At 37.7% G+C, this 144179-nt stretch overlaps 1 pseudogene; it reads left to right on the top strand.

Annotated features, from left to right (window-relative positions):
* Nucleotides 1-48392: 48392 nt before the first annotated feature.
* Nucleotides 48393-49088, top strand: LOC111167545 (ATP synthase F(0) complex subunit g, mitochondrial pseudogene; annotated as a pseudogene).
* The last annotated feature ends 95091 nt before the right edge of the window (nucleotides 49089-144179 follow it).

Here is a 144179-nt window from a genome sequence, read left to right on the forward strand (position 1 = left end):
GTCAACAATATAAACCAAGAGAAAATAGGAAGAGGGATTTAATACAGAAGAAGATAAAAATTAACAAAAAATAATGGGAAGGATAATAAGTTTTCTTTAAAAAATCAAAAAAGCCAACATCTGGCAAGTCCAATTCAGAAAAGAGAAAACAAAAGTGCTGTTATTGGGAATGGAATAGATATTATAACCACAAAAATGGATAAGATTGAAAAAAATTAGAGGTGATATGCAAGTTCATGGCATCAAAATTGAAAATCTGAAGGAAATGAATGACTTCCCAGTAAATTCTGGACTTCCACCAAACCCTGTCATAAGTCATAAATAGGGTCCAAACGGTTCAATCCCATAAAGTGCAAGGTTGCATTACTGCAAAATTAATGAAAACCAGTTTTTTTTTTTGTAACATCTTTATTGGGGTATAATTGCTTTACAATGGTGTGTTAGTTTCTGCTTTATAACAAAGTGAATCAGTTATACATATACATATGTTCCCATATCTCTTCCCTCTTGCGTCTCCCTCCCTCCTACCCTCCCTATGCCACCCCTCCAGGCAGTCACAAAGCACCGAGCTGATCTCCCTGTGCTATGCGGCTGCTTCCCACTAGCTATCTACCTTACGTTTGGTAGTGTATATATGTCCATGCCACTCTCTCGCTTTGTCACAGCTCACCCTTCCCCCTCCCCATATCCTCAAGTCCGTTCTCTAGTAGGTCTGTGTCTTTATTCCTGTCTTACCCCTAGGTTCTTCATGACATTTTTTTCCTTAAATTCCATATATATGTGTTAGCATACGGTATTTGTCTTTCTCTTTCTGACTTACTTCACTCTGTATGACAGACTCTAGGTCTATCCACCTCATTACAAATAGCTCAATTTCGTTTCTTTTTATGGCTGAGTAATATTCCATTGTATATATGTGCCACATCTTCTTTATCCATTCATCCAATGATGGGCACCTAGGTTGTTTCCATCTCCGGGCTATTGTAAATAGAGCTGCAATGAACATTTTGGTACATGACTCTTTTTGAATTATGGTTTTCTCAGGGTATATGCCCAGTAGTGGGGTTGTCTTCCAAGGACTCGGATCAAACCCGTGCATCCAGGACCCAAAGGCAGCACTGCCCCAACAGGGTTTGTAGGCAGGAAGCTGTTCAGCTTTCTTGGCCGAGTCTAGGAGGGAGGAAGAGAAACTTGTGCAGCAAGATGCTCAGGACCAACTGCAAGACAGGAGTGGGCATAGAGCTAGGTAGCCATGGGAGGAAAGGGAGATGAGCCAGGTTCTGTATAGGGGATGGACCCAGGACAGACTGATGCTGACATGATGGCTCTTCCCTTCCACTGGAAAGCTTCACACTGCTCCTTTTTTTTCAGTCCTTGAAAAATAAAAAATGCTGTCATTAAACGGAGCAAGTCCCAACTAGGTGGTCACTTCCAAATCCCCTTCCGCTCCCATACCCCACATTTGATAATAGGGACTAGGCAGGGAACTGGCGTCGAGCAACAACTGGATTACATCCAATGGCAGGCACCTCAAAAAAAAAAAAAAACCACTAGACTATAAATAGTGGTTATCTTTGGGTGGGAGGATGTACAGAAGCTTTCAAATACTGTGTAAAATCTGATTTTTACATTGTTTCACTATTGTAATTAGGAAAAACAATCCAGCTGTGATGTTGCCCTTCTAGGCAGACATCTGTAAACCATACCCCCTCTCCAAATTAAAACAAAAATTTAGTGGTTAGATTTTAAACATAGTGCAGGAATGATAATGTGCTAAGTACTGGTTTGTTGCCATGATACTAAATAGTCTGTCACTTTCAAATGAAGTGGTAGAGGAACAAGACCATATTTGGCTAGCTTTGCCAATGTAAGATACTTATGGTGACGTTGCCACCAAATTATTATGCTCTATTCCTTTAATAGTAAATGGCTACAGTAAAGACTTATCTTCTTTTTAACTCCTAGTAATGATGATTGGCTGATGGTGATGGTGCTAATGCATTAAAGCAATCCCACAAATGGAAATGTTGTACACTACTCAAAGAAGCTTTCTAAATACTTTCAGAAGCAAAAATATAATTGAAGTCCCCGTTATATTCTTTATTTCTAATATTTTTCATACATTTGCTAGTTGAAACAATAACTTGAAGAAAAAATTTCTAAACCTTAAATCTGGAATGGGGCAAAATAATTGACTTTGGAGCTATGTAACGTTCAAGATAGAATCTTCCCTGAATTTTCATGTGCTTTTCAGCTTTCATTGCCTGGATACCACTCCCAGGATCTTGACTAGAGAGGAATGATAGAAGTGTCTTTTCATCAGCTGTCGTATAAGAGACACTTTCATCCTCAAAGGCACAGTGTTGTTTCTTCAACAGGTTTCAGTAGCAATGACTCTGCCCACAGGCAGCCATCAGTTGTCAAGTATTGCTCTATTATTATTATTTAAAAGTAAGGTATTAAGGCTTTCTTATATTCTAGCTGCCTTTTTAGACATGTAATAGTGGTCCTTCCATCATGTTTGGACATCTTGTAAAACATGTGACACGGCAAATCCAAAATGGATTGCGTCTCTATATAACATACCATCCCAAAATCTTATGACTAGAAATCTTTCCCTTGCTTAAGAATGATGAAAATGTTTCACTATTTTTCTGATGTCCCATAATTCCTTTTTGAACACACAACTAAACCAAGTGAACAAAGCATTGTATGATTGTGGATCCTAAATTATGTATAACTCTCTTTATACTTGTTGAATTCCCAAAGACAATTACATGATCATTCCATTCACCGATTTTCTATCCTATAAATAGTTTTTAAATCAAATGGGCTATGCTTGTGGTGTAAAACCTAGAAATCCCTTGGAAAGCAATAAAGCAGAATACCGTATGCTAACACATATATATGGAATCTAAGGAAAAAAAAAAGGTCATGAAGAACCTAGGGGTAAGATGGGAATAAAGACACAGACCTACTAGAGAATGGACTTGAGGATATGGGGAGGGGGAAGGGTAAGCTGGGACAAAGTGAGAGAGTGGCATGGACATATATACACTACCAAACGTATAATAGATAGCTAGTGGGAAGCAGCCGCATAGCACAGGGAGATCAGCTCCTTGCTTTGTGACCACCTAGAGGGGTGGGATAGGGAGGGTGGGAGGGAGGGAGACGCAAGAGGGAAGAGATATGGGAACATATGTATATGTATAACTGATTCACTTTGTTATAAAGCAGAAACTAACACACCATTGTAAAGCAATTATACTCCAATAAAGTTGTTAAAAAAAACGATATGGGATTGTCTTCTTAAGCATATTCTTTTAAAGTCTGTTATTTTAAAGTTTGATGGTGAGGACAAAATAGGTTTGGGCTACCTCATTTTTCTCTAACATTTTCTTTTTCTGTATTCTTTATATTCTTTATTTTATCAGAATCAAAAGTTATTTATTAAGTTGACTTTTAGTTTATTTTTTAGTTTTTTCCGCTTGTGATAATTTGGGGTGGCAAATTGACATTCAGTTATTAAATCGTCCTCGTAAGGTGTGATGAATTCTCAATAGGACTTTTTTTTTCTTGAAATACTCTACTTAAATGAAATACTCTACTTAATACTCTACTTAAATAACTACATTTCAAATAAAGTTCTTAAAAGGTTATTATATTTGATGTTATAATTGTTCATACATGAAACAATTCTACAGAAATTAGAATTAATATGTAACCTAATCACTATTATCCAGTCATTTATTACTATTCAAATTGTATAAATAATTATTGGAAAAAATTGTTCTTCCTAAAGTTATTTTCCTCATGCACTTTCATAATATTTACAATAACTGTCAGTCTTTTCTGTTATTAACTCTTTGAAAGTTTTTAATAACTGTTTTGTACATAAAAATTAATGGCTTACACAATCATCATTAATTATTACATCATTTTACTTCTGCAATAATAAATACACATTAATACTACAATTGACTGTTAGAATTTCAACAAATAAAACACTCAAGGAAATTTTAACTCTATGTTACACCTAGAATGCGTATCTATATTTGAAAGTGAATATCAAGAAGTTAACAATAAATTCTGAGGATCTAGCTTACTGTCATGACACTTATTATTTATATGACTGCTATTATTACACTAAGTATGTATAATGGCAACCAATAGTCTTTCAAATAATGTTAAAGTAGGCAAGAGGCTATTTAGCTTCCCAAAGGCCACAGCCAAAAGCCAAGTTGCAAACAAGACATTGGCTGAATTCCAAGGTCAAAGTCAAACTTTCATGCCTCCCTACTTTGTGTATTTAAAACCTCCATCTCAAAGAATAATTTCAGACATATTATAAGATTTCCATAAAGGCATTTATGTACATGTAATGAATCCCTTTCTATCTGGAAGCAATATGTTGGTTTTGGAAGGTTGAACTTGAAAGCTGAAAATCCCACGTTCTTCCTTGTTGGTTACATGCTAAGGAATGTGTTTAGATAGCCTCCAAATATGGTTGTCAGCAAGGTCTCCCCAACTTATACAAACATGCTGCCCCCATTCCTCCCATGAAGAGGTAGAGTCTATTTTCCCTTCCCTTGAATGTAGGCTGACTGCTGACTTTGCCACTTCCAGGCCTAGCCCTTCAGAGGTTTGCTTTCTTGGAACCTAGCTGTTGTGTTATAAGGAAGTCTGGGCTATTCTGCTGGAGAGAGAGGACATGTAGAGAGGCTCCAGAGGATGAGGAGGATGGGCTTCCATACAGAAAGAGGTCCCATTGGGCAGACCAGAATTGCTATGGGCCAGTGACTGTATTATACCTTTCATCCCCTCTTTTAGGATGGAGGAGTCAATCGTGATTTTCTTACTCTTGTCTCACTTTTGTATGATGAGTGTATGGGGGACAGATAACTTGTATTTTTAATTCACAGTTTTCTTGTTTGAGGGGAAATAATACTTAAGCAGCCTCACCAAAAAAACAAAAACAAAAACAAAGAACCCACAAACAAACAAACCAAAAAAACTCAAAACAAACTCCAAAGTTGCACCTGAGGATCCACATCTGAACTTGTTTAAGATGACAAGATCCTGGACTTTGCGCTAATGCTACAGTGGTATGACATTGTTGAGGATGATGTTGAGTATATTTTGCATATATAAGGGATATGAATTGTTGTGGTTGAAGAGTGAATTATGGTAGATGGTCTCTAAAGATGTCCATGAAAATATATGCTCTCCCTGTGCTTGCATGCTATTTGTCTCATAAAGAGGAAGGGTCTAGCTTCCCTTCTCTTGAATATGGGCTGATCTGTGACTTTCTTTAACCAATAGAATATAGCAGAAGTGCCATTGTGTCAGGGGGCAGCTTGTACTTTTGTTTCATTGGAACCCGTTTGCCATGGTGGAGACAGAAGACATGTGACAAGGTCCTAGAAGATGAGTTGCCATGTGGAGAGAGAGTCCACATGGAGTAAAACTGAAGTACCCCAGGTGACAATAAGCATCAAGGCCCAGATATGAGAGAGAAGCCTTCATGGGCCTTGTAGGTCAAACAGGCACCAGCTGAATGCAGTCAGATGGTTGAGCCCAACTAACACTGCATAGAGCAAAATACTGCCCAATCAACACAGAGTCATCATAAATAATAGACTGTTGTTGTTTTATGCCACTAGGTTTTGGGGCGGTTTGTTACATAGCCAAAGATAAGTGAGGAGAATGGAAATGCAAATCTTTTTATGTGGTAGAAAAAACGTTATCTATAAAAAGAAGCATTAAAATTTCCCTGCTATTTATGGAACTAATTTGTTAAAATGCGCTCCTTTAAGAAGAGATATATATATTCCTTTTGGCGAAATGAATTTGTGCCACTTAAAAAACCTTTGGAGGATGTGAAACAATTGTTGAGAAAATCTGAGTCAAGAATGTAATGTATTCTTAATTTTTAAAAAACCTAAATTCTAGCAGAAACTCTTTGTAGTATGTAAAATATCATTGCTCATTATCTCCAGCACAATTTTAAAGATCTGTATCTATTATACTCGTTGGAGAAATAATTATCTGATATTTTATCAAAGTATCACAATGACCTAACACATCAAGAAAATCTTACTTTGCAAGGCTAACTATATTAATTGGTCAGAATGTTTAATGTACTCTTAATGTTAGTTTTGCCTGCCTATCCATAGTATATGTTCCTTAAGATCAGGGGGCTATTTATTCAGTTTATTTTCTTCTTTTCTTCTTAGTATTATTCTAGAAGCTTGGGTAATTGATAAAATTACTCATCACTCAGTAGTCACTAATTGAGAACCTATTGTGTGTCATGCAATGTGATATGCAAAGACCAGTCACAGTCTCTGCCCTCAAAGGCTTATAACTTGGGGAAAATATGAAAGCAAAAATCTGCTGCCACTGGGGTAAGGGGAGAAAACTATCTTGGGCTCAAAATCCTATAGTAATCAGAGGTTGGCTACTACTGAGGAAGGAACAGGAAACTCACATAAGATCAACCAATATCAGTAAAGAATTCCTTCAGTGGACTGGACATATTTGAGGGCAGGCTCTGTGAACTTGAAGATAGGTTAATATAAATGTCATTTACTAGGGAAGTTCATTAGAGACTCAGTACCCAGGGTTTTTATTGGAGGCTGGTCACATAGGCACCCTTTGCCTAGTGCATATTAAAATTCCAGACTCCCAGAAGGAAAGCATGTGTTCTACACAAGCCATGTGGTTTGTACAAACAGTTTAGGTGCAGTGACGCACTCTTATCAGTTAGGGTGGTAGGAACACTCCCAAAATCCAAGTTCCCTGATGCTAGCTGAGGGCCAACCTTGAGAGCAGGCCATTTAAAGTATAGCAGTCACATCCTGGAAGTTGTGCTGACATAATCTCACTGCCACCAGAAGTTTGTCAGCATTAAACCTCTCTTGTGTGGGGTGCATTCACCTTCTACAAGTATTTAATTGAGCCAAGAAGCAAACAAACCAACCAACCCAAAGAAACCTGCCTGTGATTTTATTTAAATAAATAAAATAAAATTTTATTTTATTTTAGAGCAGTCACAGGCCTGCCATGTTAACTCTTTTCTGCAAAGTAATTAACTGAAATTTAATGGCTCCAACTTCTTCAAGGTCTAGAGGAGAGGAGAAACTGTTTCCATGGGAGAAACTATTGTTTGATGCTTCTGAATAGCTTTTTCATTACAAATTACATTTGTGGTTGATATTGCAAGGGTGAATTGCAGCCACAGTGGACTGCAACATAAAGAAACAGACATGGGGACTTCCCTGGTGGTCCAATGCTTAAGACTATGCTCCCAATGCAGGGAGCGTGGGTTCAATCCCTGGTCAGGGAAATAGGATCCCACATACCGTGTGGCACAGCCAAAAAAAAAAAAAGAGAGACAGACATATGGATTATGTTGGGAGTAAGATCACTGTGAGGCATTTCTGGTAGTGTGAAATTAAACATGTTAGCAAGAAATTAAAGTTTTATTTTTGACTGTACCTTAACAGTATTTTCAGCCATAGTGTTAATAAGCATTAGATAAAAATGAGATATCAAACACCTAACAAATAAAGTGAGTGGTATTCAGAGCCTTTTAAACTGAAAAAAAAAGTAGCAAGGTAAGGTGAAATCATTGAATACAGGAGCTCCTCATGGCATGCTGCAAAATGTCAACCTGGGATCGGAATTGACCCCCTCCTTCAAACAGAGGCATTCAAACAAGGAAGTGGCTATTTTTGAATGATGAAGTTGTGGAACCCCAAAGGAGCATCATCTGCCTCTAGAGATAATCCTTGCTTAAGGGAAGGTTTGCTGTTGGAAGCACCATTATTTTCAGCATTACCTATTGATGTCATGGTACTTTCTCAATGGCTTATTTCCAAATATCCTCAAATGAAGAAGGAAGGGCCTTCCAACATTAGTGGACAACTGAAAAGTGCATAGGTCTTAGCAGTAGACCAACCTAGATTCAAATATTTATGGCACCAAATAACCACTGTGTGATTCTGGCCAACTTTCTTGATTTCTCTGAGTCTCAGTTTCCTCCTCTATAAAATGCTCTAACAACAAATTTGGAGGGTTCTTACAAAAATTACTCTAGATGTAAAGCTCCTAGTGAAGTGCATATTACAGTAGGAGTGCAATGAAAGATGGATAGCTTTACCTTTTGCAGCTTTACAGTTAAGATGTGTCATAGTTCATCATGTTAGACTCTGCCTGAGCCATTCTTTCGAGGTGAGTAAAGTAGAAAGAAGCTGCTACGATATAACTAGAAAGAAAACCTCTGCTGATTTGTTATCCTGGGCATCTGCACTTATAAAACTACTTGAGGAGTGGAAAGGGATTATCTTAAGAAAGAGACTTAGTGCAATACAAATTTTTCTTAAATATAAAATCCAGGAAACCTCAGATTCTGTTTTTTTCTTGTTTAATATGGAACTGTGAAGTAAGAGATCTTTCAAGAAAATTCTAATAAACAGGTAAAAATAGAGAACAATCCCACTGCTCATTTACATTCCCCAATTTCTGATTGAATCCCTTGCCAGGAGTCCCATAAATCTCCTGCAATGGGAGCTTCCTGTAGAGCGCACTGTATGACAAAATTAGAGGGGATGGTTGCACAGCAACATTAAAACAACATGAAGTATAGATCTTCAACTCAACCAGGAAAAGGGGATATTTGAGAAGATGATATATTTTTTTGAGGCACTGAGCCTGTTTGTGGATATTAAAATGATTTCACAGCAGCTGTTAAAAATCTAGTTCTGATTTGGTGGGATTGTGAATTACAAAATTAAAGGGATTCGAAAATGAATAAACATATTCTTTATTGCCCCCAGCCCCATCACCCAGGATGAGAAGGAGAGTAACATCATCATGTGAATCATTTCTGTACCTAATATAAATAACAATAATGAGAATGAGATGCTGTAAAAATGGAACAGAATCCATATCAAACACAGCAAAAGGACAAGTACTCACATCTCTCACTGCACATCCGTTTGATGTAGTTCTGTTTTTGCATGGTACTAAAAGACCCTCAGTGGCACAGGATGCTCCTCGGTTTTTCTGTGTGCCCTACACCTGTGAGACACAGGGAAAGAGACAAAAGGTGCAGTGAAGGCTGTTACAATTTCAGTTTACTCACCTGACAGTCATTTCACCCAGCAAGACTTAGATAAAAGAAGCCATTTTTCTTGTATGTGGAAAAGTCATAGCATAAATATGCTCTCATGCAACCATCACATAGGTAGTTTATCCAAGGGTAATGGATGGAAGTCTCACTGTTATTCTCTGGGCCAACAATAACATTCTTTCATCCCTCCAATAAGTAAGATGATAACCTTTCTATGCCCCATGAGGGGCTTCTCTAATTTTCTACTGTTGTTTTCAGAAAGAAAGTCTTTATGCCTGCTTTTTAAAAAATTTTTATTTATTTGGTTGTGCTGGGTCTTAGTTGCAGCAGGCGGACTCCTTAGTTGAGGCTCGAGGGCTCCTTAGTTGTGGCATGTGAACTCTTAGTTGCAGCATGCATGTGGGATCTAGTTCCCTGACCAGGGATCAAACCCAGGCCCCCTGCATTTGGAGCATGGAGCCTTAACCACTGCATCACCAGAGAAGTCCCCTCTTTATGCCTGCTTTTGACATTTGTATATATAAATATTCTTTTTCTGATTTAGGCCTGTAAATTGATCTTGGCTGAGTTGTAACAACAACCTTGATTAGCAGTGTGTTGTTAACATGAAGGTTAGTAAATCCCCTTAAAATGAAGAATACAATGAAATGCTCAAGGCCTATTGATTTCTGTTTGCAACATTTATAGAAATGTTCTCTGTGGTGACCAATATAGTTTAGTGTAAGAATGATGGAGGAAATTGAAAACTGTTCACCAAACCTCTTTCCTCTTCTTTGTGAGCACATAACTAGAACTAACTTTTCCCAGCCTCCCATGAGACTATGTGACTGCAATGTTTTGGAAGCTTTTTCCTTATTTATTTTGTAATTTTGGATTGTGAGTTCATCATTGTTGTCATTCTATCTGTGGTAATTCTTTTTTTTTAACATCTTTATTGGAGTATAATTGCTTTACAATGGTGTGTTAGTTTCTGCTTTATAACAAAGTGAATCAGTTATACATACACATATATCCCCATATATCTTCCCTCTTGCGTCTCCCTCCCTCCCACCCTCCCTATGCAACTGCATTTCAGTCAATGGAATGTGAGCAGAATTGATATACACAACTTTTTGCATTACCCATAAATAAAACCCAAAGTGCTATCCTTCACATTCTTTCCTCATTTGCTGGTTTGACACAAATAAACGTGGGAAACTTGGAAACCATGTAGACTGTTGGTCAGGAACTCCATACTGGACTGTTCTGCAAACAAAAAATAATTTCCATGATACTAAAGTTTGAGGGTCTGTTTCTTACAGTGGCTAGATTTATCCCAACCAATGCAGATGGTGAACACAAACCTTTATTCCTTCAGCTCTTGCCCATCATATTACTTGTTCACTCTATGTAATGGGTTCTCAGCCAGGGGCGATTTTTCCCACCAGGAACATTGGCAGTGTCTACAGGTATTTTTGGTTGTCACAACTGGGAGGTGCTACTGGCACCTAGTGAGAAGAAGCCAGGGATGTTTCTAAATATCTAATAATGCACAGGACAGAACTCTCTACCTAGTAAAGAATTTTGCAGTCTGAAATATCAATAGCCTCAGCTGAGAAACGCTGCTCGAAGATTAGATGAGGCCACAGTATCCTTCTTAGCAAGCCATCTATGGTTCAGCAAATGATTTATTCTTACTTTTTCTTCTCTAAGCCATCCCGCTTTTACAAATATTGAAGAAATTGGAGGGAGATAAAGATGGTGGAATAGAACGATGTGGAACTCACCTCCCTCCATGAACACATAAAAAATACATCTATATATAGAACAGCTCTCACTGAAAACTAACTGCAGACTGGCAAAAAGACTCCTGTACAACCAAGGCTATAAGAAAGATCCACATGGAATCTGGTAGGAAGGGAAGAGAAGAAACCAGGTCAAGACCTGTGCCCCTGGGAGGGGATTAGTAGGAAAAGGGAGATTACACTGGTGGAGACCCTTCCTGAGGAGTGAGTGATTCAAGCAACAGACTGGGTGTCCCCAGCCTTCGGGTCAGACTCAGGGAAGACGAGCCCCTCCTTGGCTGATTGGAGGGTCAGTGGGACTAACAGGAGGGCTGTGGGAAGTCTGAACTCTGCTTATGAGCAGCTCATGCATACTTGCTTGCTCCCAAAGCAGGGAGGAGAGGGTGGCTTGAAAACTGGGTGACTGGTTTCCTGTGACTGCCCTGGTGTGCCCCCAGCCTTAACTGAGTGAACGCTACAGCCCTGCTTGGGAGCTAGGCTCTGAGACACAGAGCTGGCTCAGACCTGAAGCAATGTCTGAACAGGGCAGGGGCGGCCATTACTGACACTTACACAAGCAGCACATCAGAAGCAGTCTGAATCTCTGACCCAGCTGGAGCACTAAAGCCCATGCCCCAACACGTGTTGAGTGCCCACACAGCCCCTCTTGCTCTAGCACTGCTCCCCTCAGAGGCGAGGGTACATGTGCTGGGAGGGAGAAGAGCCCACAATTAAAGCGAATAGAGCCAGCTCAGACCCAACCCTCAGGGCTTCTGCTCCAGCAGCTTGAGACTTACACCCACTCCCAATAGAGTGGTGATAGCCACTGAACAGAGGAGATGCCCCTGCTCACACTTGGCTCTAGCCCTAGACCTTTCATCTCCAGCCCCAACTCCTACCTAGGTGATAGCTGCCAGCACACCTTGTGTTCATGACAAATCCAGCTCTCCCACCAAAGCCATTGGGCACACACAGATTGCATAGGGATGCTCCCACATAAGGACACCCCTTTAAGACTGCAGTGGGTAACTGTTTCACCTAATTTCATAGAGGCAGAGAAAGTTAAGCAAAATGAGAAGACAGAGGAATTGGTCTCAATTGAAAGAGCAAGAGCAAACCTCTGGAAGAACAAAAAAAAGTTTAAAAGTTGAAAGCATTAGTAATAAGAATGCTAACTGAATTAAGGAAAAGAATAGGTGAACACAGTGAGAATTTTAACAAGGAACTACAAAATATAAAAAAAAAACAGAACTGAAGAATACAATAACTGAAAGGAAAAACACACTAGAAGGAATTAATAGCAGACTAGATGATACAGAAAAACTTCAATGATCTGGAAGCTAGAATAATGGAAATCACATAATCAGAATAGCAAAAAGAAAAACAAATTTAAAAAAATGAAAACAGTTTAAGGGATCTTTAGGATAACATCAAGTATGCCAACATTCAGATTATAGGGGTCTGAAAAAGAGAAGAGAGAGAAAAAGGGGTAAAAAATGTATTTGATAAAATGATGTCTGAAAAATTCCCAAACCTAAAGAAGGAAACAGATATCCAGGTACAGGAAGTACAGAGGGTCCAAAACAAGATGAACCCAAACAGACCACACCAAGACATATCATAATTAAAATGTCAAAAGTCAAAGAGAGAATTATAAAGGCAGCAAGAGAAAAACAAAGAGTCATATACAAGGGAACCCCCATAAGGCTCTCAGCTGATTTTTTGCAGAAACTTTGCAGGCCAGAAGGGAGTGGCATGATATATTCAAAGTGCTGAAAGGGAAAACCCCACAACCTATGATACTCTACACAGCAAAATTATCATTTAGAATTGAAGGATAGATAAAGAACTTTTCAGACAAGCAACAACTAAGAGTCCATCAATACTAAGCCTACCCTAAAAGACATGTTAAATGGTCTTTTCTTAGTGGAAAAAAAAAGGCTATAACAAAAACAATCTATAGGAAAGAAAAAATCCCACTAATAAAGGCAAATATATAGTAAAGGCTGTGGATCATTCACTTAAATAAGCTAGTACAAAGATTAAAAGACAAAAAATTATAAAATCAACTATAACTACAATCATCAGTAAAGGGATAAACATGAAGATGTGAAATATGACATAAAACCCACAAATTGTGGGGGAGGGAAGTAAAAACATGTAGATCTTTTAGAGTGTGCTTGAACTTAAAGGACTACCTGTTTAAAACATGTAGATACAGTTGTAGGGCAACATATAGGAACCCCGTGGTAACCACAAACCAAAAACCAACAATAGATACAAAAAAAAGGCAGAGAGAAAGGAACACAAATATAACACTAAAAAAAATCATCAAATAACAAGGGAAGAAACTAAAAGAAGAACAGAGAAGAGCTGCAAAAACAACCAAAAAACAAGTAATAAAATGCCTGTAAGTACATACCTATCAATCATTACTTTAAATGTCAATGGACTAAATGTTCCAATCAAAATACATAGAGTGGCTGATTGGATAAAAAGCAAAACCCATCTTTATGCTGCTTACAAGAGACTCACTTCAGAGCTAAAGACCACATAGACTGAAAGTGAGGGGATGGAAAAGGTATTTAATGCAAGTGAAAATGCTAAGAAAGCAGGCATAGCAATGCACATATCAGAAAAAATACTTTAAAACAAAGTCTATAACAAAAGACAAAGAAGGGCTTTATATAATGCATGTTAAAGGGATCAATACAAGAAGAAGCTATTACACTCTTGTTAACATGTATGCACCCAATATAGGAGCACCTAAGTATATAAAGCAAATATTAACAGACATAAAGGGAGAAATTGACAATAATACAATAGTAGCAGGGGACTTTAACATTCCACTTACATAACTGGACAGATCATCTGGACAGAAAATCAATAATGCAACAGTGGTCTTAGATGACATAATAGACCAGTTGGACTTCATCTACAGGACATCCCATCGACAAACAACAGAATACAATTTTTTCAAGTGCACAGGGAATGTTCTCCAGGATAGATCACATACTAGACCACAAAAAAAGTCTCAACAAATTTAAGAGGATATAATTATATCAAGCATTTTTTTCAATCACAACAGTATGAAACTAGACATCAGTTAGATAGAAAAAATGGGAAAAGCACAAGCACGTGGAGACTAAACAACATGCTACTGAAAATCCAATGGATCGGGGGCACCTTCAAGATGGCAGAGGAGTAAGACTTGGACATCACCTTCCTCCCCACAAATACATCACAAATACATCCACATGTGGAACAACTCCTACAGAACACCTTCCGAACACTGGCAGAAGACCTCAGACTTCTCAAAAGGCAAGAAACTCCCCACATACCTGAGTAGGGCAAAAGAAAAAAGGAAAAATAGAGATAAAAGAATAGGGACGGGACCTGCATCTCTGGGAGGGAGCTGTGAAGGAGGAAAAGCTTCCACACACTAGGAATTCCCTTCACTGGCAAAGACGGGTGTGGGCGGGTGGGGGGAAGCTTCAGAGCCACAGAGGAAAATGCAGCAACAGGGGTGCAGAGGGCAAAGCGGAGAGATTCCTGCACAGAGGATTCGTGGCGACCAGCACTCACCAGCCTGAGAGGCTTGTTTGCTCACCCTCCCGGGAGGGTGGGGCTGCAAGCTGAGGCTAGGGCATCGGAGGTAGTATCCCAGGGAGAGAGCTGGGGTTGGCTGCATGAACACAGCCTGAAGGAGACTAGTGCACCACAGCTAGCCTGGAGGGAGTCTGGGAAAAAGTCTGGAACTGCCAAGGAGGCAAGAGACCATTGTTTTGGGGTGTGTGAGGAGACGGGATTCAGAGCACCGCCTAAACGAGCTCCAGAGATGGGCGCAAGTCGTGGCTATCAGCGCGGACACAGAGATGGGCAAGAAACGCTAAGGCTGCTACTGCATCCACCAAGAAGCCTCTGTGCAAGCACAGGTCACTATCCACACCTCCCCTCCCGGGAGCCTGTGCAGCCTGCCACTGTCAGAGTCCCGTGATCCAGGGACAACTTCCCCAGGAGAACACAGGGCATGCCTCAGGTTGTTGCAATGTCACGTTGGCCTCTGCCACCACAGGCTTGCCCTGCATTCTGTACCCCTCCATCCCCCCGGGATCATGACCCCTCATACTGGTCAGAATGGCCATCATCAAAAAATCTACAAACAATAAATGCTGGAGAGGGTGTGGCGAAAAGGCAACCGTCTTGCATTGTTGGTGGGAATGTAAACTGATACAGCCACTATGGAGAACAGTATGGAGGTTCCTTAAAAAACTAAAAGTAGAGCTACCATATGACCCAGCAATCCCACTACTGGGCATATACCCTGAGAAAACCATAATTCAAAAAGAGTCATGTACTGCAATGTTTACTGCAGCACTGTTTACAATAGCCAGGACATGGAAGCAACCTAAGTGTCCATCGACAGATGAATGGATAAAGAAGATGTGGCACATATATACCATAGAATATTACTCAGCCATAAAAAGAAACAAAATTGAGTTATTTGCAGTGAGGTGGATGGACCTAGAGTCTATCATACAGAGTGAAGTAAGTCAGAAAGAGAAAAACAAATACCGTATGCTAACACATATATATGGAATCTAAAAAAAAAATGATTCTGAAGAACTTAGGGGCAGGACAGGAATAAAGATGCTGATATAGAGAATGGACTTTAAGACATGGGGAGGGGGAAGGGTAAGCTCGGACGAAGTGAGAGAGTGGCATGGACATATATACACTATGAAATGTAAAATAGATAGCTAGTGGGAAGCAGCCGCATGGCACAGGGAGATCAGCTCGGTGCTTTATGTCCACTAAGAGGGGTGGGATAGGGAGGGTGGGAGGGAGATGCAAAAGGAAGGAGAAATGGGTATGTATAGCTGATTCACTTTGTTATACATGAGAAAGTAACACACCATTGTAAAGCAGTTATACTCCAATAAAGATGTTTAAAAATAAACCCAATGGATCAATGAAGAAATCAAAGAGGTAATCAGAAAATACCTTCAGGCAAATGAAAATGGAAACACAACGTTCCAAAATCTAGGGACACAGCAAAAGCAGTTCTAAGAGGGAAGTTTCTGGCAATACAGGTCTACCTCAAGAAACAAGAGAAACCTCAAAGAAACAAACTAACCTATGATCTAAAGGAATTAGAAAAACAAGAATAAACAAAACCCAAAGTTAGCAGAAGGAAATAATAAAAATCAGAGAGGTAATAAAATAGAGATTTTTTAAAAATTGAGAAGATGAATGAAACCAAGAAATGTTTTTTGAAAAGATAATGAAAACTGATAAACCTTTAGCCAGGCCATCAAGAAGAAAACAGTGAGGACCCAAATAGACAAAACAGGATGTGAAAGAGGAGAAATAAGAGCCAATATCACAGAGATAGCAAAAAAAAAATCATAAGAGAATACTACAAACAGTTATATGTCAACAAATTGGACAACCCAGAAGTAACAGACAAATTTTTAGAAACATACAACCTTCCAAGGCTGAATCAGGAAGAAGTGAAAATCTGAAGAGAACAATCACTAGTAGTGTAATTGAATTTGTAATTTAAAAAAGCCTCCCAGCAAACAAAAGTCCAGGACTGGACAGCTTCACAGGGTAATTCTACCAATTATATAAAGAACAGATAATACATATCCTTCTCAAACTATTCCAAAAAATTAAAGAGGATGGAACACTCCCAAATTCATTCTATGAGGCCACCGTTACCCTGATACCAAAACCACACAAAGACGCTACAAAAAAAAGAAAACTATAGGCCAATATGTTTGGAAATATAGATGCAAAAATCCTCAAAAAATATTAGCAAACTGAATGAAACAACATATAAAAAAGATCATACAAGATGATCAAGTTGGATTTATTCCAGGGATGCAAGAATAGTTCAATATTTGCAAATCAATCAATATGATACACCACATTAATAAAAGGATAAAAACCAGTTGATCATCTCAATAGGGGCAGAAAAAGCATTTGACAAAATTCAACATCCATTCATGATTAAAACTCTCATCAAAGTGGGTGTAGAGGGAACACATGTCAACATGATAAAGTCCACATATGGCAAACCCACAGCAAGCATCATACTCAGTCGTGAAAAGCTGAAAGCTTTTCCTTTAAAATCAGAAACAAGGATGCTCACTCTTGCCACTCCTACTTAACATAGTATTGGAAGCCCCAGCTGCAGCAATCAGGTAAGAAAAAGAAATTAAAAGCATCCAAATTGGAAGGGAAGTGTTAAAACTGACACTATTTGCAAATGACATGACATAATATATAGAAAACCCTAATGTCTCCACCAAAAAAAATTATTAGACTATATGAATTCAGTGAATTTGAAGGATACAGGATCAATATACAGAAATTTATTGATTTTCTATACAGTAGTAATGAACTTTCAGAAAGAGAAAGCAAGAAAACAGTCCCATTTATAATTGCATCAGAGATTAAAATACCTAGGAATAAACCTATTCAAGGAGGTGAAAGACCTATACTCTGAAAACTATAAAACATTGATGAAGGAATTTGAAAATCCTACAAAGAAATGGAAAGACATCCTGTTTACTTGAATTGGAAGATTTAGTAGTGTTATAATATCAATACCACCCAAAGTAATCTACAGATTTAATGCAATCCCTATCAAAATACCCATGACATTTTTCACAGAACGAGAACAAATAATCCTAAAATTTATACAGAACCACAAAAGACCCCGAATTCCCAAAGCAATCTTGAGAGAAAAGAACAAAGATGGAGGTATCATCCTCCCTGTCTTCAGACTATACTACAAAGCAGTGTGAATCAAAACAGCATGGTACTGGCACTAAAACTGACACATAGATCAATGGAACAGAATAAAAGCCCAGAAATAAACCCACACACCTATGGTCAATTAATCTATGACAAAGGAGGCAAGAATATACAATAGAGAAAAGACATTCTCTTCAATAAATGGTGCTGAGAAAACTGGACAGCTACATGTAAAAGAATGAGATTAGAACATTTCCTCACACCATGTACAAAAATAAACTCAAAATGGATTAAAGACCTAAATGTATGACCTGAAACCTTTCAAGAAGTTCGTCTCCTAGAAGAGAACATAGGCAGAACACTCTTCGATGTAAATTGTAGCAATATTTTCTTGGATCTGTTTCCCAAGGCAAAAGAAATAAAAGCAAAAAATAAACAAATGAGACTTAATTAAACTTCAAAACTTTTGCACAGCAAAGGAAACCACTGACAAAATGAAAAGATGACCTACTGAATGGGAAAAAATATTTGTAAATGCTATGACCAGTAAAGGGTTAATATCCAAACTATATAAACAACTCGTACAACTCAATATCCAAAAAATACAAACAGCCTGATTAAAAAATGGGCAGAAGACCTGAATAGACATTTTTATAAAGAAGACATACAGATGGCCAACAGGCACATGAAAAGATGCTTAACATCACTAATCATCAGAGAAATGTAAATCAAAACCACAATGCGATATCACCTCCCACCTGTCTAAATGGCTGTCATCAAAAAGACCACAAATAACAAATGTTAGCGAGGATATGGAGAAAAGGGAACCCTAGTACACTGTTGGTGGTAATGTAAATTGATGCAGCCACTATGGAGAACAGTATGTAGGGTCCTCAGAACACTAAAACTAGAACTACTATATGATCCAGTAGTTTTACTCCTGGGCATATATCCAAAGAAAAGAAAAACACTAATTCAAAAAGACAAATGCACTCCAGTATTCCTAGCAGCATTATTTACAATAAGCAAGATACGGAAGCTATCTCAGTATACATCAACAGATGAATGGATAAAGAACATGTGAGATATATATATACACACATACACATACATACACGTACCCACACAGTGGACTGTTAGCCATAAAAATGAATGAAATTCTGTCATTTGAAACAACGTGGATGTATCTAGAGAATGTTATTCTTAGTAATATATCAGACAGAGAAAGACAAATACTCTATGTTTCCAATTATTCATGGATTCTAAAAAATAAAGCAAATGAATGTATATAACAAAACAGAGACAGACTCACAGATATAGAGAACAAACTAGTGGTTACCAGTGGGAAGAGGGAAGGGGGGGAGGGGCAAGATGGGGTATGAGGTTAGGAGATAGAAACTACTATGTATAAAATAAATAAGCAACCAGGATATATTGCACAGCAAAAAAGAGAGAGAGAGAGAGAGAGAAAGAAGGAACAAATTGATTCATTTTTGGCTTCCTACATCAAAATAAAAAATTTGTACTGAGATATTGTCTGTTCCCAGCGTCTATGCAACCCCCACTCCCCCAGCATAGTCTACAGCTGTCACACATATGTGAACTCCATGGCAAAGTAGGAGGCTTTTTTATCTTGTCTGTTACTCTATCCTCAGACCCTAGAATAATGCCTGGCCCATATTAGGAACTGAGTGAATTAATGTGCTTTAGAAAACACGGAGAGTGGTGAAAACTGGGGCATCTAGGGAGTAACTGCCCTATTTCAAGGAGCAGGAACTACTTAGATCTTGCTGTCATTGCCTAGGGAAGGAACCCTAGGTTAGCTGATTTTATGCAGTCTCCCAATTTTAAAATACTGTTATCTTAAAAACTTACAAATACTGTACAACGACCAATGTTTAGACCAGACAGTATATATGTGTGAGTCTCACTTGACTCCACGTCTCCCATCTTGCACTCAGTTAATATTATTAATAGCAGTTATCATCATTAGTCTCTTAATCTTCGCCAGGCACTGTATCAGTTAGCTTTTGCTGCTTAAAACCATCCCAATGGCTTAAAACAGCTATTTTAAATTTATCTCAAAATTTGGGTTGGCAAGAGATGCTGGGCGCAGCTGGGCATTTCTGGTCTTGGCTGGCTTCCTGACATGTCTACAGTCAACTTTCAGTTGGTTGAATCGTTACGCTCTCAGGGGTTGGCTGGCTGTCCTCTCACGTGTTCAGGGCAACTAGGCCACATGCTTGTCATCCTACAGCAGGCTAGTCCAAACTTCTTTACATGGCAGCAGCAGTGTTCCAAGAGAGAAAGAGGGCCTCTTGAGGCCTAGGTGAGGAATACTTACATTGCATTCCATTGTCCCAAAGCAAGTCACAAGACCAGCCCAGGCTCAAGGTGTGAACAGAGAGACTTCCTCACTTAATATAAGGAGGTACAAAGTCACATTTACAATGGGGTGTAGGTAGAGAGAAAGGGATAATTGAGGACATTTTTTGCATAAAATCTACCACATTTAATTGCTTTACATTGATAATATCATTTAATCTTTATCACACTCTTGAGAGGCAAGTATTTCTTTTATTTATTTATTTATTTACTTACTTATTTTTGGCTGCGTTGGGTCTTCATTGCTGCGCGTGGGCTTTCTTTAGTTACGGTGAGCGGGGGCTACTCTTTGTTGTGGTGTGTGGGCTTCTCATTGCAGTGGCTTCTCTTGTTGTGGAACACGGGCTCTAGGTGCGCGGGCTTCAGTAGTTGTGACAGGTGGGCTCAGTAGTTGTAGCATATGGGCTCTAGAGTGCAGGCTCAGTAGTTGTGGCACATGGGCTTAGTTGCTCCATGGCATGTGGGATCTTCCCGGAACAGGGCTTGAACCCGTGTCCCCTGCAATGGCAGGCGGATTCTTAACCACTGCGCCACCAGGGAAGCCTGAGAGGCAAGTATTTCTTCACCCAGTTTAAAGATGAGAAAACTGAGGCTCAAAATGTTAAGTTGCTTCTCAGGTACTCATAGCTGTGTCTTGAAATGAGATCAAGAGACATGCTAATAATGATTCTTAAAGGGTCCCTGTCCCATTCACTGGAGGCTTAGAGTACTCCACTGTACTCTTCTTCTACTCTACTGCCTTCTTTTTTTTTTTTAATATTGTTCAGCATGATATTTTAAAAATATTTATTTATTTGGCTGTGTCGGATCTTAGTTGCAGCATGCAGGATCTTTGTTGCAGCATGTGGGATCTAGTTCCCTGACCAGGGATTGAACCGGGGCCCCTTGCATTGGGAGTATGGAGTCTTAGCCACTGGGCCACCAGGGAAGTCCCTCTACTGCCTTCTTAAACCATCTCATACCCCATCCCATTCTCAAGGAGTGGAGTGAGGGTCACCAAGAGGTTGACCCAATAGTGATGGCTGGCCTGCCTGGATCTCAGAAGGTTGTTAGTGTTGGATTCCCTTTTGCTGTGCCTCAGACGTCCGTCAGCCCCTTTCCTTCCTCCACAGTTCCCATATCAGGCAGGGACTACCACCTACTGTCTCTTAGTCACCCTCCAGTTCCTGGAGTTCACATGTCAGTGTCCTTGCTTCTGGAATCCTGACCACAGTCCACTGCGCAGATCTAGCTCTAGCTTTCTGTCCCAAACCCTCACCATGCTCCTTCCCTCTGTAGTTAACCAGTAAGTATACAACTCTATCTGAAACACAGTCAAATTGAGCTCTCATGGGAGAATTTGGGGCACATGCCTAGCAAATACCTCTAAAAGGGGTCTCTTTCTGCTGCCTAGACATTTGGGAAGATATGAAAATCCTGTAAATCTTTTTGAATGAGCATTGTGAAAGCCCTATTCAATCCTCATTCAGAGGCTGGAAATTCTGACTGTTCTCAGAGGGCTACAAGTATATTTGATAGATGCCTAGGGAACTAGTTTCATGAATCCTGGATTGGTGAATGCTAGCCCTGCATATGTTGGAAAAGCATGACTGGCTTGCAAACTGTTGGGGACAAATGCCTTGCTTTTCTTCTGGCTTGGTTTTAAATAGAGAGCAGGAGGTTGGGCGGGGACCAAGGGGGAGTAGAGTGAGAACAGGCATTGTTGTGCAGGGTTTTGGATGCCCCTAAATGAAGTCTGAAACAAAACCCAGAGCCTCATTCAGCAAACAGCTTTTAGGATGAATCATGGTGAGGGAAGTGAGGCTGGGTGTCCACTCTTTGTACTGCCTGGGATCATGGCAAATATTTAAATGGTTGGGAAAGCAGTGTGAGTGGGAAACAAGATGAGGCTCAGAGAGAGAGGAGTTACACGTTTCACTAACTTTAAAGGAAGAAAAAGAAGATCTTTTTTGTTCAACATTATTCATTTTAACCAGAGAAATGGCCTTTTTAAATTTTAGAAAGCCCTTAGAGACCCAGGAGTTTGGAAGTTACAAGAAGCCTAAGTTGGACCCTCCAACTCACTGCTTCTCGGACTTTGCTATGTATTAGAATCACCTGGTAGTAAAAACCCCCCCCGTGCCCAAGTTGCTCTCTAGACCAACTACATCAGAATCTATGGTATCGGTAGGTATCAGTATGTTCTAAAGTATCCCAGGTGATTCCAATGTCCCATATAGGTTTAAGAACTACTGCTCAAAGTGAAACTCGACAAACGGTTGCTATGTGATAGGACTCATACCAGGTATAAAAAGCACAAAGGGTGACATGTAGTCAGAATCTTAATGAAAAAGAAAATAAAACCGCAAAATGCAACCTGTTCTCCTTCTGACAGTTCAATTTGATTTAATATTTTAGGCAACTTTCAAATTAAAAATGATGAGACTGTTTTGTGTTCATGTTACCCTGCGCGTGTAATGAAGTTGCAGTCACTTCCTTGTTTTGTACTCCTAGACCTAGCTTTTCAGCTTCTGTTTTCAGTATTTAATCCATTAAAACAAAAGAAAAAAAGGAAACAAAAGTTCCCAAACAGCTTCCTATCTTGCTAGTTGGTCTTATCATAAAATATCCCAGTTTTGATGGATTTTGCATTAAAAATACATGGAACATTCCATTCCAATGTTTTTCTTCACAATTCTGAAATTTTACTTAGAACTAAAATAAATGATCTGATGAGTTGTTCTGGAAATAACTCCACTATTCAATAGGATTTTGTTGTACAATAACATCTAACAACAACAAAAATCTTTGACTTCCTTCAAAAGAAGGCTGCGTGTATGGGGCGTGATTCATCTGATGTCAATTTTTTATCCAAATGTAGTCTAATCTCAGTAGGGTCTAGGTTAGGCCTGTGAAATAATTCACGGGTATTTTTACTTTTATTCATATTATACAAACTTAGCTAAAAAGTCTCATTCTTCCTTTGAAGAAAATTTAGAACAAACATCACAACTCGTTGCTATTATTATCATTATCAAAAATGATGACCCATTCAGCCTACTCTTGTCCCACCTGAAAAAGAAAATTCTAAATTAACTGGTCAATAAAAAATTGGAGTATGATTCAAATATTGGGTATTGTAGTAGAACCCCTGACTTTATGATAGCAATGCTTCTATATCTATTGTATCTATATCTATCTCATCTCCACTTATATCTTTATATATTTTTAATGTATATTATATGTGTGCATTTTATAAGTTTAACTTTTCTCCTCTACTGGCTTAGAAATTATAATTTTTCTCCATTCCTTAACATTTTAACATGCATTATTAACAAAGACTAAATTTAATTTCTCCTTCTGTAGAGTGAACATTTTAATTCCATGCAGCTCCTCTCTTCTTACATGTTATTCTCCCCAGTATTTTAGTTCTATCTTGTTTTTAATTTGCAAGTTAGACATTAATTGGTTTTGTACCATTAAATTTTAATTTGTTTCATTTCTTATCAACATTATCAATATAGATGGCTTCCAGCATCCAAGAAAGTAATAAGGGTTCTTGGGGAATATAGCTGTGCTCTACCGTATCCCTTCCCATCACTTTCTGAACCCCAAAGGGGACTACTTTCAATGCTGCTAGATCATTCTTTTAGTTTCACCTCCATATTTCTCAATAAATATTGCTAAATATCACTGCTTCTTGATTCTTTGGTTTTAGAGATTGTCTATTGTCTTTCCAGTACAAAAGACAGGATGTTACACCAATATTCAACATTTATGTTACTATGACTAAACAAACGCTAATCCATCCAAGGCCAGGTTGCATGCCATGGTCACACTTCCTTTCCTGGAAAAGGTTTTGTTTTCTCTGAAGTTAATAATTTTGTTTGTTTTGTGTTTTGTTTTGCTTAGTTTTCAACATACTTAACACAAATTCAAGCCCAAACTTTTCCCTTGTTATATAACCCTCATCTTGATATGCTTAAACTCATTCTAAGATAATCTGGCTGAGCCATTTCCTTGAAGAGTTCTATATGTCCTTATCCTTTGGACTTTTCTTTCAGGCTGGTCAGATTACCTCGAGAAGAAACTTCCAGTACCCTGACTGGAGGGTAGAAGTCTGCTTGTCAGCATTCTGGGTGCTGGGTGGGAGAAGAAAACTGAAGGTCTTAACATTTTGAATGTAAACTTAGCCTTAATACTCCTTTTTAATATAGTACCCTTGTTTTCAAGTCCAGAAACTCTCGTGCTTTACTCTCTCTAAAGTGAAAAAGACCCGCATTCAGAGAGGCAGTTGCCTGGCTGCGTAATAGGAGGGAGGAGATGTGAGAATTTGTTTTTTAAATAGACCTTCAACAGATCCTCTTATTTTGAACTCTACATGCCCCTCTGCTTCCAGAGGTAACACTCACCTCCAACTCAGGGTTCTGTGATACAATCAAATTGCTCTAGGCTTAAGATTCAGCTCTCTCAGGCCTGCTAAATTAGTTAATTTAGCTTTCCGTCTTCTGTAATTGCTATCTTTCTTCCTTGTTTGCATTGTCCTTATGCATTCATGCCTTAAAAAATTATTTTATATTTGTTTCAGTGTAGTTTCAGGAGCCTGTAGAAGTAAATGAGAGTGTTGAATTTAGGCAAGATACGATGTGTTCAAGTTAAGGTTACCGTTATTCAGTGATTTTTTTTTTTAGACCCATATGTCTACCTGTTTCTTTGCTCACCATTCTTTCTTGAATTCAATCCTTTCTTTGGGAACATTTTTCTTCTTCTTAAAGCGTGTACTTTAGAAGTTTTTTTTAATGAAGATTTGCTGGTAAACTCAGTTTTTGTCTGAAAAAAATATTTATTTCACCTTTATTCTTGAATAATAATGTGTCATATTACAGTTCTAGGTTGACAGTTATTTTCTCTCAGCATACAGAAGATATTAATCCATTGGTGTTGTTGAGAAATATGTTAGATCTTATTCTATTCTCTTTCAGCATCTGTGCTGAAATCATGATAATTTTTCATCTCTCTCTTTTCAGCTGAATCTGTTCTGTTAAACCATCTATTACTGCATTTTGTTTACTTCTGTGACTATAGTTTTTATTACTAGAAGTTCTATTTAGGTTTTTAAAAACCTGTCTGGGAATAGTTTATACTGGGTCATGTTGTTACTTCTATTTTCTTATTCTTTAATCACTTTAAGTATACTTATTTTGTGGCATATAGTCCATAATTCTATCATGTGAATTTTTTGATCATCAAATTCTGACTCTTGTTCCTGGTAGGTTTTCTCCTCCATGTGTTTTCTAACCTTGGATTATGAGCTTATATTTGATTGGTTTTTATTTAAGGGAATCCTGTGAGGAATGGAGTATGACCCTTCTGAAAACATTTGAATTCTCTTCTGCTAAGCAAACTCAGGACCACCTCATAAATTTCTTACATTGATTTGAGGCTTCCTAAAATATGTAAGCTGTGTAAATTTGAACCCCAAATCTGCAAAAAGCAAGCCTATGATCTTAAATTTTCAGGGAAGAATGTTTTAAAATTTGTTTCGTTTTTGTATCCAGAGCCCAGGTCAGTTTGTTACTGCAAACAAATTTTTTGTCATCTTCTTTTGCTAGTAGAGCCTTTTTTCTATTTCATGCTTTCTTTGACTCTGTAGCACTATAAGGAATTATTGAGGAATCAAACCCCAAATCATGCCCCTCAGATGGCCAGAGACAGTTTCCCACCCAAGTTTTCAGCTCTCATTGTATTTTTGTCCCCTGCGGCTTTCCTTACTTTCTTGTGGGCTCAACTATGAATTTAAAATAATGTTCCTCCAGCCTATCAATATGTCTTATATTGGAGGGCTTTTCTTCCCCCCAAGATAGCTGCTCTGCTGCACTGTCAGAAATAGAAGTCATGATATATCTTTAAGACAAGGGAAGATAAGAGAACTGAGGACAAAGATGGGAAGACATTGAAGTTAGGGGATTGGGTGAGATCCAGAATATAGGTTGTTTAGGAAGGAAGAAAATGATGGATGCTTAGAAAACATCAGATAAACCCAAATTGAGATACTTTCCGCAAAATAACTGGCCTATACTCTTTAAAAATATTCAGGTCAAGAAACACAAAGTAAGACTGAAGAACTACACCAGAATAAAGGAACTTAGAGACATGATGGCTAACTGGAAAGCATGACACTAGATTGGGATTCTATACTGGAAAAAATAGCTATAAAGGACACTGTTGGAACAATTGATGATATTTGGCTATGGACTGTGGATTAGATAATACTAACATATTAATATTGAATGTCTTGCTTTTGATAACTATAGTGTAGTTATGTAAGAGAAGGTACTTGTTCTTAGAAGGCACACATTGAAGTATGTAGGGGTAAAGGGGTACAATGTCTCCAACTTACTATTAAATGGTTCAGAAAATAATAATATGCACACACATAACTGTATATTTTTATATATGGAGAGAGAGAGAGAGAATTATAAAGCAAATGGAGCAAAGTATAAACAATTGCGAATCTGGACAAAGGGTATATGGAAATTCCTTGTACTACTCTTGCAACTTTTCTCTAATTTTGAAATTATATCAAAATTTTTAAATGGGGAAGTGCTGAGGAAGCAGTTTAGGGAACGCTTACTTTTAGGAGAAGAGAGAAGGAAAATAAGTGAAGGAGGGCAAAGAAGAACAAGCTACTGATGTAGGAGGATAACTAAGTAAGCATAGTTGACCAAAGTCAAGAGGATGTTTCACTTTGTTCAGGACAACGTCTACTCCCCGTGTACCCACACTTGGGTTCACAGATAAATTAGAAAATATTTCAGAACAAAGAGGTTCTTCATGTCTCTGCGAACAAATGATGCTTTCACTGTGAATTACCTAAACTAAGTGGTGTTATGATTCATTGATTCATTTGGCAAATATGACATCCTCACTTTTTAAATAACTTTTGCTTTTGCCATATTAACTTAATATCTCTGGAGTAGCTATAGCCTGAACAGCAAGATCTCACATTTCTCCTTTCGAAAGCATTGAATAGAACTATACTTTTCACCCAGAATAGTTTGTGATTATTGTGGAAATTTTAAAATTACATTCTATTAATGAGAATTATCCTTTCCCTTATAAGATTTGGGGTTTTCAAATTTAAGGCATACTTTCCATATCAAACTTTAGGTTGAGTTATGCTAAATTTGTGAAATATATAATTTAATTTGATGATATCGTGCACCAGCTATTTTATATCATGCTGTAGCTATTACTTTAGTATCCTTGTTAAAAAGGCAATGATTTTGCTGAACAATTGGGTGAGAAGTGATTGTGCTTTCTTTCTTTAGTACTATAATTAAGATGTTTAAATAACCAGTACTCCCTGCTGTTTTAGAGATGGTAGGAAACGTAGGGGGAGGGAAGACTTGATTAAATTCTGCCTTTGAAGGAAAAATGCCCACTTAGATTAAAAAAAATCCTCACAAATAACTTTATTTAAGAATTTTAAGATATAAATAACCACCATGGTTATATAAGTGCTATATGTTAATTATATATCTGTAAAATGATCCTCTATATTTAAGGTTAGTTAACTCTTTAGCTCAGGTGTTGGTAACCTTTTTGTATAGAGTCATATAGTAAATATTTTTGGCTTTGCAGGCCATGAAGTCTTAGCTGCAGCTAGTCAGTTCTGCTTTCGTAGTGTGAAAGCAGCCATAGATATTATGTAAATGAATGGGAACGGCCATATTCCAAGCAACTTTATTTACAAAAACAGGCAGTGGGCTAGATTTGTCCCTTGAGCCATAGATTGCCATTCCCTGCTTTAACTTACTTTAATTTCATGTTGGAACGTGCCAGCCTTATCTTAAGGGAAATTCAGTACATGAAAGGGAATAATTTTTCATTTTGGAGAAAATTTCACTGGTTACTTATGTTCTCCCAGTATTGTGTGTCAAGGGCAGAAATCAGGAGAACCAACTGTCAAAACTCAAGCAATAAAAACCAACCTATCTGTGATAAGAAAATCAAGACAAAATAAACTCCAAAACAAAGGAAAACCAAAAATCTAGTTTCTGTTAAAAAACAAAAGAAGATGGTCTCATTTTGCTGTATCTTCTAACTGCCCTCCAGTTTCCATACCCTTCTTTTACCTGCTATTAGGGATGAAGGGTTTAAGTAAGTCAGTCCTTGGGCTCCAAATTATCTTTGGATTGAGGAGGTTTATTATTGAATGAATGAATCATTTAATTAATTAATATCTTTTGTAGTATATCTTCCAACTTAAAAGTTCCTTTCACAAGAATTTGACATTCAGCATTATTAGCTCTCCTTGAAGAAAATGTTTCAGACAAATTATACATAAGCTTCTTCATTTGGAAAGTATCTTTAACTAGCATGACAATCGGGTCCAGTTTGTCTTGTAAAGGAGGACCACTGTGTTAACATCATTCCCCACGTTATACTCTTACTGAGTAGCAGCCTTTGATGAGTATTGGGCATATTTCAGTTATCCCAGCAATAGTTTGTAGTTCAAGTTAAAATTCTGAAATCATAAATGAGATCATAAATGCATTCTTTTAGACTTTAATCTAAAACATTCACCTGAAAGCGTGTTTTATCCGTAAGGAATTTGTTGACTTAAGACCATTTTTGAATCAAAGTAGATTTATATCCTTTTATCATTCATCAAGTACTTTTCATGTGCATTATCTCAATTGATCCCAATAACAACTTTGTTACATATGCCACCTTAAAATATTTTTATTTTTTTGAACGTGTTGGAAAAAAATACATACTTACGTTTCTATATACATCATGTTTAAGAAATTAAACTATAAGCTCTGTTTAGGTAGGGACAATGTCTTATTCACTGTTGTATCTCCAGCATATAGTACAACTACTGGCATGTAATAGGCACTCTGTAAATATGTGTTGCGTTAATAAATTAGTGGATGAGAAAGTAAGACACTTATTAAAGTTCCTACTCCAGAGATGAGAAAACAAAAATTCAGAGATGTTCAATGATATGCTTAGGGGTGAATAGCTGGTAAGTGGAAATAGAACTGGAGTACAGAAAATAAAATAATGCATTTAAATTGCTTAGTACAATGCCTAAGGCATAATAGGTGATCAATAAGTGTACCTTTCTTATAGTCTATGCATATATTAATTTACTTTAGTGTTCTTTCCACCATACTGCACCATAGTAACGGTAGATATGATAGTCAGAAAATAATTCAGTATTTCAAGTAAGTTAAGTCCTGCCTATTAAATAGCATCTACTAAAGGGTAAATATATCCTCAAAGGTTAATTTCTATTTTCTTCATTTTCACATATTATCAATGAGTTGATTTAAAACCCAAAGACAATTAAATTGAATTTTGTACAAGAGCATAAAAATCTCGCTATCATCTATCCATCATACACCAAGTTGCCTATGTCAAAGAGGAACACTTCCATTTAGCTCCCTGAAATGTATACAGGCTGTTGTTCCCTTTTGCAAATCCTGAGCCATTTACTTTGTAAATTACCATGAGCTGCAAACAAAAGCCCAGAAATAGGTCTGTGCAGATTCACACCAGTCAGGCAGCTCTGTAAATAGTCAGCTTTGCCTGAGTCCTATTTTAAATACCTTCGTTATTAACAATGTCATGTCATCTTTAGAGCTGAATATCATGCAGTGAACCCCCCCAAATATGATTTTGAACATTTCAAAACAGTCTCTACAGCCTTTACAGAAATTATTTAGCCACATAGCTGCTAAACCAAGCCTTCTATTGATACAAACACACATTTTACTTTCATATGGCTGCTTTTTGGAAGGTGTCATATTTTGGTAAGGGCAGAGAGCGGTCAGTTTTTCAAATAAGGCTCATATTTATTTTTTAAAACATAGATTGAATTTTTCTTATTTTAACTTCCTTAAAGACTTTGTAGGGAAGTCTTTAGAAGGAGTGTTTATATTTTATTACTGGATTACTGCTTTACTAAAAGGCTTTTAAAGAGTGATGTCTAGGTCCACAGAATGAGCTTTTCTGACATCCTCCTTATTCTAAAGTCTTTTCTCCAGAATTTTACTTTTGCCACAAATATCGAAGACATACTTTAAAAAGGCAACTCTAATTTGCCTGCTTTAAGCAGGAGATTGATATTTTAGAGAGTAGTTTGAGAAAGACGTTTATGATGTCAAAGGTCATTCAAGCCAAATTTGAATTCACGTTCCTCTGCCTCCAGTGCCTATGCTGTACTCACTATAGCAGGCTGGGAAAGATTAAAAATTTGCCCTTCCAAAAATCCAAGAAGAAAGATTACGAGCTAAAGATTAGCAGCCATTAAAAAAATCCCAAAATGTGTACATCTACATCCTCAAAGAATTGGCAGCTCTAAAATCCAGTAAGCCTTCTTGAATAAAGTATGTATTATCATCAACAATGTGGACAATATGTGCAACTAAAAGGTAAGGAAATATCAAAAGCTACAGAAACTTACTTTTTTCTCATCTGTTTTACAAAAAGATACACTGAGTAATTATATATCCAGATAATTAAGGATAAACTGGAGTCATTATCATTTGGAGAGAATTTTGAAAAGTAAGCTTAGTGTGCTAAGTTTTCTACCCTTCTGGAATTATCCCTTTCTTGACTATCTGAGTGAGATTTCTGCCTGGAATTTTTTCTCTTCCAGTTGGTTCTGAGGACTCCCCAAAAGACAAGAGTACTGGTTGTTGCTTGTCAGCTGTTTCTTAGGAATACAGCTGCAACTTGGTCTCCAATCATGTCTAGACATTTTGATGACATTTTTCCAGATGTTTCTGTCTTCTCTTTGCAGAGAGGGAGAGGGAGAGAGAGAGAACTTCTTAAAAGGACACTATTCTATCAGATCAGGGTCCTATCCTTATGAACTCATTTAACCTTACTTCCTTAAAGGCCCTTTCTCCAAATACAGTCACATTTGGGGTTAGGGCTTCAACATATGAATTCGGGGGAAACAGAGCATTAAATCCATAACAACATTTGACTGTGATTTTAGATGGATTCATGGATGGAGAGAGAGAGAGAGAGAGAAGTATCTAAAGCAACTTGTAAAAAAGCTATACAAAGAGATACACTAAAAACATAATAGATAGTTAGAAATGGGATTTTTAAAAATATTCAAGTAACCCACAGGAGGGCAGCAGAAAGAAAATAGAAATTTAAAACAGAACACAAACAGAAAATAAGTAAAATGGCAGACTTGGGCCCTAACATGTCAACAGTTACATTAATTGTAAGTGATCTAAATATATCAATTAATAAACAGAGATTGGCAGTGTGGCTTTAAAAAATGATCCAATAATATGCCATCTACAAGAAACTCACTTCCAATAAAATGATATAGGTAGGTTGAGAGTAAAATGATGGAAAAATATACCATGCAAACAGTAATAAAAAAAAAGGACAAATAGCTATTAATATCAGTTAAAGTAGACTTCAGAGCAAAAAAAAAAGTTACTAGGGACATAAAGGGATATTACATAATGATAATGAGTCAATCCACCAATACACAGTGATCCTAAATGTGTATGCAAATAAAAGAACATCAAAATATGTGAAGCAAAAACTTACAGAATTGAAAGGAGAAATATGCAAATTCATAATAGTAATTGGATACTTCAACACTTCTCTCTCAAAAACTGATAAAACTAGAGAGAAAAATCAAGAAGGTTCTAGAAGAGCTCAACAACACCACTGACCAATAGAATCTCATTTGCATTTATGGAACACTCCATCCAACAATAGCTGAATGCATATTCTTTTAAGGAGCCTATGGAATGTATACCAAGATATAATATATCCTGGTCTGTAAAATAAACCTCAAAACATTTAAAAGAACTTAAACCAAACAGAGTGCATCCTTTGATCACAATAGAAACAAACTATAAATCAGAAAGAACAGAAAAATCTCCAAATATTTGCAAACTAAATAGCACATTTCTAAATAATCCATGAATCAAAACAAAAAAATCTCAAGGGAAAATTTTTAAATATATTGAAGTAAGTGAAAATAAAAATACATATCAAAATTTGTGAGATACAGCTACAGTAGTATTGACAGGGAAATTTATAGTGCTAAATGTTTACATTAGAAAAGAGGAAATGTCTCAAATCAATAATCTAAGCTACCACTTCAAGAAACTAGAAAAAGCAAATAGAAGGAAATAGTTAATAAAGATAAAAGCAGAATCAATGAAATTGGAAACAAAAATAATAAAGAAAAACAATGAAACAAAATACTGGTTATTTGAAAAGATCAATAAAATTGACAAACCTCTGGAAAGGCTGATAAGAAAAGAAGATACAAATTAGTAATATCAGAGATACATTATGAAAGGGAGTATTATGAAAAACACTCTCCGTATAAATTTGACAATTTAGTTGAAATGGACCAGTTCTTTGAACAATTCAAACTATCACAATTCACCCCTTATGAAATAGATTATTTGATTAAAACTACTGAGGAAGTGGAATTCATAGTTTAAAACTCCCCAAGAAGAAATCTCCAGAGGACAATTCTGAATTCATTTTATGAATCCAGTAATAACTAAATGCCAAAATCAGAAAAAATGACAGTACCCTGCCCCCCTAAACCTACTACCAACCAATATCCCTCATGAATATAGATGCAAATATTCTTAACAAAATAGTGGAATGTAGTATTAATCAACACACAAAAAGAATTATATACCATGACCGAGAAGAGTTTGTTCCAGGGATGCAAGGCTGATTCAATAGTCAAAAATCAATCAATGGAACTCACCATACCAACGGGCTAGCGAAGAAAAAAAATCACATGATCTTATCAGCTGCAGAAAAAGCATTTGACAAAGTTCAACACCCATTTGGGATAAAACCTCTCAGGAGACTAGTTATAAAAGAGAATTTTCTCAACTTGGTAAAGAAAATCTACAACAAAATAAAAACAACTTACAGCTAACATTATACTTAATTTTGAAAGGCTGAATAATTTTGCTCTAAGATGAGGGACAAGGCAAGGATGTCTTCTCTCACCACTGCTGTTTAACATGGTACTATAAGTTCTAGCCAGAACAATAAGGCATGAAAAGGAAATAAATGTCATAAAGATCTGAAAGAAAGAAATAAAACTGTACCTATTTGTAGATGACATGATAGTCTGCATAGAAAATCCCAAGGAAACTACGAAAAACATCCTAGTCACAGGATATAAGATCAATGTATGTAGAAAGAGAAAAACAAATATCTTATATTAATGCATATATGTGGAATCTAGAAAAATGGTACAGATGAACCGGTTTGCAAGGCAGAAACAGACACACAGATGTAGAGAACAAACGTATAGACACCAAGGGGGGTACGCGAGTGGAGGGTGGTGGTGGTGGGATGAATTGGGAGATTGGGATTGACATATATACACTAATATGTATATAATAGATAACTAACAAGAACCTGCAGTATTAAAAAGATGAAATTCAAAACAAAGATCAATGTATGTTAATTGTGTTTCTATAGACTAGCAACAAACTGTGAAAACCAAAATAAAAACCACAATACTATTTATAATTTCTCTAAAGGAAGGGAAGTACGTGGGTAAAAATCTAGCAAAATGTGTACAGGAATTGTACTCTGAACTACAAAATGCTGATGAAAGAAATGAGATATTTAAATAAATGGAGAAACATACCATTTTCATGATTTGGTACACTCAGAATAGAAAGAAAAGAAAAGTCATTTCATCCCAGATTGATGTACAGGTGTATCACACTATCAAAATCTCAGCATGCATTTTTTGTAGATATAGACAAGAATACTGCAAAATTCATATGGAAAGACCAAAGGAGTAGACTAGCTATTTTTTTTTTTTGACAGAGAAGAATGAAGTGCAAGGAATCATTCTACACTATTCAAGGATTATTACCTGGTTACATTCATCAAGACTGTTGGTATTGGTGAAGGGATAGACACATTGATCAGTGAAACAGAATATTAAAACCAGAAATAGTGCCACACAACTACAGCCAATTGATTTCTTGCAAAATTGTAAAGAAATGCACTGGAGGAAGGATCGTCTTGTCAACAAAAAGTGCGGAAGTAATTGAATATTCATAGGCAAAAAAGTGAACCTCGACCTAAACCTCATACCCTATACAAAAATTAACTCAAAATGGCTCATAGATTTAAATATAAAGCCTAAAACTATAAAACTTTTAGAATGTAACATAGGAGAAAATCTTTGAGACCTGAAGTTTTGTGCAAAGTTCTCAGACATGACACCAAAAGCATAATTCATAAAAGAAAAAAAAATCAAAATTAGACTTAATAATTTAAAATTTTGTTCTGTGAAAGACCTTGTTAAGAGAGTGACAAGGGCTTCCGTGGTGGCGCAGTGGTTGAGAGTCCGCCTGCCGGTGCAGGGGACGCGGGTTCGTGCCCCGGTCCGGGAGGATCCCGCATGCCGCAGAGCGGCTGGGCCTGTGGGCCGTGACTGCTGAGCCTGCGTGCCCGGAGCCTGTGCTCCGCAGCGGGAGAGGCCACAGCGGTGAGAGGCCCGTGTACCGCAAAAAAAAAAAAAAAAAAAGTGACAAGATGAGCTACAGACTGGAAAAAAATATTTGCAAACCATATATCCTTTATCAGTAAAGGACTCATGTAAAATATATTAAGAACTCTCAACTCTCAAAACAGTAAAAATCCAGCAACCCACTTAGAAAATGGGCAAAAGACATGAAGAGATATTTCACCACAGGGGATAAAAGGATAGCAAATAAACACCTAAAAATATATTCAACATCACTAGCCATTGAGGAAATGCAAATTAAGATCATGATCAGCTATTGCTGTACACCTATAAGAATGGCAAAAATGAAAAATAGTGACACCAGTTGTTTGCAAGGATACAGAGAAACTGAATCTCTTATAGATTGCTTGTTAGAGTGTAAAATGGCTCATCAACTCTGGAAAATAGTTTTACAGTTTCTTTCAAAATCTAAATATGCACTTACCACATAACCCAGCAATTGAACTCTTGGGCATTTGTCCCAGAAAAATCAAAATTTATGTCCACTTAGCTTTATTTTCAATAGTAAAAACTGGTAACAACCAAACTGTCCCTCAATGGGTAAATGGTTAAATAAACTGTAGTACACGTATACAATGGTATATTACTCAGCAATAAAAAGGAACAAACTACTGATATACACAAGAACTTGGATGGATCTCAAGGAACTTTTCCTGAATGAAAAAAAGAAAAGCCAGTCTCAAAAGTTATACATTATATGATTCCATTTACATAACATTCTTGAGATGTCAAAACCATGGAGATAGAAAACAGATTAGTGGTCAGGAGTTGCGGGGGGGAGGTAGAGAGGTGGATGTGACTATAAAGGAATAGCATGAGAGAGATCTTTGTGGTGATGGAATAATTCTTTATATATATACATATATTTATTTATTTATTTGGTTGCACCAGGTCTTAGTTGCGGCAGGCAGGCTCCTTAGTTGTGGCATGCAAACTCTTAGTTGCGGCATGCGTGTGGGATCTACTTCCCTCACCAGGGATTGAACCCGGGCCCCCTGCATTGGGAGTGCAGAGTCTTAACCACTGCGCCACCAGGGAAGTCCCTGGAATCATTCTTTATCTTGTTTTAGGTGGTTGTTACATGAATATACATATACATTGTACCTTTAAAAAAGAAAAATAAATTTGGAGGACTTAAACTATCTTATTTGAAGACTTATTATAAAGTGACAGTAATTAAGACAGTGTGGTATTGATGTAAAAGTAGACAAATAAATTAATAAAACCACATAGGAGTTCTGAAATGAAACCATGCTTATATGGTCAATTGAGTTTCAACAAAAGTATAAAGGTAATTTGCGGGGAGAGACAGTCATTTAAATAAATGTTGCTGGTTCAGTTGGATGTCTCTATATAAAAAATGAAAATTGACCCATATCTCACACCATATACAAATGTTAACTCAAAATGGATCATAGATCTAAAACTAAAACTATAAAAGTTCTTGAAGAAAGCATAAGAGAATTTTTGTGACCTTGTTAATGATTTCTTAGAAATGATACCAAAAGCATGATCTATATAAGAAAAAAATTGATAAGTTGGACTCCATCAAAACTAAGAACTTCTGTTCTTCAAAATCCTGTTAAAGAGGTGGAAAAACAAGCAACTTACTGGAAGAAAATATTTACAATTCACCTATCTGATAAACTTGTATCCACAATGTATAAAGAGCTCTGAACACTCATTATTAATAAGAAATTATACATCCCACTAAAAAATGGGAAAAACATTTGAAGATATTCCACCAGAGAAGGTATATAAATGGCGAATAAGCACATAAAAAGATGTCCAAAATCATGATTAGAGAAATGCAAATGAAAACCACAATGAGATACCCCTACATACCTATTAGAATGGCAAAAATTAAAAGTCTAGCCATATCAAGTGTTGTCAAGGATGTGGAGCAAATAAAACTGTCATATACTGAAGGTGGGAATGTAAAATTGTACAACCACTTTGGAAAAAAGTTGGGGAGTTCCTTCAAAAGTTAAACATATGCCTACTATATTATCCAGCCATTCCATCCCTACATATTTATCCAAGAGAAATGAAAGCATATGTCCCTACAGGGACTTGTACCATACATCCATAGCAGCTTTATTTGAAATAGCCCCAAAGTGGAAGCAACTCAACCATCAACATGTGAACTGATAAACAAATGGTGGTGTATCCATACAGTGGAATACTACTCAGCAATAAAAAGGGATGTACTTGTAATATATGCAACAACATGGATGAATCTCAAAATCATTATTCTGACTGAAAGGAGCCAGACAGAAACAGATGATTCCATTCATATAAATGATTCCATTTATATAAAATTCTAGAAAATGAAAGCTAGTATATAGCAACAGAAAGCAAAAACTAATATATAATAGAGATTTGGAGAGGTGGGAAGAGTGGGACAGATGGATTACAAAGTGGTGGAGTATGAAGGAACTTTTAGGGGTTGTAGATATATATATAGATAGATAGATATAGATATATATAGATACACATATATATATTTAATTGAGGGCTTCATGGGTATATACATATGTTAAAACTGATAAAATTGTGTACTTTAAATATATGCAGTTTATTGTACATCAACCATAACTCAATAAATGTTTTTAAAAGTGAAAAAAAATAGTGATGCCTAGGTCCCACCTCCAGAGCTTCTAATTTAATTTGTCTCAGATATGCCCTGGGCATCAGGATTTTCTAAAATTTCCAGGTGATTCTAATGTGCAGCAAGGTTTGAAAATCCCTGTATTCCCATTTCCACCGCACTAATTAAAGCCCCTATCATCTTCATCTAAAATTATCCTGCTTCCTAAAGGACATCCTTCTTACAGTCTTACTTCCTTCTAAATCATTCTGAACACCATGGCTAGATAAGACTAAAACACAAATCTGATAGTGTCATCCTCTCTTAAAACCCTCTAAGACTTCCCTACTACCTTTAATATAATGTCCCAGATCTTTTATGAAGATCATCCACTACTTTATTTCTTGCCGTTTCCCTCTCACCCACTATTTTCCAGCTCTCTCGAACTTTTATCACTTCTTTGAATTTTCCAGTGCTCTCACCTCTGAGCTTCCAACATGCGGTTCCCTTGCCTGGAATACCTTTCATTTCATCTGTTCAACTCTTACTTGTTCTTCATGTCTCAACATAAATGTCAGTTTTTATGGGAAACTTCCCTGATCTCTACACTAGATCACCAGATGATAACTCAGTACCTAGGACAATGCGTCACACACTTGACAAAAAGTCATAGTATCATCTACTTCTCCTCTGGTAAAAAAAATCATCATATTATTTTGTCCTTCTTTCCTACTGGACTGTAAAATCTGTAAAAACTGAGATTGTGTAAGTATGGTCCATTCTTGTATCTCTAGTGGTACGTGGTGCATACTCATTCATTCATTCATTGAAGAGATTTTAATTGAGTGCCCACTGTGTGACAGGCACTGTTCTGGCAATGAGTATACCAGTCCAACAGGGATACTGTTCCTGTGAAGCTTATGTTCCAGAGAAGAGAGAACATGATGAAGGAAGGTAGGCAGGAAGGATATAATAAATAAATATTTGCTTAGTACTTGTAAGAAAGTAGGAAGGGAGAGGGGGAGGGGGGAGAGAGAGAGAGAAAGAGAGACACCATTAGCTTCTTACTCCATGTTAAAGTTTTCAATGCCCTTTCTTTAAGGACGTTTACTCTATCTAATACCTATTCTTCCATTTCTTAATGTCCAAATAAAGCTTTTCCAGGGTCAGCTTCACACAATAGATGACCACTTACGTAGTTTGAGTTTAGAATCCCCAGAAAACTTTTCGTAATAAAAAATTTTTAAATACTTGCCCTCTCATATGTTACTTGATACTAAAATATCTTTCAAATGTGAAAAATATCTTTCATTGCACACTTAGAAATGATGCTTCAAATATAATATTGTGGTGCCATAATTATGAATGAATAAAGAATAAATAAGAAAGCTGTTGAACCAGGTGATTCTTTTCAGGGTTGCCAACCTGTTGTATGACGGTTTAAGGACAACTTTCACAAGTCAAAAAAATATTGGGTTAAGGAGTAGGTGTCAATGAAGAAAGAGAATACTCACAAGGCTAAAGTCAGCTATCAGAGATGATCATGGTCCCCTGATCTGTCCATCATCCACTGGGGAGCATTTTCTGGACCTGGCTTGAGTTTGACTCTAATGAAGAGAACATTTTACTCTTGGGTCTCTCTTCTTATAGAGCAAGTGTGAGTTCACCATCTCACCTTGTCAGTGAGTGGAATAAACATGCTATTTATGGAGCCAGGAATCTGGATTTAGGATGCTAACTACCTCAGTACCTGGGGCCTGTGGAGCCCTTGAGATATTATAATCCTCTGTGAGAGGAGGAGGATAAGTGTGGACAGGAAGCTGTCAGTGCCATTGGAAGCTGAGCTTGAGCACTGTCCCTCATTCAGGAAAAAGATGGACTCTCCCAGATTCCAACCAGCTTATTGTCTAGGCAGCCTAGTGTAGGCATCTGTGTCATGTTTAGATGGCCTGCTTTTTGCAGTATGAATACTTTAAGTTTTTTTTTGGAGGGGGGTAGTGTGGGGATGGAAGGGCTGGAATGAGAGAAGAAATTAGGTAAGAAAGCCCAACCACATACATTCATAGGATGAAGAAAAAAACCATGAAAAAAATGAGGGTCTGGGGACACCGACTACAAATTTCATTGTTTTCCATTTTGTTTAGGAAATCCCTGCCAAATACTAATGGGGAATGGATAAATCCACGAGAGAATATATGTTGATATTATCTTCTAATTATAAAACCTGTAAAGCCTGTCACGCTGCATGCCCTCTACAAATGCTGCCTGTCCCTGCTTCTAATAGTGATCCCAAAGCACTTAGTCAATGTGTTCATCTTCTTGACACAACATTCCTTCCATTGCTTTAATCTATATAGACACATTTTTCAACCAACACATTACGTGATCATCCTTAACTTACAATTGAGAACCCCAGTGCATTGGGAACAGCTGCTTTGGAAATTTACCTTAAAGCATTTCTGTTTTAAGATCACATAGACTAACTTCCAAATCCTTTGCTGAATCTTAAATCAATATAGACATTATGCATCTATTAGTTACTAAAGAACAGCCCACATTTCTTAATTAAAACTATCAAACAAAGAAATACAAACATTAATTAACTATAAGATGCTGTAGCAAATATTTAAGTTCCAGAAACAACTTCAGAAGTTTTATGTATATATAAATACATGAAACATTATATATTTGGGGGGAAGGAAAAATGATTCTGAAGTAATTGAGTACCACTTCTGATTCCATGTGCTCAACATTCTATATTTTATCTTTTAAAGTTCTCTCATTTTACCGATAACAAAATTTTACATGAGTATGATTGTCCTGTAGATCAGCCTTGGCATTTGCATTTGATAGTAATGTTTCTTGACTTAACGAATGCTGGCTTTATTTTCAGGGCTGACTTCTTAAGCCACCTAAGGAGGTGCTTTGACTAGCATATGGTGTTTCTTGCAAGGATTTTAAACATTAATTTACAAGGTAATTGAAAAAGGTGTCTTCATAAACAACTGCTTTTAACATGAATACATGTCTGTGAGCATCTCTTTACCAGAAAGCTTGACTGTTCTTCATCCAGTGGGTGCTTGAGCTCATGTTTCCTGTTTATAGCTGTATTCACTCAAGGGAGGGCTACTGGAAATGAGACTTGGCCTATCTCTTTACTATAATATGAAAGACAGAATAATTTTCATTTTCTTTTTAATGTATATATATTATTTTTCAGATTCTTTTCCCTTATAGGTTATTACAAAATATTGAGTATAGTTCCCTGTGCTATACAGTAGGTCCTTGTTGGTTATCTATTTTATATATAGCAGTGTGTATATGTTAATCCCAATCTCCTAATTTATCCCTCCCCCCTTCCCCTTTGGTGACCATAAATTTGTTTTCTATGTCTGTGGGTCTATGTTTTGTAAATAAATTCATTTGTATCATTTTTTTCAGATTCCACATATAGGCGATATCATATGCTATTTGTCTTTCTCTGTCTGGCTTACTTCACTTGGTATGATAATCTCTAGGTCCATCCATGTGGCTGCAAATGGCATTATTTCATTCTGTTTTTTTGGCTGAGTAATATCCCATTGTATATATATATATATACACTATATCTTCTTTATCCATTCATCTGTTGATGGACATTTAGGTTGCTTCCATGTCTTGGCTGTTGTAAATAGTGCTGCAATGAACATTGGGGTGCATGTATCTTTTCGAATTAGAGTTTTCATCTTTTCTGGATATATGCCCAGGAGTGAGGTTGCAGGATCATATGGTAACTCTATTTTTAGTTTTTAAAGTAACCTCCATACTGTTCTCCATAGTGGCTGCACCAATTTACATTCCCACCAACAGTGTAGGAGTCTTCCTTTTTCTCCACACCCTCTCCAGCATTTGTTGTTTGTAGACTTTTTGATGATGGCCATTCTGACCGGAGTGAGGTGATGCCTCCTTATAGTTTTGATTTGCATTTCTCTAATAATTACCAATGACCCTATAAACTTCTGCTTGTCTGTGCTAGAAGAGAGAACACTATCTCAATTAGCTTTGCATGGTTTATTCTTGGCAGTGTTAAGGGACAACATTAATTGACTTGAAGACAAAAGGCTCATAGTTCTTCTTAATGAATATTGCCCAAATCTGGAAATACAGAGGTAACAATGCAGTTCTAAAAAGTAGCTTCTTTAGATAGAAAATAACACTTAATAATCAATATGGAACCAGGTTAAAACTCAGATCCAGTCCAAACCAAAAGCATTCACATATTAAGCCCTGAGGAGATGGATTGCAGATCTGCCTTTGAGGGTCAATCTAATACTCCTTATTTTCCCTCAAAGAAATGTAGTGAAAATGTTTTCCCTCTCCAGGTGCTGTGCCAGGCACATGCTGTGCAGGCGCTGTCAAAAGTGGATGTTACTGTAGCTAAACTCATTTCCTGCCTAAATCAGTCCCAAGTTCCCAGTACCTTTCTTCCTAATGTTTACCTTTCCTGCCAATGCCTTGTAGTAACCTCACCCTTCATCTTTCAGAGAAAAGAAAACACTCGATCCCATTTATCAATTATTAAGTAGTAACCAATACTGCTGGCCATTGTTTGCCTTCCTGTGACCGTCCATTCACTCTTCTGGTGACATAGTAATACCTCATTTGCCTCGGACCACACGTCAGGAGCCTTCAGAAGGCGATTAATCATTATTCTGAGGCCACAGACCATGTACAGCAGCCTGAGAAAGTGAAGACAGAAGGGTTCGAGATGAAGTTCAGTTTCATAAGGCCAGCTCCACATAACTAAATTGATGACTGAGCTCTCCCTCTTTCCCCTTTGTCTGCAAGTTGTCTCAGATTTTAAAATTAATGTCTATTGAGGTCTAAGTGAGTAATAGCTACTGCTGATAGCCCAGAACTTTGGGAAAAAGTGCTGATAGGAGCCCTCTGATTTAGAGAAATTAGCTGCTAAAATATGTCAAAACACACAAATACTCACAGTGGATCATCTACAGTGGAATATCAAGAATTCTTAATATCCTTGTGGAAAATATGTTGAATTTCTATAGATAATCAATTTGTATTTACTCATGGTTGTTTATGCAGTCAGTTGGCAAGGATTTATTGAGTGTCTATGTGTCCAGTATGTCAGCAGTTTCAAGGAGAGGGAAAACAAAAGGAACTCTAGTATTATAGCAAGTCAACAAGCTACATGAAAATCCAAAGTTTCTTTTGAGGGAGGTTTCAAGTAGAATTCTAAGCCAGAGAATAATTTTTTTCTTAAGTTATAATTTATATAGGTAATAATGATAATAACTAACACTATTGACAAAAATTAAAGCATTTGGAGGTTTAATAAGTTGCTCAAAGTCACAAAATGAGCATAGCAAAGAAAGAAAAAACAGTTTAGGGGTTTTAAAGGACTAGAATATTTGCTTTCTCTAGAATCTGGATAAAACGTTTCCAGGAAGTTAGGTTTCCTGCCTTGGTTTCTTCATATGTGAAACAGAAGAACTAAATGAGAAAATGTGTAAGTAGCCCGTAATAGCATAAATAGCACACAGTAAGCCTGTGTAAGTAGATGGTCTCTACTGCAGATGAACAGTTTGCTCCAGGCAGTAGAATAGTTCCTGGAGTCTTAGTAACAGAGGATGATCACACATTACAGGTTAAATTGAGCAAATCAAAGTTTCCACCTTTAAAAATATAAAAACTGAGCTGAGGAATAGCCTGATCGATATACCTAAGCCAGTGGTTCTCCGTTAGGGGCAATGTTGCCCCCCCCACCCCGACCCAGGGACATTTGGAGACATTTTTGGTTGTCACAATTTGGGGGAGATGATACTGGCATCTAACGGGTGGAGGCCTGGGAGGCTGCTGAACATTCTATAAGGTGCAGGTCAGCCCTCATAGCAAAGTATTATTTGGCTTAAAATGTATATAGCACTGAGGCTGAGAAAGCCTAGTCTAAGCTGATGGGCATAAATTAGGATATCAATTTTGCTTATGCTGTAATAGAAGCATTGAGGGTGTTACATGTAGAAGTGGATTTTCCCTAACATAGATTTGATAGAAAAAAAAAGGAGCTGGGTAACATAGCACGTTTCTATGATACAGTATCTCCTTAGAAATTTAAAGAAACATCAAAAGCTAGGAGTGATTTTAGAGCAGCATCTTAGAGGGATAAACATGGAAGGATTTTATCAAACAGAGAATGAGGACTCCATAATGTAACATTAAACGATTTTCTAAGCCTGAATGCAAGACTATGGAGTCATACTGGGATTGGCACTTATAAGAGGACTAAATTTAAAAAGTGTTTCCACAGATGTATCTCTTGGTCATTTAAAATTTAAGAGACAAGAAAAAATTGTCTTAAAACTCAATATATTTGATTAGAGTGAGATTTTAATTAAAGGACAAAAAAGACAAAAAGGCTTTAATCAGGGAATGGTGGCTCTTTTGCATTGTGAAGCTTTTACTTATTTATAGACATGCACACGTACAAAGAGACTAAATACAGAAGGAGAGACGTGTTGTGAGGCCCAAAGAGTAAATATGGCAACTTCAGTGTTTTAGTTAAAGATGGCATGTAGAGACATCCAACTGGTGGTGAAAACTAGAGTAGCTAATAGTCATGTATGAACAAACAAAGATTTTGTTAATTTTACCATTCTGAACAACAACAAAAAAAGATGAAAAATGAAAAGAGAATTGTAACATGCTTTTGCATAGTGTTTTACAATGTACTACGTGCTCTGACATTATCTCCTTTATTTATAGAGTAATGTGGGAAAAATTTATTTTTTTCATAATGACTGTTTACTCCCAGGTGTCCAAAACATTTGGCTTCTGGTAATAGAGCTTAGCTGAACTACTGAGTGAATGTGTGGATTCCAAGAGCTCAAGCGGCAGTAAATCTAAAAACATCTAACTCACTAAGGGTAGTAAGAAGTGGATGGAAGATATAACATACATCTGAAGACAGCCTATCATACCACCAACCTAATGCACTGGAAAATAAGTGGATAACTCTAGCTGCTGAAATTCACAGGGAACCATATAAACCTGATAAATCACTGACAGAGGCTGTAAACTTGCCAACAAATCAATCACAATATCTTTGCAATCCCTTTCTGTTTGTAACTAAAATAACAACACTGGGGATTTGAAAAAGAAGCCATCATTGTTTGCTTAAAATCAGTTCTTGAGGTGGTGAAAGATACCCCGGTCACCATTCATTAGCAAGGCCTTCATTATATCATTTACAGCATGCATTTGGAAAAAGGATTCTTTACATATGAATATGATAATGATAACCCATTATCAGTAGGGCATACATTTTGAGCTGTTTTTCTAGTGGTTAAGACAAGTTTGTATTAAGTAAGTTATATACTCCTGTCTAGCTTCAAGATACAACAGGACTGAGGACATTATTTATGGTACAGGTTATCTTTTCATCATACATAATTAATAAACAGGAGGATAAAACTCTGGCAAATCCCTAGATTTCCTTTTAGCAACTATGATATGCTTAGGACCAATTGGAAAGGATTCCAATTGTTAGATATGTAATACTTGTTAGGATGATAGAATCTTGGAGCTAGGCAAAACCTTAAGAATATCTAGTACCATTCTATATTTGCAAATGAGAAAGCTAAGATTCAGGAAGGTGAAGAGACTCATCTAAGTATACGTAGCTAACGTCGTGGCTTATCGGGGTCTAGAATTCAGAGTTCCAAGCTGCCAATTCAGCGATCTTTCCATCATACCATACTTTCCTAAGATCATACTTGGTTCTACCACTACCTTTGTAACACAAAAATATCTCATGCCAACCCACCAAGAGCCTTAGTACAGAGGTGCTCTGTGAACTTCCTTGAATCAGCCTGGAAGAGATAAGACTTCGAGTTCATGTCAACCACTTACACCATCTCAGAATTACCAGTTCTTTCATCACCACCCAATGAAAGAATGCATGGGGAGCCCCATCATTCAAATTTTTACATCCCCTTGAGTGTCCTGGGGTTGTTCATATTCTCAAACCTGATTCAAAGGTGTAGACTTGGGCAAAAGGCCATCTACTGATCAAATAGCACATAAAGTAATTTTTTAAATTCAGATCTAGAATATCCTTTAATAATCATTTGTCTTTAATTATATTTCCACAAGCTGCTTTCTAGTCCTAAAACAACTTTACAAGATTAAGAATATGCTTCTACTATTTTTTGGCATTTCACTATATAGGACAAAGACGTGAACACGACTGTGAGGTGAACAAACTGAATTTGAGCAGCCTAAATGCAAATTAAGAGAAAAGTTACTCAGAGAAAGTCACCTTTAATAACATCCAAAAGGCATGGCAAACTGAAGTGTGGTTTGGGCAGATACGTGGGTGTAGTTGTGCAAAAGATTCTATTAGTGACCCCAATTCTCCACTTCTACCTGTATCTATACCTTTTGTCATATAACTCTGCAGTCCTTTCCAACAGAGCTGGGACATAATTCCTTACCCCTGGATTTAGTCATGATGACATGCTTTGGCCAATGGGATTAGCAAATGTGATAGAGTCTTAAAAAGTGCTTGCTGGATTTGGCTCACTCATTCTTGTGCTTACACCTTCCCGGTGAGAAGTACATGCCTAACTTTGCTGCTGCCGGGGGGCAGGAAGAAAGACATGCGAATCAGAACTGCTGCAGCTAAGGTATTCTAGATTGTCCAGCCTAGAGCAAAGCCCATCCAACCCCAAGGATGTTTTTGTGTGACTAAATGAATGAATGAATCAGTGCAGGAAACCGAACTCTAAAGCAAGATCAGACTAATGGTTAGTCTAAACAATGAACTGGAGCTGGAAGCTGTGAAAGCCAAGATATGAGTGTGTGTGTAGCGTGGGTAGGGGGCGTGAAATTCAGGCAGCCCCTAGCAAGAGTAGGCACAAACAGGATGAAGTAGTATAACTAGGAGGGTGCAGATCTGCAAGAAAGCACTGTTGATGAGGCTTGTGTGACCGAGTGGCATGAGGGACTGTTTGAGACCTTTTCCTTCTATAGAGATTTTAGAATAAAGTAGACATTATAGCTGAAATCAAGCCTTATTTGGAACAAAGACAAAATTTCCCAGACTGGATTTAAAAAAGGCTTAGTTTTTGGCTCAAAGATTCCATGCCACCTGGCATTTTCCATAAAGAGAAAAACTAGGGATACCTGAGACGGAAGAGAGCAGTTCTCTTGGAGGTATGCCTAGGGTCCATCTGCAAATGGAAATATGATTACAAACCTTGAGCACTATTCCTGGATCAGTGTTCATGTATTCCTGTGTTCCTCCTGTATTCCTAAAGGGAGATTAACCCTTCACCTCACCTTCCTGAGAAAGAACAGGAGGGGGGTCACTCTTGGTTACTCCCTCAATATTGAGAAAACTAGTCAATATTTGGGTAGGTCTACAAGTGGGAGCTGATATCTTTATCATTGGTCATATTGCTCTGCCTCCTAAGGTACTGGGGAGAGATGGGAAGTGCAAGAGGCAGCATATCTTAAAAAATGCCTGACCATTCAAATTCCCAGTTTTCACTTTCTGAAGCTTATGGAAAGATGGGTACCTCCTGTGCCAACAGGTCCCGGAGACAGGATGCAGAATGGCTAGGATACTGCTCACTTGGAGCAGAGGTGCTCCAGAAAAGTGGTGAATGTGGATGTGGTGGGAGACGCCCAGCTGAGAGTCAGGTAGCAGCTGTGCTAAGTCCCCCAGGGGAGCTGCTTGGAGGTGATTCCTTCATCAGCAGGGCTGTTGGGATCATCACCTGGCCACACCAAGTCTTTTGACAATAGGATGAATGCTCAGTGAAAAATTACACAATGAGCTCAATCAACTTGCCACTGGTGGTCATATAAAGAAATGACTTTTCTCTTTCACTGTTCCTTGTCTCCACACTGGAGGATGTATAACCTGCTGGGAATAGGGAAGTGGGGTCAAGTAGACTATAGACCATGCCCCTCCTTCAAGCCTGCAGAGCAGTGGATCTCAACTCTATCATACTCGATGCCCTTCCACCCAGGTTTGTTTATTTGTTTGTTTGTGTGTGGTAAAATACACATAACATAAAATGTACCATCTCAACCATTTGTAAGTGCACAGTTCAGTAATGTTAAGTACATTCACATTGTTGTGAAACCAATCTCCAGGATTCTTTTCATCTGACAAAACTGAAACTCCGTACCCATTAAACAATTACTCCTCATTCCTCCTCCCCCAAGCTCCGGGCAACCATCATTCTACTTTCTGTCTCTATGAATTTGACTATTCTAGGTACCTATATAAGTGGAATCATACAGTATTTGTCTTTTTGTGACTGGCTTATTTCACTTACTTAATATCCTCAAGTTTCATCCATATTGAATCATATGTCAGAATTTCCTTCCTTTTTAGGGTTGAATAATATTTCACCATATGTGTGTGTGTGTGTGTGTGTGTGTGTGATATTATATATATCACATTTTGCTTATTCATTCATCTGTCAATGGACACTTGGGTTGCATCCACCTTTTGGCTATTGCGAGTAATGCTGCTGTGAATATAGGTATACACATATCCATTTGAGACCCTTTCGATTCTTTTGGGTACATGCCCAGATGTGGAATTGCTGGATCACACAGTAATTCATTTTTAAATATTTTGAAGAATGCTCACTCCATTTTTAAAGAGATATTTTATAATGTGATGATTTAATATATGTATACATTGTGGATGATTATCACAGTCAAGTTAATGAACACATCCATTACCTCACATAGTTACCATTTTTGGGTGTGTGTGTAGTGAGAACTCTTACGATTCATTCTCTTTGCAAATTTCAACTATACAATACAGTTTATTAACCATAATCACCATGCTGTACATCAGAGCCATCTGATGTACAGAGTACATCAGAGTACATCTGATGCTGTACATCAGAATTTATTCATCTTATAACTGAAAGTTTTTATCCTTTGACCAACGTCTCCTCATTTCTTCCACCCCAGCCTCTGTCAATCACCATTCTAATCTGGTTCTATGAGTTCAACTTTTTTAGATTCACATCACATTGTATGCCTTAAAGAAAATCATGTTGTACAACCTAAACATATATAATTTTTATTTGTCAATCATATCTCAATAAAGCTGTAAAATTTTTAAATAAGATGAAAAAATTAAGAAAAGAAGGAGATTCAGCTGGCCAGTCAGGGTGACAGGCTTTCCGTCCTAGAACCATGGCCCAGTTTGTCCATAACCTCGCGGAGAAGGTCCCGGCGCTGGTCAGCGCTGCTGTGACTCACTCGAAGCCTCGATTGGCCACGTTTTGGCACTACACCAAGGTTGAGCTGGTTCCTCCAATCTCTGCTGAGATCCCTACAGCTATTCAGAGCTTGAAAAAAATTATCAATAGTGCTCAAACTGGTAGCTTCAAACAGCTCACAGTTAAGGAAGCTCTACTGAATGGTTTGGTGGCCACTGAGGTGTGGATGTGGTTTTATGTTGGCGAGATCATAGGCAAGCGTGGCATCATTGGCTATGGTGTTTGAAGACCAATCTTTGCTTTATTATTTGGGTATTCTTGGACCATGTGTGAGCAGACTGCTATTTGAATTAAATAAGGCAATGTGTCAAAAAAAAAGAAAAGAAAAGGAGAAATATTTTATATCATCCTCTGTGCTCTACTGAGATGAAATTCAAGGGTAATATAATCCAACTTCACAGTAAGTTTTAAAAATCTCCATGATATCCTGTGATCTAAAGGAGAAATAAGAGGAAAGTAATTTATAATATAAAATATATTTCAAGTAAATGTTTCAGCACAATCACACTACAAAGAGTCAGATGTTTACTTCTACTTATAATAAATGAAATTGGATTTAAAAGAAATAAGAAATTTTAAATGCATATTACTAAGTGAAAGGAGCCTATCTGAAAAGGCTATATTCAATATGTTTTAGCATTCTAATTCCAACTATATAACGTTTTGGAAAAGGCAAAACCATGGAGACCGTAAAAAGATGAGTGATGGCCAGAGGTTAGAGGGGAGGGAGGGATGAATAGGTGGAAAGAAGGATATTTAGGGCAGTAAAACTATTCTGTACAATACTGTAATGGTGGATACATGTCCTTATACATTTGTCAAAACCCACAGAACAATGTACATCACCATGAATCCTAATATAAACTAAGGATTTAGGGACTTCCCTGGTGGTCCAGTGGTTAAGACTTCACGCTTCCACTGCAGGGGGCACAGGTTCGATCCCTGGTCAGGGAAGTTCTGCGCCACAGGGCGTGGCCAAAAATAAAAAATAAAGAAATAAAAATAAACTAAGGATATAGGGTGATAATGATGTGTCAGTGTAGGTTCACTGATTATAACAAATATACCACACTCTAATGTGGGGTGTTGATAGTGGGGGAGGCTGTGCAGGGGAGGAAGTATATGACAAATATCTGCATTTCCTGCTCAATTTTACTGTGAACCTGAAGCTGGTCTAAAAAATAACATTGATAGTAATAACAACAACAACAACAATAATAATATCCAAAAGCCCAAACCAGGTCATTTTCAATTTAAAAAAAAGCAATAGGACAATATGCAATTGAATATTGTTGAAACTTTAAAAATTTTGGACATTTTGAAATAAAGGCTATATAGTTATATTCGTGTATATTAGTGGAATCTCCATAGTGGGGACCGGTTCATAATGCAGACTGATTTAGGTGTGTTGTGTTGGCCACTCAAATATGAGTGGCATTGCCATTGATGGCATGATTTTCCAGATTGGTAAACAGTTTCTAATAGAATTTTTTAAAAAATTCACTCTTTCCTCAATGTATGTGATAGTGACATTTACATTCCTGGAAAATTCAGTGATTATTAAAACTGTGCAAAATATTTTTTAAACTAAAAAATGGAATTATGCTCTACATTTAATAATTATCAACAGGTTATTGCCATGATGAATGTCCAGTGGGACATTGAAAGTAATGCAGAAGATAATTTTTCATGGGTTAGGTTTGTCCCACACACTGTCTATCAATTCTGACCTCCTCCTACTACATGTCAATAATGTTCCCCCCAAAACAATGGGACCATACACCCACAAATTTCCTTAAGAATAGCAGTTGTCTCAAATGATGTCACTTACAAATAATCAAACTAAAAGTTATTTTAAAACATGATACTTAGATAAAACATTTCCATTTTTAATATTTCTCAGAATGGGGCACATTGAATTAAGCTAAAGGACCAAACAAAAAGTTCCCACACAACAATAGTAAAGAATATTTGTAGTATCCACTGAGTAAGTACATAAACTTGGTCTCTAAAATTGACACCAGTGAATCGTATTTCAAATCCAACAGATTTTAGGTAAATTTTGCATAACTTAAAAGAGGTAATAAGTTTTTTACAGTTCTTTGACACTGTTAAGAATTTTTTGTGTCAATGCTAATAATTTCAGTGCATACAAGATGAAAGCGAGGCAATACAAGACTTTTGAGACAACTGATGCTTAATGCCAAGTATAGAGAATATCTTTTGAAATTTTTTAAAAAACTTTTTATTTGGAAATAATTTCAACCTTACATAAGAGGTTCATAAATAGTATGGAAAATTCCCATGTGCTCTTTATCTAGATTCATTCGTTGTTAATATTCTTCCCCATTTAGTTTATCATTCTCTCTGCCTCTGGATGGATAGATAGATAGATAGATACTGATATATATTTTTCTGAATTACTTCAGAGTAAGTTGCAGAAATCATGCCCCTTTACGCCTAGATATATAAATCTATGTACCCCAAGAACAAGAATATTATCTTACATAATCATATTATCAAAATCAAGAAATTTAACATCGATACAGTACTATTATTTAATCTATAATCCACATTTCAGTTTTGCCAATTGAATAATGCCTTTTATAGCAATTCTTTTAAAGTCTAGGATCCTGTCCAAGATCTCATATTACATTTAATTGTCTTATTGCTTTAGTCGCCTTTAATCTGAAACAGTTCTGCTGCCTTTCTTTTTCTTTTTCCCAGTCCTTTGAGCTTTATTTTTTTTAATTTTTTTTTAATTTTTAATTTTATTTTATTTATTTTTTTATACAGCAGGTTCTTATTAGTCATCCATTTTATACACATCAGTGTATACATGTCAATCCCAATTGCCCAGTTCATCACACCACCAGCACCACCTGCCGTGGCTTTCCCCCCTTGGTGTCCATACGTTTGTTCTCTACATCTGTGTCTCAAACTCTGCCCTACAAACCAGTTCATCTGTACCATTTTTCTAGGTTCCACATACATGCGTTAATATACGATATTTGTTTTTCTCTTTCTGACTTACTTCACTCTGTATGACAGTCTCTGGATCCATCCACGTCTCAACAAATGACCCAATTTCGTTCCTTTTTATGGCTGAGTAATATTCCATTGTATATATGTACCACAACTTCTTTATCCATTTGTCTGTCGATGGGCATTTAGGTTGCTTCCATGACCTGGCTGTTGTAAATACTGCTGCAGTGGACATTGGGGTGCATGTGTCTTTTTGAATTATGGTTTTCTCGGTATATGCCCAGTACTGGGATTGCTGGATCATATGGTAATTCTATTTTTAGCTTTTTAAGGAACCTCCATACTGCTCTCCATAGTGGCTGTATCAATGTACATTCCCAGCAACAGCAAGAGGGTTCCCTTTTCTCCACACCCTCTCCAGCATTTGTTGTTTGTAGATTTTCTCATGATGCCCATTCTAACTGGTGTGAGGTGATACCACATTGTAGTTTTGATTTCCATTTCTCTTATAATTAGTGATGTTGAGCAGCTTTTCATGTGTTTCTTGGCCATCTGTATGTCTTCTTTGGAGAAATGTCTATTTAGGTCTTCTGCCCATTTTTGCATTGGGTTGTTTGTTTCTTTAATTTTGAGCTGCATGAACTGTTTATATATTTTGGAGATTAATCCTTTGTCCATTGATTCGTTTGCAAATATTTTCTCCCATTCTGAGGGTTGTCTTTTCGTCTTTTTTATGGTTTCCTTTGCTGTGCAAAAGCTTTTAAGTTTCATTAGGTCCCATTTGTTTATTTTTGTTTTTATTTCCATTACTCTAGGAGGTGGATCAAAAAAGATTTTGCTGTGATTTATGTCAAATGGTGTTAGGGAGTGTTCTAATTTCATTCTTTTACATGTAGCTCTCCAGTTTTCCCAGCACCACTTATTGAAGAGACTGTCTTTTTTCCATTGTATATCCTTGCCTCCTTTGTCATAGATTAGTTGACCATAGGTGCGTTGGTTTATCTCTGGGCTTTCTATCTTGTTCTATCTTGATCTGTTTTTGTGTTTTTATGCCAGTACCATATTGTCTTGATTACTGCAGCTTTGTAGTATAGTCTGAAGTCAGGGAGCCTGATTCCTCCCGCTCCATTTTTTTCCCTCAAGACTACTTTGGCTATTTGGGGTCTTTTGTGTCTCCGTACAAATTTTAAGGTTTTTTGTTCTAGTTCCATGAAAAAAGCCATTGGTAATTTGATAGGGATTTCATTGAATCTGTAGATTGCTTTGGGTAGTATAGCCATTTTCACAATATTGATTCTTCCAATCCAAGAATATGGTATATCTCTCCATCTGTTGGTATCATCTTTAATTTCCTTCATCAGTATCTTATAGTTTTCTGCATACAGGTCTTCTGTCTCCCTAGGTAGGTTTTTTCCTAGGTATTTGATTCTTTTTGTTGCAATGGTAACTGGGAGTGTTTCCTTAATTTCTCTTTCAAATTTTTCATCATTAGTGTATAGGAATGCAAAAGATTTCTGTGCATTAATTTTGTATCCTGCTACTTTACCAAATTCATTGATTAGCTCTAGTAGTTTTCTGGTAGCATTTTTAGGATTCTCTATGTATCGTATCATGTCATCTGCAAACAGTGACAGTTTTACTTCTTCTTTTCCAATTTGTATTCCTTTTATTTCTTTTTCTTCTCTGATTGCCATGGCTAGGACTTCCAAAACTATGTTGAATAATAGTGGTGAGAGTGGACATCCTTGTCTTGTTCCTGATCTTAGAGGAAATGCTTTCAGTTTTTCACCATTGAGAATGATGTTTGCTGTGGGCTTGTCATATATGGCCCTTATTATGTTGAGGTAGGTTCCCTCTATGCCCACTTCCTGGAGAGTTTTTATCATAAGATGGGTGTTGAATTTTGTCAAAAGCTTTTTCTGCATCTATTGAGACGATCATATGGTTTTTATTCTTCAACTTGTTAATATGGTGTATCACATTGATTGATTTGCATATATTGAAGAATCCTTGCATCCCTGGGATAAATCCCACTTGATCATGGTGTATGATCCTTTTAATGTGTTGTTGGATTCTGTTTGCTAGTATTTTGTTGAGGATTTTTGCATCTATATTCATCAGTGATATTGGTCTGTAATTTTCTTTTTTTGTAGTATCTTTGTCTGGTTTTGGTATCAGGGTGATGGTGGCCTCATAGAATGAGTTTGCGAGTGTTCCTTCCTCTGCAATTTTTTGGAAGAGTTGGAGAAGGATGGGTGTTAGCTCTTCTCTAAATGTTTGGTAGAACTCACCTGTGAAGCCATCTGGTCCTGGACTTTTGTTTGTTTGAAGATTCTAATCACAGTTTCAATTTCATTACTTGTGATTGGCATGTTCATATTTTCTATTTCTTCCTGGTTCAGTCTTGGAAGGTTATACCTTTGTAAGAATTTGTCCATTTCTTCCAGGTTGTCCATTTTATTGGCATAGAGTTGCTTGTAGTAGTCTCTTAGGATGCTTTGTATTTCTGCAGTGTCTGTTGTAACTTCTCCTTTTTCATTTCTAATTTTATTGATTTGAGTCCTCTCCCTCTTTTTCTTGATGAGTCTGGCTAATGGTTTATCAATTTTGTTTATCTTCTCAAAGAGCCAGCTTTTAGTTTTATTGATCTTTGCTATTGTTTTCTTTGTTTCTATTTCATTTATTTCTGCTCTGATCTTTATGATTTCTTTCCTTCTGCTAACTTTGGGCTTTGCTTTTTCTTCTTTCTCTAGTTCCTTTAGGTGTAAGTTTAGATTGTTTATCTGAGATTTTTCTTGTTTCTTGAGGTAGGCTTATATAGCTATAAACTTCCCTCTTAGAACTGCTTTTGCTGCATCCCATAGGTTTTGGGTCGTCGTGTTTTCATTGTCATTTGTCTCTAGGTATTTTTTGACTTCCTCTTTGATTTCTTCAGTGATCTCTTGGTTATTTAGTAACGTATTGTTTAGCCTCCATGTATTTGTGTTTTTTATGTTTTTTTCCCTGTAATTCATTTCTAATCTCATAGCGTTGTGGTCAGAAAAGATGCTTGATATGATTTCAGTTTTCTTAAATTTACTGAGGCTTGATTTGTGACCCAAGATGTGCTCCATCCTGGAGAATATTCCATGCGCACTTGAGAAGAAAATGTAATCTGCTGTTTTTGGATGGAATGTCCTGTAAATATCAATTAAATCTATCTGGTCTATTGTGTCATTTAAAGCTTGTGTTTCCTTATTTATTTTCATTTTGGATGATCTGTCCATTGGTGTAAGTGAGGTGTTAAAGTCCCCCACTGTTATTGTTTTACTGTCGATTTCCCCTTTTATGGCTGTTAGTATTTGCCTTATGTATTGAGGTTCTCCTGTGTTGGGTGCATAAATATTTACAATTGTTATATCTTGTTCTTGGATTGATCCCTTGATCATTATGTAGTGTCCTTCCTTGTCTCTTGTAACATTCTTTATTTTAACGTTTATTTTATCTGATATGAGTATTGCTACTCCAGCTTTCTTTTGATTTCCATTTGCATGGAATATCTTTTTCCATCCCCTCACTTTCAGTCTGTATGTGTCCCTAGGTCTGAAGTGGGTCTCTTGTAGACAGCATATATATGGGTCTTGTTTTTGTATCCATTCAGCAAGCTTGTGTCTTTTGGTTGGAGCATTTAATCCATTCATGTTTAAGGTAATTATCAGTCTGTATGTTCCTATGACCATTTTCTTAATTGTTTTGGGTTTGTTTTTGTAGGTCCTTTTCTTCTCTTGTGTTTCCCCCTTAGAGAAGTTCCTTTAGCATTTGCTGTAGAGCTGGTTTGGTGGTGCTGAATTCTCTTAACTTTTGCTTGTCTGTAAAGCTTTTGATTTCTCCATGGAATCTGAATGAGATCCGTGCTGGGTAGAGTAATCTTGGTGGTAGGTTCTTCCCTTTCCTCACTTTAAGTATATCATGCCACTCCCTTCTGGCTTGTAGAGTTTCTGCTGAGAAATCAGTTGTTAACCTTATGGGAGTTCCCTTTTATGTTATTTGTTGTTTTTCCCTATCTGCTTTCAATAATTATTCTTTGTCTTTAATTTTTGCCAATTTGATTACTGTGTGTCTCAGCATGTTTCTCCTTGGGTTTATCCTGTATGGGACTCTCTGCATTTCCTGGACCTAGGTGGCTATTTCCTTTCCCACGTTAGGGAAGTTTTCGACTGTAATCTCTTCAAATATTTTCTCTGGTCCTTTCTCTGTCTCTTCTCCTTTTGGGACCCCTATAATGCGAATGTTGTTGGTTTAATGTTGTCCCAGAGATCTCTTAGGCTGTCTTCATTTCTTTTCATTCTTTTTTCTTTATTCTGTTCTGCAGCAGTGAATTCCACCATTCTGTCTTCCAGGTCACTTATCCGTTCTTCTGCCTTAGTTATTCTGCTATTGATTGCTTCTAGTGTAGTTTTCATTTCAGTTATTGTATTGTTCATCTCTGTTTGTTTGTTCTTTAATTCTTCTAGGTCTTTGTTAAACATTTCTTGCATCTTCTCGATCTTTGCCTCCATTCTTTTTTCGAGGTCCTAGATCATCTTCACTATCATTATTCTGAATTCTTTTTCTGTAAGGTTGCCTATCTCCACTTCATTTAGTTCTTTTTCTGGGGTTTTTTCTTGTTCCTTCATCTGGTAGATAGCCCTCTGCCTTTTCATCTTGTTTATCTTTCTGTGAATGTGGTTTTTGTTCCACAGGCTTCAGGATTGTTGTTCTTCTTGCTCCTGCTGTTTGACCTCTCTGCTGCCTTTCTTTGTCTTTTATAACATTGACATTTTAAAAGAATTACTGAATGACCCTTCATTTGGATTTGTCTGATGTTTTCTAATGATTATATTCAGATTATGTGTTTTTGACAGTAATACCCAAAAGGTAATGTGTGCCCTTCTCAGTACATCTCATCCAATTTTAAAGTGATTAGAGAATATCTTCACTTGAAAAAAGATCTAGGAAAAGGAAGCTTATTTACCAATAAAATATGCTGCTCAATTTGGTGCTTTTCATACATAAGCCAAAAAAAAAATAAGTAGATTTGACCTAAATGCAGTATTTTCTTTGAAAAGCAAAAGTCTGTCCCTAATCAACATAACTTATTGAATATCACCTTTATTGACATGAGCTGAGAGTTTTGAATTCAGGTTTAAATTATGTTGACAATTAATATGCATGATGATGTGTCCTGTCAAAAGCTTAGATGGCAATTGGCTAGTGGTCAAAGGATATTGCTTTACAGTCAGTGTGCTTGGGGATTACGTGCATCAGAAGGAAGGGAGACCACCTCATGAGACTATGTATTGGGTCTTTGTGAAGGGTTAGCTGCAAAGTGCTTTCCTGCAGCTCAATGAAATGAAAAGGATGAGATTCATTTTTCTCTCATTTTGCTTCCATCTGATTCTGTTCTGCTAGCAAAGTACTTGAAGGAAATCATCTATTAATCTTGGAACAACCACTGAATTTAATTACCATGTCTAATGTTAGCTTGTACAAAGTGTTATAGGGATATGTTTTCTTCCATAATAAGTACAGTACAATATGTTCTTCTATTTCAAATCCATTTCACTTAATTCCAGTGCTCTGACAAGAAAAAGCAATACTGTTGCTGACCTTCATATTCAGGCTGCTCTGTCTCACAGAACTACACACCTGAGAAAAATCACATCCTACTTGCCTTCATCTCAACATGCTGCTATATAGAACTATTTCCGTTTGTTCTCTCCCCCTCCCAAAAAAAATCCAGAATGAGGAGAGCATGAATAATTGTTGCATTCCAAGAGACCATGATGAATTTTATTAGTGTACAAAGCATATTGCATGAATTTACCAGGGGTCTTTATTCTGAGCTCACATATGTTCTACAAAGCTGTTATTTTAAACTGCTCATAGAGTGGTGCTGAGTGGCTCATTCCACTTCCTTGTATGGCCATTTGCTTTTGTGGGTGGGGTGGTGGGTGGGTATTAAACTCCACTTGCTGTGATGGGAATCTATACAAAGTTTATACTTTTCTGCACATTTTTAGGAGAAGAAAGTAGAAATGAAAACAGAAAGTCATATTGATTCTCTCTGGGAGTTTCTTGAATTAAGAGGCTATTTAAAACTGGAAGGTTATTTGATGATGTTGGGTATTTGGGTACGGGGTCAACATGTACATGGAAAACTATTGACTATTGATGGTTGTGAAATGACAACCTTCCATCTTCCCGAGGGAGTGAAGGAAAGAAAATTAACTATAATCACAATGCTGTGCATTAGATCTCCAGAACTTATTCATCTTCTAACTGCATGTCTGTACCCTTTGACCAACATCTCTGTACCCCCTGGCCTGAGCCAGCTCCAGCTCCTGCTGGCCCACCAAAAGCACCCAGCACACACAGTCTACACAAGGGACACTCCTACACAAGGCCACACCTTCAAGATTTGGAAAGGTAGCTATTTCACCTAATTCATAAAAACAAACACAGAAAATGAAAAAATGAGACAGAGGAATATCTCCAAATGAAAGAATAAGATAAAACCACGAAAAACCCTAAATAAATTACTTACCTGATAAAATTTCAAAGTAATGGTCATAAAGATGCTTACCGAACTCAGGAGAAGAATGGAGGAACACAGAGAGAATTTCAACAAAGAGTTAGAAAATATAAGAAAGAACCCATCAGAGCTGAAGAATATAATAACTGAAACGAAAAATACACCAAAGAGAGTCAGTAGCAGGTTAGATGATACAGAAGACTAGATTAGCCATCTGGAAGACAGAATAATGGAAATCACCCAATCATAACAGCAAAAAGAGAAAAGAGTTTTTAAAAATGAGGATAGTTTAAGGGACCTCTGGGACAGTATCAAGTATACTAGCAAGTTATAACTCACGTTATAGGGGTCCCAGAAGGAGAGGAGAGAAAGGGGCAGAAAACTTATTTGAGGAATTAATGGCTGAAAGTTTTCCTAACTCAGGTAAGGAAACAGATATTCAGGTCCAGGAAGTACAGAAAGTCCCTAACAAGATGAACCCAAAGAGATGCACACCAAGACATTTTATAATGAAAATGGCAGTAATTAAAGATAAAGAGAAAATTTTGAAGGCAGCAAGGGAAAAACAACTAGTCTCATACAAGGGAAACTCCATAAGGCTATCAGCTGATTTTTCAGCAGAAAGTATTCAGGCCAGAAGGGAGTGGCATGATATATAATATTTAAATTGCTGAAAGGAACCAAGAATACCTGATTCTACCTGGCGAATATAGCATTCAGAATCGAAAGAGAGATAAAGAGATTTAAGGACAAGCAAAAACTAAAGGAGTTCATCACCCCTAAACCAGCCTTACAAAAAATGTTAAAGGGTCCTCTTTAAGCAGGAAAGAAAGGGTAATAACTAGAAATAAGAAAATATATGAAAGAAATAAATTCAGATGGTAAAGGCAAATATATAGATCAGCTGCTTAAAAAGCTAGTATGAAGGTTAAATGACAAAAGTAGTAAAATCAACTATAGCTACAAGAAATTGTTGAGATACACAGAATTAAAAGGTGTAAAATATGCTGTCAAAAACAAAACGTGGGGTTGGGGAGTAAAAATGTAGTGCTTTTAGAATGCATTCAAACATAAGCGACTATCAGCTTAAAATAAACTGCTATATATATATAGGTCGATATATGTAAACCTCATGTTAACTATAAACCAAAAACCTACAATAGCTACACAAAACATAAAGAGAAAGGAACCCAAACATAACAGTTAAAGGAAATCATCAAACCGCAAGGGAAGAGACCAAGAGAAGAAAGGAGCAAAGAAGAACTACAAAAACAACCAAAATACAATTAACAAAATAGCAATAATTACGTACCTATCAAAAATCACTTTAAATGTAAATGAACTAAATGCTCCAATCAAAGCGCATAGAGTGGCTGAATGGATAAAAAATCAAGACCCATCTATGTGCTGGCTCTAAGAGATTCACTTCAGAACTAAAGAAGCACACAGAATGAAAGTAAAGGGATGGAAAAGATATTCCATGCAAATGGAACAACAAGAAAGCTGGGGTAGCAATAGCCATATCAGACAAAATAAACTTTTAAACAAATACTGCAACAAAAGACAAAGAAGAGCATTTCATAACAATAAGGAGGTCAATCCAAGAAGAGGATATAACATTTGTAAATATTTATGCATCCAACACAGGAGCACCTAAATATATAAAGCAAATATTAACAGACATAAAGGGAGAAGTTGACAGTAATACAATAATAGTATGGGACTTTAATACCCTACTTACATCAATGGACAGATCATCGAGACAGAAAATCAATAAGGAAAAGGTGGCCCTAAACAACACATTATACCAAATGAACTTAATAGATGTATACAGAATATTCCATTCCAAAACTGCAGAATACGTTCTTTGCAAGCCCACATGGAATATTCTCCAGGACAGGTCACATGTTAGACCACAAAACAAGTCTCAATAAACTTAAGAGCATTAAACTCATATCAATCCTCTTTTTTGATCACAACGATACAAAACTAGAAATTAATTACAAGAAGGAAACTGAAAAAAACCACAAACATGTGAAGAATAAACAACGTGCTACTAAACAGCCAATGGATCAAAGAAAAGAAGAAATCAAAAAATACCATGAGACAAATGAAAATGGAAATAAAACTTTCCAAAATCTATGAGACTCAGCAAAAGTAGTTCTAAGAAGGAAGTTCATAGCAGTATAGGGCTACCTCAAGAAACAGGAAAAATCTCCAATAAACAAACTGTACACCTAAAGGAACTAGAAAAAGAAGAACTTACGAAGCCCAGAGTTAGTAGAAGGAAGGAAATAATAAAGATCAGAGCAAAAATAAATAAACTGGAAAGTAAAAAATAAATAGAAAAGATCAATGAAACTAAGAGCTGAATTTTTGAAAAGATAAACGAAATTGATAAAGCTTTAGCCAGACTCATCAAGAAAGAGAGAAGGGCCAAATAAATCAGAAATGAATGAGAAGTTACAACTGATACCACAGAAGTACAAAAACTCATAAGAGATTACTATGAACAATGATATGCAAACAAATTGGACAACCTAGAAGAAGTGGATAAATTCCTAGAAACTTACAATCTTCAAAGGTTGAATCATAAAGAAATAGAAAATCCGAATAGACAAAATACTAGTAAGGAGAATGAATCAGTAATTAAAACCCTCTCAATGAACAAAAGTCAAGGACCACATGGTTTCACAAGTGAATTCTACCAAACATTTACAGAAGAGTTAATGTCTGTCCTTCTCAAACTATTCCAAAAATTGAGAAGGATGGAATGCTGCCAAGCTCATTCTGTGAGGCCAATATTACCCTGATGCCAGAACCAGACAAAGACACTACAAAAAAAAAAAAGAAAAGAAAATTACAGGCCAATAGCCAATATCCCTAATGAACATAGATGTAAAAATCCTTAACAAAATACTAGCAGATCTAATTCAACAATACATTAAAAGGATCATACATCATGATCAAGTGGGATTTATTCCAGGGATGAAAGAATGGTTCAGTATCTGCAAATCAATCAATGTGATCCACCACATTAATGAAACAAAGGATAAAAATCATATGATCATCTCAATAGATGCAGAAAAAGCATTTGAAAAACTCAACATCCATTTATGTTAAAGACTTTCAACAAGGTAGGTATAGAGGGAACATACCTCAACATAATAAAGGTCATATATGGCAGATCCACAGTGATCATACTCAATGATGAAAAACTGAAAGCTTTTCTTTTAAGATCAAGAACAAGTCAAGGATGCCCACTCCTACAACTTTTATTCATTATAGTACTGGAAGTCCTAGCCACAGCAATCGGTCAAGAAAATGGAGTAAAGGGCATACAAATTGGGAGGAATAAGTAAAACTGTAACCATCTGCAGATGACATGATACTGTATATAGAAAACCCTACCATGTCACCAAAACCTATTAGAACTAATAAATGAATTAAGTTGCAAGACATAAAATCAATATACAGAAATCTGCTGTTTCTATACACTAATAACAAGCTAGCAGTAATAGAAATTAAGAAAACAAACCCATTTACCATTGCATCACAAAGAATAAAATACCTAGCAATAAATTTAACCTAGGAGGTGAAAGACCTGTACCCTGAAAACTATAACACATTAGTGAAAGAAATTGAGGATGACACAAATAAATGGAAAGATATACCATGCTCTTGGATTGGAAGAGTTAATATTTTTTAAATGATCATACTACTTACTCAAAATAATTGACAGATTTAATGCAATCACTATGAAAATTCCAATAGCATTTTTGAAAGAAATAGAACAAATAATCCTAAAATTTGTATGGAACCACAAAAAAACCCTGAATAGCCAAAGCAATTTTTTTTGATAAATTTTTTTATTTATTTGTTTTTATTTTTGGCTGTGTTAGGTCTTCATTGCTGTGCGCGGGCTTTCTCTAGTTGTAGTGAGTGGGGGCTACTCTTCGTTATGGTGCACGGGCTTCTCATTGCGGTGGCTTCTCTTGTTGCAGAGCACAGACTCTAGGCGTGTGGGCTTGTTGTGTCTTGTGGGCTCTAGAGTGCAGGCTCAGCAATTGTGGCGCATGGGCTTAGTTGCTCCATGGCATGGGGGATCTTCCTGGGCCAGGGCTTGAACCCATATCCCTTGCATTGGCAGGCAGATTCTTAACCACTGTTCCACCAGGGAAGCCCTAGCCAAAGCAATCTTGAGAAAGAAGGACAAAGCTGGAGGTATCACATGCCCTGATTTCAAAGTATACTACAAAGCTATGTAGTCAAAACAGTATGGAATTGGCATAAAACATACATAGTTAAATGAAACAGAATGGAGAACCCAGAAACAAACCCACGCTTATAGCAATTAATCTATAATAAGGAGGCAAGAATATATAATGGGGGAAATACAGCCTCTTCAATAGATGTTGTTGGGAAAACTGGACAGCTACATGAAAAAGGATGAAACTAGACCACTTTCTTACATCATATACAAAAATAAACTCAAAATGAATTAAAGACTTAAATGTAAGACCTGACACCATAAAACTCCTAGAAGAAAACATAGACAGTAAGGTCTTTGACCTTGGTCTTGGCAATAATTTTTTGGATCTGTCTCCCTAGGCAAGTGCAACAAAAGCCAAAATAAGCAAATAGGAATACATTAAACTAAGAAGCTTTTGCACAACAAAGGAAACCATCAACAAAATGAAAAGGCAACCTACTGAATGGGAGATGATATTTGCACATGATATGTCTGATAAAGAGTTAATATCCAAAATACATAAAGAACTCATACAACTCAATATTTAAAAGCAATCTGATTTAAAATATGCAGAGGACCTGAATATGCATTTTTCCAAGACGTACAAATGGCCAACAGGCACAATGAAAGATGCTTAACATCACTAATTATTAGGGAAACACAAATCAAAGCCACAATGAGATATCACCTCACATCTATCAGAATGGCTATTATCAAAAAGACAACAAATAACAAGTGCTGGCAAGGATGTGGAGTAAAGGAATCCCTCATGCACTATTGGTGGGAATGTAAATTGGTACAGGCACTATTGAAGACAGTATGGAGTAAATAGTAAATGTACTGTGGGCAGGCATAGTCTCTTACTCTTTTCTTTATCTCCTGACATTCAGTGCAGTGCCTTTTACTTAGTATGCACTCAGCCAGTAAGTGCATGAGTGAATGAAGAATGGATGAATGAACAAACAAAGGAATAAACAAATTAGTTGGAGAGGTTAAAGAACAGGACATCAGTGACACTTATAGTCAGCTGGGAAAGTATAACTAGGAGGAATCATGCCATTCCACTATTTTATTGTAAGAGGATTTTAATATTTGGTCAATATGACTAATATTGTTATAATTAATTAAGACCAGAGTTTTCTATGATCTAAAAATAAAAACTGATGACTTTTTTGGTGAAGTCTTTCTTTCCCTACACATATAGGGAAAGAGATTATGACTATTTAGGAAATGATAAGAAATAGAAACAATCAAAACCTCTAATACCAAGGACTTCCGAGAGCTTCTATCTGATGCCATACCTGAAATGTATAGCAGTAGAACCAAAATAAATTAGATAATTACCATTTCCCCAAATAGGGGTTGAATATGTACGTTTTCTCTTATTAGCTGCAAATGGTAGTGGGAAATGTGGAGGGAGGGAGGCACGAAGAAGATTTTCTTCCTCCCTAACAAATTTGTCTGTGTTCAAAGTCACGTTACTAGTCTTCCTACCCTTCATGGTTGCCCAGTCATTTGAAAACATGTGAGCAATCTTGCCCTACTTAGCTCTTAAAAATCATGGTCGCTGAAGATATGTATTAACTACAAAGGGAATGATGGCACCCTTATAGTGGAGAAACCCAACAGACACCACTTTAACCAAGTGATCAAGGTTAACATCACCAGTAATGGGACATACTGACATCATGAACCCTTTGATATGAAACACTGAGAAGGACACAACATCACTCGGTGGCATTCTTGCCAAAAATGCTAACCTCAATCTGATCAGGAGAAAGCACCAAACAAACACAAACTGAGGGACATTCTAGAAAATTACTGATCAATACTCTTCAAAAGTGTCAAGGTCATAAAAGAGAAGGAAAGACTGAGGACTGTCACAGATTGGAGGAGACTAAGGAGACATAACAATTTAATGATATATGGGATCCTGGATTGAATCCTAGACCATGAAAAGGACTTTAGTGGAAAAATTGGTGAAATCTGAATGAGGTCTGCAGTTTAGTTAACAGCACTGTACCAATGTTAATTTCCTGGTTTTGATAATTGTACCGTGATTAGGTAAGATGCTAACAATTAAGAAAAGCTGGGTAAGGGTTATGTGGAAACACTCTGCACTAGTTTTGCTAGTAAATCTAAAGTTAGTTTTTCTGAAAATCTAAAATTAGCTCAAAATAAGCTAAAAAAAATCAGATGCCACCTCAACATCAATGGATGTCTTTCAGAGATAAGTAAGTAGAGACACATTGTAGAGTGGCCAAAATAGGAGTAGTCAGGACAATGTGACTTAACATGGAGTCATCTGTAATTTTCCTTTATCCAGTCTTAACTAATGGTATCCATCATTAGTATTACTCCACATATCTATCCTTTCAGTCTGCTAGGTGCTGTAGTGCTCACTGTCATTATACCGTCTGATTTTAGTAACTTTAATTGGTTACATTACATGAGTTTGAAAAATGCAAAGAAAAACTCAAAAAGTTTTGAAAGCACTGCCATCTGCTCCTAAGAGTGCTATATTTCCCTTTTTTTCTGATTTTCACTGTCTACCAGACCAAGAATATGTTTGCCATCATCATGTCATTCTAACTTCAGTGGTAAGGAAGCTTACCACTTATTTTTAAAATGCTCCAATATTTTTGGTATTTTAGTGTGAGATATCAGTTGGTCTGACTCCATATACAAACAAACACAAAACACACCTCCTAACCACCCTTCCCCCGGTTTGTCTTATCTCCATTCTCTGGGAATAGAATTTTTAGAAACAATCTTCACCACAATATGGAAAATACTTCTGGTTTCCAATTGTCAGTTGCCAGAGAGTTGAGGGCTTATTCTGTAAGAACCTCCTTAGTTTTTACAAAAGCAATTAGGACTTTTCCAACTTGAGAATAACCTTCTTTGGACTGATTCAGATTCCAAAGCTGAAGGGAAATTCACACTAAGCAAGAAGTGATTTTTATCTGGACTCCTGTTAAATGGAGTTAAATAATAAAATGCATATGAAAATTCATAACTTTTAAAAACTGAAATGTAGGTTGCAGTTGTATATATATTTATATACTATATATGCAATCAACTACTGTATATATACAGCATATATACAATAGTTGGTTGCAGTTATAAGGAGCCAAACATCAATTTATCTTGCGTAATGTTAGTCTCTGTTTTTTAGTAGGGAATTATACAGCCTTAGTTATGAATCTGTTCACTTGGTTGCCTTTAGTATGTCAGAATTCCTTGAGCCATAACCTAATATATAAGAGTTGGGAAGTGAACGATAGGGTTCATAGGGTTATGAGATATGGAATAAGCATCAAGAGACTTACTTCAATAGGATGAAAGGAATGATATGGCAGAGAGACTAATTGTTCTGGAATGAGGAACTTGCTGATGAATATGGAGGAGCCTTGAAGAGAGGTAACAGGGATACCCATGGAGAATGAGCCTTCACTCCCCCAGCAAAGTGGCAGAAACCTGTCTCCAAAGTGGAAGGGAGGGAAGAAGTTGAAGGAGGATGAGAATGCAGAGAAAGTGTGAGATGGAATGGAGGAAAGCTGAAGAAGCTAACAGTGTATGATTTCTGTTCTTTCCTAACAAAGTCAGATAAGAGTGGATGTGTTGGGGAGACAGGGGAAGCGAAGAAGGAGGAGTTCAGGGCTTTAGGAGAATGGACTCAGCACCATGGAGATTGGCATTGATACCAGTGATAAGCTTGCTGGAAAACAAAAAATGGCAGCCCACGTTAATTTGCAGTAGAATCATTATCTAAGCTTTGAAATTCTCTCTAGCCACCCTAGGCATATTATTTATGATTTTCCTGCAATTCTCTTATTTCCTTTCTAATGAATTTTAAATAAGTTTACATTTACTCTAAGAAATAACCATTGGCATTTCCTCAGCAAAGTCTAAATGCATTTGTTCCAGTCCGGTTTGCAACCTTCCCTATCTTTGTGCCTACTCTAGTTTCACAGCTGTTGGCTATACCTCTCAATTTCTTCCCTGCCAAGAATTGTGTTAAGGCACTATTTCAACCTTGTTCTATTCATTCGTGAAAACAGGGAAGTTTTCTTCTTCCCTATAAACAGCATATAGGCTTTCCTATAATTTTAAAGACTGTGTTTAAAAGTGAATTTTTGTTCATGGAAGACCTGTAATCTGGCAATGAAAGTTGAAGGTGGGGTAGTCTGGGGCAGGGGGATAGATGAATAGTCAGATATAAAGAAATTCAATTTGATTTGGTCTTTCATTTCAATAAGGTCTTTCTATTTAAATTAAGCTTCACTGTAGCTCTTCTCTGGCCCTTTGCTTTACCTCTCCTCATTGAGGTCACCATCCTTGCTGATGACTCTCCTATTACCCTGGTCTCTATTACACTGGTTCCCTAAACCCCAATGACCTCCATCTCCATTGCATTTTAGTCACTCGTTATACTTCTGAAACTGTCATTTCTCAAAAAGTCTCTAAGAACCCAAACTCTCAAATTCCTCCTCTAGCTCTACAATTCCCTCTCCTACATCCTCACATATAATGAGCCTGAGCTTAAATCTTCTTATGACTACTTCCTGGTCATCCATCCTTTCCAGTTCTTCTATCTTGTCACCCTAACTTTTAGTTAACAACTTTAATTGAGCATGTTCTAGGTGCAAAAACCCCAAATGTATAATGCCTTATTCCTTTAATATCTGTGTTTTCTGCTTTTCCCACTACACTGACTGTATTGCTAAAAGGCTCAACACTTTTCCAGTCGGGTCCACCACAATTCATGACATTTAGTCTCAGATAGACCTTAACTGCTGTCTAGAAGCTCTTTTATTTTCTGTTCATATGAAAGGTTGGAAAGTGCCTCCACAAAGCTTCCATCCTACCCAATTTCCACTCACACTTGGAATCATACCTTGAGACTACAAAGGCTAATACTTTGGGCACAGCATTCCAACTTCCCCTCTCCCCACTTCAAAGTCTCTCTGTACCTCAACTTCTCTTTTTTCCTGTTTCTGAGGAAGAAACATCTCTGCTTGCTACCACTGTCACAGAGCTCCAGTCCATCACGGAAAAAGATAATCTGCCTAAATTACAACACTAATCCACTGACTTTGGAGTAGAGTCCAAACACGCTAGTCTGCCATTCAAGGCTCTCTACAAGATGATCCAAATTTACCATTCCATAATAGCCTCCTGTCAGCTCCCTACATAACATTCCCTAAACCGCCATTAAACTGAACTAGTTGTTCTTCCCCAAAGGTGCCTTGCGTTCCATGCCTCCATGCCTGGTAGAGTCAAGGTATGATCTTCCATTTATGTAATCTGAGTTTAAATCCTAACTTAGCCTCTTGCCAGCTGGCTAACCTTAATCAGGGATATAGAATCAGTGATCCTCAGTTTCTTCCCTAGCTACTTGTGAGAAGCAAATAAAACAATGACTATTGCAGCACTTGAGAAAGTGCATAATGCTATTAAAATGTAAAGTATTTTTTCATTCAATAAATATTCATTTAGCACCCACTACTTGCCAGGCATTAGAACTGCTGCCATTCACTTCCCAAATTAACGTTAACATATTTAAGGACACAGAACCAATCTGCATCCACTGATCAACGTAAACAGAAACAACCAGCAGAATCAAGACATAAAGAAAATGCACATAAGCTTGAGGTTTGGCAATATTGTTGTTGAGAAACATTATTTGTGGACGGGTTGATGGCCAGTTTCAGCCCCAAACCATTTTCCTTTAGATTTTACATCTTTGTTGCTGCTTTTCTGGACACCACAATCAATTCAGATCAATAACCTAAATAATGGAATTGTGAAAGCTTAATAGAAATAGGAGTAGAATCTATTCCTTTCATTCCTCAGAATGCGAATCTCTGGTTTAAAAAAAATATATTGCTTTAAGTAAGCCCATGTCTTGAATCTCTTCATTCCATGCCAGATGGAATGTTCAGGAGCAGATTGTACAAGCAAGCTTGCAAGGGAACGTGGTCTTGTAAATATAGCTTCTCTTGGTGATGGCTGTGACTCTACTTGGTAAAGAGAAGACCTTACTGGAAAGGGTTTTTCACTAAAGTCACCAATACAAAAAGCACACACCAAAAAGTACATTTTCTCCAGTACTGACAGACTTGTTGTACTAGTGCCAATAAAATGATTGTTGATTTCCAGAGTTGGGGGGTAGGGGAAGCGGGTGGACCGAAAGCTACCCAGTGAACAAGCTGTTTCTCTTTCTCTCTCCTCACCCCTCCTTTTTAAAAAATCCAAAATAGAAATTTCAAAGCCTGAAAAACTTCAAGGCAATTTAATTTAAGTTGCTTCCCATGACTTTAAACACTGAATGTTCACACCTACGTCAGTACTACATTGAGAACCTCCCACTCAGAGACTGTATTTAGGAAAGAAAGGATGCTGTGGTCTGAGATGAGGCCTAGATTTGAGGGATCCTGAGTTCTTAGACGAGTTATTCAGCAAGACTCCAGAGTTCAGCAGTTTTAATTCTTACTCCTCAGTGAAGAGTCAGGTCAGTTTCAGGAAGTTTTCCTTTAGTAATTATTAGAGATAAAAATGTTTATTATAAGATAAATACAATAAAATCCCTGTATGACCTGCTTCATCATTCACATATATCCTGCTTCACACAATGGGTTTTTTTCCTAAGTATCTGGATACACATTGAGTATTAGCCTTCAGGACTCTCCTGATATAATCCTGAAGGATAGACATTGCTACTTCTCGCCACACTTACGTACTGACAACAACCCGTGCTCCATTTTCTTTAACAGTGTTTGTACCTTTATTAGTTGTCAATATATAGTATGGATTTACTGATTATCCCTTTTCTGGGAAAGAAAATTTTGGCTTTAGTGTTTAAGCCAAATTGCATATCTGGCACGTTATTTTACACCCCACCATTTTCATGTTTTTTTAGCTTAAGCCAAGCCAGGTGAGTAGGCGTCATCCAAGATAAAATCTTGCTGACTTTTTTTCTCCAAAGAAAAGCTAGTGAACAGGAGGTGATAAACGCTATGCTTCCTACTCAGACTCTGTCACATAAGATGTCATTTTTTATTTTAATTATATTCTTTGCCAACTCAAAGAGGCAAGTAATTTTACTGCATATTTTCCTACCTTTGTTAGAGTTCCTCACAAGCATCAGTGGAAGGGCTTTCATTTGTTGTGCCAGAGCTGGTCTTAACATCCAATTGCAAACCAATCTCTTAGCATCCTGGAGAAAGAAACAGATTATTTGTTGTCAAAAAAGCAGAGCAAACAATTACTAAAATGTAAGCCAAGTATGAAAAATGAAACAACTTTTCTGAAACAATATAGCAACTGGAGAGAGTTTTTATTTTCTTTTTAAGAACAAAAGCCATACACTTTATTCCTCTCAAGTAGTAGCATTGACCAAAGGGGTTAACATAATACAGGCATCAGCAGAAAGATGCTGGAAACAAAGGAGAAACCAAGAGCTCATAACTCAGTTGGATTTCCAAGAATCAGAGCCTTCCATGAGGATCCTATTGCCAGTTGTGTATTGGGGAGGCACAAGGACCACTGACAGAGTGAAAGGAATATGGGAAAGGAAAGGCAACCCTTTCAAGGAGAAGGTCTATTATTAAGCCAACTACCACAGTGGACAACTGGAGCTTAATCCTGAGAGAAGACTCAGGGAGATGCTATAAAATATATGTCTCAGAATTATCATACCCAGGGGACCAAGGGAGCTGGGGCATTTATACCCCAGCTTCTGGCAGTCATTGGTGGACAGCTACTGAAGTGGATGAGGGGCAGTAGCTATTTCATCAATGTTTCTCATCTGTCTTTCCAGTTTCAGAAAAAGCCCTCAGGCCTAGAGATGCAGACATTGGTAGCCGGAGGTGGGCTGGAGCATGCTAGCCAATTAGGTCCAAAGGAGAGAGCAGCAGACTGACAGCATCTGCTATAGCTCCCCTTCTTACTGAATCATGATACCCTCAGACAGAGGATGTTGCACTGGTCCCTGTCATGGGACCTCCAGCTAAGGTCACCAGATTTAGAAAATAAAAATACAGGATGCCTAGTTTAATTTGAATTTCAGATAAACAACAAGTCATTTGTTAGTATATGCTTTATATTCTTTTATGAGATGGTCAGTCAGGTATGTCTACAAGAGGAGACAGGAGAGGCTCAGGAAAAAACAAAGTCTATTATATTCACAGATCCTAGAGACAGGAGACATTGTACACTGGTCAAGGCCACATAGGAAAGATACCAGAGTGGTCAGGAGGCAGAAGTCAGGGGCAAGGGAAAGGTTTAGGTCACAGCCTTTATTAGGGTTTCCACAGGAAAGGCAAAGCAGGGCAGAGTGAACAGTTTAAGATTGGCTAGGTTGAATAATTTTGTTGCGCTTCAGGCTATAGAGGTAGTACGTAGCTGCCTGGCATCTGACCTGGGATGATTAAGGCAGAGGAATATGGTCTTGTGGTGTGTACAGGCCAGAGAGCGGAGTGATGGCTCTGGATTTGTTAGTTTGCGCTCAAAAACACGCTCTGCCTAGGCCCTTTGCAATGCCTAAGAATTGGCTAGCTCAGGAAGGGGCAACCTCTCCCAAGCCAGAAAGATTTTTTGTAGGATGTCAAAACATCGTAATATACACAAAATTAAAGATATTTACAATACAGTATAAGTATGTCCATGACAACAAATGATTTGTTGTCTATCTAAAATTCAAATTGAACTCATTGTCCTGAATTCTATCTGGCAACTCTACCTACAGAAAGGCATGACAGAGAGGGAGAACAAAGTCAGCATGTCTAAGAGTGAGGAGTGGTACACTTGCACTACCCCCCCCTTTCCTGTATCTCCCGCTTGTCATTTACTCAGGTGAGACACCTTTGCCTTCTATGTGAAGAATGGAGGTAGTAGGACCCTGTTGAATTTATTTGTGGAGGAATGAGGGACAGGTATTTGGTCCTAGAAGCAAACAGATGTAAGTCTTTTTCATGATGATAAAGACATTTACATACAAAGGCTATAGGCACCAGTAAATAATAAAAGATGCTCACACTTACTGAAACATTTTTTATGTGAGGCACTATTTTACATGATTTACACATATTGTTCAGTTAATCTCACAACAATATTTTGAGGTAGGTACTGTTATTATCCCTGATTTTCAGATAAGGAACATAAGACAGAAAAATCAAGTAGCCTGCCTAAAACTATATAGCTATAGAAACTATCTCCAGAAACCATACTTTCTTTTTTTTTTTTTTGGTATGGCCATAGACCAGAAACCATACTCTTAACCACCATGCTAAAGAGAGAAGAAGGGGATAGTTGATGAGAAACAGGATAAGAGATTCACAAAGGAAATGAATGTGAGAAACATTGTAAGGAAAATGGAAAAGGAACTCTGAGCAGTGGATTCAACCTGAGGATTCCAGATCCTTTGAACAAACTAAAGAAGAAGAAAAAAAACCAAGACTAGAAAAAGAAAACTGATAATTATCTAACTCCTTTTCCTGCCACAATAAAAAAGACAAGTTAAGAAGAAAAGCCACGAGGCCAATGGGATCTAAACATGTACTATAGGTGAGCTAATGTAGATCTAATTGCCATTATTGCTACTGTAAAAATGATAAACGGTGTTTAACACAACACGATAAATATGAGTGATAGTTAGCAATGTTTTTTTACTAAACTCACCTTCTTTGGGGGTAATGAATTTGCAAATGCAAACAAGATGTGTACAAAAAGCCAAAAGCACGATGAGGTGAAGCTGGAAAAGATGTAGTTTTATAAGAGAACCCTTGAGGATAATAACATTGTATTTCACCTGTGAACAGAAAATAATTCTGGCTAGAAGCTAATGAAAGTTCCACACCTTCCAAATAGCCAAACTATGTCCTTGAAATATGATGTTCTCTTAGCAACTAGGGATATGGCGTAGTGAGATCGCACAGGGTGTTATTTGGTATCCAGCCCTAGCCTCGATGTGGCATGGGGGCAAATAATAGCAGCAGAAAAAGCCAGCCTGGAAAACAATCATTTAAGTGTTCTCTGGAATCAAAGGTGTCAGAAAGTCTGGAAGAGACAGAGGTTAGATTGCAGATAGCAACATCTTCCAATGGCCAACAGAGAGAAGAGAGCTCACAAAGGAAACAGCATGGGAGGCACAGCTGCAAATCCAGTTCTTCTGGCTCTCCATTGGAATAATGAAAATGGAAATATCAAAATGAATTCGTTATTTTTTGAAAAACTATCTTTTCTGGCTCTGTCCAGTGAAGGAGTCTGGAGACAATGACACTGAGTGGCATTGAACTTACCCGATGATCAGATTTGGTGTCTAAATGCCATTTCTCTCTGAGAGGAAACAGGGTTCTTTAGAGAAATGGCTGGTTATAGGTCTGGGGCAGGGATAGTATGGGAGTGAGACTGAAATATTTTGCTGTGCCAGAAAGCAAGAAAGCACTCAAAGAGTATTGGAAGGACATAAGAGCCAACTTGAAGGAGCTCCTACTGGGTAAATTTGAGATAATTTGAGCATCAAAAAGAATAATGGCCATGAATTATTATAATGCTGAATAAATAAAAATCCATGGGCCCAAGTGATGCTCAAGGAAAAGAAAGGGAGAAGGAAATGCTCTTTTCTGCTGAAGGATGTAAGCTAATAAATATAGAAGGACAGACGAAAAGAGAAAATCATGCTTTTGTAACCATAATGTAATAACCAGTTGGTACAAGAATGTTAAAGCCATTGGGTAAAGGGTTATTGAGGAACAGGATGTTTGGATGGTGTAAAAATATCACTCTTGGATTACTTAGTAATTGCAGAAAATGGTTTTCCTTTTCATTGGAGGGATCTGGTGGACCAAATGAAGCACTCATCTATAAAATGGACATATTAATAGTAGCTACTTCAGAGAGTGTAAAAATTAAATAAACCAATCCATACAAAACACATACCACTGGACCACAGAGTTAGGGCACAATAAGCTAACACTATTATAATAACAATAATTCTTATTCATATTATTTTATCTAAGCTAAAGGCCAACCAAAGGCCTAGAGTCAAAGCAGGTCAAATGGTTTACTTTTCTTTATTTTCTACAAAGACACTAGCCAAATCAAAAACCGTAGTAATTGGATGGCTAATATCAAAAAGTGGCAAACTCAAGAGCATAGATCCAGAAGCAGAGTGCCCCAGTATCTAGAGTGAGCTTGTGTAGACAGTTGACTCCAGACCTTTCCAGAGTGGAGATGCTTTTCAGTTTTTTTCTAGAAAGAGATGCAGACTTTTCACCCTCCTCCCTTCCCTACACCAAAGAGACAAGAAGGAGTAAAGAGATTCAAAGAGAGAAAAAGATGGCTGAGACTTTTCCCACGTGGCAGCATCCTTAGTCCCCTTGACCACTACTCCTCTAAGGAAGAAAATGCTTTTGAAGAACTGAAGTGGGTATCCAAAAAGAATATGATGGTTGAGATTTCCCCTAAGAGAAATGCAGCCCCAGTTCACTTCTGCCGAGATACCTAGAAGAAGATTATTTTAAAACATTATGGACATATTACTCCAATACAAGCTAATTTATTTCCCTCCTGCTAAGCCTTCACCCCCTAGAAAATGTGTCTGGATGAGCAATTGTGCCCCTTGAAGTTCATCTGCCCTCAGCACACTTCATTACTTTGGGGGAAGCTGAGGTGATAGTGATGGAGCCAGTAGGAGTTTGCTGTGAGCCTCTCTTGGCTAAAGCCTAGAATAGCAGGTGTTGTTGGGCCTTACACTTGTAGTGAAATCCTGCCTGAATGAATTCCATTACCAGCATCTGCATCTCTTTGCCAGAGAGCTTTCTCTAGCAACTTGGGCCAGCTCTGCCTACTGCACAACAGGTCAGAAGTGCTAGAGAATCAATACCTTTTGAAACAGTCCTCAATCCATGACAAACAGGACTTGGAGTATTTATTCCCCAGATTTCTAACCCCTTGTGTAGGATAACTGTAAGGTATGTATTCTACACTGGTTTCCAGAGTTCTCCAATGGGATCAAGCACTAGTTCCACACAATGATGTCTTACTTGATAAAACACACCTTATTGGCTGCCTTTCCTTCCTCGTCTCACCTCCCCACTCCTTTATTGTTGTCTTCTGGGACCACCTCCCTAATAAGCTATTTGTGCCAGAATCCTTGTCCTTCTGGAAGAACACAAGTTATGATGCCTGACTAAACCAAAATGACCACTTCTAGAGTCACAAATGAACTGTGTGACCAAATCAATAATGGAGACTAGTATAAAAAGCTACATTGAAAATGATCATCTATAACCTGAGAGAGGATGGGGAACCTTTGGAGAAGTGTCTTGGAGCTTCTTGTTGCTATATATGCTTACATGAGTGGCTAAGGGTGGTTCATAGTCTATCTCGAGCAACGTTAATATCCTTATATGGGACAATACTCAAAACATGTGCCAACTGCAATAACATAAACCCTGGAATAGGGTCCTGAAAGATGTCAGGAACAGTGGGGACCAGAGCAGTTGTAGAGGGAGCAACTGCTCAGAGTTGGTTTCTGAGCCATGGGCATTTACTAACCAGTAGGGTAATATTTCACTATTTTAACAACCAGTACAGCCCTACTAGTGAATACTGACTGAATATCAGTCCTATCCTAAGGTACTGAGATAATTTTTATGACATTGGTTAAATGATAGATTCCCAAGGTTTAAAAAAAAGTAGGATCCTTATTATCAGCTCCTCAAGAATAACTGCAAATGATACTGCAGTACAATCTCTGGCTAGTGTGTGGTTTGAGAATTAAGAGTTTGGGCATAATAATCACTTCATGGGCTATATATTTTAAAAGAATTATCCTACAGCAAAATACACTGAGTACTAACACCAAAATAACACGTTTTGGTTTTTTTCTTCAAAATGACCTAAGGGTCGTTATTACAAATATAAATTGCACTGTTTCATAGATATGTTGGAAAAACAACTGTAGAACAGATGACAGCATACTATATACCCCATTTTTTTACAAAATAATTATAATAAAACATCTGTATAACTTAGAAAGGCATTTTTGAGTACATTTCCTTTCCCTAGAATAGTTGCAACCATAAGGGAATTTTTTTTCAAATCTGAAAGAGATATTTTAAACACATCTCTTACAGGGTTAACAATAAATGTATAAATTCAGCTAGAGATGCTGTTTCTGTTATAGGGTAATGTCAGAGTGCAGGATATAGGATAAACCTGATCCAGACTATGTGAGGGATTATTTTATGAATGCTTGGTCTATATGGAAGAAGCCTCAAAAAGCATACCTACAGCTTCAGGTAACAATTAGGTCCTAATGAATCCTTTTAAAGTAAATCAATTTTCAAAAATAATAATAATGATAATAAGGTTAAAAAGTAAAGGCTGTCTTCCAATCCTTTCCTTTAAAACTGAATATGATGGGTATTCAGGGCAAAAATACCAATAAACATCAAATAACTATAATAATTATATAACTATACAAATGTTCTAGAGATAGTATGAGATTAAAAAATATTTTTTAAAAGAATAAGGTTGCATCAGAGATTTTCACCAAAAGCAGGCTCTGCTTCCAGAAAAGATGGTGACATAAGCTTTAGTGTCTAATCCTTCTTTTTGTTTCCTATATGTTCCATATATCTTATGTTTTTTCCTCTCTTTCTTGCCTTCTTTTATGTTGAGTATTTTTATTTTCTTTCTTTTATTGCTCTTTAGCAGTGCATTAATCTCATACTCTATTAGTGTTTATCCTAGAAATTACAACATCCTTGACTTATTAAAGTCTAATGAAAAGTGGTACCACTTCCCAGAAGATACCCCTTTCCCACCTTTTGTGTTGTTATATATTTTATTTCTAATTATATTTTAAATCACATCAAACATTATGCTTTCATGGATTTTGGTTTTCAGCAGTTTTACTATTATATGCCTCAATATGATTTCTTTGTACTTTTCCTGCTTTGGACTTCTAGAGTTTCTTGAATGTACAGCCTGATGCCTTTTATCCATTTTCAAATGTCGCTTCTGCTCTGTCTTCTCTCTTCTCTCCTCCTGGAACTTCAGTCATATTTATTGGTTGAAAATGAAATCAATGAAAAGTCAAACTATTTCATCATGTCCCATATGTCTCTTATGCTCTTGTCTATTTTTCATCCTTCTGTTCTATGTGCTTCAGTCTAGATATTTTCTTCTCTATCTTACAGTTTATTATTCTCTTTTCAGCTGTGTCTAATATGCTATTAAATCCATATCTTAATTTCAGAGATTTCAATTACTTGAATTTCCATTTGATGATATTTTACATTTTCCAGTTCCCTGTTAAAATTCATGTTGCCATTTAAATTCTTGAAAATATTAATCACAGCTATTTTAATGTCCATGCCTGGTAACTACTTTTTCCAATTTTCCTTTGTGTTTATGTTTCTATTATTCTTTGGTCAATTTATGTTTTGTGCATGACTGGTTATTTTTCATTGAATGCTAGACATTATGTATGAAAAATTTAGAGATAATTTGAGGCTCTAGATGATGTTATATTTCTCCAGAGAGGATTTAGTCTTGCTTCTGGTAGTCTAAAAAGACCACTTTAATCCAATCAAAGATTCAGCTGATTCAAAGGTGAACTTCTGACTTTGTGAGAGCTGCTCTATTTCTGATGTATCCTAACTCTGAGGCAGCCCTTTGGGATCAGAACTTAAGACCAAGAGTGTTTAGCTGGGCTATGCCTCCACTGCCTTTCCTAAACTCTAGTTTTTGTCCCCCAAACTACCACAACCTCTATTTCCCCTGTCCAGCCTTCTTTTCTCTCTGGTATCTTAGCTCTGCATGTCCTTTCTGTCTTGGTGCCTCAGGTGCCTTCAAAAAAATGTTTCTCATTTTTCATCCAGTTTTGCCAGCTCTTCTCTTCAGGTTGCTTGTTCTGAAACAAGCTAGTAAATTATTTCTGGAAACAGAACTCCTCCCAATTGGCTTTTTAGTCTCTCATCTTGAAAATGAGTAGACAGTAAAAATATACCCAATTCTGAAAAGAATTTGAATATGGAAATAAAAACGTCAAGTTATACATCTTAAATATATACAATTTTAATTTATCAATTATACTTCAATAAAGCTGAAAAGATGTGCTAGGGACGTTTAATATCCACATGGAAAAATAATAAAATTGGATCTACTGTCCACAGTCAGTTCCAGATAGCTTAAGAATTTAAAACTGAAAGACCAAACTTTTACAGGAAAGAATAAAAGAATATTTAAAAAAAATAAAATAGAATTTGAATATGGAAGAGAGAGACCAAAACGAACAAAGAGAAAAAAATGCAACCAAAAAAAAAAAAACCCAAAACAACCCCATACACTATGCAAATAGAAGTTCAATAAACCATCATAATATCCTAGAGAAATAAGAGAAGATTGTATACCCATGAAATAAGAAAGAATGATACAAAAATTATTTATAAAAGAGTCAAATTATAAAAGACCAACTCACAGAGTGAGAAGATTTTAAAAGGAAGTAAACTCACTTGCAGTAATTTTTCAAATCAAGCATTTTGGAAACCCTAAAAATAGCAGAGTCAAATGCATGTATATGGTCTGGAAGTCGTCTAACTTAAAGAAAATATTCACCTTGTATTGGTCTTTACAGTCTTAGAGGGAGAATCAGGATAAAAACTAAGCAACGGATTTCAGTGACTAACGATTAGTGATTAAGATATCAAAACTTGTTCAGATATAAATTTATGATAAATGAATACTTTATTAAATATTAACCCCTTGCTATTTGGATTTTAGAAACTATATTTTTATAAAAGACACAAATATATAAAATGTATGATCTAATATAGCAATCTAGATACCAAGGTAATTGAAAATCTGACCCTTTGAACATTGCTATACTAGAGGGATATTACTTCTTATGAAAACTTGTCCAAATTTTGGTCATTCTGGTATCTAAGAAAATATAACAGCAGCATAAATGGTAACCTTTAGAGCCCTAACCTATAAAATAAAGAGAAATTCCCAAAACTGTACTAATGATCTGTATTCAGCCAGATAGTTTTCAATCTAATACTGCTTTGATCACAGGCAAACAAAATGTAAGCTTCTAGTCTCAAAATCTCATAAGAGACTTTAAGAACAATATTTTCCTTTTCCTTTTCAGCTTTGACTATTAATCACAGAACCTGTAGTGTTCAGAAACAATGCAGGGAAACTACTATTTGAAACATATCCTTAACATATAACATTGTAAAACCATATGACATAATATGATAATTAGTAAATGTATATTCTGAGCTCTTTAGCAAATCCATGCTCAAGAATTAAATTATTTCAAATTTATGTGCCATACAATATATAATATGTTCCTTTTCTCACAAATGCAAAAGGGAAGAGGAATTTTGTTGTCATCTTCATCTACTGCCACCCTCAACAGCCTGTACTAAGCTTTGAGACTCTCCTCCTCCTTTACTACAGAGCAATGAGTCACCTAGAGCTACATAACACTCACTTCCTAGGAATCCCTCATTTTCTCCTTAATCTCAAAAGTGCTTATTGCTTAAAGCAAAAAAGTTTTAAGGAAATATTCAAGACACAGCAAAAAGAAGGGGGAATGCACTTGTTCAAAGGAATGAGTGAGCTCTGTATGTATCAATGTGGAAAGACCTCTGAGATCTGTCATTATGTGAAAACATCAAGGAGCACAACAGTTATTTTAGTATGCTCCAATTTATTATTTTTTTTCAAAAAATAAAGACTGTTTTACTAATTTTTCCATAAAATATCTCTAGAAGGAAACACACAATAAATCTGGTGATAGCTGTTGCTTCTTGAGAAGGGAACTGAGCTGGAAAATATGGTTTTAGAGAGACTTCCTTTTCATTTTATCCTTTTGAATTTTATTTTTATTTTTTGGCCATGCCACGCAGCACGTGGGACCTTAGTTCCCCAATCAGGGATGGAACCCATGCCCCCTGCAGTGGAGGCATGGAGTCTCAACCACTGGACTGCCAGGGAAGCCCCCACTGCCCCACTTTTGAACTTCTAAATATCGTTTCATATGTGTGTATTACCTATTCAAAATTATGAAAACAAATAAAATGAAAGCTTTTCGTTGTATTTAACAAAAAGGAGATGGCAAATAACCTTAGTATTGGCTGCTTTAGAGATATGGTAGGCATAGGAACCATATTGCAGTGGACTAAGGAGTAACACTGAAGTAAACAGAGACATTCTAGTGAGGATAACTTTTAAAGCACTTTGGTCCTGGACGGGAGAAGAGTAATAGGACAGTAGCCAGAGGTGGACTTAAGGTCATGAAATTGAGGGGCTAAACATCCACATGGATATTGAGGTCACTCAACAGAGTAGAATACAGTGGGTAACTTATGTAAATAATCTCTAACCTTTATGCTTCTCCATCTAAATAAAGGCTAAGGGCATACCCAGTGCTCTGCAGGATCCAAGAATCATTGTTAATAGCTTCTTACTGGAATCGGACAACCTGGCTTCTGTCTCTGCTAAACTGTGTAAGCTTAGGGAATTATTTCATTTCCCTGTAGCTCATTTTCCTCATGTGCCCATTTCATACAGATGCTGTGAGGATTAAATGAGTTAATAGAGGTAAATCACTTAGAACCATGACTGGCACATAGTAAATACTGTGTATACAAAATACCAAACACCATATGGCTTAAATGACAGAATATATTTTTTCACAGTCCTGGAAGCTAGAAGTCTGAGGTCAAATTGTAACAAGGATTGGCTTCTGCTGACGCTTTGCTCCTTGGCTTGTGAATGGCCATCTCCTCTCTGTGTCTTCACATGATTTGCTCTCTATGTATGTCTGTGTCCTAATCTGCTCTTATCATAAGGATACCAGTCATATTGGATTAGGGTTCACCATAATGACCTCATTTAACCTTAATTACCTCTTTAAAGACCCTATTTTCAAATACAGTCACATTGTGAGGTACTAGGGGTTAAGACTTTAACATGAATTTGGGGTGAACACAGTTCAGCCTGTAGCACTGCATGTTTGTGGCTGATGAAGTATTCAGTATAATGGCAGATACTTGGGTACACAGGAAATCAGTCATAATTGTATTAATATCTTAAAAGGAGGACCAGGAGTTTGGTAGATAATAGCAATGAGGAAAGGAAAAGAGTGGTTTAGCCTTTGGAAATTAAAAGGAATAATTATTACATTAACTTGATTCAGCCTGTATAAAATTATACATGGGCTCAAAGTTCATAATGGGAAACTTTAAATAAAAAAGCTGTGGACACAAGTAGTTTGTGCAGACAATGCACTAAGTGAGCCATTAGCTTTTATTTAGACAGAGAAGAATAAAGGCTGGGGAAGAGTTACATACCAGCTAGCATAAAATTTGAGTCAAATCGATATTTATGCAGTATATTCTCATCATGAATTTAAATTTCTGTCTAGTTCTAATTACTAAAAAAGGCAGAGAAGTTTCCTATAACACTGAGAGATTTAAAAATAACAGTTCTAAGAACAGTAGACTTGTAACCTTGAGACAATCAATGTTTATTATCAAAAACTACATTTGTTAAGATGTTTGCACAGAAAGCAGGATTTGTTCCCTCAAGGTTGTGAACTTGGGAGGTTGAATTGCTGTAAACTATGGAAGGTACATTTAATATTGAATAACCACTGCAGGCTGAATTTACTCATCATCCTTGGAATAATCAACCTGCTTACTATGACTGCATTGATCTAGCTTTACTTACTTAGCCAGTATAAAAGTCTATGCAGATCCTTCCAACAGAGCATTAAAAGGATCATACACTATGATTAAGTGGGGTTTATCCCAGGAATGCAAGGATTCTTCAATATACGCAAATCAATCAGTGTGATACACCATATTAACAAATTGAAGGAGAAAAACCATATGATCATCTCAATAGATGCAGAGAAAGCTTTCGACAAAATTCAACACCCATGTATGATAAAAACCCTGCAGAAAGTAGGCATAGAGGGAACTTGCCTCAACATAATAAAGGCCATATATGACAAACCCACAGCCAACATCGTCCTCAATGGTGAAAAACTGAAACCATTTCCACTGAGATCAGAAACAAGACAAGGTTGCCCACTCTCACCACTATTATTCAACATAGTTTTGGAAGTTTTAGCCACAGCAATCAGAGAAGAAAAAGAAATAAAAGGAATCCAAATCGGAAAAGAAGAAGTAAAGCTGTCACTGTTTGCAGATGACATGATACGATACATAGAGAATCCTAAAGATGCTACCAGAAAACTACTAGAGCTAATCAATGAATTTGGTAAAGTAGCAGGATACAAAATTAATGCACAGAAATCTCTTGCATTCCTATACACTAATGATGAAAACTCTGAAAGTGAAGTTAAGAAAACACTCCCATTTACCATTGCAACAACAAGAAAAAAATATGTAGGAATAAACCTACCTAAGGAGAAAAAAGACCTGTATGCAGAAAATTATAAGACACTGATGAAAGAAATTAAAGATGATACAAATAGATGGAGAGATATACCATGTTCTTGGATTGGAAGAATCAACATTGTGAAAATGACTCTACTACCCAAAGCAACCTACAGATTCAATGCAATCCCTATCAAACTACCAATGGCATTTTTCACAGAACTAGAACAAAAAATTTCGCAATTTGTATGGAAACACAAAAGACCGTGAATAGCCAAAGCAATCTTGAGAAAGAAAAACGGAGCTGGAGGAATCGGGCTCCCTGACTTCAGACTATACTACAAAGCTCCAGTAATCAAGACGGTATGGTACTGGCAAAAAAACAGAGATATAGATCAATGGAACAGGATAGAAATCCCAGAGATAAACCCACGCACATATGGTCACCTTATCTTTGAGAAAGGAGGCAAGAATATACAGTGGAGAAAAGACAGCCTCTTCAATAAGTGGTGCTGGGAAAACTGGACAGCTACATGTAAAAGAATGAAATTAGAACACTCCCTAACACCATACACAAAAATAAACTCAAAATGGATTAAAGACCTAAATGTAAGGCCGGACACCATCAAACTCTTAGAGGAAAACATAGGCAGAACACTCTATAACATAAATCACAGCAAGATCCTTTTTGACCCACCTTGTAGAGAAATGGAAATAAAAACAAAAATAAACAAATGGGACCTAATGAAACTGAAAAGCTTTTGCACAGCAAAGGAAACCATAAACAAGACCAAAACACAACCCTCAGAATGGGAGAAAATATTTGCAAATGAAGCAACTGACAAAGGATTTATCTCCAAAATTTATAAGCAGCTCATGCAGCTCAATAACAAAAAAACAAGCAACCCAGTCCAAAAATGGGCAGAAGACCTAAACAGACATTTCTCTAAAGAAGATATACAGACTGCCAAGAAACACATGAAAAAATGCTCAACATCATTAATCATTAGAGAAATGCAAATCAAAACTACAATGAGATATCATCTCACACCAGTCAGAATGGCCATCATCAAAAAATCTACAAACAATAAATGCTGGAGAGGGTGTGGAGAAAAGGGAACACTCTTGCAGTGCTGGTGGGAATGTGAATTGGTACAGCCACTATGGAGAACAGTATGGAGGTTCCTTAAAAATCTAAAAATAGAACTACCATATGACCCAGCAATCCGACTACTGGGCATATACCCCGAGAAAACCATAGTTCAAAAAGAGTCATGGGGCTTCCCTGGTGGCGCAGTGGCTGAGAGTCCGCCTGCCGATGCAGGGGATACGGGTTCGTGCCCCGGTCCGGGAAGATCCCACATGCCGTGGAGCGGCTGGGCCCATGAGCCATGGCCGCTGAGCCTGCGCATTCGGAGCCTGTGCTCCACAACGGGAGAGGCCACAACGGTGAGAGGCCCACGTACGGCAAAAAACAAACAAACAAACAAAAAGAGTCATGTACCAAAATGTTCATTGCAGCTGTATTTACAATAGCCAGGACATGGAAGCAACCTAAGTGTCCATCAACAGATGAATGGATAAAGAAGATGTGGCACACATATACAATGGAATATTACTCAGCCATAAAAAGGAACGAAATTGAGTTATTTGTAGTGAGGTGCATGGACCTAGAGACTGTCATACAGAGTGAAGTAAGTCAGAAAGAGAAAAATACCGTATGCTAACACATATATATGGAATCTAAAAAAGAAAAAAGAATGGTCAGAAATTCAATTATCTGAAATATATAATAAAAAATAATTAGTCCTCGAGTGGCATTGATATATATACATTACCAAATGTAAAATAGATAGCTAGTGGGAAGCAGCCGCATAGCACAGGGAGATCAGCTCGGTGCTTTGTGACCACCTAGAGGGGTGGGATAGGGAGGGAGGGAGGGAGTGAAATGCAAGAGGGAAGAAATATGGGGACATATGTATATGTGTAACTGATTCACTTTGTTATAAAGCAGAAACTAACACACCATTGTAAAGCAATTATACTCCAATAAAGATGTTAAAAAAATATTACACTGAAATACAGATATCAAAAAATTTTTTTAGAAAAAAAAAGTCTATGCGGATTCTCTTAGAACTAGAACTAAAGAGTCTTTGTGTTATTTTCTATGTAGAATAAATAAGTAGGTATACAGAATAACTGAAAACAAGGCTGAATTTCATTCAGTATTCCATATAATGAGCCGATGGCATGAACATCAGTGGGATGTTTTTCTCCAAGAAGATGGAAAAACAATGTCCTGAAAGCAGCAGGGGAAACTGAAGAGGTGTGGGAAAAAGAGTAACCCCCACTTGAGAGGGTTTTTGGTGAAGCTGAGTTTTATGTGAGATCCCTTGCTCTCAGTTTCAACAAGGAGATGGAGGGAATGTCTAAGAAGAGGATGTGATTATGGAAAGGTTGTAACTGAGAAATAAAATATTGCCTGCTGTATCAGTTAAGCAAAGGATGTCACAGTCATCAGTGTGGAGCCAGTGAGCCCTGAGGGAATTCAGGAAGGAAACAAAGAATACCTGCCTTCTAGTAGCCATCAGGAACTGCAGCCACTCCCTACGGTAAGCCCTGAGGGAACTCAGGATGTGAAAACACAGGATACTGGCCCCAGATAGCTGAGGCGCATATCAAAGGAATGGTTTCAGTGAGCCCAGACTCTTGCATCTTCCCATACATAGAAAAGCCCTAAATTCCTTAACTTGAGGTACCTATTTTTCATTTATTAACAGTACTCTTTTGTTTCTACTACCTGCCCTTTGTTGCAAAGCTCCTCCTATATATCGTAGCTCCCCCCTCGCCTCCTCAGAGCAGTTTTTTCAGGGTTACCTGAGATGCTGCCTCCTGGGCTTGAAGTCCTCAGTATGCCCACCGAATAAAACATAACTCTCAACTTTTAGGTTGTGCATATATTTTTTAGTCGACATAACGATAGAAAAGCGAATTCCTGAAGGCTAAGGGGAAAGTTTTTGAAGGGTGAGGATCAGTGGGAGTTTGGAATAGACGTGAGAAGGCACAGAAAATTCTTGAAATGTGAATGGGGCAGAGGATGGTCAGAAGATTTAAGGCTTCATATATTGGGGAGGTGACCAAGGATAATAGAGATAAAGAGGTATGTGGATGTAGCTATCCATAATTCTGCCAAGTGAATCATTCCACTGGGTGATGGGATGGGCACCCAGGCATCAACCAAGATCCAGATGGATTGCATTTTCAAGACAACTCAAGTTAATGGGGAAGATTTCAGCTTTTGGAGGGTTAAGCTGAGTCTGCATTGATTATGAAGAGGATAGGAGAGGATCTGGGCTCCAGGCTGTTGGAAATAGGCTCCTTGGGAGTGGGTAGAAGCCAAGTGGATGAATCGGAGGGCCTATGAGTTGAGGGATGCTTATGATCTAACTCAAGTCCAGTATCTTCTCATTAGCCTTGAATACTCCTGGTATGCCATGTACAGATGCAGGGCCTTATTTACCAGTGTAGGGAGAAGGGTGTAGTTAGATGAAATATGAAAAGATGAGAGAAAATAAGTTTCGGAAAGAACAAATTGTTGATTTATGAGTATGTTGAGTTTGGGAGCAAATGTGGCCCACTCAGGTGTAGCTGAGCAGCAGGCCATTGTAAGTGTAGCCTAGAGAGAAAAAAGGAGGGTAGGGAAATTGGAAAGCTTGCTGAGAAAAAGAGCTTCCACTTGTATTGATCCATAATGTGCCTGGAATGTTGGGTGCAGGTTGTATGTTGGTTTTTGTATTCTTTCTTCTGCTTCCTGCCTCACTTAGTTCTATTTATCCTTTCTTCAGTTTCTGTCTTCTTTTCCATTTGACCCTTTCCTTTATCCATCAAACATGCTTACGTTTTCATTTCCTAAATAAATCTTCCCAAGTTCTGGTTCTTCTGCAAGCTACTGCCCCACCCACCCACCCATTCTTATTTCAAAGTAAGAGGTGTATTTGATGCCTACATTTTATCTATCCTTCTACTTTTCAGCTCCCTGCAGTGTGGCTTCCATAACTCTGTGGGAAGTGATCCTTGATTCTCTCTAACGACATCCTCATTTCCGAATCTCATAGCCACTTCCAAGTATTCATCCTCCTGACCTCTTGGCAGCATTCAGTGTTGCTGAGCACACTCTTTATTGATGTTCTTTCCTAGCCCTTGGCATCTCTTCTTTCTTCATTCCTCATTTTTCTCCCATCTCTTCTCTTTAAGCTTCACTGGAGCCTCTTCCCTCGTTTTATCTTAAAGTTAGCTGTTCTGTATGTTCTGTCTGTTAGATGCTGCTTCAACCCAAATCTGTGGGGAGGGGGGCTGCCTGAAAGCCTTGGGGAGCTCAGGGACACATTCAGCCATTGCCACCATGAATGCCACTTTAAGGACTCACTAACACCAACTGCTGCCACGACTATCAGTTGAAAGAGAAGCAGGAAAATTTTTATGTGGGTTTTTGCCTGATATTCAAATGACTAATAACATATCACTAAAATACAAAAGTTACAGAATGCTACCTGCCACTTAGCATTCTGCAACTCTCAGCTTCAAGCTCCCAAAGTTGGTTAAATGTGCCACTTTTACTGCCCTGTATTGTGATCTCTACTACATTCCTTCAAACCAAAGGTGGCTCCTGACAGGGTGTTGAAAATTGGCACCAATTAGTTATCCTCAAACCTACCCTCCTTTGTCCCTCTTATGTGTTATCAGTGATAAGTAGCAGGCAAGTCTGTAGGACTAAGACAGGAGGGCATTTGTGAAAGGGAACAGGTCATATTTTTAGCGTTTAGAAGCTTTACACATTTTCTCTGAACTCTCAAGCTTGGTACAAGCTATCAGTTCTGAGTTCCCAGGTGTTGCACTGCCTTTAGCACATTTTTTTTCTCCCACTCTGCTTATTTTCTCAGGCCACCTAATCTTCATCTCCAGCTCTGATTCCAGTCCTGGTCCCTCTACTGTGTTCCATATCCACACCCCCAAGTGCTGATTGGAAAACTCTGCACAGTTGTCCTGCAGGCAGCTTGACCTCATCTATAACTGAACCTATTTCCTGCCCCCTTGACCCTTCATTCTCTTTCCCCAATAAAAACACACTTATGGTCTTTACCTTGGCAAATGGCAACCATCTTCAACTCCTGCTTATCTCTCTCCAACCCCACCACACATTTCCAGTGATACTGACTCTTGGATGTTTCTCTCATCTGTTAACTTCCTCACACCCACTTCCACTGCCCTAGTTTCATGCCCCATCACTTACTGCCTGGACTTGCAATAGCCTCCAGATACTCCCCTCTCCAATCTGTCTTTTACACATTTATCAGAAATGTGTTCTTTAAAAAATAAATATATTCAGTCCCTGGGTAAAAATCTCTATTGAAGGCCTGTTGCATGCAGAATAAAGTCTAATGTCGTTAACCTGGCTTGCAAGATTGATCGTTATCTGGCCCCAAAATAATTTTCCCTTAGAGATTTTTTTTAAATTGGGGTAAAATTTGCATACAGTGAAATGCACATATATTAATGGTACAATTTGATTAGTTTTGACAAAGGTACACACCCATGTAACCAATGCCTCAATCAAACTACAGAACATTTCTATCACTTTAGAAAATTCCCTTATGCCCCCTCTCAATGAATTTCCATATTCCCATAGATAAGCACTGTTCTAATTTTTATCATTATTTATTAATTTGATCTGTTAGCAACATAAAGTATGTATTCTTTTTTCAGTCAACATAATGGTTTTGAGATTCATGCTGTTTTATGTATTAGTAGTTCACTATTTTTTTTTGCTGAGGAATATTCCATTGTATGATGATACCACCAACTGGAAGTGTTTCCAGTTTGAGGCCTTGATGAATAAAGCAGCTATAAACATTTTTGTACAAATGTTTTTGTGGAGTTATGTTTTCATTTCTGTCAGTTACGAGTGGGAGTGGGATTGCTGGGTCGCATAGTAGATGTATAGTATGAAAGTTTATTAAACAGTCCTCCGAAAAGTGATTGTATCATTTTCCACTTCACCAGCAATATATGAGTTGCTCCATATCCTCAACAAAATTTGGTGTTGTCCGTCATTTTACTTTTAGTCATTCTAGTGGTTGAATTGTGATGTGAATCGCTCACTGTGGTTTTGGTTTCTATTTCTTTGATAATTAATAAATTTGAGCACTTTCCTCTGTGCTTATTGGGCATTTGTGTATCCTTTCTTAAGTGTCTGTTCAAGTATTTTCACCATTTTAACTGAGTGGATTGCCTTTATATTGTTGCATTAAAAGCATTCTTTGTATACCTTTTCTGCAAACCCTTTGTCAGATATCTGTATTGTGAATACTTTCTGCCAGTCTCTGGCTTGCCTTTACATTTTCTCAACTGTCTACTTTAACAAGCAGAAGTTTTAAATTTTGATGAATTCTATCAATTTTTTTATGTTTATTGATTTCTGTGCCCTATTTAAAAATCTTTGCCTATCCTTAGATAACAAAATATTCCCTAGTAACATTTTTCTACACATTTTATTGTTTTAGCTTTTGCGTTCACATCTGTGACACAACTTGAGTTGCTGTTTGCATATGACCTAATTATTGATGAGGTTTGGATGAGCCTACCATCTTGCTATTTGTTTTCTAATTGTCCAACCTGCTTTTTGTTTCTCTATTCCTCCCTTTCTGACTTCTTTTGGATTAACAAATATCTTTTATAATTCCATTTTAATTCCTGTATAATACCTCTTTGCATTTTTTTGAGTGCTTGTTTTAGAGCAGGATTTCTCAACCTCAGCACTATTGACATTTTGGGTCAAATAATTTTCTGTTGTGGGGACGGTCCTGTGCATTGTAGGATGTTTAGCAGCATCCCTAGCCTCTACTTATTATACGCCTGAGGAGGTTTGGTGGTGGTGGGGGTTGTATGCTGGATATTGTAAATGATAAATTATATAGAGTCTAGATTACGTCATCTTATTTTAAAGGACATTGAGTGTTGTTCTGAAAATCTCTTTAATTACTAGTGGAATCTCTAGGTCCTGTTGGACTTAGTTTTATTCTGTTAGAGTGGGTCTTAACTTCCTGTCCCTTATTCTAGGACCTGGTCCTTTCTCCTGAGGTGTGGGCTTGTCAACTGAATGCCTGAAGTGCTCAGTGGGATCTCTCCTCTCTGGCTAGGCCAGAATGCCACTGTCTTTTAGCAGTGCATAACCTCTGGTATCTCCACTTAGCATTCAACCCAATAACATACAGTCTCTGATAAGCCTAGTGGACTAAAGCCCTGCCTATGTGCAGCCCAGCCCAGAACCTACGGCCATGTAAACTTCTGATGTCACCCTTCTTAACAGCTCCATTTTCTCTGGTATTCAGTCCCACACATTTCAGACTCTTCAGCAGCCCAGAACCCCAGTTTCTGGCTCTTTAAGGAAGATGTTCTGCTTGGGCTCCACCTTCCAGTATGAGGCAAAAAAGTATTCTTAGGGAAAAAGCTGGGATTGTGGGATTCATCTTGTGTATTTTCTTTCTCTCAAGGATTACGGTATTGCATGGCCTGTTATTCATTGCCTGAAAATAGTTGCCACACAATATTTTGTCTAATGTTTATCTGCCATTGACAGGAAAGTAAGTCAAGGATCAATTACTCTGTAATGGCCTGAAGTGGAAGTTTTATAGTTTTTTACTGTTTAATTAAAATTGAAAACATATTTTTCTCTTGACATTAGTAACTGAACTAAAGTCATTATATTGGGGAAAATGGAAAGGATGGTATGATCTTGAAATTATGTTGACAAGACTGATTTAATAGATAAAATTAATTCTGAACCTGAAGATTCTAGTTCCAAATTTGTAGTTATTTGGAATTTAATGGACAAGACACAGCAATTATCAGAGAGGGATCTCCTTGTCTATCTCCTGCCTCTGATCTCTTCTTACCTATCATCATTTACACCTTAAAACTGCCAGTGGTTCTTTTGAGGCTCTTTGAATGAATGCAAACATCAGGTAGTTGCCTACAGCCTGCCCCCATGGAAGTGCCTCATTAGCTGGCTGCTCTTTGCTGCAATAAAGTCTTCTTTCTTCCTGCCCCTGGCCTCTAGTTCTCTTCTTTTTCTGAACTTCTGCACAGGATATCAGTATACAAAGCAGGATCTTTCTTTTTTGTGTGTCTGCAGTGCTATATTTGAGGGCCCATCCTGTCCAGAAAGTATTTTTCCTGAACAGTTCTATCCATTTCCCAAGATGTCTATTTATGTCTTCTTCCTTTAGCCTCAGCTGCTGAAAAGTCTGAGACCCAAATAATAAAGGTTTTTTTATTACATTCTATTCCCTGATTCTATCAGGCTTACCTATTTCACACTTTTTACATGTCCTGCACACCTCCATAGCTGTTTCTTCTGGGATGACTATCTCAGGATGCATTCCAGGCCACTGCCCCTGGGCAATGTTGCCAAGGTCTATTACTGTTCTCTAAAAAAAAAATCTCCAAGTTCAAGTCACACTTTGATTTCTGCAGTGTCTTCTTTTGACGAAATTAAAGAATGCACAGTTTAATGTTGAGGAAGCTTTCAGCAATGGCCCTACTCAGGAAGAAACCAGAGTTGTCCCTAAGCAGCAAATGCCCGGACATTGTGAGTAGAACACATTCCTTAGATATTCCGAAGAGTCTCTCTGCAGGAACAACATGTCAGTTACTGCCTCCTGGGGAATTTCTTGATCTAAATAAATGCTGGGTGTGTGTAGAGATGTGGCTAACAAAACCCCCTTGTGATTTTCGTGCTTAGGAAACCTCATGGAGGTTGTGCCCCTATGTTATACCTCGAGAACCCCAGGATTCCCCAAGGTAAAGATAGAAACTGGACTTAAAAATGATTGTTGGTTGCGTGTTTAAATCTGTGTTTCTGTGTTTTTATGTATGTATTTTGAAAATTACCTTCTGTCTACTACATTGCAATTTCCTTGAGGACAGTGATTGAATTTATTCTTTGACTAACAGGTTTCTGTCCTCCCTGTCAGCCTAAGCCCCTAATGTAAAGTTATACACCTGAGGCAATGAAACTTGCCGAACTCTGAACTGAAGATTTCTCTACAATTATTGTAAACCATTAGAAAAGCAACACAGTCATTCAAATCGGCTTTCTAGACCAAAAATGGTTTTTAAATTGAAAACATGGCCTGCAGAACTATATTCTTTAGGATTACATCCATCATTATAAAAGGGAACCTAAAGTTCTCTAAGAAATATAGATCTCAGGAGGAAAAATGTTTCCAGTGATTAACTGACGGTGGAGTAGAAATGGGCGTTCAAGCACAGGGGTAGGATTTAACTATTCCCATGCAGGTTTGAATCCCAGGTTTATCTCTTATTAGCTAGGTGCCATTGGGAATGATAAGAAGGTCTGGAACCTCTCCATTTCCCCATCCTCAAAATGAGGACAATAATACTTAATTTTCAGGTTTGTTTTGAGGTCTAAATAAGATGTGCTTCAAATATAGTACATAATCTTAAGCCTCTAAGAGAGTGTGTTACCTACAATCAACTGATTCAGCTAGCTGGCATTAGAAAATGTGAACTAGAGGCATTATTTGGAGAAAAGTGGAGAGGATGGTATGTCTACAAGACTGGTTTAATAGATAAAATTAATTCTGAACCTGAAGATTCTAGGAATTGGACATACCTTTGATTTAAAAATCATTCATGAGTTCTAGTTTTTAAATTAGGAAAGAGATTAATAGAATAGCTAAGTGGATTTAAAAGGTAACTGTAGAAAATTGTGCTTCTTCAAGGTTTGTAAAGCTAAATTCCTTTTTTTAAAAAAAATTCAGATTTCAAGGTTCGGAGCTCACACTTACCTTCCTTATCAATTTAGTGTTACCAAGTGCAATTTCTGTCTTCTTGCCAAATGAATCCAGCAATCATGAAGAGTTATCATTGCAGTGGCATTGTGTAAAGAAATTCAAATTTCTGGGCTGAAACCAACTGTAAAACATCAGACAGAGAAGATAAACCTCTGAAGCCTTGATAAAGAACATAGTAATTTGTAAATGTTTTTATGACTATACATTTTATTATTCCACTCAAGGAGAGCTGCATTAACACAATTACCTTCAATGTTCAAAAGATGGAAAATTAACACTCAGAGGCTTCACTCTAAAATAGGATTCTCGGAGTTGAACTAAAACAATGAAAGTTGTTTTAACCTCTGTGTATATTAGCATTTCTGAGCTGAGAGGAATACATAAAATTCAACAAATTCTAAGTCTGTTGTGTAAATCCCATCTCCTGAGTTCTTAATTTCAGTGTTTATATTTTTCAGTTTTAAAATTTCTGATTGATTTTTACAGCTTCCAGTTTTCTGCTGAAATTCCTCTTCTTGTCATGTAATTTACTGAACATATTAATTAGTTATTTTAAAGTATATGGCTAATAACTCAATATCTGGACCTCTAGTATGTCTGTTTCTATTTCCTGTTTTTTTACCTTTTTATTTTTTAATAAATTGTTGCCTTTTGTCATACTTAGTTGTAGTTTTACTAATTGAACACTGAATATTGTATTTTTATATGGCTTTATTTTTATTTTAGTTTTAAATTTTTATTGGAGTATAGTTGATTTACATGAACATTGTATTTTTTAAATAGTAGAAGATATTTTGAGGCTTTGAAAATGTTATCTTCCTCCAGAGATGACCTCCTTTTGCTTCTGGCAGGAAGTTAGGGTAGGGGCAGATTGTCTTAATTTTTGTCTGGGATTGAGCCGATTTGAAGCTTGGTTTAAATTTTTGTGAAAGCTGACCCATTAACAGTTTACCCTTTTTTTATTGTGGCAAAATACATGTAATATAAAACTTACTATATTAACTATTCTAAAATATATGGTTCAGTGGTATTAAGTGCATTCATACTGTTGTGCAACCATCACCACCATCCATCTCCAGAACTCTTTGCATCTTACAAAAATGAAACTCTATACCCATTAAACAATAGCTCCCCATGACTCCTTCTCCACAGCTCCTGGCAATCACCATTTTACGTCTACTTTCTTTTTTCTTTTTAAAAAATCTCCCCTTTTCCCACATGACCCATCCTCTGGTAACCACCATTCTACTGCCTGTACTATGAATCTTTTAAAAATTCCATACAATATTTGTCTTTCTTTGTCTGCCTTATTTCGCTTATCATAATGTCCTACAGGTTCATGCATATTGTCACAAATGGCAGGATGAGTGTGTTTGTGTGTGTGTGTGTGTATCACACTTCCTTTATCCATTCATTTGTTGACAGACATTTAGGTTGTTTCCATATCTTGCCTATTTGTGAATAATGCTACAATGAACATGGGAGTGCAAATATCTCTTCAAGATAGGGATTTTATTTCCTTTGGACACATCCTCAGGAGCACTTGTTATCTTCTGACTTTTTGATAATAGCCTTTCTAACAGGTATGAGATGATATCTCATTGTGGTTTTAATTTTCATTTCCCTGATGATTAGTGATGTTTAGCAACTTTTCATGTACCTATTGGCCATTTGTATGTCTTCTTTGGAAAAATGTCAGTTCAAGTCCTTTGCCCATTTTTTAATTAGACTCTTTGCTTTTTGCTACTGAGTTGTATGAGTTCCTTATACATTGCGGATATTAACCCCTTATCAGATAGATGGTTTGCAAATATTTTTTCCTATTTTGTAAGTTGCTTTTTCATGTTTAAAATTGTTTCTTTTGTTTTGTGGAAGCTTTATAGATTGATGTGCTCCTACTTATTTATTTTTGCTTTTGTCACTTGTGCTTTTGGTGTAACAGCCAAAAAATCATTGCCAAGACCAATGTCAAGGAATTTTACCTTGTTTTTTTCCTAGAAGTTTTACAGTTTCAGGTCTTACACTTAAGTCTTTAATTTATTTCAAGTTAATTTTTGTGAGTGGTACAAGACAGGAGTCCAACTTCCCTCTTCTACATGTGATTATCCAGTTTTCCCAGCACCATTTATTGAAGAAACTGTCTTTTCCACATTAAGTATTCTTGGTTCCACTGTGAAATATTAGTTGACTGTATATGCATGGGTTCATTTCTGGGCTGCTGATTCTATTCCATTGGTCTATATATCTGTTTTTATGCCAATACCATACTGTTTTGATTATTATAGCTTTGAAATATAATTTGAAAGCAGGAAGTCTGATGCCTCCAGCTCTGCTCTTCTTGTTCATGATTGCTTTAGCTATTCAGGGCCTTTTGTGGGTCCATATGAATTTTTAGATTTTTTTTCTATTTCTGTGAAAAATGCCATTGGAATTTTGCTAGGGATCACATTGAATCTATATATTGCTTTGGGTAGTATGGCCATTTTAACATATTAATTCCTCCAGTTCATGAACATGGGATATCCTTCCATTTATTTATGTCTTCTTTAATTTCTTTCATCCATGTTTTATAGTTTTCAGTGTACAGATCTTTCACCTCCTTGGTTAAATTTATTCCTAACTATTTTATTCTTTTTGATGCTATTGAAAATGGGATTCTTTTTCTTAATTTCATCTTTGGACAGTTTATTGTGAGTCTATAGAAACACAACTGATTTTTGTACGTTGATTTCATGTCCTGTAACTTACTGAATTCATGTATCAGTTCTAACGGTGTTTTGGTGGAGTCTTCGGCATCTCCTATATATAAAATTGTGTCATCTGCAAAAAGAGACAATTTTAGTTCTTCCTTTTAGTTGTGCCTTTTTAAAATAAGTTTATTTTATTTATTTATTTATTTTTGGCTGTGTTGGGTCTTCATTGCTGCGCGCGGGCTTTCTCTAGTTGCAGTGAGCGGGGGCTACTCTTCGTTGAGGTGTGCAGGCTTCTCATTGCGGTGGCTTCTCTTGTTGTAGAGCACAGGCTCTAGGCACGTGGGCTTCAGTAGCTGTGGCTCACGAGCTCAGTAGTTGTGGCTCACAGGCTCTAGAGCGCAGGCTCAGTAGTTGTGGCACAGAGGCTCAGTTGCTCCACGGCATGTGGGATCTTCCTGGATCAGGGCTCGAACCCATGTCCCCTGAATTGGCAGGTGGATTCCTAACCACTACACCACCAGGGAAGCCCCTAGTTGTGCCTTTTATTTCTTTTTCTTGTCTAATTGTTCTGGCTAGGACTTCCAGTACTATATTGAATAAGAGTGGTGAGAGTGTGCACCCTTGTCTTGCTCCTGGTCTTAAATGAAAAGCTTTCGGCTTTTCACCACTGAATATTATGTTAGCTCTGGGCTTGTCATATATGGCCTTTTGCATATTGAGATTCATTCCTTCTGTACCTAAATTGTTGAGAGTTTTTATAATGAAAGGATGATGAATTTTGTCAAATGCTTTTTCTGTGTCTATTGAGATGCTCATGTGATTTTTATTCTTCATTTTGTTAATGTGGTGTAACACTTTGATTGATTTCTGTATGTTGAATCATCCTTGCTTTCCAGGGATTAATCCTACTTGATCATGGTGTGTTGTTTAATGTGCTGTTGAATTTGGTTTGCTAATATTTTGTTAGGGAATGTTGCTACTGTGTTCATCAGGGATATTGACCTGCAGTTTTCTTTCTTATAGTGTCCTTGTTTGGCTTTGGTACCAGGGTAATACTGACCTAGTAAAATGAGTTTGGAAGAGTTCCTTCCTCTTCAATATTTTAGGAGAGTTTGAGAAAAATTGATATTAGTTCTTCTTCAAATGTTTGGTGTATTTTACCATCTGGTCCTGAACTTTTCTTTTTTGGGAGATTTTTTACTACTGATTCAATCTTACTCATAATTGGTGTGTTTAGATTTTGTATTTCTTCGTGATTCAGCCTTGGTAGGTTGTATGTTTCTAGAAATTTATCCATTTCTTCTGGGTTATCCAATTTGTTATCATATAATTGTTCATAGTAGTCTTTTATGATCCTTTGTATTTCTGTGGTATCAGTTGTAATGTCTCCTTTTCATTTATGATTTTATTTGTCTTCTCTTTTTTTTAGTCTAGTTAAAGGTTTGACAATTTTATTTAAAAAAACTTAATTTTCTTAATCTTTTCTATTGGCTTTCTAGTCTCTATTTTATTTATATCTGCTCTGATCATTATTATTTCCTACCTTCTACTAACTTTGGGCTTAGTTTGTTCTTTTTCTAGTTCCTTGAGGTGCAAAGTTAGATTGTTTATTTGAGATCATTCTTTTTTCATAATGTAGGCTTTTATCACCATAAAATTCTCTTTTAGCAGTGCTTTTGGTGTATCCCATAAGTTTTGGTATGTTGTGTTTCCATTTTCATTTGTCTCAGTATATTTTTTTATTTCCCTTTTGCTTTCTTCTTTGACCTATTGGTTGTTCAGGAGTGTGTAGTTTAATTTCCACATATTCATGAATTTTCCACCTTTTCTCCTCTTGCTGATTTCTAGTTTCATACTATTATGGTCAGAAAAGATACGTAATATGATTTCAGTATTAAATATATAATGAGAAGAACATGTATTCTGCTGCCATTGGATGGAATGTTTCATACATGCCTGTTAGGTCCATTTGATTTAAAGTGTAGTTCTAATCCTGTATTTTCTTATTGATTTTTCTGTCTGGATGATCTATCCATTGTTGAAAATGGGGTTCTGAAGTTCCCTACTGTTGTATTGCTGTCTATTTCTCCTTTCAGATGTGTTTTACTTGCTTTATATATTTAAGTGCTCTAATGTTGGGTGCATAAACATTTACAATTGCTATATCCTCTTGATGAAGTGACCCCTCTATCATTATATAATGACCTTCTTTGCCTCTTGTAACAGTTTTTGATTTAAAGTTTATTTCATCTGATATATGTATAGCTACCCTTGCTCTCTGTTGGTTTTCATTTGCATGGAATATCTTTTTCATTCCTTTGTTTTCAATCTATACGTGTCCTTAAAGCTGAAGTGAGTCTGTTGTAGGCAGCATATAGTTAGGTCTTATTTTTTTTAATCTATTCACCACTTTGGGTCTTTTGAGAATTTAATTTATTTACATTTAGTGATTATTGATTGTTAAGGGCTTACTATTGCCCTTTTGTTCCTTGTTTTCTGGGTGTTTTATAGATGCTTGTTTTCTTCCCATCTTGCTGTATTCCTTTTTATTTTATTTATTTCTCCTTTGATTTCTTTTCTATTTATCTTTTGTGTATCTATAATAGGTTTTTGCGTTATATTGATAGTTACCATGAGGCTTACATAAAACATCTTATAACAGTCTATTTTAAGCTGTTAACAACTTAACTTCCATTGCATACAACAACTCTACATTTTTGCTCCCCCCACTGCATTTTGTTTTTGCTGTCACAATTTTCACCTTTCTATATTATGTATCCATTAATAAATTATTGTACCTATAGTTATTTTTAATACTTTTTTCTTTTAACTTTTATACTAGAGTTATAAGTATGTTACACACCCCCATTACAATATTAGAGTATTCTGAATTTGACCATATGTTTACCTTCACCAGTGAGTTTTATACTTTTATATGTTTTCATGCTGTTATTTAGTAGCCTTTTGTTTCAGCTTAAATAACTCCCTTTAACATTTCTTGTAAGACTGGTCTAGTGGTGATGAACTCTTACAGCTTTTGTTTGTCTGAGAATATATTTATCTCTCCTTCAACTCTGAAAAACAACTTTGCTGGGCAAAGCATTCTTGGTTGGCAGTTTTTTTTCTTTCAGCACTTTGAATATAGCATCCCACTCCTTTCCGGACTGCAAAGTTTCTGCTGAAAACTGCTTATAGTCTTATGGGAGTTTCCTTGTACATAACAAGTTGCTTTTCTCTTGCTCGTTTCAAAATTCTCTCTTTGTCTTTAACTTTTGACAGTTTGATTTTAATGTGTCTTGGTGTGTGGCTCTTTGGATTAATCTTTTCTGGTGTTCTCTGAGCCTCCTGGATCTGGATGTCTATTTCTGTCCCTAGATTTAGGGCTTTTTCCACCATTATTTCTTTGAAAAAGCTTTCTGCCCCTTCTCCCTTTCTTCTCCTTCTGGGACTCCCATCATGTATATATTATCCATTTGATGGTGTCCCATAAGTCCCTTAAGCTTCCTTAATGTTTTAATTTTTTTTCTTTTTCCTTTTTTCTTTTTTGCTCCTCTGATTAGATAATTTCCACTGACCTATCTTTGAGTTCAATAATCTTTTTTCCATTTGATCTAGTCTGCTGTTGAACCCCTCTATTGAATTTTTTAGTTCAGTTGTCATATTCTTTAGATCTATTATTTCTATTTGGTGCTTTTTAATATTTTCTCTTTACTAAAATTGTCCTTTGTTCATGAATTGTTTTCCTGACCTCGGTAAGCATCTTTATGGCCATTATTTTGAATTCTCTGTTGAGTAAATCACTTAACTCTCTTTCATTATGGTCAGTGTCTGTAGATTTACTTTGTTCTTTTGTTTGGGACATATTCCCTTGTTTCTTCATTTTCCTTGACTCTCTATATTGGTTTCTGCACATTAGATAAACTAGTCACCTCTCCCAGTCTTAGCAGACTGGTCTTGTGTAGGAGATGAACTTTACCAATCAACCCAGCCCAAAATTCTGAGTGCCATCAAACCCTTCTGCTTGTCAAACCCATACCACCATCTTTGTTCTTAGTGCTTCCATGAGATTATGGGGTGCCAAGTCTCATCACTTTCCCCAAAGTGGGGGGAATGCTCACATGCCTGTTGAGGCTCCTGGAGGACTATTAATTGCTTGCCTGGTCAGCTCCCAGATGCATGCTAATTGGAAGCTGGACCCTCAGGCAGCTGATGAGAAGGAATGTTAGATATGCAGTCTAGCCCACATCAGGGAGATAAGGGAAGATAAGGAGCAGAGTGGTCTTGCCTACTCACTCTGTACTGATCCAGGGGGAATAGCTGCTGGAAGTACTTGTACGCCCATATAAAACCAGGTTTTGTTCTCTGTGGTCCTGCGGGACTCGGGAATGCTGAGCCCTGTCAGCTCCCGGAGCTAGGTAATTTAGGAGACAGTCCTCAGATAAAAGTTGCAAAGATTGGGGTGCTAGATGTATAAACAAGTTCCTTCCAGGGAAAAGCTAGAGACTTGGTTTTACTGTTGGAGCAAGGGGACTAAGGTAGAAGATGTGCCCAAACATCCTTTCAGGCTCCAGGAGGAGCCTAGCCAGCTCCCAGATGTAGATTGATTAAAAACCTGACCCTCGGGCTTCCCTGGTGGCGCAGTGGTTGAGAATCTGCCTGCCAATGCAGGGCACACGGGTTTGAGCCCTGGTCTGGGAAGATCCCACATGCTGCAGAGGGACTAGGCCCATGAGCCACAACTACTGAGCCTGCGCATCTGGAGCCTGTGCTCCACAACAAGAGAGGCCGCGATAGTGAGAGGCCCGCGCACTGCGATGAAGAGTGGCCCCCGCTTGCCGCAACTAGAGAAGGCCCTCGCACAGAAACGAGGACCCAACACAGATAAAAATAAATAAATAAATAAATAAATATTAAAAAAACAAAACAAAACAAAAACCTGACCCTCAGCAGCAGATGGGAAAAAAAAAAGTAAGCAGTCAAACCTCTTTCAGGGAGAAACTGGAAGCTGGGCATTTTTGCCTGCTCCCTCTGCACTGAGCCCAAGGGGATAGCTGTGGAAAGTGCCTGTACACTCATTTAAGAACTGCCTCTTTGTTTTCTGTGGTCCTGGAGGACATGTGAATGCCAAGCCCCTTTGGCTCTCTGAGCTAGGTGATTTGGGAGCCTGTCCCTTGGGTTGAAGCTGTAAAAGTTAGGGCATTAGATATGTAAAATATCTCCTCCCAGGCAGAAGCTGGAGACTTGATTTTATTGTTGCAGTGAGCTAGGGGGAGAAGGCAGGGGAAGTGCCCACAGGCCCTTTCAAGCTCCAGGAAGAGCATAGTCAGCTCCCAGATGCAGGCTAATTAGAAGCCTGAATCTTGGGAGCAGCTGGAGCAGTTGCAGTCAAACCCCTTCTAGGGAGAAACTGAGAACTGGGCTGTTTTGCCTGCTCCCTCTGTGCTGAGCCCAGGGGGATACCTGTGAGAAGTGCTCATGCACCCATTTAAAAAGCACTTCTTTGTTTGCTGTGGTGATGGGGGACTTGTGAATGCCAAGCCCCTTTGGCTCTTCAAGCTAGGTTATCTGGGAGCCAGTCCCTCAGGTGGCAACTATAAAAGTTGGAATGCTAGCTGTGTGGTCAAAACCCTTCTCTCCTCAGAGAGAAGCTGGGAGTTGGGGGTTCCCTCCCAATTGTAAGGCACTGTGCCAAGAGTGGGGTTTATGGCATGAATGTCTCAGCTGTTCCTGCTCGTTTCGATATGGGTATTTTCTCAGTCCTCTGATGGGTAGGAGTCACTGAACTAGCTTCTGGATTTCTCTCAGAGTGAATCGATCCATCTGTAGCTATATATTCAGTGCATCCATGGGAGGAGGGAAACTTAGGAGCCTCTTATTCCACCATCTTGCTGATGTACCAGTTCACTCTTATACCTAAGCTATAGTCTTTCAAGAGTTCCAAATGAAACTCTTCAGTATCTACAAGGACTCCTCCTCCTTGTAGAGCTCTGAACTCCAGCTTTTGTCCCCCAAACCCATGAGGTTCCTAAAGCCTCTGTTCAGTTTCTCAGCCTCTTAACTCTTGCCTTCAAATTGGCAAATGCTTTAGAGGCTCTTGATGAGTACTTTAACCTTTCTGAACCATAGTTCCTTGCCTGTAAAATGGGACTAATACTACAGGCCTTGCAATGTTGTTGGAACACTTGAATGAAACAACTTTTGGAAAACAAATGATGCAATGCTTCGTACTTAATAGCTGCTCAATTCATGTCATTTTTCTTTCATCTTTTGTGGATCTAACCCTTTCTTTCAAAATGTTCAAGGAAAACCTATAATGACAGCCATATGGCAGTTGTCCTAGACAGGATATGAAGGGAAGGAAAGCATTATTTCAACTGTCTTTTCACAGCATCTGAGCACATGTACCTTATGCCCATCTTGTATGTGGAATCCAGCAACACTGTTCATCTTTTTTTCAAAATAAGCCATAAAAAAACACAAGTTATTTAGAGTAAAGTACCTAATTCAGAATGCAATATTTGTGAGCTAATTTGAATTTCATATGAGGAAGAATTCTAGCATTTTGCTTACCCTTGGAAAAATAAAAAAGTGTAGCATATGCGTAAATATTATTAGAGGTCAAAGGACACACAAGGGCTTAGTGACACTTGTAATCAGTTCTTCTCCCTCACGTGCACGGAAAAAGGTATAAAAATGCAAACACTTGGCACTACTTTACAGAACCATGGATCACATCACAGAGAATGCCTGTTTTGTTTTCTTGTTTACTTTGAGAGGTAAGCCTTTCTCCCCCTTCAGAAGCTGGAGACTTCTTTGCAGCAGGTATGTGAAAAGGAATGCCATAATGCAAAGAACTTTCCTTCTTAACTCAGTAAAATTGGCAACCTCAGCCTGCATGAGGGTAGCAATGGCCCTGCCACAGTTTACCATCATCACAGATTGGGATATAATGTCAATGCTGGGCTCCTGGAGATGCTTTTTTTAAAAAACAGCTCTATTGAGTTATTATTTACATGCAATAAACCACACCCATTTAAAGTGTACATTCCCATGAAGTTTTGTATATGTGTGAAGAAACCACCATAATAAAGATATAGAACATTTCCACTTCCCTACCCAGAGATTCTTTGTGCCCCTTTGCAGTCTCCTTTTACCCTCAGTCTCAGGCACCCACTGATATGCTTTCTGTCTCAATAGATCAATTTGCATTTCTATATTAGTTCATATTTTCTAGAGTTTTATATAAATGTAATCATACAGTGTAACTCTTTTTTGTCTAGCTTGTCTCACTCACCATAATGTATTTGAGGTTCATCATATTATTGCATGTATCAGTAGTTCATTCTTTTGTATTACTGAGTAGTATTCCATTATATGGGTACACTACAATTTGTTTATCTTTTCACCTATTGATGGACATTTGCATTGTTTCCAACTTTTTACTATTACAAACAAAAGTGCTACTAACATTTGCATACAAGTCTTTTGTGGATATGTGTTTTCATTTCTCTTGGGTAAATACCTAGGAGTGGAATAGCTAGATCATATGGTAGGTTTATGTTTAACTTTATTAGAAACTGACAAATCATTTTCCAAAGTGGCTGTACTACCTTACATCCCCACCAGCAATGTGTGAGAGTTCCAGTTTGGGGGATACTCCTTAACATCATTTTATTTACTTAAAGAAATTAATTCAGAACAATTAGCCTATAGTAAGTATATAGTAAGGCTTGGCATTGAGTTCTTCATTTATCCTCTATGAGTCTGTTTCTGCATCTGATAAATAAGAATAATAATGGAACCTACCTCACTAGATTGTTTTGATGTTCAAATGAGATATAGGTATAAAGATCTTAGCATATGGTAAGTTCTCAATAAATGTTATCTCATTATTATTATCTATATGTTATTAAGGCTATATGCCAGGGACTTACTAAGAGTTTTACATTTCTTGTCTTATTTCATCCTCCCAAGACCTTGAAATGTAGGCATTCATTATATAGACTTTACAGAGGAAGAAACTGTAATTCAGAAAAGTTAAATGACTTGCTCAAAAATCACACAACAGAGTGACTATCTGGAATTCAAACTCAGACAATGTAATTAGAAAGCTCAAGCATTTAAGCATTATGTTAGCTGGTCTTGCATTCTAATAGGATTAAGAGTGAATATGGTTGCATCGATATCATCATTCCATGTAGGTTGTCACAATACATACTTTATCACTTGCTTTTAGGTAGACCACTGAACAGATAGAGTACTTCTTTGCCCTGTGTTTCAGCAGCTTGAGTCCCATTCTGTTTTGTAAATTTATGGCACCTAAACACAAGTCATGGGGAGAAATAACTCCCTGTATCCAGTATCTCATCTGTCCCCTCTGTTTCTTGAGATTACTCCATCCTACTGTCTAAACCTTCTCCAGAACAGCCTTCTACCTGAAATGCTGCTTGAAGAGGTAGGTTCCTACCAAATTGGAAAACTGCCTGAGAGTGCCTCCTACTCAAGCTGTACATATGCCTGTCCCATCAGCCAGCAATTCCACTCCTAGATGCTTAAAAGAAAAGAATACATATATTCACCAAAAGAAGTGTGTTAGAATATTCATAGCAGCACTACTTGTAATAGCCCCAAATGGGGAAAAAACCCAAAAGACCATCAGTAGTGTAGAAGTACATTGTGTGGTAGTCATACAAAAAATAATACACAGCATTGGAAGATTGGGATTGACACATACACACTACTATGTATAGAATAGGTAACTAATAAGGACCTACTGTATAGCACAGGGAACTCTACTTAATACTCTGTAATGACCTATATGGGAAATGAAGTTTAAAAAGAGTTGGTATATGTATGTGTATAACAGATTCACTTTGCTGTACACCTGAAACTAACACAACATTGCAAATCAGTTATACCCCAAGAAAAATTTTAAAAAAATACACAGCAATGAAAATGAACAAATTGTGACTATATGCAAAAGTACATACCACATATGTATAAAAGAACATAAACATAACATTGAGCAAAAGAAACCAGACCTAGAAGAATATATACAGCATGATTCCATTTATATAGTTTTAAAACAGGCAAAAATAGTCTATGGTATTTATAGTCAGCTAAATGGTTATCCTTGTTGGTGGGCATAGCGGGGTGTGGCGGGGTATAAGTGACTGACTGGAAGGGGACATGAGCAAGGCCTCTGGGAGTACTGGTAATGTTCTGTTTATATAGATGTTGGATAAATTATTAGTGTTCAATTTGTGAAAATTCCTTAAGCTGCATACTTATTTTTTATTGCACTTTTGTATGTCATACTTCAATTTCAAAATTCAAAAGAAATTAACCCCTTACTCTGTCCCATCCCCTCACCCCCAAATCCAAAACCCTCTGCAAGGCTGCTGATAGCACAGTTTTCTTTCATTGACCATTCTCTCAAGCATCTACTTAAAGTTTACTTCATGAGAAACTGGGATAAAACCAGTTTTTCCAACAATAAGAATGTAACAAAATTCCCTCTCCCACAACCAAATGTGTATCTCCCTTCCTCCTTGTTGCTCCATATGAAGACAGAAAAAAAAAATTGAAAATATAAATGAGAGACTTGCACTCGACAGTGTCTTTAGGTAGAAATGAGTACCTCTGGCAACTAATCGTAAGGGGTGGTCTTGGAGAATGAGTCACTCAGCAAGTCATGCAGTTGGCATAAAACAAAGAAGCAAGCAATGTGGGTACTAAAAGGATTTTTGTTTTATACTTCAGTTTGCTAAGGAAAAATATCATCGATCTTGGCCTGCCTCTGCTAGTAGGTAGTACTCTCCATACTGAACTACAGCTTGCAAAACCCAGCAGCCACCACAGCCGTCAGAACTGCCCGTGAATTTAGACACACTGACACTAGGGACCACATGCTTAAAATAGTTTGATATGTGTTGGTCTTTGAGTACATGTTCATACTTATTAATAAAGCAACTTAAATCATAAGACAGGAGATTAGCCTGCTGAAGTTTTTCTCTTTGGATGCTTTCGGCAATTGATTTCTTTAATGACAACGACTTAGATGGCAAAGCTGTCTCTTATGGGATTGTAACCCACCCATCATTGTTTATCATTCAGTTTTACTACTGGCTGAATTTCCTGGGTATGGAAAAAGCTGCAGAAATCTGTGAAATTCCTTTGGTTATGCTTATCAGAAGAAATACATCTATTGTTTTTGTCTCCTTTAAACATATATGAAGTCTGCCTCTAAAGTGAGCTACCTGATCTTGAAGCAGAGAGTAATTGGGTATTAACAGAGGAAGTACTTAGCGCCTGGCTAACCAAAGTATGATTCTTGGATAGCAAAGTTGGCATTGCCCAGGAGGTTGTCAGAAATGCAGACTCTCAGGCCCTGCCCACATCTAGAATCTGCATTTTAAACAGGTCCCCAGCTGATGCCTATACATGTTTATGTCTGATAAGCACTGCTGCAGGGTATATAGAAAACACTGACTTTGAGCAGTAGATACAATTTTTCCGATTTTGTATTAAGCATAGCATGTTCTTTCTTATAGCATGAAAAATAGGTACCAATTTCGAGATTGTGGCCCAAGTTTCATAATATGTTATGAGTAGAAAAAGCCTGTTAAAGTTCCCTATGTGGCTGGGAGCCTTATCTGTTTAGATCCGTGTTTATGTCAGAAGGACAAAATGAATTGCTTAGAGGGAAACTAGAGGTGCTGGGACTTGTGGATACGGATGGTCAGTATAGCCCATAAGCCCATGGCAGTAGATGCTGCCAGAAGTGCACATGATGCTGACCGCATGTCTGTCTGTAGGAGACCTGTGCTCTGTGGGCAGGGCAACCACTGTGATGCTTTAGGGAATCACACTATTCCTCCTTGTGGCAAAGACTGCTTATCATCCCCCAGGATCCATTATCCCTTTCTTCCTTTTGATAATAACCTCCCTGCACACACATGGAGTTTTATCAGAACATATAGCTGTCTAGCTAGAGACTACATTTATCATCCTGCCTTACAGGTAAGTGTGGCCATGATACTAAATTATCCCAATGGAATGTGAGCAAGAAGATGTATATACCTCTCATCGTTAAAAGGAAACTGTTTGGCCTACCCTCCTCTTTGCTCTCTTTCCCAGCAGATGTGGTGCTGTGAAAACAGCTTTGACCATCTCTATGATGGCAACACTCCAGTGCAGAAAGCTGCAACTAAGTGTCTGCAAAGAAAAATGCCAACAAGAAACAAGCTAATTTCCCCTATATAACCGCAGAAAGGCTGAGAAATACGGGGCACAAATACTTCAGAATGTAGAGTGAGATATAGGAAAACTGACTGAAAGTGTATTAAGGAAAGTTACACCCCCAGTTTCTCTCTGTAACCATTCCCACCCAGCCACTAAGCAACCCAACATAGACAGGAGACTTCATCCCTGGGATGATTCAGCCTGAGAGGCTCCAGAGTCTGGCACACTAGAGGGTATGGAAGAGAAGCAGGTGAAATTTTAAAATTTCTTTTCCTTTTTTGACTTCTAGAACCCGTAGTCAGGCTTCTAATCCTCCAGGTAGGATTTTGGAAGAGTCTTTTCTGAAGAAACAATCCCAAGAGAAAAAATCTTATAGATGCTCAAATTTGAGGATTCCCCAACAAAATAGCTGGGCCACACCCAATCACACAGAGCTTTTAGTTAGCTTTTCAGTGTTTTATACTGTACTTGGCATTTGGCATGTCCTTGCATTCTGGAAACTCATTTTCTTAATTTCTGGGAAATGTTCTGTCATTACCGCTTTTATGGTTTCTTTACCTCCTTTTACCAATTTTTTGAAAACAAGAGCTACACATGAGCAAAGCACATCATTTTAAATGCTAGACTAACAGGGATAAAGAGGAAACCCCTAAAAACTCCCAAAGGAGAAATAAAGTTTGCTCACAAAGAATTAGGAATCAATTTATAGTCATATTTCCCAGCAGTAGCACTGGAAGCTGGAGCAATGCCCATAACATATTGATTAAAGATTATTTTCATTCTGGAATTCTATATCCAGCCAAACTAACATTCAAGAATGAAAGGATGGGAGATTGGGATTGACAAATACACACTACTATATATAAAATAGATAACTAATAAGAACTAATAAGAATAATAACTAATAAGAACCTGCTGTATAGCACGGGGAACTCTACTCAATACTCTGTAATGGCCTATATGGGAAAAGAGTCTAAATTCACTGATTCACTTTGCTGTACACCTGAAACTACTACAACATTGTAAATCAACTATACTCCAGTAAAATTTTTTTAAAAAATAAATTATACCTAAAACAAACAAACAAAAAAGGGTGAAAGGAAAAGAACATTTTCAGGCATGAAAAAATTCTAAAATGTATTTCCAGAAAGCTACTCCAGGATGTGCTTCACTAACACAAGGGAATAAACATACAAAGTGGAAGACTTAGGATCCAGGGACTTCAACACAGAGAAGAGAAAGGAGAATTCCTTTATTAACAGAGGAAATTGTGACAGAACAGCCATGCAGCTGGTCTAAAGAACAACCAGTACAGACTGAATCAGGATAACAGGAGATTCTATGACAGATGTCTTGTGGGGGAAGGGAGAGGAGATGGAACTGATAGATTACTGGATATGTTTGACAGTATTGAGAAGCATCTGTAACTCTATGGAAGAGTGGGGAAATAATTAGCAATTGTTACACATAAAACTAAGCAAACAAAGAAAAGGCAATTATTACCTAGAGAAAAAAATGTACAATAAAGGAACTAGAATTATTGTATACTATATGCCTCAACTGTGAACAATTTCACATGGTCATAATAATGTTAACACAGGGTATTCATTTAACCAAAAGTTATGATACAACTATATTGGAAAGATGAGGAGAGGGACAGTATGGGTGTGTGTGAGGGTACCAAATTCTGATCTTCCATTACAGGAAGTAAATAGATAATGTACAAAATAGATAAATAAGAAATCATATTATAAATATAAAACTTTGTGTATGAAGGTAAATAGAAGAAATCGCTAAAAGAGTTAACAGTAGTTTTCTCTGAGGAGTGGTTCTTGGGCATAGGGAGGAGTGGACCAGTAGCTATATTTTCTTACAAGATTTTTAGTACTAATTTTGCTTTTTAAAATTAAGTACATCTATTAATTTGGTAAAAAATAAAAATATAGGCAAGTCAGCAACAATCTACTTCTCTGGGAAGTATTCGTCTATAATTTGAATTCTCTGTCTGTCTGTCTCTCTCTCTCTCTCTAATTGTGGCATGAAAGGACTTATTTCTTGTTAAGAAATGTCAGGCGTCAGGAAGCAAGTGAGCACTATATATTTGTGGTGATCCCAGTATCCCTGAGATCACATCACAGCATTCCACTCATATGAGGACTGGCCCTAGTGGACCATTAGTATGTGCATCTGGTTACATTGCAACTGTAATTTCTAAATAAGGTCAGCATTCTTGAGCAAACAGATATGACAGCATGATTAAATGATGAAAATCAAACCCAAGGGCATTTTAACAGGAGTCATAGTCCTGAAAGTAAAATGAGGATCAGAAGGCCTGGATAAAGGAGTGTCAGATATGGACTTAGGCCTCAGTGTCCTAATCATTCAGGAATTTTGCTTTCTTAGCCAAGAATCATCATCAGTTTTCATCTGACATGAGAGTCAGTCTTCCTCCCGGCAATGCCAGATAGATGAGGCAGAATGGCCCAGATTCAGAGCAGAGCCACACAGGGCCAGCAGCCGCCTGGGCATAAGGGAAACCAGACTGAAAAGAGCCCTTCAGTTTTTACTACTCATTATCCTAACTTAGTGCCTCTTCAGCCATCTTTGTGACAGCCAGAAGCAGTGACCAGTGGAGCATTCAGTCAACAAATGTTATCATCACTGAAATAATAATCATGTTATCACCCATCATAATGATGTTTGTTCTGAGAGAAGACTCAGAAGGCTTGGGGTTTCCATCTGGGAAAAACCAAGAAGAGAAAGGTGATGTAAGCAGGACAGGTATGCCAACAGGGGTGGAATACGAGAGGGCATGTGGAATTGAGAATGGAGTAAAGGGATAAAAGACAAGCGGCAGTGAGGAAAGTGGCACAATAAGAGCTACCCGATAAGAGCTAGAAATGAACTGGTTTCACAATAGTGTTGAGAGCAAGAGACAGATATTTTCTGCCACAGTCACATTATATCCACCCTGCAGTGTGTTCATTAGTCAGATATACCATTGGTAATATTTTCAATTATATAGGAGATGCTGTCAGTGCTCCTCCCACATCCTCTTTGATCTCCTCCCCATGCCCATGCATACCAGCCTGACCACCAATGGCTGGTACAAGCATCTTTGCCAGAAGGCTGACCTGGGGCTGCTGGAATCAACTTTGCCCACACACACAATAGTGTCTGGGAAACAGTATTCCTCCAGGGGCAGCCTTGAACCAATGTCTGATGTGTATGGAGGTATACATGCCTCAGATACCTAGTTCCTTGGGTGAGTTATGCTGAGATGCCTGTTTTCCATTTCCAAAGTTTCCCAGCGGGAATAAACTTTAGTTGTCCTCAGTGGTAGCTGGGTTTTTAAAAGCACCTTTTATTAACTGTCTTCCCTTCCCTGTATCACCTCCCCACTCTCAGCCAGTGTTCCAGTACCTCCTTAAAACACTACGTACATTCAGTTCTTGTCTGACATTCTACCTCTGGAGAAAACCCAACCAGAACAAACATGGGCAGCATCAAAGGTAGATCTGTAGAGTTTTACGCCTGCTACTGCAATATGGTCAATAGCATCCCAGAGAACAGACAAAGGATGACTAGTAACTACAGTTCCTTCCCCAGCTGCACGTCTGCCATGGAAAGAATCTTTTTCTATCTAATGGGGCCAATCAGCCCAAGGGTAAATAGTGGTGGAAATTTAGTCCAAAGAAGAGGATCTTTAGATATAATATGTCCAAGGCAGACTGTGTATTTATGAGTCTTAGGCTGGAAGGGGCAATGACAGTTCATTTTTAAATGTAAGATTATATTCCTCTCGCACAGTTCAAAGCAATGTGCTGCATGCCAACCAGGTATGGTTTTTATCACGTTACTTGTGGGAACAGTTATAGGAATAAGACTGGCCCTACTCTATGGAAGATAAACATCATAATTTATATTAAGAAGACCTGTAATATAAATTTATTTGTAATATATAGTTAATATCATAGGTCTATGACATATCACTATCATGTAGGTAGTCTCATTAATGTCTGAAGTTGCAGCAGAGAGGGCCACTTGCAAGTCTTTGTCTGAGTGCCTGAAGATCTTAACGGCAAGACTATGGTTGGAAAGTAGAAACTGGTGAACAGTTCCCCCTCCTGCAAAGGTACCAGAGACCAAGAACAATCCCTTAAGCCCCCAGACTGCGGTTTTTCCAGAAGGAAAACAATCTAACCCTGATGAAAGAGAGTTCAAGTATGTCCTTGGCCCAAGAACAGTGGTTGTAGCCACATGGAAAGAGAGGTTGGGTGTCGCCTAGCCAACTAACCCTCAGAATACCTCCTAGATCAGATCCCCCATTGGGGACCAGACCAGGATTCCATGCAAAGGACACTTTAAAGGATTGTGACTAAGACAGGAGGGTTGATTCTCTGATGTGATTCTAAAACCCTCAGAGAACAATGCAGAGCTCTATTAAGACATAATAAAAATATAGCCTAGGTGAGGGACAGTACTTGCTCCCATTTCAGCTCAATGAGTGAGTAAATGCAGGAGTGACTATAGCCACACCAGACAGACAGCAGGGGATTTAGTCCCTCAAATAATTCAATAAATACTTATTGTACATATATATGTGTATATATATGTGTGTGTGTATATATATATATATATATATACATATATATATATATATATATATATATATATATATGACAGCATGTAAAGATATAGTGTTCAATAATGAAAAGGATGACTTCTCTCATGGTGCTTACAATGTGCCAGGCACTATTCTACTCTGTAAGATTCTTATAACACGCCTATAAGATAGGTATCCTTGTCATCCCCCTTTTAGAGATGGGGACAGAGGTTAAGTGACTTGCCCACAGCCATACAAATCATTAGTGCTAGAGCTGGGATTTGAACCCTACAGTGTGCTGCCCCCCAGGTAGTTCTAGCCTCTGTTGCTCTATTGCCTTGGAGTTTACATTCTGGTCAGCAAAAAAGACCTTATATAAGATATTAATCATATTTGCAATCATTTAATTTCAATCTTAATCTAGACCTTGTAGGAGGTGTTACATACAGAGTGCCTTGAGCATGTTCACCAGCTTATTCACTCCATAAAAACATACTGATTGCCTACTCTGTGCCAGGTTCTGTGGGAGATACTGGGAATTTAATGAGAGCAAACGGATACCTCCTCTGCTGTCTTGTGGAGGGAGAGTGGTCAGACATTATTTGAATGACACACATTTATATGTGATTGCAAAGGTGGTTAATGCTTTGAAGGAAAGTACTGAGAAGATTAAGAACATACAATATGAGGACTTGACATTTAAAATGAGATCTGAAGGATAAGTAACAGTTTACCGTGGTAAGGAGAAGAGGAAAATACATTTCAGGGAGGTATGTACCAAAGCTCTGAGGTAAGAAAAAGAAAAATCTAAGGCACTGAGAGAAAACCAGTGAGGCTGTAGCCCAGTGAGTGAGAGGGAGAGTGGAATGCAATGAGGTAGGTCTGGTGGGGAGGGGTCACATGACTTAGCCAATTAGGTTACTTTTGAAAGTGAAAAAGATGCTGATAATAATTAAACCAGGGCAACGGGCATAAACAGGTTTTGAATTGGGTAAACTGGGACAGACGGTGACTCTAATTTAGGCCTTGTAAAGGTTTTATTCTCTATCCTAAGAACAGTAAGAAGCTGTCACATGATTTTAAATGAGGAGTGGGGACATGTATAATCATATTTTATCATGATTATTTTTAACAACACTCTAGCCGTAACATGGAGAATAGATAAGACAGCGATAGCAAATTCAGGGAGACAAATAAGGACATTATAACAGGAATCCAAGTAAGAAATGATGGTGCTTTGGACCAGAGTGAAAGTAATGGAGATGGAAAGAGGGAGATGGAGCCTAGTGACCACGACTAGTAAAATCAATATAACTTGAAGACTGATTGGTTTTGAGGAAGAGAGGATGACATAGGAGCAACCTGGAAACTGCTTCATGAGGTCAGGAGAAGTGAGAAAGAACTGGACAAATTAAGAATGAAGAATGAAAGAAATGATCAAACAAATGGCTGCTATGGCCATTTACTCCCCAGGAGGAATTTGAAGGGTCTAAGAAACTGCCATCCCAGCATTGGGGGCTACTTCTCATAGCCCCATTGTTCTCCACCATGGCTCATGGATACAAACCAATTCTTGCTGTCTGAACACATATGCACAATTAGAGAATGCAGGTATATCTGAGAGACCTAGAACTGAGCTAGTGACAGAAGCAGAGAGATGGTGTTCAAGGATGGCAATGTGATTTCAGAAAGGAAATATATCTTGAAAAAGATTTGGAAGAGAAGGAAGGAACCTGGCTTGTAAAAGAAATAGGTATTCCAGATAGAAGGAAAGGCACATGAAGGAATCCTATTAGGTTGTGTGTTAAGAGTATGTTAGTGACTTTCCAAAATTATCATTTAATGTTTGAAGGGGTATTTTTTTCTTTTTACAATAGAAGTAGAAAATAAGGAACAAACCCAAAGTAGTTTCCCTTCCAAATGAATCACTTTCCCTTTTCTAAACCACTGTCAGATGCCATCTGATTCTGTCCCAACTGAAACAACCAACTTGGGAGGGAAAATCCCTTCAAGGGAATTGTTGTACAAAGCACACTGATTTTCCTTGTGGATAAGTGAAGTCAGAACATAAGTTCTCTTAGCTAACATATCTTTTTGGTTGTTGTTAATTTACTTATGTCTGAGGCTGATCAAAGTAAACTGGGTTTAAAATAGCTCTCAATCAAATTAAAGTTCCTCTTACATTATTGATTTTAATCAAAATGGAAATAATGTGTAGTTTGTTATCCTTTCCAAAATTATAAGCCTCACTCTCGTTTGATGTGGCCATAAGAGTGCAAGCATAACCAGAAATTCTAATTTTTACTGATATTTCTATAATGTTTCCATTTTCATATTCAACTGCATTGTGTAAGGCTGATGTTTCACTCTTTCTACCAAAGTCCTGAAGGAAAAAAAAAAGACAGTGATGCTTCGTAACAGTCTTTACCTGGTAACAAACAAATAATTCAAAGTTAAAGACTTTTAGTCTTGGAATGAAATCTAGAGGTTAGGTCGTCCTATTCCCTTATTTTGAAGACTTAGAAAGCGTAGGTCAGAAATTGCTTACCCAAAATTGCGTGATGGAGTCAGAACAAGAACTCAGCTTGCCGATGCCCAGGCCCTATTCTTTCTACCATATTCCATAATCCTAAAGCTTTGTTGGGCTTCAAGCCTCATGGAGTTTCTAACAAGCTAATAGTGTAAGGAGAAATAATGATTTATTTAATTAGTATTTTCCAGAAGGAAAATGTTCATCTCTTTTAATATCAGTGTTCAATTTCTTTTGACATAAACGTTCAATCAGTGTTCTTCTCTCTTAACATGATGCCAACTATAACTTCTTTTGGCAATTATACAGTATTGAGAAAGACTTCTCTGTGGTAGAATAAAGCTAATTTGATAAAAACCTCACAAATTCAATCTTGGGTTGCATTCTCATTTAACCTTCATTCAGAGGAATCAACTTTCCCTGAAGCAGTAGAAAATAATAAACAGGGTGTTTATTTGAGGTTTTTTTTCAAGTATAAAGACAACCAAAGAAATGGTAAGATTAATTTGTACTTGATTTTGTTTAAAGCTTTTGAAGAGGAATTTGTTGTGCTTGTTCAAATAAATATCTTTCTGGCACCTCAGTCCTTCATTGCCAAAAAACAGATACGGAGTTCTGTAAAGGTTGAAAGATGGAAATGTTTTAATTCAAGACTTCTTTCACATAGAAAATAAACAATAACCACATCTGGTTTAAAATGTTCTGATACTTGTATTTTATAAGAGAACACAAATTATTGAAGACACAAATTACTTCATCTCGAGACTCAATCAGTTCCCCTTATTCCTTGGTATTCAGATAAGTTAAAGCTTTCAGTTTTATAATCAGCTAATATTTATAAAACATGATTTTAACTGTCCTAAAAAATCTTTCAGCTATCTTACTACAACCTTAAGCTACCATCCTATATCATTTATTTTTGAACATCAATCCTATCTTCTTCCCTTGGCTTCTACCTCTTTACCAGTCAATTTTCAACCCCTACCTCCACTGAAACTGCCCTTTTAAAGGTCACTCATGAATGGCTGGCCTTCCTCTGCCGCTAACAAAATCTTTTGGTCTTTATTCAGTCATCATTCTTACTGACATTTACCCACAACGTTTGACATGGTTGATGTTGATATGGTCCCTTGTCATCTAAAATGCTAAACTATCCTGGTTTCTTCATCCTGTTGCATCAACAGCACTGCTGATCAGAGTATGGAGCCATGGGAGCCCCTCATTTTGGAGGAGAAAACATCATTGTTAGTTAGAGACAAAATAAGATAAAACAATACATTTTGGGGGAAAGTATTTTGGTGAGTGAGTTGTTGAGGACAGACAGACAAACCAAAGAAAGAAAAACAGTGGGAGTTTAACCAAGTAGAGCTGAGGTCCCAGTGGAAGCCCAGATGCCCTGGCAGTAGAGCCACCCCCCTTTTAGTGGTGCCATCATGTTGATTTTTTCAAGCGAAAATAGCATAATAATTAGAGGTAAATCCATCAGTGGTCTGGAAGGAGTTTGGGAAGGGTTTGTGCCTTCAGACAAAGGATGAGGTCACAAGGGAAAAAAATCTGGGTTAAGCGCATAAAAATTTCCCTGGACTTGCACACTTAATACCTTCTGAGGCCAGCACACACCTGCTGTTTCTCCCTCTATATTGGTAAAGTCTGTGTTGGTAAAGATCATCTGATTGCATTTTCGTCTGTTCTGCTCATTGGCCTAGCTGCCTATAAGGAATCTCAGTCTGGACAAAAAGACAGAAGAGCACTTTCCCAGACTGGGATCAGAACAACTGAAGGACCTGCTCCTCAAATTTCTTCCCCTGCCCTGCAAACCACCTGCTGGGTTGGCTCAGCCAGAGTTGGGGGTGGAAGAAGAACAGGCATTCAACACCTTCTTTCCTCCCTCCTCTCTCCCACCCTCCTTCCATCCTTCAGTAACATGTACAGAGTACCTAATGAATGCCAATTACTCTGTTACACACTGAGGGCACAAAAATTAATAAGACTGGTTCCCAAACTGAAGTAGTTTATGGTCTTAAGGGAAAATGTATAGCTTACAAGCACCTTTAAGTCAATATTTTTTTTAAAAAAATCATGTATTCTAATCCTTACATTGCTCCCAACTCCTACCCATCCTAGCCCCTCTTCCTGATTTCTCTATTTCTATTACAGGTAATCAAAGGTTACTCAAGCTTAAAACTCTAGATTTATCACTCAGTTTCTAAAATAAGCATCCCTCCCTTCCTTTTCTACTGCTATGCCCTTGGTTCAGATGCTTATTAATTTTCTACTGCACTAACATGCTTGCTAACCTCCCTGCTTCTAGTTTCTCCCCAGTTCAATTTATTCTGCTCAAGGCCACCAAATTAATTTTCTTCAAACACGGCACTGAGTATATCAATATCCTAGGCAAAATAATCATGGACTCCACAAAATGTCTATTCAAAGTACCTACCAGCTGACCCCAACTTATCTTTACAGCACATTTTCCACCATTCCAAATGCATACTTTATTCTCCAATTATATTAGTGTGGTAGGCTGAATAATGGCTCCCAAAATGTCTGCGTCCTAATCCCCAGAACCCCTGAATATGTTACCTTACATAGTAAAAGGAACTTTGCAGATATGACCAAGTTAAGGATCTTGAGATGGGAAGATTATCATAAATTATTCAGGAGGGTCCAGTGTAATCACAAGGGTTCTTATAAGAGGGAGACAGGAGGTCAGGGACAGGAGAAGGCAATGTGACAACAGAAGCAGAGATTAGAGTGATGTAGCCATGAATCAAGGAATGCCAACAGTCTCTAGGAGCTGGAAGAGGCAAAGAACAGATTTTTCCCTAGAGCTTCCAGAAGGAACCAGTCCTGCTGATATCTTGATTTTAGCCCCATACGACACATCTTGGACTTCTGATCTCCAAAACTCTAAAACAATTAATTTGAATTGTTTTAATTTACTAAGATTGTGGCACTTGTTATGGCAGTAATAGGAATCTAACACAATTCATTAGCTATTGCTCCATAAATAACTCCCAAATCTCATTTGCATACAAACATAAATAAGCATTTTACTTCTGACTCACAGGTCTATAGGTCAGCTGCACTTTGCTGATATTGCATGGGTTCTGCTGGCTCCCCACTCTTGGTTCAGTTCACCTCTACTCTGTGTATCTCTCATTCTTCTGGAAATAGCAAGTTGCATAGAAATTATCCTTCTCTAACTCGGCAAGTACATTTCAAGCATTTGCTCATATCATATCTGCTAACATTCCATTGATCGAAGCAGGTTACCTGGACGAACCCAAGATCAATGGGGCAGTAAAATATCTCCTGTCTCTAGTGGGAGGAACTTCAGGGTCTCAGGGCAAAGCGCATAGATTTAGGGAGTTTGAAGTAATAGGAATAATAATGCAATATGCCCAGTGGTGTGCTGGTACATCAGTTTTCAAAAACAAACAAGCAAGAAGAAAACACACAAAAGAACGCTGATTTATAGAATTTGTAAATATTCCCACTTTGGTTGATTTCAAGCTACCAACATGACATCACTGAACATGAAATTGGGAAGAGATGCACACAATGGGCTCTCGTAGCCAATACCAGTCAGTTTCAGCATAGCATTGGATCTGCAAATCAATCAAACCAGGCTCATGCCATTCTTTCCTACTGAAATTCCTCCACCTTTCAAATGCCACCTTTTGCACAAAGCTGCTCTGTTTTCCTAACTAGAAGTGATTACTCCCTTCTTGGCATTTTCAAAGCACTTTCTTGTGGATATTTTTCATTCATTTTTCTGGGATACCTAGTGTGCATATAGACTTATGTCCACTGGTTTTCAAGGTACTAGAAGGTAGGGACTGTGTCTAACCTATTGAGATCCTGCAGCACTTTGCACACAGTAGGTATTAATAGCTATCTAGTAGATGAATAAATGAATGAAGGAGACACATAAAACGATAAAAATGTTAGATTATTTGGACAAGTGTTATTCCAGCAGAAAAAAGTCATCTGAAAGAAATAGGCCAACTAAGAATTCCAAGTAACCTAATCCCAGAGAACACAAGAGTCCTGAGCAAGTGCAGTGGGTGAGAAATTTTGTCTTCCTAACCTTTTCAAAGCTGAGAATTTGAAAACCGCCACAGAAGTTAATTCTGACAAAACAAAACATTCTCTTCTTCACCATTAGGAAACAGAAGCTCCAACACCCACAGAGAATTTGGAAGCCCTCAATGACTGAAGCAGTGGAAAATGAGTCTGCTTCATAATCCATAGCAGTTTTGCAGAAATCCTCCATTTTTATTGTCAGGAGGAAGCCACAGTTCTTACCACCTGGCAGCTGTCGAGACCGGGGATTCAAACTGGTAGAACCAAACTGGTTTCCTGTGTAAATACCTTTTTCAATCCTATCATCAAACTCATCCCTGTGGATGAGGTGCTCTTCCAACCTCAGTGCAAGGCAATTCTGTTTGGAATAGAGATTGTTACTGAGGCAATTTTTAGGGTTTGTGATTCAAGCACATTCATTGATAGGGTAAGAAAGTGTAGAGGCACTGTGGCTGTCCCCTGTTGAGTTCATGAAATGAAAAATAAGACTTTATTTCATTGCTATTGCTTCTGGTCTTTTTAAAGCCCTTGAATACTAAGAGAAAGGGGTTTTTAAAAACTGAAATGCAGATAGAGTTCTTTTTCTCTCAAGCAAAGCATCTCTGGTACAGATAGCAAAGCCTTGGTGCATAAAAAATACACAAGGGCCATCTTCCCTTCCTTCATTAAGAATCAGGGATAACTTTACATGTGTAAGGAGAAAACTTACAGATCTAGACAATATTCTTTCTGGAGTGAGGCAAATATATCTTGTGGAAAAATATACCCCTTCCTTGATCTGCCATGTCAACAATCTCCCTTCCTGCATAGCATGAAATGTCCACAATTACAGTGGCTTCTCTGGGTTAAATAATAGGCTAAACATTGATTCAAATGGCTCCAATTAAAACATACTCATTTGTTCATTCAATTAACCATTTATTGTATAACTACTATGTTCCTGACACAGTGTTTGACACTAAGGATTCCAAGATTAATTTTTTAAAATGAAACAAGATGGGGCTTTCCTGGTGGCTCAGTGGTTAAGAATCCGCCTGCCAATGCAGGGGACACAGGTTCGAGCCCTGGTCCAGGAAGATCCCACATGCCGCAGAGCAACTAAGCCCGTGCGCCACAACTACTGAGCCTGTGCTCTAGAGCCCTTGAGCCACAACTACTGAGCCTGCACGTTACAACTACTGAAGCCCGCGCGCCTAGAGCCCGTGCTCCGCAACAAGAGAAGCCACCGCAGTGAGAAGCCCACGAAGCCCGTGCACCACAACGAAGAGTAGCCCCGGCTCGCCGCAACTAGAGAAAGCATGCACGCGGCAATGAAGACCCAATGCAACCAAAAATAAATAAATTTATAAAAAAAAAGAAACGAAAAAAAGAGAATCCCTATTCTTAAGGAGTTAAGAGTCAAATAGGGAAAATAGACATAAATAGTTGGAGGTTAGATGTCCTCATGTCTGATCAGACACATAGATTTGAAAACCTGTTATTAAAGAGTGAAGCCAGTGTTCAAAGGGAGCCATATTAACAGTGGCACAGATTCCATTAGATCTTACTCCCCACATACTCTTTGAAAACCTCAGACTTCTTTGAGGTGTGCCTTGAAGATCTCTGGTAGTTCCCATGGAGTGCTTCACATGTACTCATAAAGATATGCAGTCTAACCAAGAACCTTTGTGTCCTGGCCCAATGGGCTGCAGTTCTCATGAGAGGTGCTCAGCAGTACATCCCTTCTGTATAACATTCAGTTGGGTGGGATCCTGGGTTCTCCAATATCTTACAGATATTTAAGGATTCTATTTTTTAATTGTCACACGAACTCTCTTCTCCCTATGGGCCTATACTAGTGCAAGGGATAAATCTGAATGGCAAACACCATGCTATACTCAAAATCCCCATGCCCTTGGAATTCCTAAGCTATAACTTATTGAACCACCCTTACTGGGCCTGCCTTTTTCTTCCTTCAGGGTGATTTGGCTCACAAAAGGGCCTCTCCACTGGTTGAGAAGTCATGATTAGGCATATCTGCAAAGTTCTAAGACTCAGGCTGGGACCATTGCTACTCTTGTAATATTTAAGCAGTTTGACTGATGCAGCCTAGTGGAAAAAACAGAGAAAGCACCCTATAGGAAGTCACACACAGGCTGAGGGCTAAAGGATGAATCAAGAGTTTCCCAAGTAAAGATGAGGAATGAAAATGTCAGCAATGAGGTAGAATAAGCAAAGGACTCCATTTCATTTGAACACTGAATTGTATAAGCTAGTATTGTCTTGTAGTGCACATAGTGGGTGTATGTCCCATTTCTAGTGTTACATATCAACACATCACTGATCTAGTCAGTGTCAGTGGATTGATATAAATAGTTTGAACACACCAATGTATCATTGTAATGCTTCTTTAACTGTTTTATGCAGACATCACAAGTTACAGTAATACCTATGTAAATCATAAATGGTAATTAAATTGAAATACTTATTTTCATTATAATTAAATTACTCTTTTAGTTGAAAAAAATAGTATGGAAAAAATTTTCTTATTAAAATGAAGGCATCCAGTTGATACAGAATTGAGAGGAGATGCAGAAGCTGGTGCTATGACCAGAACAGGAAAGAAACAAATTGGGATAAAGTATGCAACAAATTTCACAATGAATGGCAATTGCAATTTGCTACAACAGAATAAAACAAAAAAGCTATTTGTGTGTAAAACACTTTAGAAGAAAATAAACTGGAAAACATTAAGAAAATATTAAAAATAAAATTTATTTCAACCAATACATAGTGAATTTGATAAGAAGTTTTGCATCAACAGTCAAAAAAAAATCAGTGAAATGGGTCACCTGGAATCAGAATGAAATTTCTAACAAAACACTTTTTAATAATTTATAACTTTGGCCAGCTATCTAATGGCTTGGATTCTTGCACAAAAAGAAAACCATATTTAGACAGAGAAACAGTGAAAGATTTTTCATTTCCATTGTGGAAATTGTGTTAGAAAATTATAAGATAAAGATTTAAAATGATACTTTACGAAAAGTGAATGATTCTGTATTATGCCACCAAACAATTACCTGTGGAATACAAGACGTTTCTAACAATTTCAAAGATCAGTTGGCTCAAAATTTGAAAAATTGCATGTACTTTTCTCTAGCTTTAGATGAGTCATGCAGTGTAAGTGACATTGCCCAATAATACTCTGGGTACATTTTGTCTCAAAGGACTTACAAATGTATAAAGAAATGATGTCAATTAGGGGCCTAAAAATCAAATTTATGGTTTAGATATTTTTTAATCTTTTATATCTGTCAAAGAAGAATTTCAGCTAGATATGAAAAAATTCATTTCTATAATAACAGATGATGCTTCAGCTATATTAGTTTCAAAAATATGGATTTATTGAATTTTTAAACAAAAGACCGATGTTTTTCTTTTTGCTTTGTTCCACTGTATAATACATATTGAAAATATTTGTGCTCAGTTTCCTGAAGCAAACTTAAGAAAAGTGTCATGGATACAGTTATTAAAATTGTTCAGTACACATGCAAATGCTATGAATCATTGCCAGTTTATGGAACTGCTGACAGAAATAGAAGACAATGATCGTCTGTTCTTTGCCAATGCTTATTGGCTGACTTGTAGAAGAGCTTTGCAAAGATTTATTGTACATTACTTTTAAATAAAATTCAGGATTTTCTTAAAGCAAAAGGAATACTTGCCAAGTAGTCAATAACCAAAGATAAAAATGGCAGTGGGATTTACATTTTTTCACTGTTATCAGATTGCACATGAATAAACTAAACTTTTATACCAGCTTTATTGAAATATAACTCACGTACCATACAATCCACCCGTTTAAATGGTACAGTTCAATGAATTTTTAGCATATTCACAGAACTGTGTAGCCATCACCACAATGTAATTTTAGAACATTTTCGTCACCCCAAAAGAAATCCCATACCCATTAGCTGTCATTCCCCATTTCCCCCTAGCTTCCCCCCTTTCCCTTGCCCCTGGCAGCCACCAATTTACTTTCTGACTGTGGATTTGCCTATTCTAGACATTTCATATAAATGGAATCATACAATACGTGGCCCTTTGTGACAGGCTTCTTTCGACTATCACAATGATTTCAAGGTACACTCATGTTGTACCATGTATCTACTGATACATTTATATTTTCATTTCTTTTTATTGCTGAATAATATTCCATTATATGAATATGTAACATTTTATTTATCCATTCATCAGTTGATAATATTTGTATTGTTTCAACATTTTGGCTATTATAAATAATGCTGCTATGGACATTTGTGTACCAGTTTTTGTGTAGATATATGTTTTCATTTCTCTTGCACATATACTTAGAAGTGGAATTGCTACCATATACCTAGGTCATATGGTAACTTTATGTTAACTTTGTGAGGAACTGCAAAACTGTTTTTCAAAGTGGCTGCACCATTTTAAATTCTCTCCAGCAGAATATGAGGGGTCCAATTTTTCCACATCCTTGCCGACACTGCTATTACCTGTCTTTTTGATTATAGCCATCCTAGTGAGTGTGAAATGGTATCTCATTGTGCTTTTGATTTGCATTTCCCTGATGCCTAATGATGCTGAGGAATGAGCTCATTCTGAAAGTCCAAGGAAAGGAAAAGCTTATTTGTGAGCTAGACAGGTATTGAAACTTTTCATAATAGAAATCACTGGTAATGATTTTCACATTTTTCTAACATGAAACAATATGCAGAGGATTTAAACTGTAATTGACAGCATTATGTAAGTTGGCTACAAAAAAAACTACAAGAAAAATTTAAAGAATCTTTTTTTGATAAATTGAGTTGTTTTTCAATTTATACAATACCCCTTTGAACTTATTCATCATACTGAGTTGACACAAGATTTAGTGAATTTATTTAACTCGGACAGATGTAGTTTGAAACTGATATGCTTTTTATTCAAAGTCAAATCAGTTCTAAAAACAATAAACTGGCTTTGTCAATGTGGATGCAAATGTTAAAAGAAGATGATTTTTTGGTACTTGCTTGATTTCAGCTCCTGGAAAGCTTTTAAGTATGCTTGGAAAAACTTAGGCATGTGAATCTACTTTTTTAACTGAAAATTATATGAAATCTAAATTCAGTTCAAGTATTCCCAATGCAAATTTAACATGCAAATTGAAAGCTACTGTAAGTATGAAACACAGGCCAATTTTCAAAGATTCAATATGAAAAAAATAATATAAAATATCTCAATAATATATTTTTCATTTTGATTATTTGCGGAAATAATAATATTTGCATATATTGGGTTTAGTAAATTTTGCCATTTAAATTAATTTGACCTGCTTCCTCTTTGTAATAATTAATTTCAAAGGTTGATCTATATTGTTAAGGGTGATACTGGGAGTAAAATTCTGTGTATAAAGAGCAACAGTGAACTAAAAGAGGAGGGCAGGCATGTTATCATGAAGATAAGTTGCCAGAACTGGAACTTACCTGCCAAATCACTATTTGCATAGGTCCAGTGCATCCCCAAAGAGAGAAATCTTCATGAAGATTAGAAGTAGGTACAATCTTGAACAATGGGAGAGGATTTAAGACCAATTTAAGTTATGATGCTTTGGTGCTTTTGAAAACTCTCATCTATCTACATATTTCTTGATTCTCTGGGATAGCAGATAATGGCTGGGATATGCAGACAATTATTGAAGCAAATCTATAAAAGCAACTAAGGAATACATATGAACAGTATGTAGGATTATTTTCACTTTGCAGCCAGTTAGATGTAACCAGAAGGGCTAAGTAGGAATAATACTTACTACAGAGAACAATTTAGAGATTTTAGTACAGAAGTGAGCAAATTGTTAAATGGAAGATTACAAAAGAAACAGCAAAAAATTATTTTTATATTATACATATGCTACCTTTAAGTATATATATATATATTTAAAGTATATATTTTAAAGTATGTGTATATGTGTCAAAATATACATATATATGCACATGGAATGATATATAACACAACATTCACTGTATTAGCATTGGTTATCTCTGGGAAGCAGAATTACAGGTGATTTGTATTCCTTTCTTTTTGCTTGACTGTGTTTTATAAATTATCTGCAATGAACATGTATCCCTTTTGGACTAAGAAAAAAGTCTTTTAAAAAGTAATCTGAAGACCTCCTACCTATGTAATTGAAAGCTGCAGTCTTCTGAGCAGAGCATAACCAGAAGTGGAAGACATTACAAAGACTAAACAATCATCACCTCCCCTCAACACACAGCATAAAGATGAAAAGACCTTCCAACAAATTAAGTCTCAGTGAAATTCTCCAACAGCCACTTTTGGCTCAGCAGAAGGGCACACATTTTTTTCTCTGTTGCTTGGCTTAAGATGTCTGGTCACAAGCTCACTGGAGTGAGGTGATACCAGGCAGCCTCTCCCAAGCTCATGCAGACACGGTTTTCTATGCGGTGCAGCGTAGCGGGCAAGGCTAAACTTTGTGGGACACCCCCCACTGACTCTGCTCCCCAGAACACATGAAAACCCCATGAACAAATTCTTAGTTTCCTACTGGGTGGTGATTTTGCACATTGCTCTCATTCTCTTGGAACGCAAACATGATGGATTTCTTTCACAGAGAAATGTGAACAGAAAATGCCTTAAGGTCATGGGGTGAGAGGTGGGATTCAGTACAAGTGTCTGGAAAGTTTAGATTTCCATGGTCAACTGCACACTAGGGAATTTTCCCAAGTGACTCTCTTGGTTATAAAGCTTTTCCCTCTCAGCTCCAAACCTACCTTGCCTTGCTTTGTTCTTTTCTCCGAGGCAGGGTCTGGGACTCTGCCAGCTACTTTTCGCCTTAGCCAGCTGCTCCCTGTTGGACTCTGCCAATAGGGGGCGCACAAGGGAGTCCGTGAGGGTGGAGGAGGGAGAAGGGACTTGCTCATCCCCGTTTGCTCACTGTTTCTGTCAGAATCACTCCAGTAAGGTTTCTTCACCCAGGCAGTGACGTTTGCTCCCTCAGAGACATCTACACCAGCTGAGAAGCTCCCCTCCTCGGAGTTACTCAGTTCTAACAATCGCAACCTCTGCCTTGTGTTCTCCAGTCCTAGAGGTAGAAGCAACTTTCTGTAGCTACAACCTTGCAATATTTCAGTCTTCCCCTTTTGCCTTTCCAGATCTCTAATACCTGGTTAACAATTTGTTATATTAAATTTTCTCTGTTAAAACAGCTAATGTGCTTTCTGTTACCTGACTAAACCTGCCGGATACAGTCGGAGAGTAGAATTTCAAAAAAGGTGAAGGGCACATTATTAATAGAACATATTAGGTAACTTTCTTCTGTTCTAACAGTTGGGCTTATAATTGATAAACAAATAAATGAAACCATATGTAATTATAATATAATAATTATATTACTAATGGCAGCTATACAGACATTTTAAGAATTGGGACCAGCTGTGGCTGGAATAATCTAAGCCATGTAATTGGCTCAAGAAAACTTCAAGAAGGAAATGAATTTTAGGGATGAGTGATACAATCTCTCAGAGAGGAGAAGAAAGGTCATTCTGGTATGGGCAATGGCATTTGCATAGGCTCGAATGGGAAAACAAATGAGTCACTTGTACAAGGAAACTAGGATAGTCCTTCATCATCAACCTCCTTCCCAGCACTTAGCACAGAGCCTGAAACATTGGAGATGATCAATGAATATTTGCTTAAGTATTGAATGCAATGATCGAGCTGGTTTGTTTTGTTGGTGTGGAGAGTTTGGGTAATCTTGTCCTCAGAAGTCTTACCTGTGTGTAGCAATTCAGAATCATAGCAGGTTCATAATAATAGGAGCCAGGATTCTGGAAGAAGATATCTTGGAAGTACAGTAGGAAAATGGGAAGTTTTGAGACAGCCAGAAATTATCGCCTGAGTAGTGCAGAAACAACCCCTGGACTTCAGCACCCATGACAGAAATGGTAAGGAAATGGAAGAAGGGGAAAGAAGGAGGAAGAATCTTCAGTATCTGGAGATCAATGTAAGGATAAAGGAGAAGAAAAAGAGCCATCACGCCAGTGTTATGAATCTAAGAAAACAGAAGACCTGCATAGGATTTGGGGAACAAATAGAACTATCTGAGCTAAGTGTGTAAATTAACATGTTTATGGAATATCCAAATGGAGATTGCCTGTGGGCAGAAGGGGAAGATGATACTAAAAGAAAGGAGAAATTTTCAGACCTGGAAATGAAGATGTGCAACCCATATATACAAATAAATTGTGACTGAGTGGATAGCTAGCAATGTAAAACGAGAGGGGGCTCCAAAAGCAGAAGAAACAACTCACGTACCTGGAGGATTTTTATATAATTTACAATGACCAGTTGTTCTGCTTGTAGACTAGAAACAAACAAACAAACAAAAATATAGGTTTAAACTAGAACTTGAAGGATTTAGATTAAATTCAGTATTTCCTGACAGTGAGAGAAGGTTACAAAATCTTCTCTAGACTTTTTTTTTTTAATGAAATTGATTATTATTTGTCTGGGGGAGGTGTGACTGTGGACCTGCATAAACTTAGTGGAATAAAATTTATTGCTTGATTTCCCTTCCATTCTTATGATTTCCTAGAAGGACTTTTAGTGGTTGGTTAATTCACTCAAGGTCATGTACAATGAGAGCCAAGTAGAAATCAATTTGCCAAGTCTGAAGTAGGTTTTCATCTCAAATGGTTGTGTCGTATCTATCCCCTTCAAAGAAATAATAAACGGAAAGAGTGCAGCCTCTTGGATGTCTGGTGATTACCACCATGACACCCTAGACGGAACTCTGTCCCCAGCAATCATCCCTTACTATTCTCACTGACTCAGAGCAGCAGAAAGGGTGGGCAGTTAGGATTGAGGAGAGAGATGCCAACGAACTTACTGTTCTCAAAGTGACTAAAACTTTGGTACTTTCTGCAATATTCAGTCAAAGAAATGCAAATTCTCAACAGCAAAAATAATAACAGCATTTCTGACCTGTGGCACTCCAATGATAGGATGTTTCAGAAATCATTTTAAACAATGAGGTAAATACTATCTGTTACAGGTTCAATTGTGTCCCCCTCAAAAATTCACGTGCAGAAGTCCTCACCACCATTACTTCAGAATATGACCTTATATGGAAATAGGGTTGTTGCAGGTTAAAGTTTAGATGAGTCATGCTGGAGTATGTTGGGGCCCTAAACCAATATGACTTGTGTCCTTATAAAAAAGAACACCATATGAAGAGACAGAGAGAACACCATGTAAAGAGTGGAGTTACGCTGCCACAAGCCAAGGAACTACCTGAAGCTAGGAGAGAGACCTGGAATAGATCCTTCCTTAGCACCTTCAGAGGGAATTTGTCTCTGCTGACACCTTGATCTTGGACTTCTAGCCTCCAAATCTGAGACAATAAGTTTCTATTGTTTCAGACACTCAGTTTGTAGTACTTTGTTAGAGCAGCCATAGCAAACTAATATACTATCATTATCTCTATGTTATGGATGAGAAAAATAAGGAAGTGGTAGCTAGTAATGTGGCTTCAGAGCCTGAGCTTTAAGAGCCTGTATGACCACTCTCCCCGATATCATTCAATATGACAGTAGTGATAAGTGAGGGTTGTACTGAAAAACTGATAGTAGTAATAGCTCTGTAATTCCTTGACCATATCTTGAATTAACAAGGGTAAGAGAGTATTCTTGTAGATGTCACACACACACACACACACGAAGTCTAGACTTTAATTACTGCGTCCCTGATCACTTACTGAAAACTGTGGTTTTTTGAACCCCAGATGTACACTGAAGACTTGTGAATTTCAAGTCTCAGCACCAACACTAACCAGGAGCTTTTCATTCACCCCAGCCTCAGTTTCCTCATATGTAGTGGGTGGTGAAAACTTCCTAGGGTTGCGGGAATTACATGAAAATGTAGAGGAATGCACTTTGAAAACCATATAGTGCTGGGCAAACACAGCTAGAATTTGAGTTGCATCTAACCCAGAAAGAACATACCGAAGTGGAAGTGTTAGCAATTATTCTGGTAGGGAAGAGCGTGAATTTTTTTTCAATGATATGAAAAATTTCCCTACCTTATTTCTTTCATTTCCAGCGGGGTGCAGTTACTATAATGACAAAATCATGGGGCTCCACCACCACTATCTCCTACATATACACCCAAAACTTGGCTTTGAGTATGTTAGCTGGTAGGTCTAATAGGAAATCACTGCTACTGTATTTGGTAAGAGATTAATTTAGCTTTGTAGTCAAGAAAACAAAGGCTTTGTTTTGGATTCTTTGGGAAGCTAGGTTTCAGACTCATTTTCACTGCTTTCCACTGACCAGCCAGCCTAGAACTGAACTGGACCTCCCACTGCCTCATACACATCTGGTGTTTTCTAACGCAGAGAGGAAGGCAAGGAAAACTGGTCTTTTGTTAATAAAGGCAGAGGAGGTTTTCCGTTTTCATTGAAGAGCCAATGAGCAGCGGCCAACAGGAGAGAGATGCACCTGTTTGTGACAATCCAGTGAATGTCAAGGCTGCTGGTATTTGACTGGAAACAGAATTCCCTTTGAGAAGTACTTTGAGATCTCGCAGGGGTGAAGAGAAATGAGAATCCAGGCTGGCTTGCAATGCACAGCTTAGAAAAGTGCATTGATATTATCTTGTTGGACATATCAGGGAATCAAGATTAGGGGTACTTGCAACCTTATTCAAAGGAGTACATCTTGAACAAAACAAATCTTCTCTCATATTGCCATGTTTCAAAGATCCCTTAGCCCCACCCTGCACCAACCCCAGAACAACAGAATTATTAGGAAGAGTGTCAACTTACCACCCCCTAAGCCAGAGATGCTTGTTCTCTGGGGCCTCTTCTTGTCTTCTGCTCATGAGCTCTTGATATCTGCTATGGACTACATGTGTCTCCCCAAAATTCGTATGTTAAAGCCCTAATCCCCACTGTGATAGTACTTGGATGTGGGGCCTTTGGGAGGTAATTAGGTCATATGGGTAGAGCCCTCATGAATAGGATTAGTGTCCTTATAAGAAGAGACACAAGAGAGATGATCTCTCCACCATCTGAGGACACAGCAAAGACAGCCATCTGTGAACCAGGAAGAGGGCCTTCACCAGAATCTGACCATGCTGGCATCCTGATCTCAGAATTCCCAGCCTCCAGAACTGTGGAACAGTTTCTGTTGTTTAAGCCATTCAGTCTATGGTATTTTGTTAAAAACAGCCTAAACTGACCAAGACGACACCCTACAGCATTTAGAACCCAAAACATACCCAGCACATAAGCAGGGAAGAGTCTGGCTATAATTCAGGATTTTGATACTAAAGATTTCATGTCCATCCCTCCCCATCAGCATATGGACATCAGTATATTGGATAATATACAAAATTCATACATAATATACTAATGGTGGGAGGAGTAGGGTAAAAGAGCAAGTTTTCCTGAGTGTACTTATTTAACTGATCTATTAGTAAAGGTAACACTATAACAAATAAATCCTAAAATTTCAGTGGCTTAATATCCTAAACATTTACTTCTCATTGACATAGCAGTCTAATATGGTTGTTCCTCCTAGGCAGCAAGGGGCTATTCCATGCAGTCACCCGGAAAGCAGGCTACCATAGACTCTGATACATTTTACATATGGCTTTCATGGTCTCCCTGAATATGAACATGCAGACAAGGAAAAAGAGAGAGAGAGTGAGTGAGAGAGAGACACTTGGGAGGTTTCGATGATCAGGCCTAGTAGACTTGAACTCATCTCATGGCAATACCCAACTGCAAAGGAGGATAGGAAATGTAGTATTCGTGCTCAAAAAATAAAATAGGAGGGAGGGAGGGAGAGAGAGAGAGAGAGAACAAAGCTGATAATCAAGGAGCAGTCTGTGCCACAATTGATTTAAGAAACCCACAACACTGCAGTATGGTAGGCGTGTCTAAAGCAGGAAAGCGAAATGGAACGAAAATTAACCATTGCACACTGACTCAAAATCCACACTCCCAAAACGCAGAGTCTAAAGCATCTCTCCTGTATCAGTTACCTGTTGCTGCATAATACACCAAAGTGAGTGGCTTAAAGACAATATTTATTTATTATTACAGCTCACATGAAAATGGGTGAGCCGGGGTCATCTGACCTTGACTTGACTTGCCCATGAATCTGTATCTGCAAGTTGGTGGGTCAGTTCACATGTCTACAGGTCATCTGGGAGCTCTGTGCTATGGTGCACTAAGCTGAGCACCTTAGGCGGCAGCTTGCTCCACATGTCTCTCATCCTCCTCTTGGGACTATCAGATGGCCTGAGTATGTCCTTTTTTTTTTTTTTTTTAGCATCTTTATTGGAGTGTAATTGCTTTACAATGGTGTGTTAGTTTCTGTTTTATAACAAAGTGGATCAGCTATATGTATACATATATCCCCATATCTCTTCCCTCTTGCGTCTCCCTCCCACCCTCCCTATCCCTGGCAGAGGTGCAAGAGAGCTACCAGAAACACACAAAACCTCTTGAAGTCTTGGCTCAGAACTGGTGCAAAATCACTCCTACTTCATTGTATTAGCCAAGGTAAGCCACATGTCTGAGCTCAAATTGAAAGGGTGGGGAAATTGACTCTTTAATGGGAGGGGCAGGAAATGTGCAGGGCAAAAGACATGGATACAGATAAGGGTGAAGAATAGAGTCATTATTGTAATCTACCGCATCCCCCCAATTCCAGCTGAAGTTACCCTAACAGTGATTATGCTCAAAAGAAACACTGATGGTTATATTTCTTTTTCCCCCGGTTTTACTGAGATATAATTGACACAGAGAACTGTATAAGTTTAAGGTGTATAACATAATGATTTGATTTATATATTGTGAAATAATTACCACAATAAGTTTCATTAACTTCCATCATCTCATATATATAGATACAAAAACAGAAAAAGAAAAAAAATGTTTTTCCCTTGTGAGGACAACTCTTAGAATCTACTCTCTTAACAGGTTTCAAATAGACCTTACCAAAGTGTTAACTATAGCCATCATGTTGTATACTACATCCCTAGTACTTATTTGTCTTATAAACTGGAAGTTTGTAACTTTTGACCACCTTCATACAATTTCCCTCTCCCCTCCTTCTGCTTCTGGTAACCACAAATCTGATCTCTTTTTCTGTGAGTTTGGTTGGTCTTTTGTTTTCTGTTTTTTTAGATTCCATATGTAAGTGAGATTATACAGTATTTGTCTTTCTCTGTCTGATTTATTTCACTTAGCACAATGCCCTCAAGGTCCTTCCATTTTGTCACAAATGGCAGAATTTCCTTCTTTTTCTGTGGCTGAAAAAAATATATATATGTATGAGTGTGTGTGTGTGTATATATATATATATATATATATATATATATATATATATATATCACAACTTCTTTATCCATACATCCATCATTGGACACTTAGGTTGTTTCCATGTCTTGGCTATTGTAAATAATGCTGCTGTGAACATGAGGGTGCAGATATCTCTTCAACATAGTGTTTTCACTCCCCTTCAGATATATTCCCAGAAGTGGAAATGCTAGATCATAAGGTAGTTCTATTTTTAATTTTTTGAGGAACCTCCCTACTGTTTCCATAGTGGCTGTACCACTTTACAATCTCACCAGTAGTGTGCAAGACTTACTTTTTGTCCACATCCTTGCTAGCATTTATTATCTCTTTTTTTTTAACCGTATAATTATAATTTTATTTATCTTTCCTGAATTTTGTGTTATCATTGTCATATATGTTACTTCAACATGTTATGAACCCCATAATACATTGACAGTACTATTGTTTTAAACAGCAAATAGTCTTTTTTTTTCATCTTTATTGGAGTATAATTGCTTTACAATGGTGTGTTAGTTTCTGCTCCATAACAAGGCGAATCAGCCATACATATACACATGTGGCATATATATACAATGGAATATTACTCAGCCATAAAAAGAAATGAAATTGAGCTGTTTGTAATGAGGTGGATAGACCTAGAGTCTGTCATACAGAGTGAAGTAAGTCAGAAAGAGAAAGACAAATACCGTATGCTAACACATATATATGGAATTTAAGGAAAAAAAAATCTCTTGTTTTTTTATGATAGCCATTCTAACAGGCAGGAGATGATATCTCATTGTGTTTTTTTTTTTTTTAAACATCTTTACTGGGGTATAATTGCTTTACAATGGTGTGTTAGTTTCTGCTTTATAACAAAGTGAATCAGCCGTACATATACATATGTTCCCATATGTCTTCCCTCTTGCGTCTCCCTCCCTCCCACTCTCCCTATCCCACCCCTCCAGGCTGTCACAAAGCACCGAGCTAATATCCCTGTGCCATGCGGCTGCTTCCCACTAGCTATCTACCTTACTACGTTTGTTAGTGTGTATATGTCCATGACTCTCTCTCGCCCTGTCAAAGCTCACCCTTCCCCCTCCCCTTATCCTCAAGTCTGTTCTCCAGTAGGTCTGCATCTTTATTCCTGTCTTACCCCTAGGTTCTTCATGACATTTTTTTCTTAAATTCCATATATATGTGTTAGCATATGGTATTTGTCTTTTTCTTTCTGACTTACTTCACTCTGTATGACAGACTCTAGGTCTATCCATCTCATTACAAATAACTCAATTTCGTTTCTTTTTAAGGCTGAGTAATATTCCATTGTATGTATGTGCCACATCTTCTTTATCCATTCATCTGATGATGGGCACTTAGGTTGTTTCCATCTCTGGGCTATTGTAAATAGAGCTGCAATGAACATTTTGGTACATGACTCTTTTTGAATTTTGGTTTTCTCAGGGTATATGCCCAGTAGTGGGATTGCTGGGTCATATGGTAATTCTATTTGTAGCTTTTTAAGGAACCTCCATACTGTTCTCCATAGTGGCTGAACCAATTCACATTCCCACCAGCAGTGCAAGAGTGTTCCCTTTTCTCCACACCCTCTCCAGCATTTATTGTTTCTAGATTTTTTGATGATGGCCATTCTGACTGGTGTGATATCTCATTGTAGTTTTGATTTGCATTTCTCTAATGATTAATGATGTTGAGCATTCTTTCATGTGTTTGTTGGCATTCTGTATATCTTCTTTGGAGAAATGTCTATTTAGGTCTTCTGCCCATTTTTGGATCGGGTTGTTTGTTTTTTTGTTATTGAGCTGCACAAGCTGCTTGTAAATTTTGGAGATTAATCCTTTGTCAGTTGCTTCATTTGCAAATATTTTCTCCCATTCTGAGGGTTGTCTTTTGGTCTTGTTTATGGTTTGCTTTGCTGTGCAAAAGCTTTGAAGTTTCATTAGGTCCCATTTGTTTATTTTTGTTTTTATTTCCATTACTCTAGGAGGTGGGTCAGAAAGGATCTTGCTGTGATTTATGTCATAGAGTGTTCTGCCTGTGTTTTCCTCTAAGAGTTTGATGGTGTCTGGCCTTACATTTAGGTCTTTAATCCATTTTGAGCTTATTTTTGTGTATGGTGTTAGGGAGTGATCTAATCTCATACTTTTACATGTACCTGTCCAGTTTTCCCAGCACCATTTATTGAAGAGGCTGTCCTTTCTCCACTGTACATTCCTGCCTCCTTTATCAAAGATAAGGTGTCCATATGTGCGTGGGTTTATCTCTGGGCTTTCTATCCTGTTCCATTGATCTATCTTTCTGTTTTTGTGCCAGTACCATACTGTCTTGATTACTGTAGCTTTGTAGTATAGTCTGAAGTCAGGGAGCCCGATTCCTCCAGCTCCTTTTTTCGTTCTCAAGATTGCTTTGGCTATTCGGGGTCTTTTGTGTTTCCATACAAATTGCGAAATTTTTTGTTCTAGTTCTGTGAAAAATGCCATTGGTAGTTTGATAGGGATTGCATTGAATCTGTAGATTGCTTTGGGTAGTAGAGTCATTTTCACAATGTTGATTCTTCCCATCCAAGAACATGGTATATCTCTCCATCTATTTGCATCATCTTTAATTTCTTTCATCAGTGTCTTATAATTTTCTGCATACAAGTCTTTCGTCTCCTTAGGTAGGTTTATTCCTAGATATTTTATTCTTTTTGTTGCAATGGTAAATGGGAGTGTTTTCTTGATTTCACTTTCAGATTTTTCATCATTAGTGTATAGGAATGCAAGAGATTTCTGTGCATTAATTCTGTATCCTGCTACTTTACCAAATTCATTGATTAGCTCTAGTAGTTTTCTGGTAGCATCTTTAGGGTTCTCTGTGTATAGTATCATGTCATCTGAAAACAGTGACAGCTTTACTTCTTCTTTTCCGATTTGGATTCCTTTTATTTCCTTTTCTTCTCTGATTGCTGGGGCTAAAACTTCCAAAACTATGTTGAATAAGAGTGGTGAGAGTGGGCAACCTTGTCTTGTTCCTGATCTTAGTGGAAATGCTTTCAGTTTTTCACCATTGAGGATGATGTTTGCTGTGGGCTTGTCATATATGGCCTTTATTATGTTGAGGAAAGTTCCCTCTATGCCTACTTTCTGCAGGGTTTTTATCATAAATGGGTGTTGAATTTTGTCGAAAGCTTTCTCTGCATCTATTGAGATGATCATATGGTTTTTCTCCTTCAATTTGTTAATATGGTTTATCACGTTGATTGATTTGCATATATTGAAGAATCCTTGCATTCCTGGAATAAACCCCACTTGATCATGGTGTATGATCCTTTTAATGTGTTGTTGGATTCTGTTTGCTAGTATTTTGTTGAGGATTTTTGCATCTATGTTCATCAGTGATATTGGCCTGTAGTTTTCTTTCTTTGTGACATCCTTGTCTGGTTTTGGCATCAAGGTGATGGTGGCCTCGTAGAAGGAATTTGGGAGTGTTCCTCCCTCTGCTATATTTTGGAAGAGTTTGAGAAGGACAGGTGTTAGCTCTTCTCTAAACGTTTGATAGAATTCACCTGTGAAGCCATCTGGTCCTGGGCTTTTGTTTGTTGGAAGATTTTTAATCACAGTTTCAATTTCAGTGCTTGTGATTGGTCATATTTTCTATTTCTTCCTGATTCAGTCTTGGCAGGTTGTGCATTTCTAAGAATTTGTCCATTTCTTCCAGATTGTCCATTTTATTGGCATAGAGTTGCTTGTAGTAATCTCTCATGATTTTTTTTATTTCTGCAGTGTCAGTTGTTACTTCTCCTTTTTCATTTCTAATTCTATTGATTTGAGTCTTCTCCCTTTTTTTCTTGATGAGTCTGGCTAGTGGTTTATCTATTTTGTTTATCTTCTCAAAGAACCAGCTTTTAGTTTTATTGATCTTTGCTATCGTTTCCTTCATTTCTTTTTCATTTATTTCTGATCTGATTTTTATGATTTCTTTCCTTCTGCTAGCTTTGGGGCTTTTTTGTTCTTATTTCTCTAATTGCGTGAGGTGCAAGGTTAGGTTGTTTATTCGAGATGTTTCCTGCTTCTTAAGGTGGGCTTGTATTGCTATAAACTTCCCCCTTAGAACTGCTTTTGCTGCATCCCATAGGTTTTGGGTCGTTGTGTCTCCACTGTCATTTGTTTCTAGGTATTTTTTTTATTTCCTCTTTGATTTCTTCAGTGATCACTTCATTATTAAGTAGTGTATTGTTTAGCCTCCATGTGTTTGTATTTTTTACAGATCTTTTCCTGTAATTGATATCTAGTCTCATGGCGTTGTGGTCAGAAAAGATACTTGATACAATTTCAATTTTCTTAAATTTACCAAGGCTTGATTTGTGACCCAAGATATGATCTATCCTGGAGAATGTTCCATGAGCACTTGAGAAAAATGTGTATTCTGTTGTTTTTGGATGGAGTGTCCTATAAATATCAACTAAGTCCATCTTGTTTAATGTATCATTTAAAGCTTGTGTTTCCTTATTTATTTTCATTTTGGATGATCTGTCCATGGGTGAAAGTGGGGTGTTAAAGTCCCCTACTATGAATGTGTTACTGTCGATCTCCCCTTTTATGGCTGTTAGTATTTGCCTTATGTATTGAGGTGCTCCTATGTTGGGTGCATAACTATTTACAATTGTTATATCTTCTTCTTGGATCGATCCCTTGATCATTATGTAGTGTCCTTCTTTGTCTCTTGTAATAGTCCTTATTTTAAAGTCTATTTTGTCTGATATGAGAATTGCTACTCCAGCTTTCTTTTGGTTTCCATTTGCATGGAATATCTTTTTCCATCCCCTTACTTTCAGTCTGTATGTGTCTCTAGGTCTGAAGTGGGTCTCTTGTAGACAGCATATATAAGGGTCTTGTTTTTGTATCCATTCAGCCAATCTGTGTCTTTTGGTGGGAGCATTTAGTCCATTTACATTTAAGGTAATTATCGATATGTATGTTCCTATTCCCATTTTCTAAATTGTTTTGGGCTCGTTATTATAGGTCTTTTCCTTCTCTTGTGTTCCTTGTCTAGAGAAGTTCCTTTAGCATTTGTTGTAAAGCTGGTTTGGTGGTGCTGAACTCTCTCAGCTTTTGCTTGTCTGTAAAGGTTTTAATTTCTCCATCAAATCTGAATGAGATCCTTGCTGGGTAGAGTAGTCTTGGTTGCAGGTTTTTCTCCTTCCTCACTTTCAGTATGTCCTGCCACTCCCTTCTGGCTTGTAGGGTTTCTGCTGAGAGATCAGCTGTTAACCTTATGGGGATTCCCTTGTGTGTTATTTGTTGTTTTTCCCTTGCTGCTTTTAATATGCTTTCTTTGTATTTAATTTTTGACAGTTTGATTAATATGTGTCTTGGCGTATTTCTCCTTGTATTTATCCTGTATGGGACTCTCTGTGCTTCCTGGACTTGATTAACTATTTCCTTTCCCATATTAGGGAAGTTTTCAACTATAATCTCTTCAAATATTTTCTCAGTCCCTTTCTTTTCCTCTTCTTCTTCTGGAACCCCTATAATTCGAATGTTGGTGCATTTAATGTTGTCCCAGAGGTCTCTGAGACTGTCCTCAGTTCTTTTCATTCTTTTTTCTTTATTCTGCTCTGCAGTAGTTATTTCTACTACTTTATCTTCCAGGTCACTTATCCGTTCTTCTGCCTCAGTTATTCTGCTATTGATCCCTTCTAGAGTATTTTTAATTTCATTTATTGTGTTGTTCATCATTGCTTGTTTCATCTTTATTTCTTCTAGGTCCTTGTTAACTGTTTCTTGCATTTTGTCCATTCTACTTCCAAGATTTCGGATCATCCTTACTATCATTATTCTGAATTCTTTTTCAGGTAGACTGCCTATTTCCTCTTCATTTGTTAGGTCTGGTGCATTTTTATCTTGCCCCTTCATCTGCTGTGTGTTTTTCTGTCTTCTCATTTTGCTTATCTTACTGTGTTTGGGGTCTCCTTTTTGTAGGCTGCAGGTTCGTAGTTCCCGTTGTTTTTGATGTCTGTCTCCAGTGGCTAAGGTTGTTTCAGTGGGTTGTGTAGGCTTCCTGGTGGAGGGGACTAGTGCCTGTGTTGTGGTGGATGAGGCTGGATCTTGTCTCTCTAGTGGGCAGGTTCACGTCTGGTGGTGTGTTTTGGGGTGTCTGTGGCCTTATTATGATTTTAGGCCGCCTCTCTGCTAATGGGTGGGGTTGTGTTCCTGTTTTGCTAGTTGTTTGGCATAGGTTGTCCAGCACTGTGGCTTGCTGGTCGTTGAGTGAAGCTGGGTGCTGGTGTTAAGATGGAGGTCTCTGGGAGATTTCCGCCGTTTAATATTATGTGGAGCTGGGAGGTCTCTTGTTGACCAGTGACCTGAAGTTGGCTCTCCTACCTCAGAGGCAGAGTCCTGACTCCTGGCTGGAGCACCAAGAGCCTTTCATCCACACGGCTCAGAATAAAAGGGAGAAAAAGTAGAGAGAATTAGTAGAAGTATGAGGAAAGAAAGAAGGAAAGGAGGAAAGGAAGGAAGGAAGAACGAAGCAAAGAAGGAAAGATAGGAGGGAGGGAGGGAGGAAGGAAGGAAGGAAGGAGGGAAAGAAGGAAAAAAGACAGAAAGAAAGAAGATACAGTAAAATAAAATAAAGTATAATATAGTTATTGAATTAAAAAGTATTTAGAAAAAAAAAAAGGGACGGATAGAACCTTAGGACAAATGTTGGAAGCAAAGCTATACAGAGAAAATCTTACACAGAAGCATACACATACACCCTCACAAAAAGAGGTAAAGGGGGAAAAATCATAAATCTTGCTCTCAGAGACCACCTCCTCAATTTGGGGTGATTCGTTGTCTAAAGGAGGGAAGGAAGGAAGGAAAGAAAGAAAGAAAGAACGAAGGTAAAGTATAATAAAGTTATTACAATTAAAATTAATTATTAAGAAAAAAAAATTTTTTTAAAAACCATGGACGGATAGAGCCCTAGGACAAATGGTGGAAGCAAGACTATACAGACAAGATCTCACACAGAAGCATACACGTACACATTCACAAAAAGAGGAAAAGGGAAAAAAATCATAGATCTCGCTCCTAAAGTCCACCTCTTCAATTTGGGATCATTCCTTGTCTATTCAGGTATTCCACAGATGCAGGGTATATCAAGTTGATTGTGGAGCTTTAATCTGCAGCTTCTGAGGCTGCTGTGAGAGATTTCCCTTTCTCTTCTTTGTTCTCACAGCTCACAGGAGCTCAGCTTTGGAGTTGGCCCTGCCTCTGCATGTAGGTTGCTGGAGGGCGTCTGTTCTTCGCTCAGACAGGACGGGGTTAAAGGAGCCGCTGTTTGGGGGCTGTGGCTCACTCAGGCCGTGGGGGAGGGAGGGGCACTGCGTGCGGGGCGGGCCTGCGGCGGCAGAGGCCGGCGTGACGTTGCTCCAGCCTGAGGCCCGCCGTGCGTTCTCCCGGGGAAGTTGTCCCTGGATCCCGGGAACCTGGCAGTGGCGGGCTGCACAGGCTCCGCGGAAGAGGGGTGTGGAGAGTGACCTGTGCTCGCACACAGGCCCCTTGGTGGCGGCAGCAGCAGCCTTAGCGTCTCCCGCCCGTCTCTGGGGTTCGCGCTTTTAGCCGCGGCTCGCGCCCGTCTCTGGAGTTCCTTTAAGCAGCGCTCTTAAACCCCTCTCCTCGCGCACCAGGAAACAAAGAGGTAAGAAAAAGTCTCTTGCCTCTTCGGCAGGTGCAGACTTTTCCCCGGACTCCCTCCCGGCTAGCCGTGGTGCACTAATCCCTTCAGGCTATGTTCAAGCCGCCAACCCGAGTCCTCTCCCTGCGCTCCGTCTGAAACCGAAACCCGAGCCTCAGCTCGCAGCCCCGCCCGTCCCGGCGGGTGAGCAGACAAGCCTCTCAGGCTGGTGAGTGCCGGTCGGCACCGATCCTCTGTGCGGGAATCTCCCCGCTTTGCCCTCCGCACCCGTCGCTGTGCACTCCTCCGCGGTTTCGAAGCTCCCCCCTTCGCCTCCCGCAGTCTCCGCCCGCGAAGGGGCTTCCTAGTGTGTGGAAACTTTTCCTCCTTCACAGCTCCCTCCCACTAGTGCAGGTGCCGTCCTTATTCTTTTGTCTCTGTTTTTTCTTTTGCCCTACCCAGGTACGTGGGGAGTTTCTTGCCTTTTGGGAGGTCTGAGATCTTCTGCCAGCCTTCAGTAGGTGTTCTGTAGGAGTTGTTTCACGTGTAGATGTATTTCTGGTGTATCCGTGGGGAGGAAGGCGATCTCCGCGTATTACTCTTCCGCCATCTTCAAGCCGCCCCCCTCATTGTGGTTTTGATTTGACTTTCCCTTATGATTAGTGATGTTGTGCATCGTTTTGAGTACCTATTGGCCATTTGTATACCTTCTTTGGAAAAAATGCCTAGTTAGGTCCTTTGCCCATTTTGTAAATTGGATTTTTTGTGCTTTTTCTTTTGAGTTTTATGAGTTCTTTATATATTTTGGATATTAACCCATTATCAGCTATACAGTTTGCAAATATTTTTTCCCATTCTGTAGGTTGTCATTTCATTTTGTTGATTGTTTCTTTTGATGTGCAGAGCTTTTTACTTTGATGTAACCCCACTTGTTTATTTTTATTCGGTTGTTTGTGCTTTAGGTGTCATATCTAAAAAATTATTGCTAAGACCCATGTAAGGGAGCTTTCTTTGTATATTTTCTTCTGGGAGTTTTATGGTTTCTGATCTTACAGTTAAGTCTCTATTGTGAGATAATTTTGGAGGGCTCTAAGACAGGTGTCTAGTTTCATTCTTTTGCATGTGAATATCCAATTTTCCCAGCACCATTTATTGAAGAGACTGTCCTTTCTCCATTGAGTATTCTTGGCTCCCTTTTCAAATATTACTTGATCATATATGTATGGGTTTATTTTGAGGCTCTTGACTGTATTCCATTAGTCTATGTGACTATTTTTTATGCCAGTACCATACTGTTTTGATTACTATAGCTCTATAATATAGCTTGAAATCAGGATGTTTGATGCCTCCCACTTTGTTCTTTTTTCTCAGAATTGCTTTGGCTATTTGGGGTCTTTTGTGGTTTCATATACATTTTAGGATTGTTTTATTACTTTTGTAAAAAATGCCATTCAAATCTTGATAGATATTGCATTGAATCTATAGATGGCTTTTAGTAGTATTCACATTTTAACAATGTTAATTCTTCCAATCCATGAACGGGGGATACCTTTCCATTTATTTGTGTCTTCTCTGATTTCTTTCATCAGTGTCTTGTAGTTTTCAGTGTATAGATCTTTCACCTCCTTGGTTATATTTGTTCCTAAATTTTTTATTGTTTTTGATCCTATTGTAAATGAGATCATTTTCTTTATTTCTTTTTCGGATAATTCATTGTTAGTTATAAAAATGCTACTGAGTTTTGCATGTTAATTCTGTATCCTGCAACTTTATTGAATTCTTGATTAGATCTAACAGGTTTTTTTGGTGGAGTCTTTAGGGTTTTCTATAGATAAAATCATATTATCTACAAATAGAGACAATTTTACTTCTTCCCTTCCAGTTCTGATGCCTTTTTTTTTTTTTTCTGGTCTGATTTTTCTGGCTAGAACTTCCAGTACTATGCCAAATATAAGTGGTGAGAATGGGCACCCTTGTCTTGTTCCTGATCTTAGAGAAAAAGCTTTCAATGTTTCATCACTGAGTATGATCTTATCTGTGAGCTTGTCATATATGGCCTTTATTATGTTGAGGTACTTTCCTTCTCTACCTGATTTTTAAGAGTTTTATCATGAATGATGTTGACTTTTGTTAAATGCTTTTTCTGTATCTATTTAGATGATTATATGATTTTTCTCTTTCATTCTATTAACACAACATATCACATTGATTGATTTGCAGATGTTGAACCATCCTTGGATCCCAGGGATAAATCCCCCTTGATCATGGTGAATGATCCTTTTAATGTGCTGCTGAATTCAGTTTGTTAGTTTTCACTGAGAATTTTTGCATCTTCGTTCATCAGGGATATTGGCCTATAGTTTTCTTGTAGTGTCCTTTTCTGGTTTTGGTATCTGGGTAATGCTGACCTCATAAAAGGAGTTTGGGAGTGTTCCTTCCTCTTTGATTTTTTGGAAGCATTTGAAAATTGGTATTAATTCTTCTTTAAATGCTTAGTAAAATTCACTAGTGAAGCCATCTGGTCCTGGGGTTTTCTTTGTTGGGAGATCTTTGATTATTGATTCAATCTCCTTACTAGTAATTGATCTGTTCAGATTTTTGTACTTCTTCCTGATTCAGTCTTTATAGGTTATGTGTTTCTAAGAATTTTTCCATTTCTTCTAGGTTGTCCAGTTTGTTGGTGTATAGTTTTTCATAGTAGCCTCTTATGATCCTTTGTATTTCTGTGGTATCAGTTGTAATGTCTACTTTCCATTTACAATTTTGTTGATTTGGATCCTCTCTCTTTTTGCCTTGGTTAGTCTAGCTAAAGGTTTGTCAATTTGGTTTATCTTTTCAAAGAACCAACTCAGTTTTGTTCATCTTTTCTATTGTTTTTCTGTTCTCTGTTTTATTTGTTTCTGCTATAATCTTTATAATTTCCTTCCTTCTACTAACTGCACTCAGATGGTTCTTCTTTTTCTAGTTCCTTAAGGCATAGAGCTAGGTTGTTTATTTGAGATCTCTCTTGCTTTTTAATGTAGGCACTTATTAACTTCCCTCTTAGAACTGCTTTTGCTGTATCCCATAAGTTTTGGTATATTGTGTTTTCCTTTTCATTTGTCTTAAAATACTTTTGTATTTCTCCTTTAATTTCTTCTTTGATCATTGGTTGTTCAGGAGAGTGTTGTTTAATTTCCATGTATTTGTGAATTTTCCAGTTTTCCTCCTGTTATTGATTTCTAGTTTCATACCATTGTAGTCAGATACTTGGTATGATTTCAACCCTCTTGAATTTGCTTAGACTTGTTTTGTGTTCTAACACATGGTTTATCTTACAGAATGTTCCATGTGCCCTTGAGAAGAATGTGTATTCTCCTGTTGTTGGATAGAATGTCCTGTATGTGCCTGTTAGGGCCATCTGATGTATAGTGTTGTTACAATCCACTGTTTTCTCATTGATTCTCTGTCTGGATGACTTATCCGTTGTTGAGAGTGGGGTATTAAAATCCCCAACTATTATTGTATTATTGTTTATTTATCCTCTTGACTCTGTTAGTTCTTGCGTTAAGTGCTCTGATGTTGGGTGCATAAATATTTAAAATAGTTATATTTCCTTGATGGATTTACCCCCTTTATCGTTATATAATGACCTTCTTGGCCTCTTTTTACCATTTTTAGTATAAAACTTATTCTGTCTGATATAAGTATAGCTGCTCCTATTTTGTTGTTGTTGCTGTTGTTGTTACCATTGGCTTGAAATATATTTTTGATGGTTAAATTTATGATGAGAATGAGTAAATTGACTTCTAATCACTCCCAATATGCAGTCTCCACAGTAGACATGCAAATAGCAAAACAACATTGACTGGTCAAAGCTGCTTATCTATTGGCAAGCATTAGTCATCTCTGCTAACAAACGGTTGTGCAAATGATGTTGCTGGCTCAATTCTAATTAGAAAAGAACATTTGAAATGTAGTGCTACTTTTAAGCCATTCACAACTTAAGGGAAAGTCCTTTTCCCATGGGACCAAAGTTTCCATAAGCAAATATCATTACTGGGGAGTGGGGGTGAGATGGTGTGTGTGATGGTTAATTTTTTTTGGCGGGGGGTGGGGTACGTGGGCCTCTCACTGTTGTGGCCTCTTCCGCTGCGGAGCACAGGCTCCAGACGCGCAGGCTCAGCAGCCATGGCTCACGGGCCCAGCCGTTCCGCGGCATGTGGGATCCTCCCAGACCGGGGCACGAACCCGCGTCCCCTGCATTGGCAGGCGGATTGTCAACCACTGCGCCACCAGGGAAGCCCTGATGGTTAGTTTTATGTGTCAACTTAACTGAGCCATGGGGTACCCAGACATTTGATCAAACATTCTGGGTGTGTTTGTGAGGGTGTTTCTGGATGAGATTAACATTTGAATCGGTAAACCTAGTAATAACAGATTGCCCTCCCTAATGTGGGTAGGCCTCATCCAGTTGATTGAGGACCAGAATAGAACAAAAAGGTAGAGTAAGAGGGAATTCCTCCTGCCTGCGTACTAGAGCTGGGACATTGTTTTTTTTTCCTGCCTTTGATCTCAAACTGAAAAATTGGCTTTTCTTGGGTCTTGAGCCTGCCAGCTTTCGGACTGGAACTTACACCTTCAGCTTTCCTGGATCTCCAGCTTGCTAACTGCAGACCTTGGACTTTCTCAGCCTCCATAATCACATGAGCCAATTCCTTATTTGATAGATAGATAGATAGATAGATGGTAGATAGATAGATCGATCGATTGATATGATATAGATAGATATAAATATAGATGTAGATATATAGATATCCTATTGGTTCTGAAAAACCCTGACTGATAGAGGCAGCAAGGGGTAATGTTCAATTGGAACTTCAGCAGCCTCTGAAAGGCACTCAGGAAATCTAAACCATGCCCATGAAAAGTAAAGCTCCAGTTTGTTTTTCCCACTTGTCTAGTTCCAAAACGCCAGTGGCTATTAACATTGATCTGTCCAGACTGCGTTTATAAAGAACTGTAAACTGATCAGAGGGGAAATTAAATTAGACTGTAATTCTGCAGCACTCTGAAGAACATTAGCTTACAAGAACACTCAGGAGGGCCAATTAGAGCCATCACGGTCTATCTGGCCATGGAATACAAACATGTTCTCTCTCCTTCCATGAAACCTGAAGTGCTACTTAGGTAGTGCCTGTTTCATTTGGAGAGTTAGTGCTGCTTGTGTCTAGAGGTACTGATCACACATCAAGATTAGGAAATGCCTAAAGTAATCCTCTTAGCAAAACTGGACTGAGGAATAAAGCCAGTTGGGTGATACAGCTAAGATTAATGTCAGAGAACTAGTAATATGAGCTCCAGCAGGGAAAGAGAGCTGAGCTCTGCCAATGACCACTGGGAGAAGGAAAATAAGTGAGACCAAAAAGCAGGACCAACAACTCTCACAAAAAGGAGACACCCCCCCTCCCCCGCCCGCACTGACCTCAGTAGATTAGGTTCAGAGTTAGTTTCTAAAACCCCAGATAGAAAAGGAAAAGAACATTAACCTATCCCGTGTCTACCGTATGCCAAATTCTTGCACACGTGGTTTTATTTCATCTTTGCACCATGTCTCCATATTTTACAAATAAGTAAACTGATGCTGAGAGAGATTAGAGTAATTGCCCAAGGTCACATCAGTAGAAAGTGAGGCTCCTGGGATTCTTATCCAGGTCTGAATCCAAAGCCCATGTTCTTTCCACTACAACACACAATCTATGTAAATGAATGAGGTAAAGGGAAAGTAGAAAAGGCTTAGAGCAAGCAAGGAGATGAGACCTCTTGCACTGCATCAAGGAAAAACATTCTTAATTAAAGGTAAGGGTGGTTGTCATCAAAACCTGAAGTAAAGTATGTGAAAGAGAAAAGGAGCCTGCACATGATGAAAAAAAAAGAAGCTCAGAAAGCACTGAGAAGTGCCGCATCTGAGCCACATCCTGGGAGGCAAAGGGTCAGAGACAGGCAGCTGATCAGGCAAATGAAGAAACACATTGAATTTGGAGGAATTCACCAAGAGTAGTGGTCCTATGCTTACTTCACACCCTGGCAGAGAGAGAGCTAGGAAATATAAAGTGATGTGGTGAGCTTGGAGTTGACAAGATGGGGCTGATGGTCTGGGCTGGCCTCTAGAAAGCCTTAACTTTTACTCCAGCATCCCAGGAACAAGTTGACCATAGACATGCTCAATATCTAGAGCCAGATCCTGAGTTTTCCAGAAGCATCTCTGTCTTTTGGGAATGTGATCAAAACTGTTTTACCTCATGCTTTAGTCAGATGGGACTATTTGTTGTTTTTCGAAATATCAAGCACTCTTTGGCTTTCAGGCCTTTAGGCATGTTGCTCTCTCTACCACA

Source organism: Delphinapterus leucas, chromosome X (assembly GCF_059928025.1).
Source record: "Delphinapterus leucas isolate spDelLeu-1000000601 "Yukka" chromosome X, BTC_Dleu_Yukka2, whole genome shotgun sequence".
In the NCBI taxonomy this organism is placed as follows: Eukaryota; Metazoa; Chordata; class Mammalia; order Artiodactyla; family Monodontidae; genus Delphinapterus; species Delphinapterus leucas.